General features: G+C 43.4%; 5 protein-coding genes across 11 annotated transcripts; 3 read left to right on the plus strand and 2 right to left on the minus strand.

Annotated features, from left to right (window-relative positions):
* The first annotated feature begins 7,858 nt into the window (after positions 1–7,858).
* LOC132464522 (polypeptide N-acetylgalactosaminyltransferase 18-like) lies at positions 7,859–77,806 on the plus strand. The gene is made up of 11 exons (XM_060060943.1): positions 7,859–8,348; positions 46,192–46,393; positions 46,770–46,936; positions 49,664–49,850; positions 54,734–54,931; positions 55,600–55,714; positions 59,078–59,263; positions 59,618–59,755; positions 64,313–64,408; positions 70,783–70,947; positions 75,587–77,806. The coding sequence occupies exons 1-11, from the start codon at positions 8,108–8,110 to the stop codon at positions 75,731–75,733; spliced, it is 1,842 nt and encodes a 613-aa protein (XP_059916926.1). The 5' UTR covers positions 7,859–8,107; the 3' UTR covers positions 75,734–77,806.
* A 5,173-nt stretch (positions 77,807–82,979) lies between these two features.
* Positions 82,980–83,568, plus strand: zgc:162634 (uncharacterized protein LOC555881 homolog). The gene has a single exon (XM_060060944.1). The coding sequence runs from the start codon at positions 83,181–83,183 to the stop codon at positions 83,391–83,393; it is 213 nt and encodes a 70-aa protein (XP_059916927.1). The 5' UTR covers positions 82,980–83,180; the 3' UTR covers positions 83,394–83,568.
* Positions 83,567–86,470, minus strand: si:ch211-176l24.4 (uncharacterized). The gene is made up of 3 exons (XM_060060945.1): positions 86,368–86,470; positions 84,117–85,674; positions 83,567–84,018 (listed from the first exon to the last, which is right to left on the minus strand). The coding sequence occupies exons 2-3, from the start codon at positions 85,668–85,670 to the stop codon at positions 83,884–83,886; spliced, it is 1,689 nt and encodes a 562-aa protein (XP_059916928.1). The 5' UTR covers positions 85,671–85,674; positions 86,368–86,470; the 3' UTR covers positions 83,567–83,883.
* A 6,616-nt stretch (positions 86,471–93,086) lies between these two features.
* Positions 93,087–105,443, plus strand: btbd10a (BTB (POZ) domain containing 10a). Of its 3 annotated transcripts, XM_060060953.1 has the most exons (9): positions 93,087–93,269; positions 94,931–95,153; positions 97,255–97,517; positions 98,178–98,478; positions 98,698–98,800; positions 100,926–101,046; positions 102,359–102,556; positions 103,163–103,273; positions 103,861–105,443. In XM_060060953.1, the coding sequence occupies exons 2-9, from the start codon at positions 95,026–95,028 to the stop codon at positions 104,475–104,477; spliced, it is 1,842 nt and encodes a 613-aa protein (XP_059916936.1). In that variant the 5' UTR covers positions 93,087–93,269; positions 94,931–95,025; the 3' UTR covers positions 104,478–105,443. The 3 variants fall into 3 exon arrangements, with proteins under 3 accessions (XP_059916936.1, XP_059916937.1, XP_059916935.1); XM_060060954.1 differs by lacking the exon at positions 94,931–95,153 and having other exon boundaries at positions 93,088–93,269; XM_060060952.1 differs by lacking the exon at positions 93,087–93,269 and having other exon boundaries at positions 94,478–95,153.
* Positions 105,444–105,505: 62 nt separating this feature from the next.
* On the minus strand, positions 105,506–121,190 carry bmal1a (basic helix-loop-helix ARNT like 1a). Of its 5 annotated transcripts, none has more exons than XM_060060946.1 (20): positions 121,032–121,190; positions 118,216–118,301; positions 117,380–117,443; positions 116,957–117,104; positions 116,725–116,745; positions 116,428–116,460; positions 115,513–115,542; positions 114,781–114,938; positions 114,485–114,564; positions 114,264–114,356; positions 113,905–114,022; positions 113,474–113,623; positions 111,342–111,588; positions 110,748–110,854; positions 110,482–110,632; positions 110,092–110,171; positions 109,626–109,734; positions 108,881–108,974; positions 108,685–108,775; positions 105,506–107,813 (listed from the first exon to the last, which is right to left on the minus strand). In XM_060060946.1, exons 3-20 carry the CDS (start codon positions 117,423–117,425, stop codon positions 107,656–107,658), a joined length of 1,914 nt encoding a protein of 637 aa, XP_059916929.1. In that variant the 5' UTR covers positions 117,426–117,443; positions 118,216–118,301; positions 121,032–121,190; the 3' UTR covers positions 105,506–107,655. The 5 variants fall into 5 exon arrangements, with proteins under 5 accessions (XP_059916929.1, XP_059916932.1, XP_059916930.1 ...); XM_060060949.1 differs by having other exon boundaries at positions 116,957–117,142; XM_060060947.1 differs by having other exon boundaries at positions 118,216–118,370; positions 121,032–121,180.
* Between the last annotated feature and the right edge of the window lie 13,584 nt (positions 121,191–134,774).

A 134,774-nucleotide genomic window follows, 5' to 3' on the forward strand; every position in this document is an offset into this window, starting at 1 on the left:
CCTCACCCCTTCTGTAATAATTCCATTTCTCCCATTTTCCTTCAAACTGTTCAACCTGCATTCTAAGGGTATGTGTAAATCTCTCCATGTCATAGATCTCCTCCACAATACTCAGCCACTGTTCTTTAGTAGGGGGGTCTACTTTATACCAGGCCCTTGTAATTGCCTTCCTGCTAGCCAATAATCATTATGTGCTTTTTCAGGGAGTGATGCGTCAATATTAGGCTTTGTTGGTCAATGGCTTTGTCAATAAAACAGCGTGAAATATTACTCTTATGTAGAATCCTTGAGGATAAGCATCATGAGAGAGTAGCTTAATAATAATTTACACAATCCTTAGACCAATAGAGCCCTCAAAGAAGCCTCAATTTTGTAAAATGTAGCATTGAAAATAACTAAGACTGACCTACCATTTATACTTTATTCCCTCTGAAGACTTGGCAGGGGTTCAAGAATATAAACACACTTAGTTAGAAGGAACGTCTAGTCTTTATCTATAGGCAAACTGGCTATAATGCTAAACTATTGATTCAGTATTGCCCTACCTAGTTTGATTTGGCCTTGAGTCTAATTGTTTTGCTTGCATGGTAAATGGACTGCATTTAATAGTTTATTAATCCAAAGCGCTTCCTAACATTCACCCATTCATGCACACACCGATGGCGGTGTCAGCGGCGATGCAAGGCGACAGCCAGTTCGTCGTGAATAGTTAGGGTTAGGTGCCTTGCTCAGGGACACCTTGCCCTTCGGGATCGAACTAGCAACCTTGCAGTTAAATGTTAACCTGAGCTAACCCGACCCCTGCTTGAGTGAGCCGTGAGGTATATTTAGTCCTGTTCATGTGTTTTCCTTTATGAACCTAACACAATAATTAAAGCTATAGCATTTGTTGATTTTTGTTGCCTGGTGTGTGTCCCTTTCACTGAACCTATATCCATAGTAGCACAAAAAAAAACAAATGTACGTCCACCATCCTCTAAATCAATGTAAATGGATAGTGCTATCACTCTCCTAATCATGACAACAGAAGCTCAAAAACTGCAATGAAACAGAATATTATTCATCATTACTAACATCCATAATTGGTAACCCCACCATTTTCGGCGAACAGATTAAATGGTTATCTATATCGATCCACCGTCTTGTCGACCGATATGATATAATGATATAAATCTTTTTTTCTTTCTATCAAGGATTTCTTAGGTGTTCAGATGTGAGCGGCAGAAGGCTGCGCTGCAAACCAGTATTGAGGCGGGAAAAGAGATACTGTAACGGAAGCGGCAGTGTTATTTTTCATGCTTTTTTAGTCACGTTCGCCAGGGCAGCGATGAGGCTGTTACATCAGAGACTTCCTGAGCGCAAGCTGTTCACACGGGAGAAGAGGAGGTTGAACAGGGTAAACACGATCAGGAGCAAGTGGGGAGGAAACATCACCTCATTATTTAATGGAAAAGCATGATTATTATGTGTGTCATTATTCATACATTATGGTCCATACTGTATCAAGGCTCTCTGAGCACAAAAGCACTGGGATGCTTCCAGTTCGAATAACTTGCAGAAATAATATGAACCTTAATTGAATTATCTGTCTTCAAGAATTTCAAATAACCTTACTTGAAAAGATTCATGCAAGTTGAATATAATTGAAGCATACTTATTTTGTAACAAAAAATAACAGCTAAACCCCCCCCCCCATAACCCAGCTCAAGTAGAGCAACGTCATCCTCGAATGCGATGGACAGCCGTGAGCCAGTGTGTGTGTGTGTGTTTGTTTGTCTGAATGTGTGTGTGTGTATGTGTTTGCGTGTGCTGGTCTGTGTAAATAGGCCCATAACCTAACGTGACTGTATTGGGATTTTAGGAATGACAGAAAGCTTTGGAGAAGGCCCGGGAACTACAGGAGCAGCAGATCAGTAATGATGGCTGTACAAACCTCAACCCCGCTCCTGTTGTCATGCCAATAACATAGGGCTTTAGACTCATGTGGATGCATTGTGAATTGAGCTACATTTAACTGCTGTCTGAAACATCCCCTTTGTTATCTGTTAGTTGACGTCAACATGCATGGGCTTTCAGTGTTTCTAATGTTCTTATTCCAATCCAGCTATGGATTACAATAGATTTAAATGAGATGCTTTGAATTAGAAATCATAACGTTATGACATCCGGTAACCAGAGCAATGCCTCCCTGTTCTCTGAGAGCAGCTATGAGTGTGTATGCGAGTGTATTTCAATGTACAGGCAGTCTTCTTTCTCAGCCTCATCGTCATGCATACATCTGATTGAGGTTCAGTTAACTGTAAATCCCTGCTTAAAGGCTCTCTTTAATATTGTACAGGTATATCTGAGCAATAAATGGCAAATTTGGTGATTTGTAATCAACCATGTATACAATATTCAGAACGACACAGGTTGTCATAAATACGTGCTGTTGCTTATCTGTTTATCATGCCAACTAATCTACAGGTTTCTGTGAACTACACGAGTCTGTGCATTTCCATTTCACACTCACTCTCTTTCTTACCATGCCAATGTGTTTTACTTCTGATGGATTGTCTGTTTAATAATTCTGGCATCTCCTCCTCTAGTCTGCTAATGGGACGAGAACCGGATCTTCCTCGTCACATTACATCTTCAAATCCGACAATCCGACTGTCCGACGAGATGGAGTGAAATGAATTGCTCATTCGTCTCTGAGTCGTGTGTGATTCTGGCACCATTTAACATTTTGAGATGGAGGAACCAAAATGTTTCAGATGGAGGAACAGAGAAGACTGCTAGAGTCTAAATTCCACAAGAAGAATTAAGATATTGGACGCAATTGAAAGAGAAGATGGCAGAGAGGAGGGGAGAAGTCAAAAGCCATCGAGACGACGCGAAAACCACTGCAGTCAACAACAACAAACTGTTTAAAGTGACGGAGAACAGTAGAGAGGCACCGTCATAGCCGCAGGATCCCAGAGTCCCAATCCTCCAGCTAACTGCAATGGGTTAATCATGTTGTAAAAAGAAAATACTAACTGAATCATCGCATAAGCTGAGACGATGGAAAATCGCTCTCTATGAGCATCCTGATCTGTTTTCCAATTAATCAATTGGATCACCAGGTCAGTACGAGTTTTGAAATGACTCATCACTTTGGTCCTCTGGCTTTGTTTGTGTTTCTGAGTGTGTTATCGTGTGTGTGGAATGAATCGAATTGAATTGAATTTTTTATTAGTGTGTCATGCATTAGCATGCCGAGCCCACAAGGGCTTACAAGACACCATCATAAAACATAGAGAGACCAAAAACCGAAAGTAGATGCTGAACAATACTAACGTTAACGATATAAACCATCCGGAAGTTTCAACAAAAGAGGCTAACTTATAAACATTCAAAGTAAACAAACATTCATCATCATTGCTCCAAAATATTTCAGGGTTTTGAGCAAACAGTTCAATTACAAAAGGTACTCTTAGTTTATCATGGAAGGGACAGTGTAAAATAAAATGAGATTCATTTTCCACTTCTCAAAAATCACAAAGTTCACAAAGTCTCTGTTCCTCTGGGATATTTTTTTGTGGATGTGTTCGTGTCTATGTGTGTTTTCTCGTGTGTCCCTGTGCGCTATCTGTGCTTGGGAGAAAACTTGAATTATTTCTCACATATTCCATTTTCGTAGGTCTCCGTCTTATCTCACTTACACACATACACACACGCACACACAAAGACACACATACACACACAAATACACGCACGCACAGTCCTCCCAGCAGATCTAAGGGGGCGCCGTAAGCATGATGGACGGTGCATGGAGGGAAATACGATTAGATCCGACTTTATTAATCCCTGGGGGACAGAGAGGAGAGGAGGGAGATCAGGAGGATCCGAACTATAGCAGAGGAGGAGAGGTGAGAGGTCAGCTGGGGCCCGTGGCCAGCCTCTCCTAGCTGGGAGCTGCCGGGAGAGTCCAGGTATAGAGATATATGTATCCTCTTAACTACTGCCATACTTTGAGAGAACCAATACCTAAATTACCGGACCTATCTCAATTATGAAGCTCACCTTGTCTTCCTACCACCGTCATTTATGGGATGCCCAAAAAACGACAGTGGAATAACATGATTGTTAAAGTGGATATTATCATTAATTAATTTGCTTGCAGCTTTCATAAACCGTATGTACAGATCACTTTTCAATATTTACATTATCCTGAGACCACTGGATTCCTCTCCTGAGGAATGCAACTTTACTCTGAGACAACCTGACTGTTTGAGACTGGTTGGAGCCCCCCTCCGCCCCCTTTTCCTCCAAGATTAAGCCCCACCTGTCTGCGGAGAAAGGGATGGCTTATAAGGCCTTTGAACTCCATCCATAGTCCTAATAATAATTTGAGGTCTTATTCACAAATGTGTTATCAACAAAAGTTGTGGTTGATTTAAAATACTAGTCTCTCCTTATTGAACTGTATTTAATGACTTTGTGGCAACTGGTAGACCGTTCCAATCTAGAAGGAATTGACACAATTTGTTGTCGCAGGTTGTTCTCCGCTCGCACACGCACAACTACATGTCACACACAGCGGACACAAAGTAACAAGTCCAAACTTCATTAAGCATGCACTCATCTCAGAAAAGTTCTAAACCTTTTTTGTTTCCAGTTTTATCTTTCGCTCTCCAAAAATGACAGAGGTCCGAACCTCGGTGACCTCATAGCTGGCTACGGGCATGCAAACACACACACACACATGAACACACACACACACACACACACACACACACACACACACACACACACACACACACATACAAACATGCACCCAGGCAAACACAAACACATACTGACACATACGCAAGCCAGCCAGAGTCCTGTCTGTGTCAGCGTCCTGAGAGTGCTTCATTTGTGTAAAATAAAAAACAAAGAAGCGCCCTTTAAAGTAAGGGCCAAAACGTAAGCAACTGCCAGTTGGAAGGGATGGAAGCTTTCAGGATGGTTCTGACAATCAGAAGTCAGTATGTTAACGTAGGAATGTCTAGCATTGATTGAAGCAAGAGGAGTGACCATTTGGACCTGAAAATGACAATGTTTTGTGGGAATGGATGAGGTTAAGAAAACAAAAAAACAATAATTGGATTTCCAGAAAAGTTAAAGCAGGGGAAAAATATGGTGTTTATATTGCAGTGGGGCAGTGGTGTGGTTATTCGCTTTTTGGTGATCAAATGTAGTAATGGAAGCCCCCTTATTTTATTAACATATTATATGCATGTAGCAATGTACCAATAAGACCTTCCATTTCATTAGCCATTCAACAGGAGGTAGCACTTTCAAATTTCACAAATCATTACATTTGGCAAGGTCACAACACTCGTAAACCAACGTTGGCTGTGGCTCCCAAGGGCCCCGTCTTAAACAGAGTGATGTGGAAATTAACAGAACGCAGAGCGGCCTCCACAAATCTCCCCCATTGATGATATGATCTCCAGTTTGGAGTCCTGACAGTGCAGGCGATTGGTTAGAATTATTATTCAATATTGTCACATATCCTGACGTGGCTCAGAGACAGTTCATGGTTAAAAATGCCAATAGAATCCAGACATGTCAAGATTAATTCTACATTTTTATCTCCCTCTTTCTTGTTATCAATCAATCTAGAGTAACCAATTAGCTCTTCTTTATGAATGGTTTTCTGGCACTATACACATATTAATAGTTTAATATGCTGAGCATAAAACAGATCACAGACACATAAAAACGATTGAATGTCCTACTTAAAATGTATATTTAGTTTCACTGATAAATACAATAGCATCGATTAATTTACAGTATGGGATGACACCCATATGCAGAGAGACAAACGCACACACACTCACACACACACACACACACACACACACACACACACACACACACACACACACACACACACACACACACACACACACACACACTGTGTGAACTACTTCGATTGCCTTGAAGAGCACTATATTAATAATTTTCATAACTCAGACCGAAGAGTAGAGACTCCTGCCCCTAAAGCACCTGGGCATCTTCCATCATCACTGGAACATCTGGCAGCAAGCTGCTGCTGCTGAGGGCTGTTTCTCCAAGTAGCCCGACTGACATTAAGATACAAATATTGCACATTTTTTAAACACAGCAGGGTCTGCTCTGTAGGCCAGGATGAAATTATTTCTAAAGGTCAGGGTTCATCTGCCATAGTTGCGTGGGTAGACTGAAAACGATCAGTCGAATGGCAGCAAAACTGGAATTGATTTTGTGTTTGCCTTGACAGCTTGACAGTTTGACAGTGTCCTTGAACACTGGTAAGTATTTGTGATTCTTACTTTATACAGTTGGAAAACAAACTGGTGGTGAGAAATAGCATTGAGAAATAACGTTGAGAAATAGAGACAGATCATACTTAAGTGGAAAACAGAGAAGAAAACCATTCTTTAAATTCCATATGAATAAAATAGTATGTACTCTAGCACTACGAATTCTCCTCATACCTCATTGGAATAAAGTAAGTATGAGAACAGAAGTAATTAAATAATTCTTATTCAAAGCACTTCCAATGAACTTGGGCTAAAAATATTCAGAATGATAGCAATGTTCTAGTCTTCTTATATGTCATGAAAATAGAATCCAACTGGAAGCTCTACATTGCTGTATTTTATTTTTTGAGTTATCCAAAGAATCCACCACGATGAAATGCCGCTTTTGCCAAATCCCCAGATTCTATACCATGAATCGTTCAGAGTGTATTGAATTACTCTATACATCTCAAAGTAAGAGGATTTTAAATTGTTAAGACAAATAACTGAAAAATGTCAACCAGTGTGTTACTCCCAAGGACAATGATAATGAATGTGCTCCAAACTAATGTAAGATCTTCATTGAATGTGAGTCCGATAGTGGGATAGGCTGCTTATTGATCAACACCAATGGATTTCACGTTGATCGCAATGAAAAGTGAAAGTGGCTGCACACAATGGGCAAAAGGAAAAGGATGTAAGTAGTGTTAGTGTCCTAAAGAAACACTGTATTTTGCGTGGTTCGCTTTCAAATCTCATTTCCCCAGAGAAAATAATCATTTGTTTGGGCTTGGATTGGCCGACAACAGGCCGACTCACACGTTAGGTAAACAACAATTAGGCAGCTGGACAGCAAGTCAGTCCGTCTATCTGTCTGTCAGTTAGTCAAGAGAGAGGGAGAGACAGGGGCCTGGAGCCTTAATATTGGACATCTAATGTTTTATTTATGCCCTCGCAAGTCAACTGTATCCCCAGGCTTCTCTTGGGTTAAGAGGAACGTTACACGCACACGCCCTTGCATGGACGGTTGTTTGAGTGTGTGTGTGCGTGTATGCGTGTGTCATTGTGTGCATGCGATTGACTAAACATGGGATGAAAGACAGAGATGAAAGCAGGCGCCTGGAGGCTGTCTGTGCTCGGAGATCTGTTGGATCAGCCTCTGAAGTGACTCTAGCACTTAGCTAAGGTAAAGGCACCATAGGTGGCCAGGAATCAGACATGGGCAACTGTGTGTGTGTGTGTGTGTGTGTGTGTGTGTGTGTGTGTGTGTGTGTGTGTGTGTGTGTGTGTGTGTGTGTGTGTGTGTGCATGCATTCCTGTGCATAAACAAACTGCAGGTTATTAAAGTATGCACTGTGTGTGCGCACGTTCGGAAATGTGTTTTTCAGACTCACGAAAGTGGACACAGCAACTAATTAGGCATCACACACACACACACACACACGCGCACACCAGTTGTGATGATGAGACTTGTGAAAGCAGAACACGCCTCCAGCCCTCCCATTGGCTGTGTAGTGACTAGGGGCGTCCCCCCTTTGCTCATAGTTGCACGCGGAGCGGGATGGTTCCACGCGCAGCATCCACTTACTTGCTTGTCAAGCATTTGAGAACTCGCTGTTTCGTGAATGGAGGGCTTCACTCCCAGTGATACGAATGACCTCTTTCCGTCCGACAGGGATGCTGCAACAAGTTCGAGATTGTGACTAGGCTGGCCATGAAAGGAGTATCTCACTGTACTTAATTCTAAAACCCCGGAGCATACAGCTTGCTTATACCTACTCATCTGGAAAACGAATGGATGCGATTCAGCGATGCTGTGCTCACGGAGAACCAAAACTTTGGTGTCCACATGCGTGATACTGAGCGGGATGACCAACATAGTGTGCTTGCTGTACGTCGGCTGGATTACTAACTACGTGGCTAACGTAAGTCCGAAAGTTGCGGAAAACAGCGAGTTGGAGAGAAAGTTAGAGGACGACAGCAGGGGGGAAACTCTGAAGATCATCGAGAGACTGGACAAGCTCGAGAGCGTCGTGAACGAACACATCAAAGGTAAGCAAAACCGCTCTCCCGCTATTGGAGCTATATCTGAGGCGAAGGACGTTAAGTCCATATTTTTATTCATAGCATATTACTGGTGTATACAGGACCAACTTAAATAATCGATTTGCATCACGTCAACACCCGTCCAGAGGCTATACCAACAGATATTTACCTACGTTGCATTCGAATTTATATCTGCGCAACTTGGAAAGCACTTTGAATGAACACATTGAGTCAAACACATGGGTCGTCATTCAATCTTTCCTTTGCAAATATAAGACAAATCGAGACAGTGAAAAGCAGACAGACTGCTAGAAATGCTGAACTTGTTTACCAACTGTTTAACATATCGTTGTAGGCTTGCTCCATATAATTCGGTTTCCCTGGAATCAATGCTGATTGCTTAGACTTTAATGCTTTCAACTGTTTAAATAGTACTTCTTCATTTTTTATAGGCTGATGCATCCGTTTTTTTTATATATATATCTGATGTTCTCCAGTAAAAGATCAGGACCTTTTCTAATTGAATAACTCTATTCACCCTTTTTTATTTTTCATTTTTCATATCCCGTTTTTATCTTATGTAGCCTACTCTATGGTGTCAGGTCAATAATTGACTAGTCTCAAAACGAACAGATCAAATTGCCGTGGGGCCTATAGGGCCAACTCCGGCAACTTGAACTCGGCACAGTGAGTTTGTAGGTCTGAGTTAAATGTGAAACATTGATTGTAACCTCGTACCTCGTAAGCAACGGAACGGCTGATGCAGCACTGAATGACGAATTGCAGTCGTTTGTTCTTCTTAAATGCGAAAATATGCCTTCCATTTCGTTCAATAGTGCCCAAGTAGCAGATTCAACAGATAGTTCTAAATCAGAGGCCTCCATCTGTTGTTGTGCCTACCTCTGCATAATTATCGTATTTATCCCGTCGCTTATTAGATAAACGCTTGTGATTGGTCGGTCTACCTCGCACCTCAGAAATATTTTTGTCCGAGAGGGGAGCCAGTCCTTATCTGCAGAGCAGAAGAAACATGACATGAGCTTGCGGGATTCGTCTGGGTCCCAGGCTACCTGAGCATGGTACCGTCTGTGATCTGCATCGGCCAACATAAGAGGTTTGCGATGTGCCCCACCTCTTCAATCTCCTCCTATCGTCCTCATCCGCCTTCCCCACTTGATGTGGGTCTGAGCAGTAAAACTGGTCATTTTTGCCTCCCCATCTGACTAATGAAATAACAAATACAAAGTGAGGGAGTTTCTTGGTTGTGGGGAAATGAAACACCTGCGGATGCATGTTTTGATGATATATGGTATGATTTATTATTCCAGCAACCTCCATGGATTTCCTCCAGATTATATCATGAATGAAATTTTTTCTTGCTGACAGTAAAATGTGTGTGTTGACATGACAGCAATTTCACTCACTTCTGGGGTTCACATGCCATGTATGAATGCTCTGTTCCTGGCACTGGCCGGCCTCAAGGTCTGAATGTGGAATTTTCTAGCATTGCCTGCAAATCTTACCTGTTCTTTGGCAATGTTCTGTGTTCTGTGTGCAGGCCTAGGGTTTATGTGTGTAGGCTGGCTGTACGGTAGCCTAGCCTAGCTGGGTAATCTCTGTTTCTGCTTGCTTCACCGATAAGAAGATTTCATTTTTATGGAGCCTAGCAGATTACGTGGAGATGTGCCGCCAATGCGGAATTACACGGTTCCTTTCTCCAAATGTGCTATTTGGAGCCTTGTGATTGCAGATACTTTAAAAACCATACCAACCTGTAATTCACACTTTTTTTTCGCCATTATTATCATTATCTATTATTTATTATGAAGCTTCATTGCTAATCAAGTGGGACACGTTTAGTTACGTTTTGAATGTTTCCAGAATTACTTTTACTCCTAGTAGTTGAAACTAGCGTATCCGGTTGCCATTCTCATGCAAATGCAACCATATTCCCCCCCTGCCTTTCCCTCTGCCAGAAATATTCTTTCTGTGCGATTCGTTTTGAAAGTCCCTGATTTATAAAGAAAAGTAAGTGCATCTCATAACAGGTGTAGGCTGAAACCTGGGATAACGATTGGCCCAGCCTGCTCGGCCCTTCTGTATAACTCCAGAGCTTACAGCTAGTGGGTTCATGCAGACCTGGGGGTGCTTGCTTGGCCGCAGTCCTCCACATGTACTGACTGGTCCACAGAGGTCGTTTCAGATTACATTACCTGCCATATGATTTGTTCACATGCGTTTGCTCAGTGATACAAAGGGACTGAAATCCAGACTTGCATGACCAGGTTGGCTTTGAGAGAATTTGAGCCGCTTGATTTGGAAAATTGGCATGTGAAGAGCAAATTATGGATTCTGGCATAAAAATCGAGTAGGGTTTCTTTTTTAAATGTGTGGCTATGTATAATGGCTACCTGCTTAGTAAGTGCTAATATGTTGAGATGAGTAATGGCATCGAAAGACTCATAGTGCTGGTGACATTCTCTGACCTTTTTTAAAACGTATATGAAATGTTAAATGTTAACACAACCGCCGATTGCCATTTCGGTTGCAAAAGCTTCTTAACTATGTGTAACTCTCCTTTTTGATTCAGACCCTTCGGTCATTAAGGTTATTAGTGGTAAGCGTGGATCCCATTATGTATTTTTTTAATTCTTTGTTTACATATTTTTTTAATGGACGTTAAAATGCATTCATTGTGCGTATGTTGCAAACCAACAAGGGTGTTTAGACAACAGAGAAGTGGACTTGAGTATACGACGTCATGCTTTAGTCACACTCAGACAATAGAGCTGTCCAGCTACATAATTATTTAAAATAATGTAATTGTATTAAAATTTGTACTGCTCAAATTTTGCCTATTATTAATATTTACTATTTAGCTAAACACTAACAGTGTGTTATGCACACACGTACGTTGGAAATCGCACAGTTTATCAACAATCCAAAACCATCCAGTCAAATCCTTTAAACATTTATTCTATAAATACATTTATCCAAAGCTTAGTAACCACAACAGAGGTAGAGGACAGAGAACAGCATAACTGTTCGTTTCTCTGTCTGCACATATTGGTTTGTTTGTCGTTTCACTGTATGTTAATTCAGGTTAAATCTGTCGTGGTTGTGTATTATCCATACAGTCAATGGTATGCCATTATAGCTCCTTTTCTTAACTCTCACTGTTTCTTGTTATTTAAGGTTCAGATACATATTGTGAGTTTATACTTATACCATGACGCGAAGTAATACGGAGGTAATGTATGAAAGTTTTATTCACGTTACATTTAATCACGCAATGTAATTTCCTTGAAATGAATAAGCCTAACGTTAGTTAAATTGATCATTCAAAGTAGCGTTGAGCTGCTGAGTTTAGATGAGTTGTAGATAGGTCTGCAGGATATTGCAATATTTTATCTTTCTGCGATACGTATTGCGATAAGAAATAATAATTAATCGTTATATATTGATTTGGGTGATTTTGTAGCGGAGTGCATAAATCCGTTGGGACCCCGACTGTATGGCGCAACACTGGCAAAGGCACCCAAAATAGTTTGGTGCTTTGGCTTTCCATGTAATTTATACCCATCTTTAGCATTCACAGTCTTTAGAACTACTGAAAAGTTTGAGTCAAATGATTTGAGCTGTACACATGATCCAAGTTTTAGAGGTTGTGTCCTCTTGTTTCCTAGCTTCGGGAACCATTTATGCATGCCTATTAACTTAGTATTTTCCGCCTGAGATCACTGAAAAAAATTCATTGGGTTTTCTATTCCAGGGTACATAAGCCTGGAGGAAACAATAACAGCTTTATGGGGGCTGGAAAAGCTTTCTAACTAGTACTGTGATTGACTAATGAGAAATTAGCTGTGCGAGATGACTTGGTGCTGACTTGCTGACTCCCTTTCAAACCAGGAGTATTCGCCTAACGACGCAATTAAATTCAATAGCTTTCCCCTGCTTTGCAACAACAACAATATGACGGCCAGTTGTTTTGTGTAAAGGCTGATGTTCTGCTGCCAGGGCAGGGTTTTATAAAGTAAAAGGAAATTCTCAAAAATTTGACTCCCTGCAAGTAATTGCTTGAATTACTCATTGCAGTGATTTCCTTTATTTTGGCCGCAAAGCACCACAACTTGACGCAAACAGTTTATGTTCAGTGGGGGTTGGCCAATACAGCGCTGTCTCAGCTCGGTGAAGGCGGATGCCCTGCTGTGCACAGTTGCGTAGAACGGAGATTTGGGGGAGAAAATGGAGCACGGAGAGTGGGTAGGAGAGCATAAGTGTTGCACGGTGGAAGTATGGATTGTTATATTTATACCTTTTTTTGCTATAGTGCATATTTTTTTTTCATATATTGTGTTTGTAAAGCTTTTATTATCTTCAGGTTTTCTTGTGTTTTATTGGGTAGACAAAGTTTATTTTTCGTGTATGGTTTTACTTGCATGTTGTCTTTATTGGAATTGGGTATGTGACTGCATGATCGATGGTCACCTCTTTTGACCAATGAGAAGGAGAAAGGCGGGGATCTGGGACATGGCGATAGAAGGGACGGCGCAGAGAGAACGGGGAAAGTTAAAGGCCTACGAGCCGGTTAACCAGAAGTTTTGATTAATGGGTACATAATTAAGGCACTCAGAATATGTGTATAAAATGTCTCCAAAATAGTGTTAAAGTCCAGTTTTTGGTTTTTGGCAGTAACGGGTGTTTTCTAACGCCATTCGGCGATGACGTCATGTTGGGGAGACGTGGTGGAAGGTAGCCTCAGCCTAGTACTAGAACTGTGGCGTCTAAGAGGTGGCAAGAACCACAAATAACATGTATGATGGCCCACAGCCGTATAATTTCAAACCTGTCAGGATGCTGACGGACAGCCCACAACAAGCCAAACATCACCACGGTGGGTGTGCTCTCTCTGTCACTCTTGCATGCCCGTACACAATCACTCCAACTTATCCAGCTCCAAGGCTAGGCTGCTTCAATAAGACCACAACTAGGGCTGGGCGATTTGGCCTAAAAATAAAATCTCGATTTTTTTCTAACTAATGGACGATTTTCGATTTAAACCTCGATTTTTTTTTTCTGTTTTTCTCTAAACAAATTCCATTGAAACCCATGTACGTGTGTGGCGCTTATGGGGTGTCGCACCACACTCACCAACGCAGGGGTCTACAACCCGCTGATTTAAGAGTATAACGATTATCAACAATCATGGAAAGCTGAGTAGGTTTATCAGTTTTAATAACAGTATGAACAAATAGAACACAAAAATGACAAGTTGTCCTTTGTATATCTATAGTAGCAATAGCACATGCTAAACAAGGACAAAATCTACTCAGAATAATTGAATGAACTGTTTACATCCATGGCTAACCAGTGCATGAGAAGGAGATGACAGGAGACTAATGTTTCACTCTTTCAATTGCTCTAATTTGAGCTCTTACTGTTGTTATCTAACATACCATACAGTAATTTAATTGTGTAAAAGTGTGAAATTACTGCACCTTAAAAATGACCATGAATTAGCTATACTCTCATTTGCATAGTGATTAACATTATGAATTTCAATTGTGTATACCAACTGTATGTTGGCTGACATTTACCTATAACTTTTTTTCCCTCCACTCTAACCAAGGATGCCTGTTTTTAAATTCCCTAGCCTGACACCCAGTCTGAAAGGCTGGCCAGGGGTTCTCATCTAAAAGTAACGAGGAGATATAAAGTGGGATTAAAACATTGTCTTCTGTTGACTACTTATTATGTGGTTTACAGATTAATATGGGAGGACTGGACACACACACACACACGCACGCACGCACGCACGCACACACACGCGAGAAGGAGGGGCTCGGCCCGCCAACTAACGTGCAGAGATGCAGGGGCAGCTTCGCGCTTCGTAACAGAGACAGGGCAGAGCGCGAGCGCACAGCGGGAATTTTATGAATGGTGAATGTAGGAGATAACTTCCCCTGCTTAAAGTATTTTATTGCAGTTATACCCAACCGATATTTCCGAAAAATAAACACAGAAGTGAAAGATCTGTCACAAGACGATTGATACGTATCCGTGCACATTTATGAAGGCCACAAGGCCTTCATAACCATGCAGTATGCCGAAGCTTGAAATGACACAGCACAAGTCGCACACACTCATCTTATGCAAAACAATCCGTTTTATCATCAACATTCAGTCACTGCAAAGATTTAAAGACTATCCTCTTACCATAAGTTAGAATGGACCCAAAGTATGTGATTGATACAGTCTGGTTTAGCTTTCGCTTGCTATCCATTTTTAGCATGATTTCTCAACATTACTCTTTCTTGTGTTAGGCGCACATGGCTAATTTGCATGCGCGCACAGGATTGGCTGGCTCCGCAAGGCAAATAATAGAACATATTTAATTATCTTTCTATCTGTCTATCTATCTATCGATCTATCTATCAATTTATGTGACTAGTTTTAATGTGATGTATTTTGTGTATGTCAGACTTGTTGTCTCCCTTGTTCTGTGTGGTCTTGTAGGCTAAACTGTGTGAGCCGAATCACCTAAATGAATTCCGTTTGGTATTAATAAAGAATTGACTAGGCTATTAATCAACAATTATTCGCCTTCGGCGAATAATTGTTAATTAAATGTTTTAGTATATACTACACGAACACTCCAAAAATAAACAAGATAACACTTTTTGCCGGGATTTATTTGTTTTTATTAGCGGTTTATTTGTTATTAGCGGACATTTTGCGATGAGAGCAATATCGAGTTTGAGATGTCAATCATCATGGGATATTGCCCAATATCCCGAGATAGTGAACCAATCAAATTGCGCCATCTTAGGAGGTTCACGTGTAGCATACTAACTATATATATGTTATCTATGTATCAGTATTATCTGCTGAACACTCTATTACTAGTCTCTACTCTCTAGGGTCTCAATGCGGCTTTGGTCCGTGTCTCCCCAACGTGACGTCATGCAATGCATTCTGGGGGAAATGAGAATCAATAGCAAACCGCTAAAATAGTTCCTACTTTTTCGTATTACATTCCGTATTGTGATACCTAGCAACATTAAATACAATAAATAACAGTTTAAATCTTTATTACCAACAAGCAAATTGCACAAATTTGTTGGAAAATAAACCCTGCAACACAGCCTTTAAGCCAAACAATCTGGGTAGCTGCTGGACCCACAGACCAAATCGCGAGCCACCAGTAATACCGAGACGAAGCTGCCGTTAACTACTCAACGAGCCAGAGTACTGCAGAGCGGAGCAGGAAGGTCGCGGAAGTGTGAGAGGTGGGAAAGTGTAGCTTCTGTACACGGACCTATGTGTGACAGGGAAGTGCATCAGCAAGGATGCCAGCGCATGGTAGACTAGTGGATAGCACTATAGAATATGGACTTTAAGGGGACATTGGGAATTGATTTTAGATTATTTTTTAAGCTTTTATAAACATTTGAATGTCCAGATTGTCAGGTTGATAAACTCTTTAAACATACCTGTGTTGTCTGGCTTCTTCTTGGTTCACTGTGTTGCTTTCACCTGATTGAAATGAAACCTCTAGGTTTTCAATCCCCTTGCATAAGCATGCATCATTTATAGCTTAACACCCAACAACAGATTGGGTATTCCACACTGGCAAAGGCTCAGCAGAAGGCTTAGGTTCTGCTAGCCTACTGGCAAATTACACAGGTGCAGACTGATCAATATATAAATTATACAACTTTTTGTCTCATGGACTAGACTGTTATTGATTTTTTTCATCGGGGGGGGGGTGGCAGTTATAGTGTTCTTCTGTGTTTTTTCGATCTGCCCACTCATACTTTCATTTTTTTAAACTTATTTTCACAGATTGTTTTACAAATAGTACACAATTGCTCTGCCTGAATCATATTTCTATACAAGTAGTTCTAGGCTTGGATTTTGAATTTTTCTGGGATAGGTTTTTCATATCAATTCAGTATTATTCAAATACTTCCTACTTTTTTTAATGCTTATTCATGTTTGCAAACAGCAGGTTGAATGTTTGATTACTTTTCGTCCGAATACCCTATAGCTATTATTGAGTTATTCAAAAATGATATATGTAAGGGCACAAATAGCGCTGCATTTTCATAAAAAAAGTTGCCCAATCTTCAAACCACCCATTTGTTTTGTGATCATTAAAAGCAGGCCTAACTTGATACTATGCAAGCCGTGTCTATTCATAAACTTTAAGCCTTCATTCTCTGATGTAAGTGATTCAGACTCGGACCGATGAGTGGATTATAACACAAGTTAATGAAATGAACCGCTTCTGAATTTTTTTCCAGGAAAAGATTATTGGTTTATTAAAAAATGTGAATTGGCTTTGATTTAGGCAGGGGAAGATCCCCTGCCTAAAAGGGGAAGATATACACACTATGACTTTCATTTTTGCACCTAAGGAATATTAAAATCCTGAAATTATGTATTTGGGCCAGCCCTACAATGTATTGTAGCAGATGACCCCATGGGCATCAAAGTAGAGGAATGTACAAATGTGCCCATTTCCCTTCAAAGTCTGTCCCCAGAGGTGTTGGCCCATAGGGATGTGGAGGGACTGAAGCCAATGTTCAGAGATGTGCTTCTAGCCACAGGGGTCATTCGGAAAGAGTCGGTGAGCGGGAGCGTGTCAGCAAGAAGATGCTTCTGAACACTTTCACAGCCACAAAGTACACAGTCATTTAGATCATCACCGCGATTGTGTTGCACCGTCCATTGCCCACATGCAGTTGCCACGCAGCTCTACACAGCCAGACATTTGAGAGTCATGTAGGATGTGCTCACAGGCGCGGGCTACCGCTGGGAAATGGGTGAGTTGTGTGTATCCGTGGTATCCAAACCAGCTTTCATGCATGCATGCATTCATACATGTGTGTCATTGGTAAAGGGGTAGTGTTAAAGATTACTTTAATTTGAGTTCAATGCACAGCTTAACATAATTACAATAGGCATGGCAGATACTTATTTTATAAGGGCTTGGATCTATTTTCATTCTCTGGTTAGGAAACTGTTACATAATAGTAGGATATGAAACAAAAAGTTAGTAAGGCTGCTTTGATCTGAAATGTATTTAGCCTCAGGCGTCACTATCAGTTGCTCTGCAGGTGGTCAGCACAACACACACACACACACACACACATACACATACACATACACATACACATACACATACACATACACATACACATACACACACACACACCTCGTTCCCAGTATGCGTGTGGTTTCTGTGAGGCTTTAATTTTTTTGTTCCAAGAGATTAAAACCTCTAAGCTGGGATCTTCATGGACAGCTTGGGAAATAGGGAGGGTTGTTTTCGGGCACACTGCTGGAAAATATTTAGTGAACCGCTACCAATAATACACATACTGCATAAAATCTGACCTCAGAGGGAGTTCAATATTTTCTCTTGAACATATGCATTAATGGCTGTATATATATTGTTCTCCTGTGTCTTTTTACAAAGACTGTATTTCTTTTAAAGACGCAATGTGTATGATTTAGCCCCTCCCTGTTAGTAAGGGTAAGACTTTCAGAATGTTCTGTCCAACTGGCTGTGCAACTCTTATATTAACTGCCTGGCTCAGACTGGCTGTGCAACTAAAGAGCTACAGGCTGGCATGCACTTTTTATTTGTAGAATATACCAGTTATAGAATGCGATTTTATGAAATGATTTAAATCCCTATCGATATGTCCACTCCAGGTCATTTTAAGCTACGAGTTGGTTGATATTTTACTTATTTTAACTTTAAGGCCATTGTTTGTCAACATGCTAACTGATCTGAGGTCACCCTAACACAGACCTCCATTTACTCTCTAGTCTATCCACGTTGGATCAGAAAGCATTCCCCCATATTCCCCCTCCTATGAAACCTCCCATACTGAAGTGGAACTGAGCCACACTGAATAGTATTGTTTATGTCTTGGTGTCGTCTTCAATATTGTGTCCCTCTCTACCACTCAGAAAGTGGTGCTGCTGGAGTGATTGATTAGTTGTGATGCTGGGCTTTCGGCAAAGGTGGAACCGACTGGAAATGAGATGAGCTAGTATTGGCCCGTTGGGGCGGGGGCTCTGAAGGGGTGGATGCATCTGTCACTCTCTGCTGCCGTCACCCCCTGAATCTGTCAGTGTTCTGTCTCTATGACAACGAGGTGTAGTGGTGTTGCTTTACTCCGACAAATGGCCTTCAGCATGATTTAAAGTGTGTTGGCTATCTCTCACATGGGACAAGGTATCATCAGAAAGAGTTATTGTGTCATGGTCAGTTTTCTGAGTAACTGTAATTATTTGAAGACACAAGGGAGGAAGGCAACCAATAAGCATGTGTGTAACCCTAACCCTCATTATCGATCAATCTTTATTTAGTCCCTAAAAGGTCATAAATAACGGCAAACGCTAATCCCAAAGCACCAGAATATTAAGAAATGTTTTAAATTATCTTGCCTTGAAAAAGTACTGGTATTATTCATTCGATTTTTGCCAATTTTTTTTTTTCATAAACTAATCATCTCAGTCGGTAACGATTACAGAAACATAAAAGACAGAATGGGCCCTGTCATTCACTTTTGGGACAATCTACTACAATAGGGATGCGATAGGGTTAGTCAGAGGACGCTCTAATGTTTGATTCTGAAAGGGTTCTTATGTGCAATTTTGATACTCACCCTCACTCTGCAATGTGAAGTTGTTGCGATGGCCCTCGTGCAGCTCTTGAGCACTGTTTCAAACCCAAGTCCTACAATTTAACTCTTTGGTCTTGCAATCCACACCTCCTTATGATTGCCTTGTCAATCTTGATCCAATATGAGGTGTGTGTGTGTGTGTGTGTGTGTGTGTGTGTGTGTGTGTGTGTGTGTGTGTGTGTGTGTGTGTGTGTGTGTGTGTGTGTGTGTGTGTGTGTGTGTGTGTGTGTGTGTGTGTGTGTGTGTGTGTGTGTGTGTGTGTGTGTGTGTTGAAAGGGAAGGGCCAAACTTTTTCCTGAAAGTTCCCTGCGTCTTACTGGTAGATAACATCTCTTTTAACGTCTTTGTTAAATGAGACTGCATCACCTTCTCTCTCATGATGGTCAGCATGTCGCGGATTTCACCGTCTCTCCAGTTAGAACTACTCATGTTGATATCGCTGCGTTGTCTCTGTTGTAGAGACAACGCAGCGACACCTCTACCCACTAACCCTTGAACCGCGAGCCGTCTAATCGCATTTAAATGAAAATTAAACCCCCAATATGTGTAGGGTCTGAGAGGGGAAATTGGGGAGCGAAATCAAGCTGGTATATTACCTCGGTCAGTGTAAACGCGCGGACCATGCTGGGAAAAAGGCGGGGCATAAGACGGGCATATTTGGCAGTGTTAAAACGTTTATAGATTGAACTTGATTGTTTTGACTGTTGTGGCACACTCTTGTTACTGATTGTGCAAGTGCTGCATTTGCCCCCAGGAGTGTGTGTGGTTGTGAGTATGGGTGAAAATGTAGAAAACCAGGACTCTGGCACATTCAAGGTCATCTGTTTGCCAAACTTAGTTAATTCATAGCATTTATATCGTGAACATGCTCCGACTCATGTGGGAAATTAAATCCAACTGAACCACAGCGACGGAATGCCAGTAGCTGAGGGTGAATGTGGCAAAACACACAGCATGAGTCATTCACCTTACAACACCACCTCCCTCGCCACAGCAGATCTTGAAACCCATTGCAAATCTTCCAGGAATGGATTTTAAAATAATTCAAATACCCATCAAATTGGATGGGTAAGCCTTCTATTCAATTTGTTTGTCTTGATACCAAAATAAAAGGAAATGAGGGCCTTGAGATTATCTTTTGGAAGCTTGTTTGGTTGTTGTGGAAATCATGTTCTCTTGCTCCAGTTAACAGATTAAACACACAATTCTCTACATTTCCATCTACCAGAAATCATGGATAGCCAGTGTGTGAGAGAGAGTGAACAATTAAGAAGGGAAATGCAGCATATGAATTAGGGAACATCCAATATGGCTTTTGGATACGATATTTTATTGACTTGGACTGCGACTGCAGATATTCTGCGCCAATATGCATATTGTTTCAAACAAAACAATTTATGCCAAATACAAAAATAAAGTTGCTTCAAGGATAAATAACTGCCATTGAATTGAAGATCTAAGAGAAAGAAAAGTGGCGAGACACAAGTATCATTTGACTTTACTTCTAGACCATGGATGTATTATAAGAAGGTGAAGACATAATTAAAAGTTGTGTGAGTTTAATTAAATGCATTCTTATGATTGGAATTAAATACATTTGAACAAGCCTCAACGTTTCTTAAAGCATTGCACAGCGTGGACTAGCGAGAACGAATATGACAGAGCACTCTGTACTAGGTTTACAAAGGTTTACAAAGGGAAACCTTGTACCTTTGATTATAGCGAGGGTTTTGCCGTTCATACGTAGGCTATTCGATAATCACATAAGAATATAACTAGAATCAGTTTTGGGTGATATTGTTTAACTAATGCAAGGTTCAAGGTACCAATCTGTTAAGTTATTGAATGTTAATAACTTAGCAATATGTTAGTTAATATGGCTACATTCACTATGATCAATTATTAACGGCTGATGTGGATGTATTTTGGACAGAGTAGGCTGAACAGGGTAATTAATAATTAATCCTTTATACTTTGATTTCCCTACAGCCTCAATTATTAGCTTCCTTTATGTTGAACGCTTACCAACCTACAGAAATATAATGAAAAATATAGTTTTTGATTATGGCATGTTTGGCAGACATGAAAACTACCCTAACCTCACATTGAGGAGAAAACAAAGTGAGGAGAGAAGATAACATTCCAGCAGTGCAGTGCAGCAGTTTAATTCATACAAGCTATAGGGGACACGCATTACTCGTAATATCGGAGGTGGATGACGTTCACCGGCCAATATCCAATATTGAATAAACCTCCAATATCGTGCTGATATACCAGATATCTGATAAATCAAACAAACCCTAGAATGTGAACAATATGAAACAGGAAAGGAGGAGAGAAAGAGAAAGGTTGGATTGTGTCTCCAGGTGATGGGGCTCATTGGAGCAGGGGGGTGGGGGGGGTGGGGGGGGGGGGGTCCATGATTGATGAAAGAGATAAAGGGAAGAGGATGAAGGGCAGAGATGGCAACAAATGGCAAAGAAAACCACAGGGAGGTAAAAAGGATTTCCATTGGGGCCACAACGTTTCCCCTTGACTCCCTTTCATAATCAGGTATTGTACTTTCCTCTAGGATCTGAAGAAAAGATTACAAAACAATATGCTTCTCTCTCGCTCACACACACACTCAAACAATGCAAACAATGATGTTTATCTCCCCTGTGTGTGTGTGTGTGTGTGTGTGTGTGTGTGTGTGTGTGTGTGTGTGTGTGTGTGTGTGTGTGTGTGTGTGTGTGTGTGTGTGTGTGTGTGTGTGTGTGTGTGTGTGTGTGTGTGTGTGTGTGTGTGTGTGTGTGTGTGTGTGTGTGTGTGATGCTAATTCATGCCACCCACATACTTTGTGTGTGTGCGTAGATTATGTTGTGTTTACTGTTGCTAAAACAATGTGAGAATATAAACATTGTTAATTAGTATGCATAAATTAATTAATCACATCATAGGCATGATTCTTTTCCAATTATTTTACCTTGGCAACCTTGAAGATATAGTCAGCATGGTGCTGGTGTTATGCATGTACAGCAAGCTATCTCTCTCCCATTTAACTCCCTTTGGACTCCTCTGCGGAGTGGGGTGCGTTTTATTCAAGTTAGTGTCCGTTTGTAGCTGAACTCTGGTGCCGGCTGCTGTGAGCCCTTCAGCTACCACTGCTGCTAGCGGTGTTGTAGCGATTTATGTCAAATCAATTACATCTTCCCTTGTGAGGGCATACAACAAAACTATATTACAACTTGTAGTTGTTTTTTCCTCATTCATTGCTTAAAGCATTCTTATCTGCCCGGGTGAACTGCCTTCACTGCTCCTCAGGATAATTCAACAATGAATGTGATTATGCACCGAAGCAGTGGCAAATATATGAACTACGACCCCAACTTTGACATCACAAACGGAGTGCATCACATAAGACATTCAGATACAAAGCGTTATAGTTGATGATTCATGAATCATCCTGCATAAAATCTGTGTCCATTGAGACCTGGACCCACATCACTAAACACTAGTTGGATTGACATAAAGGGAATGTAAATATTAATGCAGCTGGTCTACGTTGTGTAACCGCTGCAGATGATTCAACAGGCAGTGGCACGTCGCCTCTCCGTGGACCGATCAAAGCAAGCACTAATTACATCTCTTTGTCTCACTCCATTGCCTCCCTGTAGCCACGTGCGTCAGGTGAACATCCTTGACATTGCACTCAGGGCAGCAACGTGATATACTCCCCTGACTTCATTGCATCATTCCAAGTGTCTGTTGTCGACAAAGAACAGCCTGGCTGTCTGAGATCTGGAACAGGATCTTAATCAAAAGGTTATTATTTTGCGTGTTCCCTTGACGGTTGATAAAAGCTACCCGGCTCATTGTGGTCTGTCCCTCACAAGCCTAACTAAACCTAAACCTCACTTTAGCTTTAACTTGCCAACTGTTTTTGCCTTGTGCAATACTCTGGTGCTGTGGTTGGCATACTGTTGGTTATTGCATTAAATGAAGCAATTAAAAGAAAAACAAAAAAGTAATTCCTAATGAAATCAATAAAATCATAATGGATAAAAAACCAACCCTTCTCCTACATCTATCTTGCACTTGTTGAATTTGGAATCCTGTTCCTACAGCACATTTGTTGCTCCTGCATTGGTTGCTTTCATTGTTTGCAGCATCACTCGTAGGTTACATAGGGTAAATATGATTTTAACAGGCATTCATTCTAGAATCAATGCCCTTTTTTGGCAACCTCATATGTAGTGCGCCTATTGCACGAATATACAGGACGTTTTTTTTTTGTCTCCTTTTGCCAATTAAAAATATGGGAATAACGATCGCCACGTTCCGCAGTTCTTGTGATCTTGTGTACAGCGTTCTGGAAGACGTCTTGTGGTTCGCAGAGTAGCGTTGGGTACAGAGTCGATACTTTAAATTTGATCAACCAAATTATAAGAGAAATTGCAGTTTTACGTTCTTAACACAGTCAGTCCAATGCAGAGACAAAAGTGGCCGCAAGTGTGGTTGTTTTACACGCAGTTGTATTGCACAATGAAAAGCTGACCAGAAAAACACCTAGTCAAGCACAACATATAAATAAAAACAATGGAATGGACTGTCGTTGATGGGCCAGTGTGCTAACGTTGCACACTGAAAGTGCCTGCTCAGCACTTTACTTTTTATACGAGGGCCAAATTATATCCTGTATAAAATTATCATCTGATAAGAAACCTTCTAATGGACTTTTCCATATAGATTTTTGCTTGCCCATTTTCCTTCAATAAGAGAGAGGGATCATGTTTCCCCACTAATATGATTTGTGTTGAGCCAAAATCCTGTAAAATTTCCATTTACAGTGGAATGTTATGGATATACTTGAACAGACCTACAAAATGTAAAATGTTCTAGGAACTAATCGAGAAGACGTATATCTTCAAGTCTGTGGCTGGAACGGGCTTCTCCTCTGGTTGTTCTTCCAGTTTTATTCGGCTGGGAGAGAATGGAGAAGGAGGGAGGTGATTGGGGTCTTGTGGTCCCTCAGTTTACCCCTCACAGGTTCATCTGTCCCAAAAAGCTGAGGTCACAACCAGACAGTCACCGTAACGCAAGCTTTAGAGGCCAATAGAGAAAGAAGGAGAGTCAATATATGATGATGTGGCATAAGGGAGAGATGGAGGGAAAATATGAATAATGGGACACGGCAATGAAGAGCTGAGGAAGATAGTGTGGGGGGGCGGGGGGGGGATTGGAAGATGATTCACTCACCTGCGCTCATCCCCGAGAGGAAACGTGAGGGGGAGCGGAATTAGCACAAAGAACATTTGGAAAAAAGGCAGGCAAAAATGAATGGCCCTGCTTTTCTGCTTTAATCTCATTGAGTCACAATGGAACATGTTCAGCCGACAAAGCCAGTCGGAGGTGCTCTGCTTTACCTTCTCCCACTAGGATTTCTGCTCTGCAGCGTGCTTGCTGAATATATTGGGAGGATTTGTTAGACGCCATTGTACAGTGTCCCTTCGTGCCAACAATGCACCGCTGGGTATTTAAACTCAGCGGGAGATGAAATTGGACGAAGTAACTGTTATGATAATGAAATTTGTTGAAATTTAAAGACTATAGCTAGCTATGGTATATTTTAAGCACTGATGCATGATGCTTTAGTTTTAATGAGAGTCGAAAAGAGGAGATGGATCAATCAGCCCCTGAGTTCAAAAGCAGCAGTCTTGTAAGAGCGTAAATTAAATGGATCCATTAATGTGAGGGTCCTTAGTACACAGAATGGCAAAGAACCATCCTAACTCACATCATGGGTTTTTCCATCCACAACATGGATGTTTCGATTTTTGTGTCGAAGATATTTCCCGTTGTCGCACGATGTCTTTCGCCTTGTAACAGATGTTAGATACTGGTACTGATTCTTCCCTGGCAGCAAGGCCTCATCAACCATGCATATTATTCTGATTTAGAATTTGTGGAGGAGAATCAACATTGATTAATCTGAGTCACTACCAATAATTGCAGCTGCAAACGGGTCATTAGCAATCTATATATTTTTTTTATTTAAGCAACGTGTGCAGAGAAACACACCGGTCTTTCTATAAGTAAAGTATGACGTTTCAACGTCCCTTTGATGTCAGCTTTGGTGTGCGTGTGGGGTTGTGTGTGTGTGTGTGTGTGCGTGTGTGTCCCCATCCACCCATCTTTGCATTTAATATTTTTGACTATAATCCTTATCCCGCTGCGGATAGGCAGCAATGAGGCTGCAATGACCTGGAAACTCTCGCTGTCTCTCTCTCGCTCTCTCTCTTTCTCTGTCACTCGTTCGCTACGTCTGCTCTCCGTCACTTGTCACTTTTCTCATTTGTGTCCTTCTCTCCCCTCCCTCCTCTCTCTGTCTCTCGCTGTTCATCCTGTTGCTGTCTCTTTTAATTCTCTTCTCCCATCACTCCCGTCTTTTACCGTCAGCCGGACCCAGTCTCGGCCGACTGGCCCCAGGCACTAGGAACGCCTGCTTCATGTTTCTATCATGGGGGAATCTCAGCCTTACGAGCATAGAAGTACATCTTTCCATGGCAGTCATGGTTTATTTACACTAATTAAATCCTCCACACACCATATTTTTCGCTCCCTAACTCGATGTGAAGTGCTTCCAGCTTGCACAGGTCTTGCGGCCCCTTAAGTTCCCAGGCCAAGGAGTGAATCATTGATTTAGCTGTTGCCCGTTGTTTTTGAGCCTATCACTGGTAATTTTACCATTAGAATCAGAGGACAACATTAGTTACATGCTTATGTGAGGCATAATTGACGTCCTAATATTGGCGTTGAAAAAAAAAAGGTTGATCATTCCTTCAATTGCCAATATACAATCCGATCGAAAATTGGCACAAGCAAAAAATAGGTTTCTATCAATACGTTAAACATATTTATAACATAATACTGTAACACTGTATATATCCACATTCCAGCACACATTTCTTGACTTTGCTTCTTTATTGACCTGGCTTTTAGATAAACAAACAATCACGCAAGTATGTTGGGAGCAAGTAGAGGTGGAATAAATCAAGTGCATTTATGTGTTACTGGCCCCCAAGGTCAAGATAGGGGGATGGTGGGGATGCGTTGGTGTTCCTCTGTCCCATAAAGTCCAGAAATCCCCGGTCACTGTTGGGAAGGTTTATAGCCCTGTCCCTGATGGGAACGCTAAGAGCTAAAACACCATAAGGACTGCTGCAAACACACTCACACCTGGAAATACACACACACACACACACACACACACACACACACACACACACACACACACACACACACACACACACACACACACACACACATACAGCTTAATAGTGCTCTACGATGTTATAAACAAACATACTCAGTTTCTGTAAGCAAGCCCAATATGCCACCTGTCTCATTTGATCAAAGTGTATGTGTAGTTTGTTGTCGCTACCACAGAGAAACTGAAAAGGTAACGTAAAAAACAGAAAGCTGTTATTGTTGTTGTGGCTTTCATGCTATAACCATGAATATATTTATACAAAGCTATCTAGCTACTGTACCTTATGTAGTGAAATACTCGGATGACCCTAAAACTTCTAACCATCCCATAATTTCTTGGAGGTTGTTGACGGGGCCAATGGGTTAGCTCCTTCCCACAAGGCTATTATTTATGGCAGAACATCTGCAGGTGGGCCAGGTGCCGACACATTTATTTTTGAAAGAAGTGTAGGTAGGGGTAGTGGGGGATTTGCTGAAGGGGGGTGGGGGGGGGGGGGCATCTGTGTATCCCAGCAACTTGAAATGCAACTTAATGGCCAGGTGCAGCTGCCACCTCCATTCCCATCCTCACGGCACTCCCTCTCTTCCTTTCATACACGGCAGTAAGGCTGTTTGATATGAAGATATACATCGGGGGACGAGAGAAAAATCAATAGATACCTCTATTTTACTTTACGGCAGCATTTTACATCATTCTGACCTCGCTTTACTTTACTAAACATGCTTGACGAATACAGAGGAATAACGGGGAGGAGTGTGAAACAGAACAAACGTCCCCGCAAAAGTCAGAGAAGTCAAAAGATGTGACCTACGTTAAAGGGAATAGATGAAAAGGAAAGAGAAACTCAAACGAGTTTAAAATATTAATTATCGTGCGTATATGTGTAGATCATTCTGTACAGCAATTGATTTTGATGATCACGTCCGAGAGAGGGTGATCAGTACGTTGTGTGTGTTTGTATCATTGTAATTCATGTACTTATTAACTTAACTGTCAATGCAAAACTGGAGATTTCTGAAACTTAAAACAAACTGACAGAAGACAATTCTGCTCAACATCACTTCGAAATAAAGAAGAAAAGAGGAAACTAGTCATTTGGTTATTTTGGGTAAAAAATTATCATAGAATTTACAGGAATGGTACAATCATTTGATATAGTTTGTTTGTTTCTCATTCTCTCCCTCTATCTAACCTGCACAATAATCCTCAATTCCTCCAACTCCAAATCCTTTCAACCTGAATCCACTTCTGTAGTGCTTGATGTCTGGCAGTGGGCAGGTGTTGGATGGGGTCTCCGACCCTCTGTCTTCCCAGGCAGATTACCTCCGCTGGGTCTACCTTACCCTCCCTGAGGGCCTCTCCTCTAATTGAAACTGTGGCCAAAAAGGTTAGTTATCCATCCATCCACCACCATCTTCCGCTGGTGGCTACCACTTACACAGACATTTGGTTATAACATTTAAGCTCTCCATATGAGAGAAAAAAACTGAAGTAAAACATGGTGAGGATATTGTATTCACAGTTTAAATGAGCAAATCGAACTGAATTGAATTTATTTCATTTTGAAAAATCTGAATGGATTATTTCAGATTATGCGTGTGTGAAGATGTGAATGGCATATTCACTGTTTTAAACCACGTTTTAAAAGATGCACATATTCCTGTCTGGCTGTTAGCCATAATAGTCTGCAGCTGTGGCTGATAGGCTAAGTGAGCCACAGCCATTCTGGTGCTCCTTAAGGCCACGTTTATACGTAGCAGGGTATTTATAGAAACGAATATTTCCCCCCCTCCGTTTTCAAAAATAACATTGTGCACACAACATCGTTTTCAAAAAAGTTGTCGTTTACATCAAAACGCATAAATACGCCGTTGGGACATTATAACTATGCCAAACCTATGGGCGGCAGTGTAGGGAGAAGGATAAAGCCATGCAAGCCAATCAGAATCCTCAGAATCAACAACAACGAATAACACGAGCGTCTTCCTGTAACAAACAAACTGTAAACATAGGGCGCTCATATGACGTTAAGCATTTCCTGGCGCATAATGTGACGTTTCAGAACCTAAAACCCCGTTTCTACCCGTTGACACGACAACACGTAATCGGCGTTTTCAGAAATCTCCACTTTGGCCGGAGTTTTTAGAAATAATCGTTTTGTGTGACAAAAACGGCGTTTTCGTGTAAATGAGAGGCCAAACCGTGTGAAAATATCTGCGTTTTCCCTTCGTGTAAACTAGGCCTAAGAGGGCCAGAGTTTTAGACTGGAGGGAGGCTTGAGTTGTGCAAGTGACTCGACGGTTGTGCTATGTGTTTTAAGTAAAAATACGCTTTTTAACAACAACCATGTGCGTCGAGAAAACTCTTTTTCACAGTGTGGTTCATGGTTTGGGAAAAGTTATTCTGGTCATATTATTAGTCCCTAGTATTCTTGACTTCAGTGCAAGTATTTCACTGGAGGCCAGTGAGTGAACCCTTGAAACCTTTTTATTGTTTCAAACCTCATACTATATCTTGTATGATCTTAAACATAGTGTTCTGCTTCCTGTGGTCAATGTGACTCAACTCTCTTTTATTTGGCGAAAAAGGGTACATACAATCCTATGGTTTTGTCTCTGCCAATTTGTCGGTGAAAGCTACGTTTGCGTACTTTCGGGGCACTGAAGAACCAATTCTGAGGCACCATGAGCTCTCGATGATGGGACAACGGCAGCGAGAGGTTACACTTACTTCCACTTCCTACCCAGAACTCTTAGCCCAAACGCCTTTGTTTAAGTCTCAGTGTTGGGATTTCAACTGAATCCTGGTGTTCACTTGACGCTAACAGTTGTCTACTTCATGTAGATAGTGGACTTCAAACACCATCCGATTTTTAAGGACCAAAATAAGGACAGACAGACGGAGAGACGAAGAGACAGACAGACCCTTACATCTGTGGGTGTACTTAGACTACACAATGAACAAACGAGGTGGGAGTAGACACTGCACAGAAAGAAAAAATAAGACTAACAGAGGAAGAGAGGGAACCCAAACATCACAACAGATAACCGAGAGAGCGGTGAGGGACAGACTGATCACAGAGGAATAAAGACGGATGAAGTGAGGGGATACATCGCACAGGGCTGTGTTTTCTTTGCACTAATCAACATGTGCATGAGGGAAAGAGCCTGGACACTTGTTCTGGCCCTGCATCAGCAAAAGATCCAAGATTCAAAGGTTTTTATTTGTCACATATGTGACAGCCCTCTGGCACCTCCTGATTGCCTGGCTCCCAGGAGGTGATCAGTGTAATGGCTAACACCCATGCTGCCTGAGCTCCTCAGCTATACAAACTGTAGGAGTCAGCCACTTGGTCTCTCTCTCCCTTGAGTTGACGTATGGTCTTGTTAAGGTTAGCTTTGCGTTGCACGTACCACACTCATCCAAACACAGGACTTATTACTGAGTGATTACTGACTTGCATGCATCAGATGGAAAGGCATTGAATATGTCTTTGAAGGTTTACATTACACCTATTTATATTCACAATCTGGAACCTTTGCATCGACGTCGCCCTTTCCGCTGCTGTTGCTCTATTTGGTGCGACCCAAACCAATACTGGAATAGTACACGTTCGTATCTTGGGCTGTGGGGTTGTGTGTGACCTTTTCAGATCTCCACAGGAGCACTGTACGGTCATTGCGGTCATAAATCCCCTGGGTGTACGTTGTCATGTCAGTCATGTAAAGAAGTCCTTGGTTTGCAAAACGCCAGAGGCCCTTTGATTCATGCAAGATTAGATCTGTTCTCTGTCTGCCCCATCTCCATGTGAGTGCGTCATTTCTTTATGAGGGGCTATAGTTCCCTGCATGCCTTGGCCCTCCCTGCATCTTTTATCCCCTCCTGAGCTTCTCCTCTCTCTTCACTTGTCAATGCTTTCCTCTTTTATTACCTCCCCACTCACTTGGTCGACTGCCGTTGCCTTCTCCTTGTTCTCTCCCTTCTGCTCTCCCATTACTCCTCAGCCCTCCCTAATGTCTCCTTACGTCCTCTCCTCTTATCCTTTGTGTATATCTCCCTTGATCTCCTGCTTCCCCTCATCTTATGCATCTCTTCTTCTCTTACCTCCTTTCCTCTCGTCCCCTTGCCTCCTGTCCCTCCTCTGTGTGGTCATTAGGACCGGGCCGTGCTGTCTGAGGGTGGGTCATAGGTGACAGATGGCCTGACCACTCGGGCCAATTAGATTAAACACAGTCCAGAAACAGCACAAGACACGCATGCCTACATGATGATGGAGGAAAACTCAATATTGTCATTCGTTATTTGTCTTTTATGCTGTGGTTCCCGGCAGAAGAATGCCCGTGGTGCTGTTAGGAACCATCCCATGCATTTCTCCATAGCTCCACAGCTCTTCTGTGTATCGTGACATTTTGTCCTCTGTAAAGGGGGCACATTTAAGACAAGCCAAGCAGACGGGGAGCTACATATTGTTAAACTGTAGAAACCACAAGCTAACTGAGGTCTCTGGTTGAGGATGCGTAACGGGGAAGATTTAAAAATGTCACGCCAACCTTTCAACTGGAATTCATGTGGTGATATCCCACAGCCAAAGCTCAGCTCCTGATTGTTGTTGTTGATGCTGTTACTGTTGTTGTTTCTGCCAACACCTTAAAAAGGCTCATTGTGTATTCAAATGTTTTGATGTCAAATGCATTGCACAGTTTTGTAAGGCGGTTTTCTTTTCTGTTTTGTTGTTTCATCTGTAGTGTGCTTGTACACTTTGTGTGTACTATGTGAACTTAGTAAGGGGTTCTTGGCATGGTCTTGCAACAGGCTCTCAGTAATGACTCATATCCAGAAACTCATTTGCGGTGACACCAAATTCTTAATGAAGTGAGTCGCTATTTTGTAGCACGCGTCCATCAAATATATGTGCAACAAAACACCCTCTCCTGCCGACCGAAGGTGGTTGTGTGGTTTAGCAGTGCGCGATCCTCTGTTGCTCTGCCAGCAGCATTGGAGAATTTTCCAATTTGTGTCTAGGCCTCGCTCTCGCTCAGGTGACAGTCTCGCAGTCAGGTAAACAAATACAAATTCTATATAAAAACCAGAAGATATCCTTGTGTGTTTGTGTGGTGTGTGCCTTTTTGGGGTTGGATGGTGACCACTGTGTGTGTGCGTCTGTGTTTGGGGCCAAACATGTCGGTCTGATGCGTTCTGAACTTTGTGTTTGTTGGTGGGGGTTGAGGGGGCTGAGCCATGACAGCATTTGTATGCTCGCTTGAGTCATTTTTTCCCTCTTGACTTAGATCTTGGGTTGCTGTTTTCTGTGACTCATTTCTTTTGTGTCTTTGACCTTATTTGCATTTGCTCTATGAATGAGTTAGTTTTGTTACATTTATTGTTAATGGTAAGCTCTGAAAATGTATAGTGATTATTATAAATTATGTTTGAAATAAAGCTGTGTGTGTGTGTGTGTGTGTGTGTGTGTGTGTGTGTGTGTGTGTGTGTGTGTGTGTGTGTGTGTGTGTGTGTGTGTGTGTGTGTGTGTGTGTGTGTGTGTGTGTGTGTGTGTGTGTGTGTGTGTGTGATGCTTGCTGGACTGTAAGATCAAGTCAAGACGAATTTAGCCGTATGTGTTGTTTCAAATCCTGTTTCTCCCTTCTACTCCCATGCTGATTACACTGAGAAGTGCAGCACTAAACACTACAGACAAGAGGTTTTTCAATTAATTATCCGTCACAGCAGAACCCGAACCCAGATCATCTTCCTGCTACTGTTCCCTTTCTGTATAAAAACAAATTATTATATCCCCAGTGGACACGGCTTCTCCTCAGAGACGGTTGGCTCCTGTGTCTCACTGGCAGAACGGAATTAAATATTAATCCATCAGATATGTGAGTAGCCACCCTGATCACCCAGCTTCTGTTCCCTCCAAGTTTTCCTTTATCTCCCCCTCTTCTCTCTGCTTATTTATTAGTTGTTGTCCTTGCGTTCTTGTTAGTTGTGTGTGAATAGCATGCATCCTTGTCCCACTGTGTTTTTGTATGTGGCGTTATTGGTGCTTGGTTCAATGTGTGCGTGTGCATGCATGTGTGTCCCGTATTGGCCGTCCAGTCCCATCCTCTCACTGCTCTCTGTAATGCTGAGGTCATCGCCATCTTGGATCACCCTGGGTCTCCACATTATCTCAATGATTTAATATCACTGCACCCTAACTCCTCTGCTGTCACCGCCGACTGCCCAGCCCACAGATAAAGCGCCCTGGTGTCCCTACACACACAATACCTCAGCAGCCCTTTTCCATTGCTTGACACGAGTATTATACGTTTCTCGCTTGTTATATTTTCATTTGCATTCGTTTTTTTTTAATTCGTTGCATCCATAAATGTGTAATAAATGCCATGGGTGTTTTAGGTCTATTCTGAGACAGAGATGTAGAGAGACATAGAGAGAGAGAGAGGGAGGGAGGGGTAGAGAGATGAATAATGTCATGTTGCTTAACAGCGACAATTTGGGTGAGGACGGGTCTCCAAGGCATTGTGTTGTCCCATTTGCTCATATTCATGACAGCTAAATCCATTATGCCATCATAATATAATTTAAAATGGGAGTCTCCTCCACATTAGGTGGTGTATTTCACCATGCAGCTCGTGAACACCACCGCCACTCGTGTGCTTAAATAAATAATATATATAATATATACAGTATACATATATTTATATTTATATATGTATATATAATCTTGATCGGCCACAGTGCGCTTACTGCCAGTGTGTTAATGCTGTTGGGAGACAGTCAGGGGGGTTTCAGATCCACTCTTGGTGCGAGTCCAGCTCGGTTACAGAAGAGCTTCAATCATGTAGAGCAGGTCACACTAGGCGAGCCACAGAGAGCCAGGTCGGGCAGCGCCACGCAGAATATAGATATTACGCACGTCGGAAGATTGTATGGTCTTGTTCTGAGTTTACTATAATGAGTTGGGTTAATGGTGCTGCGATGGACGCCACGTTCAAAGCGGTGTTGGAAGATATAATGCAGCTGTTTGCCGGTGCCGTGGTGACTGCTCTGTTTGGATACACGACCCACTTAAGTTCCAAGGAAGACGCACTGTTTTGACCATAAAACAAAAAGGTAGTTTCTTTGTAGATCGTGCAAAGATTCAATGAAATTGTACCGTAGCAGTAGTGTTATTCAAGAAAGACAATAAATGCACTATTCTGGATGAAGGATCACCAGAAAAGAATAAGAATATACCTATTTGGAGTATAGTACCCAATTAGCAGCCTGTTATTATTAGAAGGTAGCCTAACTTGTTCAACCTGTTTGTGCCAGTGGGGGATTTCCATTAGTCTTATATTGATCCTGTCAGAAACGTTTTGAAAGGCATTTGTATAGAGTACAGGGCATAATCACGAGGAGAAAAATGGCCACTCGGCAAAATTGTCGCAGAGCGATGTTGGCCATGCACCTTAGCACATAGGCCGCACTTGTATATAGTCTGCACAAACGTAAGTCGTCTGAAAAATGTGTAAATATTTATAATTGTTAGTTATAATTGTTAAGACTTTTTTTGGATTGTGTGGCTTTTATTTTGTTTCAACCGTTACCTACTGGTATTTAATCATGTACCAGAATCCATGGTCAAGCCAGGAGTTTTCTTCCTCGGTCAAGGACACAGTGCTGCCCCCGACTCATCTGTCCCTCCTTAACTCCACATCTTCAGTTCAGTCTCAACCCTGTCTGCCCGACCGCTCTGTCCGCTTCACTATCAGACAACCCACGGCCTACAAACCAGACAAACCAGCAAGGCACTGCATATATTTATTCCTTTCCACTCCCAGACACGCGCACGCACACGCACATATGCACACACGCACGTATGCACACACACACACAACCCCGTTTGCAGTGCCCTCCCTCTCAATTCCTCAGGCAATCCAATTATCACCATGTGCACACACACACACACACACACACACACACACACACACACACACACACACACACACACACACACACACACACACACACACACACACACACACACACACACACACACACACACACACACACACACACACACGATGCCCAACACCATCACAACTCTCATTAAACCAAATGATGAGGCGCCCCTTGTCTGATAGGTCGCATTATGAAAGACATCCTTCAGCATAGTTGCATCCACACTAACCTCGAACATGGGCATGAACACATGACGGGTTGGACCATGTCACTGCGTCCAGAAGAGACGTGATGGCATTCAAACATAGAGCACTACAGAGGTTAGTTTGGACTAATTAAGAGCTGAGCCACAAGGTTTTCTGACCGTTTCTATAAGATAACACGTTATCCAACATAGAATCACATGTAACAGTATGGGCTGTGATACAGTCTCTGCAGATATCATTATTCAATTCAAAGTATGCAATGGAAGCGCATACTGTATTCACGTAACACATCGTCCCTTTGGGACATCCGTGCCCATAAAAGGAGTGCGGTCTACGGCTTCTCTCATGATCTCAGAGGGCCAGCTCCAGAGGACAGCGCTCTTATGAAGTCCAGGGGTCGAGAAACCCTTTAATTCACATTGTAGAAATTATGTTGACATGTAAGTAGTATGGCTGCAATGCATTGGCTAAGCATAACTGTGATGTCTGAGCAGTGTTGTCATGTCGTGTTTCTTGTATTGCATTTTCACAGAATTGGGTGCTGGACCCAATTAAATTACTGGAGATCCTACATCTTTGGTTCCGACTTTTCTTCAGTATTTAGACCTGTTTGTTATCCTTTGAGTTGTATAGTCACTTGAACGAGGGCAGAGTAGTAACGCTTCGGTTACGCCGTTTAGAGACCTTGAAAATTGCTCTCGCTCATCTTCCATTAAAGCGTTCACATAGAGCAGAGGGAATTAGAAGGGAGCAGCCTCGCCGTACTTCAGTAGTTTCAACCAACATGGGGATGTGTGAGCAACAACAAGTCCAAGTTTACAACGTTTAGCGCAAACCTACATCAGAAAAAAAGCGTAAGAGTCACTCACCAGCTTCCGCAAAAGACTTAAGAGTTACTCGTACAGAGTTCACCTAGACTCTGCTTAGCCTCCCCCTTTTTAATATAGATTAGTGAATTAGTGAATCTGACCCATAGCTGCCATTGTTTAAACGTACACAAGTTAAACAATGCTTCTGATTAAATAATATTTTACCTTCTGAATGTTGTTAACACTTCGTCATCTCAAAACCTGGTAGTTCAAAGTAAAGATATGTGCTCTCTTTTTCTTGGGCTTTAAGCTTGTTCTCTCCTCTCATCCCTCCCGTCCCTCCCCTCTCTCCCCTCTCTTCTCTTTTTCCTCTCCCCTGCTGTCAATGTCTCCTTCTGGTCTATTTCCTTTCTCCTCTAATTTAATTTACTCTCTCCTTCTCCCCCTCCAATCGACATGTTCTCTGTGGTTTCTTATCTCATCTCCTCTGCTCTCATTTCCTCTCATCACCTCTCCTGTCAATGTGTTAATCCTGTTCACCTCATCTCTCTCTCTGGTCTCCCCTCATCTCTCTCTCTCTGGTCTCTCCTCATATCACACACACACACACACACACACACACACACACACACACACACACACACACACACACACACACACAGAGACACACACACACAGAGAGAGAGAGAGAGAGAGACACACACACACACACAGAGAGAGAGAGAGAGAGACACACAGAGAGAGAGAGAGAGACACACAGAGAGAGAGAGACACAGAGAGAGAGAGAGAGGTTTGGGTAACATTCACATTTGAACCAGTAACTGGAACTTGATGCCTGCACCAACATCATGGTTTTTCTATACTTTACAATCTATCATAACAAATATGTAATTTCAGTTGTAAAAATAACAACTTCTCAATTCAAACATTTTTATTGATTTTAAACATTATGTGCGACACACAAACTAAAACCCTACCCTACCTTCTTCTCCCGAACCTGTCCTTACAACCTCCATCCTATCACATTATGTCCTCCTAGTGTGAGCACGGAGGAGGCACATGTGATAACTTTCACGAGTTGTAGGAGTCGTATCAGCGAGTGAGGTGGAGTAACAACGTCGGTGTAGCCCGGGGGCTCTCACCGTGACACGATAGAAAGGGACTGGTAGACCTTTAAATGGAAGCAAGAGTGTTAACAACACAACTCACAAGTTGATTACTGATGATAATAACAACAATTATATAAATATATAATATGTATTCCAAAAGAGACAAAAGAGTGAAATCTTATGCAACTTAAATTGATTTGTTCGTCTATGTATGTGTACGTGTGTTTCAAGTTCATTCACTGTCCCATACTCTAATATTTCCCTCTAGTAAGTAGTATATAATTCACGTACTATTGGTTCCATAGTAAGGTTTGCTAAGCTAAAAAATGATAATCTACAATAACCAAAACAGTGAAGAAAGGCTGGTTATCTACAAAAACAACTTGTCCAACTAGCCAATAAATAAATAGAAGATTTTGATGAAGCTGTGATGCCACCGTTTGGTCGTCATGCAGCACTGGCGTCTGGTGGGCTAACGTTAGCTGTGGGGCTATCAAATGTAAGGCTCTCAAAAAAGATACCCTCTTTTTTGATTTATTCTGGGTTTAACCAGTTGTTAACTCAGGTGAGATGTGTTTTCCTGGCCAGATTTGCATTTCGCATTACAACTATTGAAGCAAAGGTTGTCTTCGTCAGTTTTGGAAAAGTCTAAACCACCCCACTTTCAGCTCTCCATTGCCCTGACCGTGTTGGAGCTCAATGGATCAACCTATGACTTAGGGCGCACTCACACTAGGCAAAGTTGCCCTGTACTATACTCAAGTACGATTGCCTCACCCCCTCTTGTGCCGCTGGCCTGTCCTCACACAGGCAATCTCAACTAGGCCCGAGAACGGTTGCCTCTTGTACATACGTCATCACGTCGTAATACGTCATCCCCAAGCCTCCGCTGCTTAGTAGAACAACAATGGAGAACAAACCAGAGAACACAATTGGCACTTTAATGACTTTGTTGCTTATTTGGAGTTACTACTCACAGATATAGACCTCTCTCACTGAGCGTTTTTACACTGCCATCTATGCCGTTTTATGCACGCCTTTTTCGCGGCACGGTCCTCGCGTTTGCACTGCCCGAGGTAAAATGCCTGCTTGAGCTTGCACCCCAATTTACCCTCCCCGACCCAGCAGACAATGGCGGTTTATTGGGTTTCATTCTTTTGTAAATGCGACGGTTCCGTGGTTCCAGGGGAGGGGCTTGGTAGGGGTGTTGCGGCGCTGTCTCCACAGAGACAATGCAGTGATATCATCATGAGCAGTTCTAACTGGAGAGAAAGTGAAATCTCGAAGCTGCTGATCATGTGAGAGAAGGTGATGCAATCGTATTAAACAAAGACGTTGGAAGATGGCGCGATCTACGAGAGAGACGCAGAGGAATTGGCCTTACAAGGCTTTTGTCGGGATAAAAATCAAGTGGTCGGCAAAATAAAGAATATGTTGGCGTTTTTGCACATGTAAATAGATAATCACGTTTGTAGCCTACACTCAGACGTGAACTTATTCTTGCATGTGGTTGTCTTCATTCATAAAAATATAAAAACATTCGCTAGTATGCAAATTATTCTAAGGAAGTCTAGACTCTGTGCGCAACCGCGCCTTCTCCAGTGAACCACATAAGCCCCTGCCGTGACGAACGGGGGATTTTTTATTTAACACCCAACTTCACCATCGCGCCAACCTAAACCCACTCGTTAACCGCTTGCCGCCATGTTTATTGTTTAATGGGGTAGAAGGGTCGCATGGACTATACATCATCCAGCTCAGGTTGCGGATCCGTGCGTGTGAGCATGTCGGCTTATTATCATCTGTACCGTGGCCTGAGCACACCTCTTCCGTGTGCTCAGGCCACGGAATTGAACTGCACTTGAGTACGGATGGTGTGCTCACACTAGCCAAACGATCTAGACTTTAGGGGGCAAAGATAGTACAGTACAGATGGCCTAGTCTGAGTGCGCCCTCAGTTGTGATATTTGCAGTGATTTGATTTAAATTAAATAGCTACTAGTAGTGTTGATGTAATTCGGTCTGTACTATAAAAAAGTACAGAGGTCAGTACTTTGACTTTAAGTCTTTCTCCCTTCGTCGATCTCTCTGTTCTCTTCTCATCTCTCAGCTCTCTCTGGTATATCTGATCATTCCTCATCGATCTCTATCTCTCCTCATCTCTCTCCCCTCTCCATGATCCTCAGTCAGCTGTTTACTAAACGTTTTTTTCCAGGCTGACCCCGTTGGTTTTAGAGAACCCAGGCGTTTGCCTAGGTCTCTAGAAGCCAGAAGTGGCATTTGCCATCACTGCAAATGCAAATGTCATGTTCTGAGGGATTACAGAAAAAATGCCATGCAGAATGTCTTTTTAGTCTGTTTTGCATATTTTATCATGAGCGGTGCAGTGTGTCCTGCAAAGTGCTTATTTTCAAACGAGCGAGGCATGACGACCTTGCGTGTGACAGAAGTATCCGTCTGAAGGGGAGCATTCATTCTGTATTAAATCATATATTTGAACCACGAAGGAAGGTTGGAGGGGGCTCACTTAATTTCCATCTTGAAGTTGCATGCTCGATTAACTCTATTAGGAATAATATACTTTTAAACCTTTCGAAAGTGCATTTACATGATGGAAAAAGAGCACCAAGTAAAACATATTGCAAATATCAACTCTGCGGAGTACAGTGATTCCCACCGAGTTGTGATAAGAAACTGGGAAAAAGATAAACATGCATTAAGTTTACAGATCCCTGCTTCCAGTAACATGACTTACTGAAACAGATTTGACTCAAAAGAAAGCTTAACGCCCTGTTCACCAAGATGTGATCTAGACTGACTTGTGAGGCTCCTCTCCTCCACACTTTGTTGGCACGATGGAATGCAATCAGCTTTCAAATAAAGTATTTATTTGAGAGCGATAAAAATGCTGCAATTAATATCGCTATGTTTAATCTTTTACCTTAGTCACCCTTTAGTTTACAATGTTTTACTTTTAATCGTATTTTTGTGGAAAGAAAAAATAAACGTTATACTATTATTGCATAATGAATACCCTTAGTTTTTTAGTGTTTCCCTTTATGTTTATCTCTGTGTCTAAATGCCCTGGTTTATGCCTCGCCCCCTACCCGAACTATCTCCTTGGGTTGACAGGGAAAGCTTATCGGCAGTGGCGCTAACAGAATTATTTAATCTGCGCCAGAAGCTCTTCTCTTGGCAGTGAGACTGTGGTGGAGGAGGAGTGTGTAGAGGGACGCTGGAGGTGGGGGAGAGGAAGTGTGGAGGTGGAGGAGGAGTAACTGAGCAGAGGAAGAGTGAGGAGGAGTGGTAGAGTGAGGAGGAGAGTGGTAGAGGAGAGGGAGAGTGAGGAGGAGTGGTAGAGTGAGGAGGAGAGTGGTAGAGGAGAGGGAGAGTGAGGAGGAGAGGGAGAGTGAGGAGGAGAGGGAGAGTGAGGAGGAGTGGTAGAGCAGAGGAAGAGTGAGGAGGAGTGGTAGAGCAGAGGGAGAGTGAGGAGGAGAGGGAGAGCAGAGGAAGAGTGAGAGGGAGAGCAGAGGAAGAGTGAGGAGGAGTGGTAGAGCAGAGGGAGAGTGAGGAGGAGAGGGAGAGTGAGGAGGAGAGGGAGAGCAGAGGAAGAGTGAGGAGGAGTGGTAGAGCAGAGGAGGAGTGGTAGAGCAGAGGAAGAGTGAGGAGGAGAGTGGTAGAGGAGAGGGAGAGTGAGGAGGAGTGGTAGAGGAGAGGGAGAGTGAGGAGGAGAGGGAGAGTGGTAGAGCAGAGGGAGAGTGAGGAGGAGAGGGAGAGTGAGGAGGAGAGGGAGAGTGAGGAGGAGAGGGAGAGTGAGGAGGAGAGGGAGAGTGAGGAGGAGAGGGAGAGTGAGGAGGAGTGGTAGAGCAGAGGGAGAGTGAGGAGGAGTGGTAGAGCAGAGGAAGAGTGAGGAGGAGAGGGAGAGTGGTAGAGGAGAGGGAGAGTGAGGAGGAGAGGGAGAGTGAGGAGGAGAGGGAGAGTGGTAGAGGGGAGGGAGAGTGAGGAGGAGAGGGAGAGTGAGGAGGAGAGGGAGAGTGGTAGAGGGGAGGGAGAGTGAGGAGGGAGAGTGAGGAGGAGAGGGAGAGTGGTAGAGGGGAGGGAGAGTGAGGAGGAGAGGGAGAGTGGTAGAGGGGAGGGAGAGTGAGGAGGAGAGGGAGAGTGGTAGAGGGGAGGGAGAGTGAGGAGGAGAGGGAGAGTGGTAGAGCAGAGGGAGAGTGAGGAGGAGGGGGTGAGTGGAGGAGCGGGACAGTGATGGGGGAGAGTTGAGGAGATTGTTTGAAGAGAAGAAGAGTGGTGGCTGAGAGTGGTGGTAGTGGAGGAGGAGAGAGTGGAGGAGAGGGAGAGTGGTTAAGCTGTAGAAAGGGAGAGTGTTGTGGAGGAGGTAGAGAAGTGGCAGAGTGGGGTTATGGTGGTGGAGGAGGAGATGGAGTAGTGGAGGAGCGGGACAGTGTGGTGGAGGAGAAGGAAAGGAAGAGTGGTGCAGGGGAGGGTGGATGAGGAGAGGGCCAGAGTGATGGAGAAGGAGAAGGAGGGGGAGGGAACCTGCTATGACCACCTGTATCGATCTGGTCTGGAGCTTGGTCTGGAGCTTCCTGGCAGCAGTCAAACTGCAATCAAGGGATAGATTACCCCCGCTTCCCCCAAGGGGAGGGAGGGAGAGAGGGAGGGAGAGGGGGAGAGAGAGGGGGAGAGGGGGAGAGAGAGACAGCTGATGAGAATAAAAGGCCGGAAGCTGCATGCATGATAGGTTCCACCTACCACTTTCTGTTGCACCTATATATATATATATATATATATATATATATATATATATATATATATATATATGTATTTTCTTTTTTATAAAATACATAAGCTGTAATTTAAGTTAAGGCTGCAGTTGCACTTTTATTTAATGATTGATATTTATATGTATGAGAACTTCAGAGCTTTAGAGAGCTGCAGGAATATTTTCTTTAAACCCTTAACGTTTACATACTCTTGGTTATATACCAGCTTAAAGAGCCTAGACTGAGCATTAACACTGGATTTTTTTTCCATTAATTTTATGTTAGGGTTATTGGAGAATTGCAGCAGTATATTTTTTTATATTTGTTACACATTTTATTTGTATTTTTCATACTGACAGCTAAAACTGTTGTGTTTAATTCGTTACTAATTAAACTTAAACAGAACGAACGTTTTGCTTAGAGTTCGCTACCTTTGGACCAGCGATGTCTGGTCAGACTCATGCTGATGAAGTGCTGGAGAACACTAGTGTCCCTGCTTTGGAGCGAAGTTGGAACACGGTGTTGCGGCCCGTTGGGGGGAACATGCATCCACTGAGGTTCAGACTGCGCTAGTCATTTCACGGCCATCGATGGCCGGCTTGCCCCGATACTGTTAAAGAACTTCCACAGCCTCCGGCAACAAGTGTGCCTTGTGTTTAAGTTGTGCTAAAGTTGTATTTTTTTCTTCTTTTTTCAGTACAACTTGAGCTCATTACACAGTGTTACACAGGCATCCATGACTTCCTTATTAGTACGTTTTAAGGACATCAAGTCTCAAGGTCTATGTCACACAAACACACACGCATACACTGCATTTATATAACTTTCTGTAAAAAGTGTGAACAAGAAACGGTATTATGTGGTTAGGAGATGTTTTTGTATCTCAACAGAGAGTTGATTATCCTTGTCACATTTCAACCTTTCAGCCATGCATTACAATGGAGAGTCCTTCATCACCACAGCAGCCATTTAGAATACGTGACGTTATTCATATCCATGATTAGGAGCACACTATGAACACTATTAGTAAACCAGAGAGAAGATGGGTGAAACTTTTCCTGTAGGAGTGCTCTTATTAATGGTGTTGTGGTCAAGAATCTGGTTAACGGGTCCAGAATTGGAGCAGGCGGGTGTTAATGTCTATTTGTTGCTACAGGTTCATCATGGACGTCCATGCATTGTTTAACTAAGCCTGATGATAAGTTTCTTCACAGGAAGAGATTGTCTCTTATCAGGGATTTTGTGATGATATCATATTTGCAGAACACACACTCCAACAACATCAGTGGTGTTTAATCTCAGGGTATTATCAATGAGCCAAATTTTGTACATCTTATTTACCTTATTCAGTGACATGGATAGGCCGGTGCCTGGCAGCTGTCAGGAGAGAGATGCCAGGCCAGGGGAGCAGAGAGACCCTGCAGTGAGCCAAGCCGCTATTGCTGGAAGTCTTTAGTCTTCGTCAAGTGATTCAGGCAAACGCTGAAAGAAAGGGGAGGCGCTGATGTGTGCTGCGTTATGTAAACGCTGCCGTGGGGAACGTGGGGGCATTGCCCATGTTGATCGGTGCATCGCTGAATTTTTCAGTTTGTGCACAGGACAAGCCCATAAGGCGAAGCCTAGATGGCATAGCCTACATGATATAGGACTACCACTCCCTCTAAAGCCCGCCCACTGGTAGGGGGTCAAAAGTGCAAGCAAAAGACTAGGGCTGAATGATTTAGAAATAATTTAATTGCGATTATTTCTACCAATATTGCGACTGTGATTTAGTATGTGATTTTTCCATAAGTTCCTTATGTTCTGTATTATTCACTAAAAAATGTAATAAATCTTTCTATAGTATATAGAATATAATATCCTTTTATTGTCATTGTACAGTGACAACGAAATTGTAGCAGCATCCAAGTATACACACAACATAAAAATATTCAGCAAAAAGTACAAGGCAGTAGTGCATTGTACGCAGATGAAATGTACAGTGTTTTTACAATTATTGCACATTGTGTGTGTGTGTGTGTGTGTGTGTGTGTGTGTGTGTGTGTGTGTGTGTGTGTGTGTGTGTGTGTGTGTGTGTGTGTGTGTGTGTGTGTGTGTGTGTGTGTGTGTGTGTGTGTGTGTGTGTGTGTGTGGTGCAGTGAGGACTTGTGGAAAGTAGCTCTTTGTTCTGATGGACCTGTAGCACCGGTAGCAGGTCGAACAGGTAATGTGCCGGATGAGTGCTGTCTCTTGTGACCAACACAACATTGGAAGCAGTCAACATATGAACTGCTCTTTCCTTCAGGCCAGGCCTGTGTTGAGATGAATTGATGCATGAATTGATATTTCATCTTTATTTAATCTTTATCTTTTTTTTATTGAATTGTAAAATAAAAAATACATACAAATTGTACTAATCTCGAGTCAGTAACGGTATCCAATCCCAAAAAAAATGGTTTTCTTTCCGCCTTTGTGATTTGAATATTGCGTTCTATTACATCAAGATTTCAGTTTCAATTTGATTATTCTTTCAGCCCTACGAAAGACCAGAATTCGCAACCAAATTGATTTACTACGCAGCCAAAATTTTTCTTCCCAAATGTTTTGGAGCTGTTTACATACAATACACAAATCTACCTCTGTACATTTGCTCTGTGTATAATCATATCATAGTCGAAGCGAATCAACCACCAGCTCTGTTGTAAATTGTATCTTAGTCTCTGGTGTGTGTTGTTAGTTTGTGGTATCCCACTTCTGTAATTACTATTCTATAAAATACAACATATGAACACATTTACAGTCCATTTTGAATACTCAAATACTTTCAATAGAATCTTTTTTGTGCACTGACCATGACCACCATGGAAACTATGAGATTCCTTAGGTTTCCAAACCTTTTTCTATTTATTTCATCACATTCAACCTATCTTGAAGGCACACTTTGCAGAGTAAATGTTGCAATGCTTTCAGCCCAAATTAGATCTTCTATGCAGAACCAGATAATCTCTGCCCTGCTATGAGTGGGTGAGTGTGTTCATTGAACAGGTTTGAAGTTGCCGCATAGCTGCCGTTTCATATTTTAAAGATATTGCTGTCTGTATGACTTTTGAGTGTGAGTTGACTCAAATATGATATTCCAAACTGCATGTATCCCATTCAAGGTTCCTCATTGATTTATAAATGGGGACATGTTTATGATGAGGACATGAGTACCGATGAATACAATTTAAGTATCATTATCAATTAATTCCAATAACAAATGTTAGATTGTGGATTGTTGGATCATGCAGTTGGCTGATTCCTGCAGTCTGTCACTATGGGACGATATGTTCCTGCAGCTCTAACCAGCATTGAAACACATTGATGCAGTATACGCCTCTCTGTAAACAAGTTTTATTTCGGTCAGCATAGCCAATCGTCACTGTACCTGTGGAGCGAGAGTCCTGACCCTAGTTTTTCTTCCTAGAACAATTTCCGAGATGATTTGAGTTTAAGCAGGGAGGCACCATGGAGCATTGGTTAGATTCTCTGCCTCCATGTCACAAATCTAAAGGTGCAGATCCCCAGGAGGGAAACGCATATTTATGTTGCATGCTGGGACAGACTGTGTCTAAGCAGGGAAAGGAGATGGATGTTTTAGAATGCATTCGGAGACGTCAGCATCAAATCACACCTAGAAGTATGTTGGCATTGCCTTCATGCTGAGTAGAGCGATATGTCATGCACGCACGCACCCACGCAAGCATGCACACACACACACACACACACACACACACACACACACACACACACACACACACACACACACACACACACACACACACACACACACACACACACACACACACACACACACACACACACACACACACACACACTTTCTACTCTTAATGCCTTGTCAAACTACGTGCAGAAGCAAATCACTGGGCGCTAAAAAAAACAATGTCGCCAAATAGCCTCATCCACAACAGACAGAATAAATTGCTTACTTTTTCTCCGCTCAACTGCCTCCCAAACATGCACACACACACGCACGTCACACGCACACACACAGGCTGACTGTGAGCGAGACTGATGCACGCCTCCCATCCGTCCTCTCCCTCTTGAGTTCCTGTCGTGTTCGCGCTGGGCGGCCTGTTGGTGCTGAGCCCCGGAGCGGTGCAAAGCACCAACAGCCCCGGTCCTCCTGATAAATACATTACACAACGTGTCAGCTCTGGCGCTGGGCCCGCAAAACCAAAAGCCCAGAACAACAAGCTACAGCTCGGTCGACACTCGCAGAGACTCATTTTGTGATGCACAAGCACAACCAAACAAGACATGCGTTCAAATGAGCTGAAGGCGCTGTCCCTGGTGACAGGAGTCGTCCCTACATATGCTGCTGGCAGCGAAGCTTTGATTGGCAGTATGTTGCGTTTGTTCTGCTGCTCCCTCTTGACCAGGTGAGGCTGCTGCGGGCTATGAGGGTTGTTCTGATGAGCTTCACCATACGAGGCTCTATCTCCTCTGTAAGTCTGCATAGGCAGAATAGTCTCTCACCAGAGAATCAAAATTGTTTTGGAATAGGTGTGGCAAATTTGTTGTGCTTACTTTTGTCCTATTCTTGTTTGGCTGGTTAATTATTTTACTCACCATGTGAGCTGAGCGGAGGTTGCTTAACGTAGCTTTAGCACAGTTAGTGAACCCACAATGCAGAACCAAACTCTAAATGATTTCTTCTGGGGATATGGGGGCATTCAGTCTCCAAAACCCAATCTCCACCCTGCAGGAAGCGGTTGTATGATTGCTAGGCTGCCTTATTTGTGCTAACAATGGCCGTCTTTGTCTGCCTGGCGCTATTTCAGTCTGGCGCTGTCTCCTATGCTGCTCATCATTATTATTTCCCCCCCAGATGGAGGGCATTTTCTATATATATTATTTAGCTAAAAACGACATTTTCTTGTGTTAAACAGCGCTGTGTTTTTTTTTTGGACTGTATTTTAACGGTCTAAATGCCATTACTGACACAGAAGTTCTCTCTCTAACTCTCGCCATCGCTTTCTCTCTCCCCGTTGGTCTGTGTCTCTCTGTCATTGCAGACAGACCTCTGAAGGACGGTGAAGACTCTCTGTCAGACCCCGCCTCGGACCTGGCCACCTCCCTGTTTCTGCACTGGGGTCACGACCTTGGGCCTGAGAGCCGCAGGGCTGCCCTGCAGAAGTTCCAGTACTACGGCTACAACGGTTACCTCAGCGACCGCGTGTCGCTCACACGACCCATACCGGACTACAGACAGGATGAGTCAGTGCACCGTTTATTGGCTATGCTGATGTGTGGATAGTAGAAGTCTGTTGGGGACAGGATAGTGTTGGGGATAGGGTTGATTGATGACTCCCAGTGACAGGGTTATGGGTTAGAATCCCAATGTCTGGAGATAACCTGTAGAGCTAACTGCTCATCAATGAAATGTCTATGATTTTTTTTATTATATTTATGCAACATTATCAAGCAAAATCATACTATTTCTGGTAGATTGTTTCCAACAGAAGTATTGAATGTATTCATGCATAAAGATTTGTTTTCCGAAAAAGTGATAGAAAATTGCTTATTTCTGCTGCAGAATGCGCCATCGCGTCGATGGTCCGATCCCTTGGGGTTTGTGTTTGTCTCTCGTCAGCTGCAGGAACATGGTGTATTCCCCGGACCTCCCCCAGCTCAGCGTCATCTTCATCTTCGTGAACGAGGCGTTGTCGGTGCTGCTGCGCTCGGTGCACACGGTCATCCAGAGGACCCCCGCCCACCTGCTCAGAGAGGTCATACTGGTGGACGACCACAGCAACAGCCGTAAGAGCAGCCCTCTACCCAAGGCCTCGTTCACACTGCAAAAACACAAACAGGGACGGTCTGAACAGCAGAAATCCCATGGTTTAGAGGTCTGAATCAGATGCATGACTGAACAGTCGTATCGGAATCCACGCGCCTTTTTATTACACTCTAGATCAACATTCGTTGGCGGGAGTCACTGCGATTGCAGGAAGTCTGTGGAGGGATATTGAAATATTCAATGTTAGCTATGTAGGTAAATGTAACCCTTCACATCCAGATATTTTTGGATGTAATCTGTTTCCGTAAAGACATTCACGTCACAATCGCACCAGTCCTGGCTCTGACTCCACATCAACACACATACACATACATTTCCATAGAGAAGTTTCAGCCAGTGCTCCCAAAAAGCCGTCATTATCATCTGATCGCAAATTCAATGGCTTCCACTGCACTGCAACTTATAAATTAAACCATCAAAGCAAACTTCACTAGCCTCTATTTTTTTACTCCGTAGGACAGCTGCTGGTATGACGTCTTTCAGTATTGTTCTGTGTATGTGGCACAGTTCAGCAAAACAAAAAATCACCCAAACGAAAAAATCAGATCTGAGCAATAAATCTGAATTATAAAAATCTATAACTAAATGGCTTGGATCTATCTATATATATATTATCTATCCTTCTCCCTTTTAAGTTGCATTGGATAAAAGCGTCTTGACTAGGGGTGTGAATCTTTGGCTTCAGACGATTCGATTAACGATTCAGTAGTTGGAGATTCGATTCAAGGACAATTCTTTTTTTTTGGAACAATTCGATTCTGTAAACCACGATTCGATTCAGTAACTTTGAACCAAAATTCTATATCCGTGAAATAAACATGCAATAATGTGAAGCCCTTTGTCAATTTTACCATCATTCTTTGCGAAGCCAAAATGCTTCCACACTTTGGATTTCAAGTTTGCTGGTGCATTAACAATCTCGCTGCCGCTCTCTGCCATGTTTGAAATGCACCAGTAGAGAGTGAGGGGAAAAAAATAACTCTTGTGGGACTTCCTTGCAAGCTGACTAGCTGATGACAGAGTTACGGATTACCGAGCTGCACTTCACAAAATAAACGTGTAAACTAAGTCTTAAAACATTAATCATAATCGATTCATACGATTTAATGCATTTATATCGATTATTGGTGAAGCCAAAGCGATTCATTCTATTTATTTATTTTAGCCGATCGATTTAGTTGAATCGGTAAGACAATCGATTCATCGATGCATCGCATGAATCGTTACACCCCTAATTTTGACTGAAATTTGAATGTAATTTTGGTTTTGAATCTTTTTTCTTATGAAAAGATGGATTCTCTAAAGAAATGTCCCCAAAATGTCGCTTGTCCCGCTCCAGCTCGATGAACATGTTCCTTCAGTTCGGCTTTATATCAACGGAAGCCAGGTGCTGGATCCAGGACTCAAGCACTAAATCTTTTGAGAGAGAAAGCGAGGGAGAGAGGTTGCATTTGGTGTCCCGATTATTTCACACTCTGTGTCCAGGAAGAAACACACATAAGGGGCCGTTGGAAAGCTCCTAAGTGAGGAGAAACAGATTAATATCTCATTCCCCGATGCATCGGAGCACTTTCTCTGAGGAATGATGCGCCTTTGTTATTTTCGTCACGTAAAGCGGACGACATATTTTACCGCTGCCCTACATATAATTACCTTTTATGAGAAATATGTCCCCACCACCGTCCTTTGGAAATGGAAATGGATTCTCTCACTCTCTTATCGCTGTTCTTCAATAATGTATCAGCTAGCTTAGTTATGGCTGCCACACACCCTTGAATGCTGATCATAGCAGCCTGCGTGATTGATGCACTGAACGTTTTTGTGTCCGCATGATATAATGAAGTTCCTTCGCCAAGAATTTAATTACACATTTTAATACTTCTGATTGACTACTGCAGTATTTTCTATGATCTCCTGTCATAACTAACTTCTTGGGTTAACTGTTTTAATCGGCCATTGTATAATAACTAGAAATCCACCTAGTCTGTCACGGGATGATCGATGTTGTAGTTGTATTTCACCCTCTCTCCAAAACTTTGTGAAAGTTTGTCTATTGTATGTCTACGGTCATGGATACACTATCGAACATTAGATACGAGAGAAAGAAAGGGAGATGGAGAATAATATAACTTGAATGATACATTGAGGCAATAAAGATTCAGAATGTCCAAATGTGTATGAATCTACCTCAATGTGGGATTTTGTTCTATGTTTAAGCGGAAGTTGTTAGTTATTAATTATTCTGATTTAGTTGGTTTTGGCTTCCAGTCGTTTCAGATTAGACACTTGCTTTGAAATGTATTATTACTTCACACAGAATATCTGATGGATGACTTTTTCAATGTATTTTTTCGATGTTGATTTGTTTTTCCCCATCGCGTGGAGGAATCTGTGAAGCTTGAAATGCACATTTCAACTCGATTACCTTATTTCAAGAGACCAATACTTGGAATTATCGGTGCGTGAAAAAGAATGAAGTTATTTCCAATGAATTACTGCCTTTATGTGACGCATTGAATGGGATTATCCCCGCCCCGCTGTGTGTGCATATCTCTTTTATTGTTTATCGGCACTCGTATAACATTTCCTCCTGGTGTGAGGACCTCCAGCGGAGCGTGGCTGATGAGTGCAGGGATTCAGCAGCGGCGTGACAGCATTAGCTTCAATGCATGTGTGCTCCTCTCCAGCGGAGCTGAAGGAGCACCTGCAGCGCTTTGTGGACGAGAGCAACGCGCAGCACGGGCCCGGCTTCATCAAGATGGTCCGCCACCACAAGCAGGAGGGGCTGATCCGCTCCCGGGTCAGCGGCTGGAGAGCCGCCTCGGCCCCCGTCGTGGCCCTCTTCGACGCCCACGTGGAGTTCAACACGGGCTGGTGAGCAGGGAGGAGGGGGACGTTTAGGAGGGGATCTCTACGTGATGGGAATGAGAGTGGAGCGGTTAGGGTGTTTCGGAGGGCCGGTCGAAGGGCTTCTTCGTTTGATCCCCGATTCGAAGGCCATAAATGGTCTTTGAAGAATGCGTGAGATAATCCACAACCCATTCCTGCTCTCTAACGACCTGTGTGATCCGTTCTTACTGTTTAACCCCTTCCTGCTTCCTTATGACCTGTGTGACCGGTATTCAGTGTTTAACCCCTTCCTGCTCTGTAATGATCTCCATGATCTGTATTTACTGGTTAACCCCTTCCTGCTACATAACCGGCATGATCTGTATTTACTGTCCAACCCCTTCCCGCCTTCTAACGACCTGTGTGATTTGTATTTACCGTTTAACCCTTTCCTGTTCTCTAATGACCTACATGATCTGTATTTACTGTTTAACCCCTTCCTGCACCCTATTGATCTGCATGATCTGTATTCAGGGATAATCCTTCCTTAATCACCCATATCTGGATTCACACATGAAACGGTCTGGTAGTCCTTAGTGGTCTGATCGTTGGCCTCGTATGTGTAGCTTCAACTTATCAATCTAAGGAAGAGGCTTGGTTGATACACAATGGAACAACGTTAATGGATCGGGAAGAAACAAAGACACGTACTGTATACATACTGTTTTCCCATGGCAGTGAATGCCAGAGAATGTTTGTGTGAAGCAGCTTACTTGAAAACCTGGCAGAAGAGCCCTTGTGTGATGTGTAGATTCTTCTCTTCAAGTCAACGATAGGCTTCGAGAGTTTAGCTCCTTTGATCATTGTGCCTCAGTGTGAGGGCCCCACGACTGCCGAAAATAACCGGTTTTAGAAATGTCTTGCTTTATAGCTCCTTATTTTGCTTGTCTGCAAATCGATTCTTCGGATGCTGCTTTGACCCTTAATAACAGTATTGCTGTTAGCAAGAGCTGACATTGTTTAGGAGCAGCTCAATTTGGTGGATGATGGGGGGGCAGCAGCTCAGTAAGAGCAGGGCGACGGGCTGCTGGTTAGATCACCGGCTCCTCCTATTAGAGGGTACATGTCCCCCTGAGCTAGAATCGGAACCCTCCCCCTTGCATGGTCAACACCTGGGTGGGTGTATGAATGGGTGAATGGGAGGCTCAAGTTGGTAATGCGCTATATCAATGCGCATTGTGCTTGTGTGAAAGAGATTTTTAATTGCCACTGAGGGATGAATGTGTAAAGAAAGAGTAACAAGTAGTGAAGGTTAGGTGTTATAATGGCATCTTTGACTTTGACACAGTCTCTTGGAACTTAAAACTTTTAATTTTTGCACTCATTGTCCAAACACTGTCAATTAACATAAGAGAGATGACTGCCAGTAAATACAATGACTTCAGATTAAGCATCCTTAAATATATTATCAAATAAAGATTTAGTATTAATGTAATATATATTTAATACACATTCAATAGGATTTATATGATATTGGATTCCTCTTTTGTTTCTGTTCTCGAGTCAGCTATTCATTGTTTTCCATTTTAATGTGTGGGTCTTTGGATCTTATTCAGACTTAAACTGTGAAATAAACTGGAAATAAATACTCCTAAATAATTCACACCGTTGAAAAACAATTTGAATGGTTCTCCAATTGTACAAGATTGAGGAAAGATTGCTACCAGAAGGCCCTATCATTACACTTTTGTGTATATTGATGCCTGTGCGGTTAACTGCCTACGCTTTCTGTAATGGCCGCTGCCTCGTCTGTTATTTAGTGCTCTCGTAACCCGGTTTTGCTGACTCATTACCCATAAGCTGCAAAATAAGTTTGCAGTTACGTTTTAAAGTTTCTCAACAACAGTTAGCAACCGCTAAGCTACTGCATTATAGAACACTGAAAGTACCCTTCAATTTAGACTTCTGCAATCCAGCCCGCGGTTACTTTCAGTCCACTTGTCCCAAACCACACTTATTTTACATCAAGACCATCCTGAAAAAAACCAAGCGCAAGTTGTGCTTCTAAGTACCACAGCAAGAGTCCACCACTCGTCCGCTTGATGCATAATGCTTCCCCCACTCCGAATCCTAGCACGAGCCGCAGCAGTGATGAGGGAATCGGTCCACCTATCAAAGAGAGTAAATGTCAATCAATCAAACTTTTCTCTTGCGTTATTTTTGTATTGACTCGTTGCTGCACTGAACGCCTTGTGGAGGAGCACTGGGATTGAGTTCATGCTTCCCAGCTCTCCGTGTGAATGAATGGGCGGTGCACCTTGCAGGGACAGCTCAGCGTTGGGGCCACGTTGGCCACCGGACACCATCAGTCATTGCACTCATCCAAGGTCTTAAACTAGGCTCAAGGGGCCGTAAGGAGAGCTGGAGGGTACCTTGCTGACATAAGAGGGGCTAGGCATCTAACTCTAGGTTATAGAAGATAAACACGCTGCAGTTGCATATACCGTAGGTGGCCCGATGGCTGCTTGCTTAGCAACTGCCTGCTTAGAAACTTGGAACAAACTTGTTTGCCAGGGTATTTGGTAAGATTATTATCATCAGTAGAGCCTTAAAATCTGCTACTGTCAATAAAAACATCAACAACAGCGTTTGTTAAAATCCAGTCGAATAAAAAGCATATATTGAATGGGTTTTTGCCCCAGTATTCATCGACCCACTCCGTCTCAATCTCTTTGATTGTGACGTCTCTGTTTCCCAGTGTTTCTCATTTATGATTCCATAGGCCCTTTCTTGCATCCGGCGCAATTTACTTTCTAAACCGACGCATGTGTCGTTGCTAGTTTGCAACTGGCGCAGAGGGTTCTTTTCCCTCCACCGCCACACGCCTGTAAATTAGGGAATGAACTAGGGCTGGGCGATTTGTCCTAAAAATAAAATCTTGATTTTTTTCTAACTAATGGACAATTTACGATTTAAACCTCGATTTTTTTTTTTTCTGTTTTTCTCTAAACAAATTAAAAAGACCATGGCTAAATTTAAATACATATTTTCTTTATTAACACAATAAAAATAAATGAGATTACCAAGTAATCTAGGCCTATGTGAACCAATCAGTTGTTCGAGGATAAAAAATAAAATCAGCACCACTTGGCTGTCATTATTGTGCAAAGATTTTTTTATATCAAACTGTGTGTGTGTGTGTGTGTGTGTGTGTGTGTGTGTGTGTGTGTGTGTGTGTGTGTGTGTGTGTGTGTGTGTGTGTGTGTGTGTGTGTGTGTGTGTGTGTGTGTGTGTGTGTGTGTGTGTGTGTGATAGACATAGCATAATAGCAGGAAGAGATTTTGAAAGCACTTTGCTATATTCAAAAGACCTGTGCAACTTCCTTCTCTACTATGCAATTATCTCACTCTCTTGCAATTTCTACTCGTGAAATAATAATGTAACTTTGATTTATCAGAAATGTACTGCAATTCTAATAATCTTTAGAATTTGTGCCAACCCCTCATGATACATTTCCGGTGATTTTTAGTGTGTGTGTGTGTGTGTGTGTGTGTGTGTGTGTGTGTGTGTGTGTGTGTGTGTGTGTGTGTGTGTGTGTGTGTGTGTGTGTGTGTGTGTGTGTGTGTGTGTGTGTGTGTGTGTGTGTGTGTGTGTGTGTGTGTGTGTGTGTGTGTGTGTGTGTGTGTGTGTAACGGTCTAGCTAATTGGATGACTCTCCTGGGTTTCATGGGCCTCAGTGGAATGCATTTCATCAGTGGAGCTTGGGAGAGGGTGTTTTTGAGCATACAGCTGAAGGTGGACGCTGCTCTGCCTAAGTATGAATCAGAGACTAATGATAACAAAGAGAAACTCCAAAACACATTAGCTGTTTGTTTGTTTGTGTGTTTGCTTTTTTTCATTTTTTGGCCGTTTACTTTTAGAACACTCAAAGGTAGTTCTTCAAATAAAAGAGTTTGCTGTTTATGTGGCTTGTGCTACAAAGTGAACACCAGTGACCCACATTGAATGAATAACCTAAAATGTATTGAACAAACTGGCCATGCCCGAGTTACAAAGGCTGATCGGGTTTCACTGTCTAGCCAACGGCGTATTTACTTCCGCAGGGTTTTAGATCAGAGGGTTTCTTCTGCCCATTTGAGGGATTTAATGTTGGCAGAATTCATCTCGTTATAATTGATTCATTTTCTACAAAAATGTAGATGCAGCTTAACTAATAGTCATGGATAATTCATGATCTAGTGGTGTTTACCTGCCGTGCCATTGGAAATGTAATATGTCTAGTGGAAAGGTCAAATTTGACTTCAAGGCTTTGATTAAACTCCTGAAACACTAATGGATCCAAATGATCAGGAATTCAGAGATTCTGTCATCTGAGTACTTATTAATAAAGAATAAGTTGGAGAGTATTTGACATGAAGATGAAGGTATTCCAGCTAAAGGAATACAACCAAAGCTGGTTGTATGTGGTCTTCCCTTAGAAGATTTTCAAACTCATCCGTAAAACAGAGCCCTGCAAGAGACCAAGAGGTGCAGGACAAAAGCTACAATTGACCCCTCTGCCAAATGAGTCAATCAAATGGACACTCCTTGGCTCAAGAACTTGATTGGCTTCAATAATTCTAAGTTGGGTTTTTAAAAAAAAAAAAAGAAGAGTTTCACATCTCCAATTGCTACAGTCCGCAGGCTTTCACCTCGCTTAGTTTCTTGAATGTGTTTCATTTGAATTCAGTTTAATCCTCGCAGTAATATTAGGGTCACACTGCAGTCGCTGTAATTGCCTTCACTGCTGCATTCTTCCTAAATCACCCACAAAATGACCAACATTGCTACCGATGTAACGACTGGAAAGAGGTCGGGTTTCGCCAATGGTTTGCGCCCGTTTGAATGTTGGTCCTAACTCTGGTTCTAACTCCTGTGCCTTCCCCCAGGGCAGAGCCCATTCTGCAGCGCATCAAAGAGGACCGCACGCGCGTGGTGTCGCCGTCCTTTGACAACATCAAGTTCGACACCTTTGAGGTGGAGGAGTACCCTCTGTCTGCGCAGGGCTTCGACTGGGAGCTGTGGTGCCGCTACCTCAACCCACCCAAGTCCTGGTGGGCTCTGCGGAACCAGACGGCCCCCATAAGGTACCAGCTCATCACTGAAGCTCTGGAGTTTCGTGCGATAAAGCCTTGTGGTTTTGTTCTCCTCAAGTCATTAAACTGGGTAGAGTACTGCTTGTATCCAAAATGGAGTGATTTAAGATGTTGGGGATCGAACCTAATGCCTTTGGTAGGGATTCAAACACCCTAGCTACTACACTATCCTCTCTGCTTGTACAGGATAATGGCATAAATCCTAACCCACCACAATGGCTGTAATGAAGCGACTCTACGTACAGTTTAAACCCAACCACAAAATGTCAGTCAAACATACACAGGTGTCATCGCTGTGCAGTAGAAAAGGATTTATAATGGCGTGTGACCGTCCAGTTGCCATCATTGAAGTAGTACTCACTCATCGACAGTGAGATGGTTGTAAAGAGGTAAAAAATAAGACAAGCAAGCTGTCAAGTTTCTTTATATCTTTAATATTGCACAGGAACATGAGAAGAAGGTGAATATAAGTCACAGATAGAGTAATAGCAATAAAAACATCCATTCATCTCTTTATCATGTTTGCTTATTTTCTCCTGGATCTTTAGAAAAAACAAAAAAAAACAAGGCCTTTGGCCTTGTTTTTAAACTCCTTTATCCTCTGCGCTTGAATTTGAAATACTTGATTGATCAATTTTTTTTTTTTTTTATCATTTCAGGAGCCCTGCCCTTATTGGCTGCTTTGTCGTGGACAGGAAGTACTTTGAGGAGATTGGCCTGCTGGACGAAGGAATGGAGATCTACGGAGGGGAGAACGTGGAGCTGGGAATCAGAGTACGTTCCTTTTCTTCAGTTTGTTGTCTAATGCCCAATAAACACTGCAATAACTCGTTTCAAATGGGCTGTTTGTATTGAACCAACTGGTACCATCCAATAGTAGAGGTGTACTTTTTTTTTTGTTGATATTATGGTTAGCAGCATTGCCCGTTTCATTGCGTGGGACGTACTGTACAGGATCGCTAATTAACTGTGATTTTGAATTCTAACCCTAACCTTGATTTTCAATTGATTCAGTTTTATTTTACAGCATTTTTGGCAGAAATATATACATATTTCCATATTTAAAAGTGGTACAGCAGCAGTGTAAGAATGATTTCCAGAGAACTCTTTTTATTTCGCAGTAGAGCTTATCCAACCTTGCGACAGAAGCGGCAATGGTAGATTTCTGATTGAGCCGACATGGAGACATGTCCGGGGAAATTATTTGAACACCAGCATGGCTTCTTGGGAGTCTGATGATTTGCAATCCAGGGCCTTTGGAGACAAGGTAGGATTATACGTGCCAAAGATAATTTATCTTCAAAAGATAAGTTATATATAATTTAGCAGTTAAGTGCGGTAGTAATGAGAGTTGGGTAACACATGTTCTGAAGCAATGCTGCCGATTTGACCCTATGACATACAGATACACATGCATGCACACATGCACTTGCAAAGACAGCAAAAGAAGAGCAATTCTAACACACTGCAACAAGTCAATGCTTATATTAATCCATCATGTTCTTTTTTACCGAATGATTTCTTCACATTAGTCTCTGTGGTATCGCCCCAGCTCTAATGATTTGTGTTTTTTTTGCATTGTATGGTAGGTCTGTACAGAGAGGAATCCTATCTATGTTGGCCACAAGCTTCTATTGTGATTGAAGCTACTCAATGGATCTCTTGGTTTAGTCACTGCCATGCCACTCCATTGTTTTACTTTGTGTTGATTGAAAGCCTTTATCGCCCTAGGAAAGCATGTCATTAATAATTTACAACTTCATTTGTGGATTTATAAACCGCATGGGGGGAAGAACTTCATTTGTTTTGCCCGAAACCGAGGAAGACGGACTTAAAAACGATTAGCATATGTAATAGGCAGGCTGAGTTTTACGCGATTCGCCATGTACGCACACACACGCACAGGCACCCGCCCACAGACACAGCCGCACATGTACAAACGCACAAAGGGATGGGACAAACTCTGATAAGAAATGGATGAGAGTGTTGCTGCTGAATACTACCTGTCAACAGCTTCCCGGTCTTATTATACCTCCGTCTTGACCACCCCACTCTCTCTTATTTTATGTTTTACTTTTGTATTATCTGCTTTTCTTTATCCATCCCTCTTTCTGTCGCCTCTCTTTGTCTCTCTACTCTCGAGCACCCGAGTCTCTATCTTTCCCCTGCACTACCCCCATGCCTGGAGACAGGATATGTTCTCTGTCGGAGCGGTCCCTTGCACCGTAAACCCTGCGTGGTAAATCCTTGCGAGGATATGCTGAGGCCCTGCTTTCTGAGGCCAAGCGTGAAGTATAACTCAGGGGCTGGCGAGGGAGGCGGCTCGTCTCTGGGCAACAGGCCACTGGCTGGAGTCTGCTCCTTTCCTCGCTGCTGGAAAAAAACCTCTTCTGCAGTGAGAGATGAGCATGGTTTCAGGATAATGTGAACACGTGAAGACAGAAAAGGTTCTTTTGTCTGGTCTTACCTTTTAGAAATGGCAAGAATGAGATGCGACAATTCTTGTTTTTTCCTTTCTATTTTCACTTTCAGCCAGAGATTCAGCCTCTTCCCTGTCCTCCTTTTTTTACCGGTGCAATCACGTCTCTGCGTTTATCTCTGCTGCCGTTCTTCTTTCTCCGTTATCACCATGTCCAGTCGGTTAGCCAGTATGTGGTTATCTCTGTGGGCTTTGACGGGGGTGAGAGGGTTCTTTCAAATCCGATTGGAAAGCAGCCCTGTGAGTCAGACCTCTGGGACTGTAATGGTTATAAAGACTCTTTATAACAAGTGTCTATCAGCCTCCTGGCTCTCCTCTGCCAAGGGTCTCCCAGGCATCTGACCCGCTCTCCCTGGCAGTGTCACCCCCCCCTTCCCTCCAACCCCCTGACTGTGTTTGGGATTCTTCCACATCTCCTATCGCACACGCTGTCTGAGCTGTCCGGCCCTTCCTTTTTTCCTTTGTTAGTTTGTATATTGATTTATTCATGAATGCTCTGACTGTGCGTTCAAAGCTCTTGTCCACTAGTGCACTCCTCCGCACTCTCCGAGGAGACCAGAGTGAGCCAGAGGAAGTGTATTCTTGAATGTGTGGAGACCTTTACTCATGAGGTCCAGCTGAGGCTTCTGAGCACCACTTCAGTGTTTGGTTCACTGCTGAGAGAAACGTTTAGCTCCGGCCGCCTGGCTTACACAGACGGACGCCTGTCCGTCAGTGGTTTAAATGTGCTTTCACGCGGCAGGGGATAAACGTTATACAGACCTGACGATGGTTTCACGTTGATGGCTCGGTGCTGGGGTAAGGCTAGTTAAGGAGATAAAGGGAATGGAGTGCATGCTCGGAAACTCTGTTGCTGGTTTACTGTGAAGTGGGCAGCAGCAGCGGGGAGCGTAGCAGATTGAGGACAGTAGTTATCTTAAGGGCATTTTTAGCCGGCGAAACGGTAATCCAGCCCCACACTCTATTAATATGCAGTGATCAATCAAGCGGGGAATGGAGACGGGGCTGCAAGTCAGGGAAGCGGTGCCAGACGGGGGCTCATTCTCCTCAGAGCTCTCTGCCTGCTCCTCCTATCACACAGAAGCCCACCCGCCCGTGTCATTGGCCTGAGTTGACTTGCCCTCAACTTTTGAGATTTTCTTTTAAATTCTCCACTTCACAATCAGTGGATGATTTACCGCCAGACCAATGGAATACATGGGTAGCTTTAATGAAAATAATGTCAACTGAGTCGTTGTGGACTTGTTTCTATAGTTACGGTTATGTCCCCTGTCTAAGAAAAAAAACACTTGATAGGACCTCTGTCTCCAGAGCAGGGCGGATTTACCTCTGTTCAACCCAACAAAAGAGGCAGCTCTCCTGATGAGCTTGCCAGGCCCCTGCCTTGGGACATCATGCTGCAGGAGATAATAACTGTCAAGTCCCCTCCTAGCTTCATGAGCTAGTCCCCCGGCCTTTCTCTTGTCAAAACCTGCATTTTCAGTCAGAGTGCTTCTTAATTATTTGCTTAAAGTGTGTGTGTGTGTGTGTGTGTGTGTGTGTGTGTGTGTGTGTGTGTGTGTGTGTGTGTGTGTGTGTGTGTGTGTGTGTGTGTGTGTGTGTGTGTGTGTGTGTGTGTGTGTGTGTGTGTGTGTGTGTGTGTGTTTCTTTGCACTAAGGTGTGGCAGTGCGGAGGCAGTGTGGAGGTCCTACCCTGCTCCAGGATTGCGCACATTGAGCGTGCGCACAAGCCCTATACCAGCAACCTGACCGCCCATGTGCGCCGCAACGCTCTCAGGGTGGCGGAGGTCTGGATGGACCAGCACAAGAGCCACGTCTACATGGCCTGGAACATCCCTCAACAGGTAGGGTGTTATGTGCGGATGTCTTTATGACCTGGATCATATCCATATGATCCATAGGGAAGACGCTCAACCGCCTGAGAACAGGAACAGGGCGGTCAAAAGCCGCCATGGCCAGAGGGAGTTATGAAACTGGCCAAACCACCTGTGAATGTGGAGAAGAGGACCGCACAATGCAGCACTGCCTTGTCTGCCCCCCTACCACCCAACCAGTGCAGCTCGAAGGATCTCACTGTGTTAAAAAAAAAAATGAAATACGATACGCATGTCTTAATCCCTTACTTGTTGTTATTTCTCTGCAGTAGACATGTCGTTTCTCTCCACTTCAGTCTGTATGTTTTTGTCCGCTCTCTGCAGAACTCAGGCATAGACATAGGGGACCTCTCTGAGAGGAAGGCCCTGCGTGCTCGTCTCGGCTGTCGACCTTTCACCTGGTTTCTGACCAACATCTATCCTGAGCTGCGTTCCTACAGAGACACCCTCGCTTACGGAGTAGTGAGTTCTGCTTTATTTTCTTTTTTTATCCTTCATATTTTCTTCGAAACTTGCAACCTCTTAACAAACAAATATCAAACAGATATGCCGTTTGGTAGCCGCGTTCATCCGAAGCCTCTCAGGATGATGTGAGTGCATTCATCCTCGGCATGGTGGGCGCCAGTGGGAATCGATGTTAGTGCTACGCTCTTATCACTCAGTCTCCATCTCTCAGCAAAAAGATCCCAAGATGGAAAGATTCTAATGTGTGCATGATACATCGGGGAAAAGGTTTGCCATCTCATGTTACATCCACCCAATCCAATCTTTACCAAAGAGTTGGTCCTTCTCACAAAACCTTGTTGGTACAGTTGATCAAGTATGCAAGAGCTCTTAAATCTGTAACAAACTTGGAAGGAGACGGAGGAAGAATTAAACATTCTGCTGGCTATTACCAGCATGGATTTGACTTTATCTCATGTCTGAACATAGCAGTACTGCTGTGGATATTTTAATACTTTTACATCTTGTATGAAGAAGTGTTCACAATACTGTCTGTTTCATTGACTTCAATTAAATTGCAGAAGGTGAGAGCTTTAAAAAAATTAAAAAAATCGATTACGGCCTTATTTTAGTTACAGTGACAAATGGCATCGATAATTATGTTGAAGATCATATACAACTATAACATTTTCCGAAAAAAATGAGAAGGAAAAGGTTATTTTTTCAACTTTTTCTTTGTTGTTATTTTTATCGTATATATTTGATTGAAGCATGCTCCACGCAACATAACATGGATGATGCATTAGTACCCTACACAAACCAATTCTGCATGCCCATTTCTATATTTCATTCCTTTAGGCCACTGAAGGAGTGCTGCTGTACCACACGTACCTCTGTATAAACATATTCCCATTAAAACTCCTAACACTGTCTTCTGCATCAACATTAGAGGTTGTGGTGTGAGAAGCAGGGTGAAAGAGCCAGCTGCTGATGGCTTCTGGAGTGTGTTGAACCTCTTAGCATCATTTTATCATAGCCCATCTCTGGGGATGTGTGGCAGGCGTTGGAAATAAACATGTTGTTTTGTTCAAAATTATCCCTTGCACTTAATGCTGCATTTAATGGGAAAAATAAGAGCTTTGGATTCAGTTGTTCTCAACCTTTTTAGCTAAAGTAACTCAATAATAAGCGATATGCTTCTAGTCTAAAAGAGGGCTTTTTTTCCTTCTTTCTGTGGATGCTGTAGACGTCGCCCTGAAGCTTGAATAAAGGGCAGTACGGGAGAAGAATTTATTCCATTGAAAACAGGTCATTCGCCGGTTTCCTGTTACGTCTTCAGCGCCATCGTTTGCGATGCGCTCTCTCTCGCTCCCCAGAGCCTCTCTCCTCTCACCTCTAATGTTTGCTATTCTGATAAACAATCGCCAGTGCAGGAGCGCGGGAGATGGACGTACTTGGTGCTTCCAGTAAGTGTCTGTGTGTGGAGCCGCCGCGCCCTGCTCTGATTCGAGAGATGAAAGAGTTGTTGCCGAGCAGCATCTGACGAATGTAGATGGGTTAGAAGTTTACATATTGGAGGAAAACAACAAACTCCTGCCTGTGAACTCCTTCAGATGACAGAGAGAGATGTTGGTGTTGGTGGATTCAGTGCATCACTCTAACATGAAAGAAGAAAGGCAACCTGACGAATGCAGCGAATACATTTTTTAAGCTAGAGTTTTATTCATAACACAGGTATTCTTATGGGTTTTCTGATTTTCCGGCAGCTGGCAGATTATTGCTAAACATGGAGATGAATCTTTGCCAGTGAGGCGGGTTTATAAAAACAAAATTAATGCCGAGTGAATTGGGTTACAGCGTGTGCCGAAGCCGTTGTACCGTGGCTTTTGAACACACAAAAAAAACAATCAACACAAACACACTGTACGACCTCCGCTCCAACGCCTCATTGCCTACAGACGCTCCGAAAGGCAATGTACACGGGCAGCCTCTCTGTAATTCCTGACCTTGACGCTTGTGGTGAATCATGTCTTTCGAGTCTGTGTGCTTGCTCGCCACTCCCCCAGAATTCACAAACACCAGGGGGCCGGACTACGCTGCCAAACCTGTTGGTGAACCCCTGGGCGGGGACTGGAGGTAGTGCCTGAGCCACCACAAGAGCCCTGGGGTCCGTCTGGGGTCACTGTCGCTGGGAGAACGGGAGGGAGGACGTCCGTGGCATGGGGACTGAGCCGAAGCAACGGGTTGTTCCAAGTCCAGGGGAGCGGGCATTAGGCGGTCCACCCATTCGTAGGTTTTATCGGCTGGCTCCAGAACGCGGGATGGCCCGTCGTAGGGTGGCTGAGGGGGGCTCCTGTGTGCGTCGAGCAGTTCATGTGGGACGCAGGACCGGCAGAGGCCGGAGGGGGCGGAGCACAGCACAGTCGCCGACCAGGGAGCAGTGGCCTCGGGGATGAAGTCGCCGTCAGCTCCGGCCCCCTACGCAGCATGGGGAGTTGGGTGAAACCATCATGAGAGCCCTTGGGGCACATCGCAAACCCGCCGTCCTCCACTCCCGGGAATGATGGGGCGTGGCTGACCGGTGGAAACGTCGCATAGCAGCGAAACGTTAGCGCTCTGGACAGATAGCTGCAGACTCGCGATGGCGGTCCTGTAGGCCTTGACTTCTGGGCCGGAGGCCTGGCCAGCGGCCATTTTGGCTTAGTCAATGTCCAAATTCACAGCAACGAAGACCACTCGGAGAGGCGGTCCGCAACGGCATTGCACTTTCCCACGTTATGTCTGATGTCTAAAGTGAACTCAGAGATGAAAGCGAGGTGCCTCTGCTGGCGGGCAGACCACAGGTCAGCGACCTTGGCTAATGAAAACACAAGGGGCTTGTGGCTGACCAACGCTGTGAATGGGCGGGCCTCCAGCAGGAAACAGGGAGCAGCGGTCAAAAAGAGCCTGCGGTCAAGAGCACTATGTTCCCGATGGTTGGGGCGGAGCTGGTGGCTGAAGAATGCGAGCGTTTGCCAGGCTGTTGGTGGACGGCGCCCATGGCATAATCCGATGTGTCGGTCGTGAGGGCGATGGGCGCGTCACGTTGCCAGGGCCCCTTTCATGTCTGAAACTCCTTGACAATCTCCTCTGACCAGGCAACAGCATCCTTAGCAGGATGGCTATGCAGGGCTGGTCTTGCAGGGTTTTAGGAAATCTGTCACTGGGCCTCTTCCGAAGGCAGTGTTACAGCTCCATCCCTGGTAATGCCCCAGGAAGTCGATGGCACCTTCACAATAGGGCCGTCTTGTTTGAGGCATTCAAAGAGGATCGAAAGGTGGGACAGGGCTCCGTCCTGGACGCGCTGGCGATGAGGATGTCGGCCAGCTTGTCGAAAAGGAAGGAGGGTTCACTCAGCACGGACCATTAGACACTGGAGAGCTTGTGCTGCATTTTTTTTTTCCTATGCATGAACACGAAAAAAGTCTGAACGTCAGGATGGCCGCAGTCTTAGGGGTGTTGTTTGGACAAACCCGTACTTTGTTGTAGCCCCGGACCAGATCCACCTTGGAGAACACTACCTGTCAAGCCAGCAGGGCCCAAAAGTCCTTGATGTGTTGGATTGTCTGGGAAGGAGGAGTTGTTGAGACGGCGGTAATCGCTGCACGGCTGGTAGCCGCCGTCCGACTTTGGCACCACGTGTGGGGGAGATACCCAGAGATGTTTGCCCGGCGGAAGACGCCCAGGTTCTCCATGCTACTGGACTCTGTTCGGCTGGGTTTGAGTCGCCAGGCACGGACGTGGAGCGTCGGTATGTGGTGGGGTACGTGTTTGGTCACAGCAGTGGAAGACATGGGCACGACTGTGAGCATGCCGGACTACGTCGTTGTTGAGAACGCAGCGCTGAGGACGCAGGGGGAGAGAGCAAATCCTTGGTGTGGACGCGATGGCGGCTCTGTATGTCCAACAGAGACGCACAGAGACGTGTTTGCACCTTTGGCGCAAAGAAAGTATGCACGGAGCAGGGGCCTAACTACTTTAACCACCACAAAATCCCACGTGAACCGTTGCCTATTGGAGCACAGCTTATTGGGCGTTCCCCAAAGGTCGGCCCGTGTTCTCCTCCCTGGATATCGATGGACAAGGCGGACGTATCGCTCTCCTGTGTCACACAGGAGATGCTGTCCAGACAGGGTGTCAGCAATAAAAAGGAGGCTGCTGGAACGGCCAACGCTTGTATTATCTCTCTCCTCTCATCCTCTCTAACCCTGTCTTTCTAAAGAATGTCTCTCGCTCTCTTGCGCTCTCGCTCTCTCTCTCTAAGGTGTTTTTGTATTGTTATGGAAAGAGCCGGTGTCCATTGGAGCAGTTTCACCTCTGACCCCAGCTGCCTCTGAACACTCTGGATAACGTATTCAGAAAAACAGACGCACAGCCGAAGAGGAGAGAAACAAAGCCCTCCTCTGTGTTTAATTACCGCATCCTGCAGTGCTGAAGTTCTGTGTCTCTGTCCTCCTCGTGTTTGTGTTTTCAATGTCGGTCTTCTTCTTCCTTCCATGTCGCGCGCCGTTCATCCTCCGTCGTCGTCTTCTCCAGGTGAAGAACAGTCTGAGAGGGGACCTCTGCCTGGACCAGGGGCCCGACGCAGACAACGCTCCCATCATGTACCTGTGTCACGGCATGACCCCCCAGGTGAGAGGCCTCCTCCTGCAGTCCTCAGCACTGCCTCGTATTTCAACCTACACCCCTTTTGCTGTCGCAGTCGAGGCGTTTATTTTTGCGACAGAATTGCATTGAATGGGTATGCTAATGCCAGGCCTGGTGAATGTGTAAGCCCCCCCCGCTCCCCCAGGCGCCCGCTGTGCACGTCAAATGACTACATAATTCTGCTTCGCCATAATTTGTCATTTCCATGTCTCTCTCTATCAACTGCAATGTGACAACTTGTCACACTCTAATCCCGGGAACAATAAACACCGCGGCATGATGGGAAACGCGATGGGGCCTGGCTTGACAGTCCATAGAGACTCATTTCTGAGAGTGTCGTGATTGGACCATGTGTCACTGTTGCCCCTCCCAACACTTTTGCCGCAGCTGGTTGTTCCAAACCTCTCTGACTTGCTATCTGGGTCCTCGCGTCTATTTTCGTCCATCTCCATTTCCATATCTGAAGACCACGTATTCTCCACCTGTCAATCAAGACACTGGTGAGCCGGTGGAATAGCTGTTTGCAATTGTCTTTTTTTTTACTGCAGTAGTCAATAGAAGGTGAAAGGCGCTGTATGGGGGACTTTTGCAGACAATTTTCTTCTTTACCTTCATTCCCTTCATTTTACAACTTTATACTTATATATTAGCTGGGTTAGCACAATGGCTCCAAGGTGTTCTTCAGCTGGGGCCTGAGATTGGTTGTCTTCAGATGAATGGGCTCTCTGTATCTTTACACAGGGATTTAACAATGGTGAACCTAGAATCTTTGAGACAAAGGCGAGTGCTTTACCGTGTTGCACACTTTCTTAACTGATTAAGAGATTGCTGTTTTTATTGTAGCATTTAATGGTGAAGGTTGGTGGGGAGGAGGACACCAGACAAAAGAACACTCCAGGTAAATGATTTCACCCCATGGCAGGGAGCTCATTCGGATAGAAAAGGCTCCTGGAATAGGCTGAGGGTCCACTCAGAGAAGCCTGAAGTTTCTTTTTGGCATCCAAAATATAGTTGATGTAACACAACTGCATGCCTTCTTGAGCGAGAAGAAGGAATCCTTTCAACATGCTGCAGTGATATGTTCTCCAAACAGCAAGATGAACTTGATGATGATCAATGAACAACAAACACTTCTACGGATCTCTCTGTTAGAGAGTCTCTGTTAGAAGTGGTGGGCTGATGTCACACTTGGCTTCCAAAGAGTAGAAAGGCTTGTTGCTCATCTGGTAGATGAACTGTCTGATGATGTCTGCAGATGAACAGAGAGTGGTAGCAGTCTAAATGGGATCTCATTGGATTTGTCTCCAATACCATTAGCATGATGTCGACAGGCGCAGGGCAGCACAGACTTTGAAATGACACGGTTAGAGCTTGATATTGCTATCACAAAACAGGAGATATGCATAAAGGGAAACCGAATTCAGACAATATTATAGATTAATCTCCACTGTTGATGCTCCCTTTCAAAAGAAAACCTTTGTTTGCAACACACATTGTGAATTGTTTTGTTTCTCACACAAGTGCCAGGCATTCCCTGCGACACATACACTATCAATCCCACAAACCCCGATTACTTTTATACATTCTCTCTCTCTCGTTCACTGTTTGTCAGTATGTGTTTGTGTTTTACCTGTGAGGCATCTCTATAAATCACAACAATATGTAGCAATTAAAAATATGTACACACGCACACACTTTTTTTTTATAGTTATCCTTACGAGTATTTTTGGATTAAGTCATCACATTATCCAACGATTAAAGCAAGAGAAACTGATAACTGTGAGAATATACCATTCATAATGGAACCCTATCAACTCTGTCTGTAGGCCATAAAAGATACATTCAGACTGGGGAACCAATACCTCCTGTATTCTTTAGGTATAATTGTATTTATTATGCGTTCATTACAGTCTGTTATAGTAAAGCCATGCTGCTGGTGCTGTGTGTGTGTGTGTGTGTGTGTGTGTGTGTGTGTGTGTGTGTGTGTGTGTGTGTGTGTGTGTGTGTGTGTGTGTGTGTGTGTGTGTGTGTGTGTGTGTGTGCCCGTGTGTGTGTGTGTGCCCGTGGGATAGAGGGATGTGCTTATGAATACTTGATGAGTTGTCGAATGTCAGCAATGCATAATATTAATCTGAGGTTCCCGTAGACCAGGAAATCAAGGGAATACGAATAGAGGGACAGGCAGGAACAGAGAAAAGCTAAATCAATGTGCAGATTTGGCCATGCAGTGAAGTGGGCATGACATTTTGTTTTTCCATGACGTAGCTGACCCTGTTATTGTTATATTCTGTTAAAAGGATTTAGTGATAGTTCTTGAAATCAGCAGAGATGGCGCTTGAGCTTAACAGAATATAGGCTCTTATTAGTGTTTAAAATGGAACCGTTTGCATTTCTTTAAACCTACAACCGGATGTATTTGAATGATATTGGATATTGAATCGATTGATTTCATCCTGCAGAAGACAACCGATGCTTCCCCTATTCTCTTTTTTTATTTAGTTGTATTCTCTCTTTAGCTTTTTCTTTTCTATTTGTAGTTTCTAAAACGATTGCTGCTGCTGCAAAAAAGGAAAAGCCATGATTAACAACTGTGTACCTATACTGCTGGAAACCTAAAGACACAATAAGTATAAAGTTTGTGTTGCAGTTGACATCGTTGACTAAATACACTTCCTTTGCTCTAACCCCTTGCTGTATTTGCAAACTCTCAATTTCTCACTCGTATTAATCACTCACTTTTCCAGGACATAGCCATTTTTTCGATAACTTAAAGCTAGAGAATGCATTTTATTCTAGAAGCATTTTTGTCATATTTGTTGAAATTGCCTTTACATCCCTACAGCCATCAATATATCAAATGCTAGCATCTAATCACTTCATTCGGCCCAAAGGAAATGATTGGATGGCCTACTTAGCTGTCTTGTCTACCTACCTATCAGGCTACCTGTGAACACTGCCTGTTCACTCATTGGGCACGACTGGAGTCTCTCACAAGGCCGGGCAGACCTGTTCCTAAAGCTAGTTAGCTAGTCATGTTTTTTATGGGAATGGCTTTGGAGTAAGGCCTGAAGAGAGGGGTGAGATTTAAAAAATCTTTCAATATTCTTCTAAATCTTGCTAACTCTGGCTGGTTTCTCCAAATTGCCTACCCTAGCTTTAAAAATAGCTGTTGTTGATCGTTTCCTCAGTAGTGTGGGTGTCTGGAAAGATATATATTTTGGGCTTCATCAATAGGGTATTTTAAGGTGTGTGTGCGTGTTTTTGGATGTGCTTGTGAGAGTTGGACCAAGAGAGAGAAAGTAAAAATGAATTACAATAAATAATTTGATTGCATCCTTAAGGCAACTGCCTTCCCCAAATGATTCACTTGAAATGCTCCAATCAATCTCCATTCACATGCTTTCTCTATATTATCTCTACCTTCCCAACACTTGGTCTCTTTCTCACTATGATGTGTATCTTCATTATTTATGAGGACAAGTTGGTTGTTTGCCCCTTTCAGATATTCTTGCAACAAGTAGCTGTGTAATGTGTAGCCTTTCGATGCACACTCAGGCATTCTTGTGTATGTGCACTTGTGTGTGTACCAGTTGCCATGGGTTAAGCCTTTGAATAACAATAATTCTCAAATCAATATTTAACTTATAGCAGCTAGCCCCAAGCCTCATGAGACTATCCTGAGTTCACATTATGTTTCTCTCTGCAGGCCAGTCTTGTGTGATGGGACTAATCAGTGTTTTGGGGAGATGTTTTCGGTTCATTTCAAACAAGAAGCGCAACAGTTGAAAAACAATGTCAGGATGATCAGAAATGTGCACGGAATGCTTTCATCATGGGAGAAAGATATTTTTGCTTTACTTCCAACCAGATTCAGCTGGAATGAAGAGAGAGTATGAGAGTCACTTAGTTATTAAATACGATTGGCTGGATATTTTTGAACAACGTACGACGGCTCACATGAATTGTTTCCAAGCTACAGCCAAGTGAATACCAGTGAGAGAAACCAGCATGGCCGCTATGTAAACTAGCGATACACAATGTCAGATGCTGACTCAACCCATCGATCATTCCCTGGATATAACCGAGCTGCAAGAAGGTTTACAACCACAATTAGCCAATGACCCAGCTAGAAAGATTGATGTCCTTGGGGACATTTCTGGTTACCTCCTTTCTTTTTTTCAATCTGAAGTGCAGCAGTGTAGCACTAATGAGCACCCTGGCCTATCACCCTCTGTGATTTATAACCATGGCCATATCTCATTGGAACTCAGCACTCTGTCAAAGTGGACATTTGACATTTTAGCATCAAGGAGGTGTCAGGAGGAATATTATATTTTCTGCCTTCGGTCCTTGGTTACCAAGGATCCAGGAGGCTGTTCTGCCGAGGTTTAAAGTTATATAAATGCAGACTATATTTCCCAAAGTAGCTATGGCGTCTTGGCTCTTCATGCCAAGTGAGGCATGCATGGGTTACGCCTCCCCTCATTTCGCTCCACTAGCCCCCTGGAGCTGCAAGCTCTTCTGATCATTGAAGGCTGCTTTTAGGAGTCGCTGGAGTCCCAACACCGCGTCCCCCGCGCACGGCCCCGAGGGACTGGAACCCACGCCTCGTGTACCAACCAGCTCCCCAGACTCCCCTCTGCAGGGCTCCTGAACGGCGCAGTGAGCCCCTGCTAGGCCCCAGGACACACCCAAGGACTAGATAGAATCCATCTAGAAGCAGTTTTGCTGTTTGTTATTTGACAACTACTCAGGTGTTGATGGTCATAATTTTAACCAGAGAGAAGAATGCAATATTTTATTTTGATACAATTATATTTCTTTTGTTTCTTTTTCTTTTCTTTTTTGATATGATATCAAAGCCAATAGTGATATCATGTCAAGTCTTGTAAAGCATTCCCACTGGGTTTCGCAGGGCTTTTCCCTGCTGTTTCAGGGCGCTGGGCTAGGAGGGGATAGTTTCTCATCCCACAGAATGCCAGCCCCTTCGGGACTGGACGTATGCTAAGAGGGTGTACAAATGGACTTGTGTCAGCAGATGTTGTAAACCATCCGACATGATGTCACCACTGATCCTCCCGTTTAAGGTTTCCCGGAGAGGCTTAGCGGAAGGGGAGCTGGCAGGAGCCCTCCACTGAACAGTGGGCAATCAGCAGAGACAGATGGGCATTTAATCACCGTCATTATTGAGGTTTCAAATGTTCACTATTAGATTCACACACACACATTCCTGACACCTACCTTGTCCAAACCATTAGGTCAGAAACTGCTATTGCAATGGGTGTACACGCACGCGTGCACGAACAGGCACACACACACACATACACACACTCTTACACATATTCTGCCCTAATCCTTATCTAGTGGGCTTTTTACATGGTTAAAGAAAGATGGTCAAAATTCACGCACACTTTCTCTCTCTCTCTCACTATAGCATGCACACACACAAAAACTTAAATTATTGTCCACAATATTTGCTGTGCACTGTTAAACAGATTCCCCAGAGCTCTGTGTGACTGTTGCTACCTGGACAGACTGTTGCAGCAGAGGAGGCCTTGTAAGGTATAACCTCTGCTGGTGGCTGCAATGCCAGGGACAAGGAGGATTCAGAACAGACATGCACTCTTTATTCAGCAGTTCACACTCAAGTGACTGCACACTGACTCCCTGGCACACACACACACACACACACACACACACACACACACACACACACACACACACACACACACACACACACACACACACACACACACACACACACACACACACACACACACACACACACTAACTAATATTTTGTTTATCGTCTCAACCACTGCTTGTATTTGTTTCTAATCTTTTTAATTATTTTGTTTTTGGTTTTGTCTTGTATCGCATAATTGGATCGTTAAATCCCTTACTATGCATTTTCTTTATTGAGGTGAGATATGCATGCGGCCTGTTGCATTCTTGCATTCTATTCTTCTTCTATTCTAATGCTGAGGGCTTTGATCCAAAACACCATTTAAAACAACTAGATCTGTCATCAGTATTCCTAGCCCTTATATCTTCATTAGTTAACTGTATATGTATTTGCATAAGACGGGGCTCAGGTGAAAGTATCAATGCAGTTAGAAAACGAACAGTATGCTGGAGTTCCTCTCCGGTGTCCTCTGCCTCCACTGCCGGCCGCGAGCCGTTGCCACCAGGGATGGTAAATGTATTCCCTCTCCTCAAAAGAGCCATCTCAGACGCATCCACAGCTCGAAGAACACACCGACTTTAGATGGAACCGAGTGGAGCGAGTAACCTCCCGAGAGTCAGGAAGAGAAGCAGGAGAGGACAGCTCTGTTGACGCGTCCCGTCCCTCTCCTCAGAACGTGTACTACACCAGCTCCCAGCAGCTGCACCTGGGGGTGCTCAGCCCCACCATCGACGACGACGACAACAAGTGTCTGGTGGAGGTGAACAGCAGGCCCCGGCTGCTGGAGTGCAGCTACGCCTCCAACAAGCACCTGAAGCTCACCTGGACCTTCACTCAGGTAACACACGCACACACGCAAACATTGAATTGGATTTTTTATTCAATTATAACAAGTGAATAATAAAAAAAAAAAATGCAATAATAAACAATCAAATAAATGAAACAAGTGGACAGTTACAATAAAGTAATATTTAAACATAATGAAAATCACAAAAGAAGAAACTGTCTTACACTTGCTTTACCTGTTCGAAAAGGGGTGAGAAGAAGAAAATGTATTTAATCTGACCCCTTCTCCCTAATTTATTTATCTATAATGAGTATTAGCTTCCTTATATAATAATCATCAAAAAATTATTATATATTAATATACATTAGTTTACAATATGATACAATTCATTACCACCTTCGTATTTATCTAATAATATTGTCAAGTTATCTTTTAATATCTAATTAAACATTCAATATTATAAAATTATTGTCAAATATATACCAATATATACATACATGAAAACATATACACCATGTTAAACATACACGTGCACAGCCCAGGGACGCGCACACACATGTTTTGTGCCCGTCAGGGACTGAACATCAGCGCCCAGCTCTTGGTGCCGCTTGGCTAGTGTCACCGACCGCAGCACGGATAACTTCCATGGCGATAGTCTTTGAGTCATCTCCCTCGTGCCTCCCGCTCAGAAGAGGCACTCCACACCTTTACGGACGTTTTGCACATTACCTTCTATCGTCTTCTAAATTGATCGTCAAATCAATCATAAAACCCCCGCCCTACCCGGACGCTACGAGGAGCCACACGTGTCTAGGGAGAGCCGACACTTGGCACAGACACGCGCAATGATGAAATCACAGAATGCGGGCAAGACAATGTAGCTGAACGGCGTGCCGAGTCTTTTCCGAGAGCACTTCCATGGCCTCCTCGTGCGCCTGGTTGTTGTTTGTTGTTGTCTGTGTTTAATTCGGAGCGTACAAATGACTTTCCAAGTGTTTATCTCCTATTATGCGCTCCGCTGCCGCTAATAAAAGCACCACCCAAACACACACAGATCGCGAGTCATTTAAGCACTTCAGTAAAAAACACAATATAAATGCAGTCTGTCTACCATTTGAACATGTATGTCGCTAGGCCACTAAGAAATACGCTGCAACAGCTGAAAACCTATCAGAAATGCAGCAGTTTCAGCTGACTGAACCCCTGTATTGCATTACCTTAGGGTGTCCGTCTGATATAGAATGCTTTTCATGGGCGGTTGTTGAACCATAGTCGGTCATCTCTCTGTCGCTTGAAAGCCTTTGCAACATTCTCATTCTTCCACTTAATATCTTTAGTCCATGGTCACCCCGGGTGTCCATGCATTCTCCCTCATTGGTATTCTGTTGAAGCCTATGCCGTACAATGTCGGCAGGTTCATGTTTCGATCAAAGAACATCACATTTCTATCGATATCTTTTTAGATTCAATATTCAAACGGAAACTAATTATGGCGCATTGAGTGCCCTGTCCTTCTTCTCCAGTGATCTTATAATTCAGACGTATCCACGGAAATGTACATTATTTCATTTCAGCTTTTCAATCATTCATATTTTTCATCAAAGGAAATCTTCACACACCATGTGTGGGTTTGTGTGCGTGGTAGATTATCATTGAGGTATCAGACCCTGTTAACCTCTGCTTACTTTTTCTCTTGCTCCCACTCTATAACTATGAGTGTCTACCTTCATCGTACATCCTTCAGTCCCTGGGCAACATTAGTGACTGACTTAATGTACTGACAGGGACACTTCTAATTGGCGTCAGTCACTGTGTGTGTGTGTGTGTGTGTGTGTGTGGGGGGTGTGGGTGTGGGTGTCACAGTGTCAGTTTGCTCTGTGTCTAGCAACAGTGCAACCACTCCAGGGAGAATGTTAAGCCCTCCCATGCCTAAGGATCTGACACAGGGCTTAGATGTGTTCCAGGGTTCAGGTCTCCCTCCCTCTACCGGGAGGGGAGGGAGCAGGCAAAGGGGAGTCAGACAAAGGATGATGATGTGTGACAGAGGAGGGTGAGAAATGGGAAGAGTTGATGGGGGGTGACGAATAGAGGACAGCATAAGAGGATAACAGGAAGGGAATGAGAAAGTAATGGCAGAGTCAGAGAGCGAGTGAGAGAGAGAGGCAGTTGGAGAGAGAGAGTGGTCAATCTGTAAGTGTGAATTATTGATCCATAGATCTTTAACCATATTGAACAGAGCCTGACCCCGAGGGAACACTGGATTGAGAGAAAGAACAAGAGGGAGGGAGAGAGATAGAGTTTGGTTAGGTTGAAATTACTGGATGTCGATGATCGATTAATGCTGATGGGTTACAAATATAAAAGCTGCACACATCCAGCGTATCTTGCAATATAATGCTTTTTAAATACAATCAGAGAAGTCTAGCTGGCATTTCAGTAGCCCAATACAATGATACCTGTGAACGGCTGGTGGTTTAAGTGAGAACTACTCACTGAACCCCTAGATAAGGTGCTAGTTCACTACATGACTACACACACACATTTACATTTAGGGGATTTTGCTTAACACTTTTAACCGAAGGGATTTACAACATTTAATTCACTGATTCACACACCAGTCCACTGCGCAGGGTGACAGCCAGCTTGTCGAGAGCAGTTAGGGCGAGGTGTGTTGCTCAGAGACACCTCGACACTCAGCTAGGAGGAGCCAGGGATTGAACGAGCAGCCTTCCGGTTGCCAGTCCACCCGCTCTACCTCCTGAGCTGCTGCCGCCCCACACACAGAGAGAGGAGTTCCAGTGCACCTGACGGATGTGTTTTTAGATGTTAGTAGAAAGCTGTGCTCTTAAAAAACATTGACATGCAGGGTTAGGGGGGGGGACCATACAGCTTAGACTCAGACAGGATTAACGGGACTGTAAGGACCTCAGGAGGAGGTAGATGGCTGTGAGGCCCCCCTCTGGGGCGCCACGCGGCTCTAGCATGTTCCTTCAGAGCAGACACTAGCGCAGCGCTCTGCGGCGGTGGGATATTGATCCGCTGCCTCATGGACCGTTAACTGCAGTAAAAATAGCAGGCAGGGGAAAAATGCCTTCCAGGTTCACAAACCTTTATGCGCACAAGGCCTCGGTGTACAAGTGCTGGCTCAGCGGTAGATCGTGCTTGCTTATATAATCGGATCATGTTTTGGATTGAGTATGACTGCACATGAGTTCTTGAAAAGGGGAATGTATTGAAACTTGATGTAGTGAGTTCTTGGTATCAAAAGATGCAAGGACCAATGCAATTAATACAGAAGGCTGCCTTAGAAAGGCACTTAGAGTTAATGGGGATGGGGAAATGGAGACGAGGTATTGCAGACTGTACTTTGCAGCCTTAATGACTTGCATTAGGATAAGTGTTCTGAACAAGAGCTCTGAAGGGACACACCTTTCCTTAAGGTGAAGTCATTGATGACTAAGCAGCTTGCTGAATATGAACTGCCTGCCTGAGTGACCAATGACAGTTTTGGCTGGCTGGTTGACAGCCTGATTATGTGGCCTTCCCGCCTTAATATGAAGAGATCGATAGTTCAGCTGCGCTCTGCTGCTGTAGTGGCCACATCAAGGACAAGCTAGAGGACACCGGCCAAATGCCTCTATCCATCTGTCCATCTAATCTGTCTGCCTGTCGGTCCTTCTCCCTGTTAGAGAGAAAACACACTGGAAGCACAGTGTCAAACTGCCAAGAAAGCCAGAGGGTTTTATTGTTTGTGTGTGTGTGTGTGTGTGTGTGTGTGTGTGTGTGTGTGTGTGTGTGTGTGTGTGTGTGTGTGTGTGTGTGTGTGTGTGTGTGTGTGTGTGTGTGTGTGTGTGTGTGTGTGTGTGTGTGTGTGTGTGTGTGTGTGTGTGTGTGTGGAAAACCTGAAATGGATGCATGTTCAACGGACAGTTGTCATTTGATTGTTCTGCTGGTCTTTTATTGCATTCCCGGAGATTGTCAACTTTTACAGACTACCTGATGGTAGACCTAGCCGTGCTATATATAGCACAAGACCTAGTGCTATATATATATCGTGTATATATGGCTCTGACTACAATGCAATGCAAATGACTCCAACCTAAATTTGTCAGAGCAAAGCGGAGGAATTCTGTGCTGGCAAAATCGAAATAACTGATGACGGTTGTTTGATGGAAACGTCATTGTTTCCATTCCGTTCTCTTTGTGAGTGTGAGCTGAGTCTTCCGAGCATTCTGTTTGGAGACACAACAACAACAACCACCACAACAACAGAGGCCTGGAAGGAGTAGCTCTCCCCGCCTCCTCTCCAGAGGCTTTGGCTGGTATTTTTAGTTCCGCTGGGCAGCGCTGGCCTTGGTGCTGGAGAGCTGAGGTGCTCTGCTATTTGCTTACCGATGTGTGTGGTGCTGAATCCTGACCGATTCACAGATTAAACTGTGGTGCTTTGTTCAAACTAAAGTGCACCCACAGTAAATCAAGCGTGGACTGATTTTAATATAGAACACCCTTTCTCTCAACAAAGCTTTAAATCACCCCCACACACACACACACACACACACACACACACACACACACACACACACACACACACACACACACACACACACACACACACACACACACACACACACACACTCACCCGGTATGAACTTTCGTGCTCCTAATCCCCCTCTTCCCCCCTCTCTCCCAGGACGGCTCCATTCAGAACAACGAGTCCCAGCGGTGTCTGGAGCTGGTGAACAGCAGCCAATCAGAGTTCAGCTACCAGCTGGCCATTCAGGACTGCTCTGGTCAGAAGTGGACCATCACCAACATACTGACGGTCCTCCCGCAGTGACCCCGGCACCCACCACCCTGAACACACTGCAGGTTGTCCGGGGAGCGGGGGGGTCCGCAGGGTCCCGAGGCCGGGGGCCGAGCTCATCAGCAGGGACCCCTCGGTGGATGCCTGGACGGACAGTGGTGCTGCCCACAGGGACGGAGCTGAGCCACTGACCTCCTCCGGAAGACCCCCTGACCCGCTGCAATAAAACAAAGCAGATGTATCCTTATTATTTTGAAGGTTACCCTCAGCCTCGTGGTGGGACCAGCGGCAGGGAGATGTGGACCGTCTGTTAACGGGGCTCACCGTGACGACGGACGGGGAGCTCACGGAGGAGAACAGAGGCTGCGTACAACACGAGTGAATGGAGGAGGTGAGGCGTCGTGGTGGATGTCCATGTTAAGCTACCGTAACCTCCCTGGTCGTGTGTGTTTCCAGCTGACAGTGGAGCACTCACTAAGTTAGGCTTCCATAGGATGCCCATGAACCCGAAAACCCAACTAAAACTCTGCAAAATAAACTCATGCTCCACTTGCAGAGGGAGAGGAAAGTAAATTAAACCAGATGTCTTTAATCATTGACTGCCTCTGTCGCTAGTGGTTACGGTGATGCAAGTGCATTGCAAGGCCCGCCTCGACCAAATTGAAAATACGTTCCTCTAATTTGATTTAAAAGAAAAAAAAGGCAATTTCTTTAATCTATCAGAGACTTTAACCCTAAAAAGACAGTTTGAACTCGTCTTTCAGAATTAAGGCGTGTGTGCGTGTGCGTGCGTGTGTGTGCGTGTGTGTGTGTGTGTGTGTGTGTGTGTGTGTGTGTGTGTGTGTGTGTGTGTGTGTGTGTGTGTGTGTGTGTGTGTGTGTGTGTGTGTATGTGTGTGCAATTGTATTCTGATATACTGTGTTTTTTTATTTGTGGAGATTGGGATTCTTGATAAAGAATCTTTATTTAACTAGTTACCAGGTTCACTTGGTACACACTTTGAATCCTCTGTCTCAAGGTGAGTGTGGAACCCACCAGGCAAACCTCATATTTAATGCTGTGCTTGCCCTGTGGGGCCAGCTATTCATCTTTGGCAATCTTTCTTGCATAAAAAGCCCACTTATAAACACTATTAGTATCGTTTGCGTCTCGCAATTATTACAAAACCCCCAGAATCAATATCAATAATTCAACACAAGACAAAAATAAAAGCATTTTCCTAATGAGGGTTTTCATTGTGTGTATTGTGTGTGTCATTGTTATTTTCTTTTGATCTACCTTCTGCTACCGTGTAGCATCTATTACCTATGACGACTTATTGTTGTATTTATGTTTATTATCTTTGTTTCATCTTATTTTTAGCTATTTGTCAGGTATGTTAAACCTGAATAATCTCGCTACTATCTCAATTCCTGGGGAGCTCTTGTACAAAGTCCTGAACATAACTTTAAGATATTTTGCTATTGTATTTAAAAAAGATCTTACTTAAAGATACCTGTGTTATCTATAAAAAATAATATATACCAATAAACAATTACTGTGATACAAACTACTGATGTCAATCTGGTGTTTTCCATCAGTCTGGGTGGTTGTCCTTCTAGAACACTGGAAGTGACTCTCTCTCAACATGTACCATGTTGTTCTGTGCCCCCTTCGCAGTAAACAAAATGACACCAGGTGATAGGGTGTCAACTAGATTACTGATTTGTGTGTATGTGTGTGGACCTGCCATGCAGTGACAACAAACCCTTAAGTTCCCAGAGCCTTTTTTTTTTGTTGATCTTAGCTTGTCACACAGAAAGCAACCACACATAATTTCAAGTGTATATCTTAAACATTGTTTTATGTTTTCCTGTAAAGCATATTTGGTGCTAAGAAATGTACTTGTTTGCTAGTGCTATAGATTTCAAAAGCATTTTTATTTTTGTTATGACAGTGATTGCTAGCAACTTGTACAGATGTGATGAAAATATCAGTCAAGGGTAAACTAATTACAGTGATTCATTGTTTCAAGTGTATACGAAACATGAATGTGCAGAGATATTTGCAGAGTCTTGCCTTTGCAGAGTAATGTGACTGCCTCTACAATAAATACCTTGAATGATGGACAGTGTTAAAGTGCTGAAACCTCTTAAGCATTCCTTGTCATTGTTGAACTTAAAGTGCTTGGCTCAAACAAACATAAATAAGATGATTACTCTGTGAACATAGCTAGCACTGGTAATAGTAATATCACCAAACACACTCAAAGCTAAGCTAAAATTATTCTTTTTTTTAAAGCACAGTTTCAGAGCATATTTAGAATGCCGTCATTGGTGCTAGGGTTATGACGTCTGCTACAAATAAGTCATTTCGTCAATTATTTTGTCAACTCATTATTTAGTAAGCATCTATTGTCTCGTGTATTGGATTACATTGGATGGTTACACTCTCTCATACACTCGTATACCTTAAAGCAGACACAGGAATGTTCTACACATCTCTGTGATTCTACCTCCCTTATTTAAAAAAAATCGATCTCTCTCTCCCTCTCTCTCGGTGCAGCATCTGTAGTGAGACAAATCTCATGTCAGATGTCTGGCACAATGCAGCTCAAGTGCCCGTGAGTATAAACGAATAATGACTACCCTGGAGACATCCTATGCTACACACTCATTAGCACACTGAAAGGTTGGCTGCATCTCTTTTTTTTTTTTTTTTTCCCACTCAGGTTCTGTCTCCGTGTCCCCCCCACTCTCCCCTCTAATGCACGTTCTGAGCTATCTTTAGCTATCTATAATATGGATCACTTTACACTGTACCCTTCCAACTATGTAAACATGACAACTATCGGTTCTCGTAATAAGTAACTCTGAGTTCTCATGCAATCCTCATTAACCAGGCAATGCCGGGAGGTGATGATGTCCTATACAATGCTTGGCCTACATGCACGTGCACACTTGTAAACTCAAGGGCACAGGAACCAGCATGAAGTGTAGTCACAAGGCTGTGTTGGCAAGTTCCCCTCGTGTATGGATGAGATATAATGATGCGCTGGTGATCCCTGGCCTCGGCTTATTCACACTCTCCCTCCTAGTGAGGAACTGTCAAGATTTAATTGGATGATTACACTGTGTTAACACCGTTGCCAGGTGACTGGGGGAGAGACAATTAGAGCTTGCTGTTCTATTAGAAGTGGGGCCAAGCCATTGGTCATTAATAAAGCTTCTCTGTCTGTTTTGATTCTGAGCATTTCTTGGGATGGGTGGATAATTAAAAATGAATAATAGTATGAAGTTCGGGCATAAGAAAGGACAATGGCAGAAACAGAGTTTGTGGACGGTTAAGGAGAATGGGTTTGTGGTGAGCTGATAAATTCAATCGGAAAGGGAAACATTTCAGTCAGAGGAAGATAAGGGGTTCAGAACTAAAATGAGAGAGCGAGAGCTGGAGAGGGGGCGAAGGGGATTAAAGGTGCAAAGCGAGAGCGGGAGGAAAGGCAGCCCTTGGGGATCTGATTATCAGAAGGAGTAAATGCTGGCTCAGTAGTCTTTTTTATCAAGGGATTAAGAGCTCGCTGGCAGGAAAGGAAAAATCTCCTGGTTCTAATTGGATAAAACCTGACCTGAGCTAGAGCATTATGATCTACTCTGCCTACAGTGACATTGTATCCACACACAGAGTCTAATTTATTCATTTCTTCCCAGAATAAAATTCTACCGGCCCAAATGTGAATGACGCTACATTATAAACAAACATAACTTGGCCCTTAAAGTCACAATGTGTAACATCACACTTCAATTAGCACGTTGCTTAAAATAACCTGGACATATCTGTAGTTAATGCTGATTGATAGGGATTTCAATCATTTGATCACATTCTAGCATACAAACGATCCTATTACCCAAATATAAATGACTGCCCCTTTTCTTTTTTCACAAGACACTCCCAAAACCCCTCCTACTCAGACCACCGAGCCAGCTTAGCTACGCTATAGGAAACATTAGCCAACCAATTGAAGTGGACAGAAGACTGTTATTAAAAAAATATATATTCTGAAAGTCTCCCGCTTGCTAACCAACTGGAACTGTAACTAACTGGAAGTTGTTCAATCTTATACATTGGCACTTTAAATAAAAAGCGATTGAATCTAATTTGTACTTCACGCCCTGCACTTGTGTTTTCCCGCATCTGTGATTGTCCTCCCTCTCCTTCATTGTTTTCACCTGTCCCTCATTAATATTCCCCTCCTTGTGTATTTAGTCAGTGCGTTCCTCCCTCTGTGCCAGTCAGTCTTTGTTCTTTGGATCAAGCGCCCCAGCAGTTCTCTAGTCTAGAGATTATTATGGTTCCTGGTATTTTTAATCCCGCCCCCCCACCCTTTTACCTATTAGTAAGACCAGGGGTGTCATTGTGTGTGTGTGTGTGTGTGTGGGGGGGGGGGGCTACAATGGGGGGAGGACCCTCGAAAAGCCTGGGATGACATTGACACTTTTTTGTTTCTAAGTATTTAATGTAAATTTAATAAAAAGTTTTGATTAAAAATTAACAGTGGAGGTTCACTGTCACCCAATACAGAGGGTGCAAATTAATTGAACTACTGCACAAGGATTCCCGAAAACAGTAATGCAACTAAACTTGAGCTGAGTGACTGCTAATGCAATATCATAGATCAATCAGCATCATAGCTACAATGTCATATGCCATATCCATCAAATAAACAAAAACCTAGCATAAATAAAATACCTAGCCAAGCTTAACATAATGAAACACATGGCCCTTAGTTTCAGAAGCAGCCACAGATAGTGGAACAGTCCCTCTTCATCTCCAGGGTTACTGAGGATGTGAGGAAAGATGTATGTGCTCTTGTTTGCCCAATTATTTGAGATATTTTTTTGTAAACATGGATCAAGAGTGGGAGGGGTCCCACAGAGACTGTTTTTGTTTCGGGCCCAGAGTTTTTTGCTGCACCCCTGGTTAAACCCATTCTTATTATCCAGACGAGTCTCGCTTTTTTAATCCTTTTTGTCGTTTAAACGTGATGTGAGAGGATATTGAATGTAAGTGCTTTTATACCTGAAAACCTCATGCATCCAACCCAAAGTCAAAGAAACAAATAGGCCCACATATTATATTATCCTGGCCAACCAGACAGCAGAATTCCATTAAATAAAAGGATCATAACAACAACGGCACGCATACCTACCAAGATATCTTGAAGAAATAAATATGTATGTAGACACACAGGGGATAACTATAACACAATTAAAAGCAAATATTTATCACAAAAGAGCGTGACCCTTGACCGAATGGGGCTTCTATGGGCCCTGCACCACTGTCGGTGTCCATACAGGAGAATAACCTTGGTTCTGTCCGTACAGGTGACTGATTGGGGAAGGTCTGGAGAGCTGCGGGAGTGTGGCTTGGGAATAGCGGTTTTAAAATGCACCGTAGCATGTGGTTGATAAAGAGGCTCGGAGAGCAGAGCCACTCCAGGTGAAAAGTCAAAGCACAGATCTTTCTGACCCTCCTCCAACACAGGGGGACAGAAACATATCAGTGGTATACTTACAAGACGTAGATGGAGTGGAAGACCCGCTACTAGAGAGAGAGAGAGAGAGAGAGAGAGAGAGAAGAGCATTCCTGTTTGTGCCGTAAGCTATACGAGTGTGGGAGCTCTGAAGTGGAGACTTTTGAAATTACTTCTCTGGAAACCTGAACCCTGAGATCAAATACTGGTGACTAGGACCCCCAGTGGTTTGATCTCAATACTATACTCCAGTCAGTACTTCATGTCACCATCCTTGATGCACAAAGAATGTTTGTCCACTTTGAACAAACTCATAAACCAGAGAGTGAGCCAGATCAAACTAATATCCCCTAAGGATAATACTGATCGGTCTGTTTGTATGTCTGCCACCCTTTTTTCTGGGTCACCTTCATGAAGAAAAAAATACTTTTCTCTTTTACTTATCAACTTATGCACACTTAAAAATATAGATTTAGGAAATCATGTTCAGGACATGTGCAAGCCTTCAATGAAAAATATAAGAAATATGTGAATAGTGTGGTGTGTGTGTGTGTGTGTGTGTGTGTGTGTGTGTGTGTGTGTGTGTGTGTGTGTGTGTGTGTGTGTGTGTGTGTGTGTGTGTGTGTGTGTGTGTGTGTGTGTGTGTGTGTGTGTGTGTGTGTGTGTGCGTGTGTTTAGTGTAATGGAAGGATGCTGTGTATATAACTAGGCGAGCTGTGTGTGGGGCTCAACCAAATATTGAAGAAGTTATAATTAAATTATGCACACATGAATATTCATTAATGTGTGACACTGTGCAAGCCGTCGTTATTTATTATCACATTACATTTACATCAACGCGATAGCGGGATTTGTCATGTTCAACTGTATAACGCTGCCCTCATATGGGCAGATATAGTATTGCCCATATATATAGTATAAAACGGACAGTTTCGTAACCCTGTTAATTAGCAAAAACAATTAACTAGCAAAAACTAGTTACAAAATAGCAAAAACAAATTATTATACCTGGCAATTTAAATTAAATCGGGAAGTGGAAAGACTATTAGTCCTCGATGATGTGTGTATGAAGAGGGAGATATATTTTTGTTACACCAATATCGTGTAGCGCTTCCTGTTTGGTACCCCAGGAGTTATTCGATTGTTTTGGTCATGTTTCAACATGCTTTGCGTAGATTGACGACTGAAACGCGCAGTATTCAACGATATGTAAGATATGCGCCTTCCTTCCATTCTGTACCATCTGCATTTGTGTCAACCAGAAACTTTACAAATGTGAAGGACGAGGGGGAGCAGCCGTTTGACACTTCGCTCCTCGACTTCCTTGTATGCCCGCTGTCTAAGAAGCCCTTGAGGTGAGTGTCAGCGCTTTAGGAACAATACAATGGAATATCGTAACATCCTAAATGTGATGTATTTAATATAAATGTTTCTGCATCCTCAAAAGCTGTAACGCTACATACAATTGAAGAACCTATATACAATATACATATACCTTGTCCTTGTCATGTACAGCGTCATTTCGATGATTGATTTATGTATATGCAATCTAGCTTAGCTTTGAACGATATTAGAAGCTGAATTTATTGAAACATGTTGCATGTGTTGTGCTTTGTTACCCTAGGTATGCGGTGACGACCAATGAGCTAATCAACGAGGAGCTTGGCATTGCCTACCCCATCATTGATGGCATTCCCAATATGATACCCCAGGATGCTCGACTCTTACAGAAGGACACCGACATGCCCGCTGACCCCACTCAGGGATAGAAACACAGGACCTCACGCACATCACCTATAGTTAATCTTTACTGATACAATTGGGATAGACTTATTTTGTTTAAATAAGTTATAATTATTACTATATTGTCATTTGTGGATGTATGCTCCTTGACGACTATACATTTGCCTGTACAATTGTGTTAGTACAACCATAGTAGACACTAGACACTTTCAACTTGTATCTGCTAACATGTTTTCCCTCGCCAACCTGGTGGTGCTGATCCCTATTGTTTCACTGTGTGGTTTGTTATTTTCCGCTGCGGTGGATGATAACTTCCCCCAGGGCTGTACTAGCAGCAGCAGCCTGTGCTTCTATAGCCTGCTGCTGCCAGTCACCATTCCCGTCTTCGTCTTCTTCCACCTCTGGAGCTGGATGGGAATTAAGCTCTTCAGACACAACTAGTGTCTTTGTTTGTTATCAAATTAATGTGTTGTAAAGAGGATATGGTGGAAACTTGTTTATGGTAACTAAATCTGGTGTAAATAAAAACACACACAAATGTATACTAATGTTGTATATTAGTGTGACAGTTGATTCACTATGTGATGGCAGTTCAAATAAATTGAAAACCTGTTCACTTTGTGTGTAGTTAACTTTATTTGTAGTTCAACTCAAAATTTGTGAATTTGTTAATGTTGCAAGAATGGGAATCTATTTGCAATAAACAAATTGAGTTTAACAACTTTATAGATTTAAACACATGAGAAAGACTTTAAAATGAACAACTATTGCAAAACTGTGTTCCTCATGTTCATGCTAACAGTTACTGCTGAATAAATATATGCAAAAACCTTATGGCTGAAAAAAATGCTCAGCCATGCTACTTTATACTGTTTGCATCAGTCAAGTTGTAGCTGTTAATATATTAAAATCATTCATATGTAACAAAGCTTTAGCGCTTCTTTCTGCTTTTCTTCTCCCTGCCTTGTATGAGTTTCATCAGTGGTGACTCTGGTCTGGGGGAAAGTCCCTCTCCTTTTGTCCTGAAGAAAAATGACTCGTTGAGTCTCATCTGGACTGCCTTCACCTGAAGATATGCACATAAAATCAGCATTCCATTAACAGTGGAGACTGAATCAATTGTCTCTTAAACTTTCCTCTTACACATAGAACATATTGTATTACCTGGACTAGGTCAGCTCTGCCACTGCGGATGCTTTCCTCACTGGACACTGTTGTGTCTGAAGACTTTGGCTCTGCCTCCGACTGGGGGCTTGGAGTTGTTTCAACTTTACCTTGAGCAGTACAAGGGGCCTGACTGGCAAGGGTTTCCTTACTCACTTTTACTTGAGTGGAGCTTGGTGGAGGCACACTGAAGTCCTTATGCTTCCCAGGTCTAAACGCTGAACGAATAGGGGGTGATGTCTTTGTACCTGTCGCCCCAACTACACTTTTAACATTGAGAGCTGACGTCTTCACCGAATCCAACAAGGACTTTCCAGGGTCTGTTCTCATTTTCAGAGGTAGGCTTAGGTCTAGTGCTATTAAGTCCAATCGGTTGTTATCCAATCTACTTTGTTGATAAAACTTAAGGTAACTGCAGAGCTCGGTGGAGAAGAAGTTCTCAGTCTGTGTGGAAGTGTCCGAGGTAGAAACCTTGCAAGTTGGGAGTGGCTCAAGAATGGCTGGTTCGGAAACAAGGACTTCTGGCGACTTCATCACTTCAATAGACAAGCTCAATGGTTTCGGGTTCACTATATATGACGTCCTTTTGGGTGTAAGGGGTGCCGGCTGTATTGTTTTAGCATCCTGTTTGGGTTGTGAATGTAATGCAATACACCTGCTTGATATTGGTTTGAGACTCATGTCCTCCTCTAGTAACATCATCTCCAATTTCTGGAAACTTGTTGAGGCTTTCTCTGTACGCTCGGAGGGTTCTTCAAGTGCCAGCCTGTGGTGTCCCCGTTGTTTTTTGGGTACTTTAGCTCCAACCTTCTCTCGCATCTCTCCATATTGATGGACATGACGCATTCTACCAATACTTTCTTCTGTGATTTCCTCACTGGACTGGTCGAGGGATGGTGCTCTGAACCTCTTCTGGGTTATGAAAAGATCCTGGCTGTTTATATCATCACTTGTGCACTGAGAATCATCGTTGTTTTGTGGCTCAGTCTTAAAATGTTTATTGAATGCACCTTCCACCAAAATGTCAGAACCCATGGACCCTTCACTCTGCATGGAGGAGCTGACGTTAACTTCAGGCGATTGAGTGGATGGAGCAACAAAGGAACCATACCCCAATTCAAATGCTACTTTCTTCTTCTTTTTGGTGACCTTCCGATGTGTAAGGATACTGGGAGACCCGTCTTGAGATGGTAGATCACAGCAATGTGGACGGGAGCTTTCCAATTTCTTCACCAATGTTTCATCCGTTTTTGGCAACGGCTGACTTTGTTGTAATGCACTGTTGGCTTGTGTTGAAATGAAATCTACTTCAACTGCTAATTTCATTGCCCTATCCTTTTTCTTTTTCTTTTTTTTGTCCTTCATTCCTTTCATTGCTTCTCTTAATTTTTTCTTTTCCTTTTTCTTTTGGATTCTACCTTCTTTTTTCATGGCTACGCCACCTTTGTCCTTCCGCTTGTGGTCCTTCTTTGGTTTCTTAACTTTTTTGCCAGTACTGGGTAAAGTGTAGCTTTGCCCGGGCACCTCGAAATCGCGGACTTCAAGATCAGTCATTATCCTGTATCAAAGGATAACAAAGATAATGTGGGCCTTCAAATAAAAATATGCACTTCCTGAATTACTCTGAAACCTGCCTTAGTTCTTACTAGGCCTAATTATATCATATTTAAAATGCTATTTACAGGAAGCATTACTTGTAATAGTGCAAAAAGTCAACAGAGTAACTGTCGTACAAAAAAACTAAAACCATAATTACTCAAAAGGGTGATGCAAAAGAAAAATAAATAGCACTATTAGCTCCAGTCACTACACAGACTAGACAGAGAACTTTGCTTCATCGTTACATTCTCGTATACTTTTTCTTTGACCCTTTTAATACTCTTTTAAAGACGTCCATGTCAGAAATGAATAAATTGTTGAACATTGTATCGTATTGAAGGACTGGGTCACTTGTAGTTAGCTCGAGAGCTGTCCGTAGCACTGCAAAGTGTTTCAAATATTTTAGCAGTTTAATTTTGTACTTACTTTTGCGAAAGATATGCGTTTTTTGTCTAAATAAACTTATGAGCTCAAACAAGAAGATCAAAGGAGTAAAGACGAAAAAAAGGCTTGTGAAATCGCGCCTTTACCATCAGATCAGAGGAAGCTAGTATGTATGTCACCAGGAGTATGTTCACACTGTATCACAGACTCTGTACATACTGTATCAACACGAAATACATTTGGAAGGGAAATAAAGTCGAAAACCTACCTCACAAAAGTATATTATCAACCAGGGTGTAAACCTGCTGAGTTTAAAAATCGCCCAGGGAGCAAGCCCGGCGATGTCTCGCGCCAATGTGAGGTGGTCGTTGTCAACTTGTCAGAAGCGCTTCATTTCATCTAAATTATTTTTTTTATTACATTGATCTGCCTCTATAGAAGTAGGTTAAGAAAGAGATTGAATGTAGTTTCCTAACCAATATATTATATTTTATATATATATATATATATATATCTAAATATCTATAAAAAATATAATATAATTTATTATATATATATATATATATATATATATATATATATATATATATATATATATATATATATATATATATATATATATATATATATATATATATATAAAAATGTATCTCCCCTGAAAGTACTGTAAAATAATAAGTTCGGCGCTTTTATTTCATTTTTCGTCGCCCCTGGCTTGCTTCTTCCGGAGGGGCAAGAGGGCCTCTAGCCCCACCATGGCCCCACCCATAGACATCATATAGACACCTATATGATGTCTATGGCCCCACCTGCCCAATGCCAAATTTGAAATGCGCATGCTCAGAGTGTTTCTCTGTTGAAGTGTACGGAGACTATTTTACTGCTGGTGGGGCTAGCCCCACCGGGACCGCCATGGACATATATGATTCGTTCCACTACAGTGTCATTTCGTTTTTCACAGTTCATTGGCTGTAGGGTGAGGCACGTGATGAGTCATTTTCATGACTCGAGTGACCTCCCACCTTACATCACGTGCCGCGCGCAAGAAGCCCGGTAGCGAAGAAGAGAAGGAGAATGATAACTTTGCTAATAAACATGCCGGAGGCACACAAACGAAAACGAATTGACAACATGAATGCTCCAATCATCTATTGGAGCATTTGAGACCCTTAGTCTGGAGGAAGAATTGGAGGTAAAACGCCTTATGTCTTGTGCTCTTCAGTCTATTCATGTTTTTCCAGTCTTATATGTACCCACTGCTGGCCTGCGCCTTGTCGTGGTGGCGAGTAGGCTTTAAACCAAGGCAGGCCATTCTGAATCTTTTCTTTCACAACTTTTTTCTTTGATTTCTCCTTCAGGACACTGCTTAGGCCTATGGGAGGTGTACTCCATGGTAAAATGATATTGGGTTCTTATAGTAGCTCTTACAGCTGTTTGCAGTAGTATAATTTTATTCTGAGGTTTACGGAAGCTTAGTTTAAAGTTTAAAAACTTTTAAAAACGATACTTTCATTATTGCAATATTTTGATGTCATCAATAAAAATAAAAGCTGCACTAATGTACTTTATTAATTGAATATATATATATATATATATATATATATATATATATATATATATATATATATATATATATATATATATATATATATATATATATATATGATACATGGAAAACAGTCACTTAGTTAAAAAACAAAAAGCCCAGCATACTGAATAGTGTTAAGTATATTTTTATTTGTAATGGTTGTGATGGCCCCAGCTGTCCTGGCAGGTCCTTGTGGGTGGAGCTGAGGGCTGAATAGAGAATGGGAAACACCAAGCCAGGGCTACAAACAGCATGGTGGGACACTGAGTAAGTAAGACCAATGAAGGAAGCTCAATCTCTATTTTGAAATACTTTGGCTTTTGTATGAAAATTACCATTTTATTTGTAATATATTAGGGCTGTAACTTTTTCCAAAAATGAATTTCAAACAAAATTAAAATGCCCCATAATTTGTTTGGATGGATGTCTGTATGCCTGAAAAGCCAGTAGAAACACCAATAAAAGTGAAGGGGTCTACCATTTTTGTTGAAGATTTCGGCAGTTTAGACGCTGTTTAGCGTATGACTGCCCTTGACAGGGCAGATGTTGAACTCGATTTTTACATACAGTCCTGTGTTGTGCAGGATAGCCGGGAGCAGGCGGAGTCAACGTCTACAAAGATCGCCACGACTGTGAAAATAAACGGGTGACGTCACACTGGTTCGATATTCAAAAGAATAAAAAATATTATCCTAGCCCCACCTGTTTTTTTACATGTAGAAACGCCACCACACACACACACACACACACACACACACACACACACACACACACACACACACACACACACACACACACACACACACACACACACACACACACACAGAAACACTCTTAGCTAATTCTTCTCATTCTCATCATTTGGCCCTACATTGACAAAATAACTCAAAATGGTAATTGCCCGTCTACATATGAGGTGAATGACCATGTCTGGGAAACCAGTTCTAAGTCCACAACAGCAAGAGGAACGGACTGCTTGTAAGTGAGACCTGGATGAGCTCACTGACTGTTAAAATACTGCTATACATGACCCCCCGTGACATAAATCCTCCCATAGTGGTTCCTGTTAAGGCAATCACAGTCACTGTAAGCTCTTTTCCTAACCTGAATGTACCTGGAAAACACATTTAATGATCCTGGTTAATTAAAAGAAGGGCAACCGGATAATCCATATCAATATTTTCAAGTTTTTCTTGAAAACAATCTGCTTTTTGCTGGAAAAACATTTAATAAAATATTTGAAAAGTAAAAGTGGCTCAAAATATTTGTATCAACATTGTATTTATTTCAGTTACTATTTGCAAATTACAAGTACCTGCTGTCAACCGACTTAACGAATTTGAACATCAAATGTGAAGTTGTGTCTTCAGAATTCCTTAGAAGGATACACAAACACATCACAAAACAACTCAAGTTTTAATAATTGACTCTTGACCTCAATTCCAAGTTAAATTTGAGGTTAAACCATGTACTTTAAAAGGTTTGCTTGTTTTCTGTCTATTTTGAAAGACCCAAGAGAATAATTTCTGCTTATTTATATATCTTCCTTGGTCGGCTTGGTATAGGCCAGTATAAAAATCAACGTTTACACCGAGATAGAACTGGAGCAGTCTTTATTTACACCACCGGGACTATTCCTGAAATGACGTGACCAGCCTAACTTGGCGGTGCAACTGACAGGAGTTTTAAATGATTGGCAGACACTAACGATGAGTATGTGATGTATTCCTAATGAGTATTTGGAGCACATGAGTTGAGAGTTCTTTCTTAAAGTGTCCCTTAAAATAGTTACTGAGCGATATTAAAATCTAGTCACGCTTGAAAAAACATTGTGGCTATTAGACATTTCCAATTTACCTCTGGTTCTGAAGGATCCAAATGTTGTTTGCTTGACTCTCATGCTCAATGCCGCAGGCAATGCCATTGGCGGCATAGTCAAGATTGAACCAGCATGAGGTAATGCCATTACAGGGTTGAGGATCCTAAGTTCAAAGGTTGTTATGTTTGGTGGGTGTCATCTGAATAGACCAGGGCTAACCCAGTTGGTAATAGTATCCTGGGAAAGCGAGGTAGGGTTAATAGGTCACCTTGGGCTGGACAGGCAACTCTGACCATCATCAATTTTGTGAAACTTGTGCTAACACCGGCAGGTGCACTGGCAGAGGATGATCAGGTGTGTTCTCTATTCAGGCCCTAGTGGTTTGGCGGGTCTGTCCCTTTCCCCTGGATCAATCAATACCTATATATTGTCTTTATTTTGATAAGACTACCAAATCCACCAACCGCCTAAATTACCATAAGATAGAAAAACTAGGCAACATGACTGATACAATTTAAGATACCAGGTAACATTTCTTAAGTCTCAACTCCACAAATAAATTAAAAACTAAAAAGGATCCTGTGTAAACAGAGACTATGTCACGACACAGTCATTCCTACCTTCTTCCATATTTAGAAAATTCATATCCTTATGGTTACCTAATGTAGTGGCTGTGACAAAAATAAGTACACTCCTCTTTAGAACCCCGGTCCCATGGAATGGTCCCCTTGGGAGGACCTGAGGGTGAGGGGGGAGGTAGAGAAGGCAGGGGGCAGAGAGATAAAATGGATGACCGTGACTCCCATTGAAGGGATGGATGTCCCTGGCTCAAACAGAAGACCAGAGGCGACTTCCCTGACTTCATGATGCAAATAACGCTTATGTTTTATGATACACCCACACCTTGGGTGTGTGTGAGAGAGAAAAATAGAGTCTGAGAGAGAAAAAGAGAGAAAGAGAGAGATTGGGTTTGTTAGATTAAAAAAGCAATTGTGTTTTCGGTCACAATCGCACTCACAATAAAGATATTGTAATCTAACCATTATATGGCCTAACCTCCACTATTTTTGAGAGGAAAAATAATACTACTCGTATTAATTGTATAGCCTACTTTGTATTTAGTAAAATATGATATATTGTAACCAATTAAATACTTACTATAAACAATAGAATATATTTTTGATATTCCGAGATACAGAATTAAAGAAATAGAAATGGTCCCAATTTAACAAATGGTCAAAGACCACACAAAAATGCAGCCCAAAGCACGCATCAGTTTCAGCCATTGAACCTGTAATGACCATAAGAGCATGACGACATGAACCCCTACATGCCACCCGAAATTCCGTTGGTGCCTTTGATGACGTTTTCTCTGACGTCTTCGATTTTTAAAGGTTCTTTTAGTGAACAGATTAGAACGACGTCAATTCCCAAGGAATCAGGCGTGTTACCATGGCTATACAATAATAGCCAACGAGGGTCGTAAATCTGCTGAAATGTTGGCCCTAATGCAGTGAAGAAGGCCTGGCCCCATGGCCTGGCCCACGCGGGAAGACAACCTTAAAGAGCACATCAGAAGTAGACAAATAGTTCCGGTAGGTTTTAATGTGTGGCAAAATTAAAGGAGCGTGCGCGGAATTCCAAAGTGACGTGCGTAGCTACACAAAGGAAGATGCCCATAGGTCAGCCAGGTGTCACCACGGGTATTAAGGGTAATGATTCTTCAATGATTAAGAAGGGCAATGACGAAAACACATGTTTGGGCCATAAAAAACTCAGTTAATTACTATCTCTATAATGCATAATTATGATATAATACAATACTATAGATATATTAAGCCTTTAAAAAAATAAAGGCCCACCATTAAACTACCAGAAAGCTATTATTCGTCAAGTCAAACTTTCAAATAAGATATTGGGCCATTTCAGGCTACGGGCATCAGGCTACCCCATCTCAATATGACCATTCCTGTTCTCGTTCCCATACCATACCCTACCCCACCCTACCCTATTCTACCCTATCCCCATCAAGGACTGTAAGAGTGACATCAGCAGCAACAATGAAGGGTCTCACTATAAAAGAACCTAGAGGAGCTCAGTGCTTATTCGATCTGCTATGAAACAAACTCAAGCATTTTTCTTTCTTTAGATATTTTTTTTAAACCATATATTGACACCAGCACAGAGACTGTACTTTTTTCAAAGGTATGTTGTTATTTTTCTAAGTTGCCTAAACGTAGGAGCTTACTTTGTGTTATTAATAAGCATTTTATAATCAATCAGACGGATTTTGTGGTTCTCATGCTAAAGCACTTTCTTTTTTCAGAACATGAGTATCAAGATGCAAATAAAAGATGTGGCTAAAAGGTTGCATATCGTCCTCTTCGTTGGCTTGTACATTCTGGCACATTGCGGGGCACAACCACTCAGGTATTTGCTTAATTTCAATTCCACATTCACATAAAGGTGCCCGGAATAATTTTGTGATGAAATAATGCCAATTGAATACATTCAACTAACCTTCACGTTGGCACGTTTTTTCTCCATAAAGGAAAAGGTCGGTGAGTGAAGTTCAACTTATGCACAACGTGTGGGAGCACAAGCACGCGCTAGACCGTCAGGATTGGCTTCAAATGAAACTGGGAAACATTCACACCGGATCGATCAACAGCGCGGGACGACCGGGGAAAGGTCCTCTTCTTTTGACCCCCCCTGATTCCAAGGACCTATCGCCCGAGCAAATCACATTGGATATGAACCTTTTGGATTTGAACTCAAGACACTCGCATTAATACCAACCATAAATGCCATGATTCAACCCCTGAAATACTTAAAGCATAGGCTAGGCCTATACTTGGCCGATTTATTTAATGTGCCTACTTATTTATAATAGGCCTAGCCTTTTTATAGGTGCTTTTTTAATGAGAAAATACGATTTTTGTTTTTAGTTTAGTTTTTCTATGTCTAGTGTTATTTTCTAAGCAGAGTTTATATGTGTCTATTGTTGATAACGGGGATATAATCGGGAGCCTTTTGAACATGAAAAATATCCATATTGCAAATACGTCAGAATTCAGAATTTGGCGTATAAGCAGGAAATTATTGGATAATAAATAGAATATGCCTACACAAATGATTATGAGAAACACTCCTAGGACCAACTTTTTTGTGGGTCTGTACAAAAAAGGTAATTTTTCTTAGCCTACTTTAAATTATTGTAGACCATCAGGTGGTAGACGTCTGATATACCAATACATTTTTTTTAATCTTTTTTTGCACTCGCAGCTGGATAGCGTTGAATGTTAGACCAGTTGTTACAGCGATGATATTCAATGTCATATCTGTGTTTGTATATTTATGTTGGCCTATTATACTTAATTATAACGAATGTAGACTTTTACTACAGAGAGATTGGTTGCTTTACGAACCTTTACAAAGAGTAAGGAGTTGACAGGGATGCTACATTTGAGTTCAACAAGAATATAGCTAAAATCTGTTTGAACGTTGAGAGAACCCGAAAAAACCCTGTCAAACAAAATAAAAATAAAACTGGAACAAAACCACGACGGTTCTCTCGGTACTTTGAGTTCTCGCGATATTATTCTACCAAGTCCGCTTTTAAAACCCAAACAAATGGTCTTCGGCAAGTTTTTGGAGGAAAAAATCAAAAAGGGGTAGTCAGTCCTCATTGACTAATTCAGCAATTGCATATGGGATTATAGACTGCAACATACATATTTTCCTTGGAATGTAACTCGAAGAGGTAATCCACACTCACTCGTATGTATGTGTTGGCTAGCGCTAGCCGACGTAGCTCTGTAGGCTGTCTTTAGTTTATATAACATTACTGTTAGTCTTGTTTGTCATAACGTTACGTTTCAAGATTGAACTTTACTTTAATTTGCTGTTTATTGTTTCCAGGGTTGATCGTTGCTATGACTGGTGTGTTGCCTCTCAAAATAGTGTTTAAAAAGCTCAATATCGCCCATGCTCATTTCTGAACATAAGTTTCTGCTAATATTTTAAAACCCATCAATGTTATGATCTGCAGACGGTGGGAACGGGGCTTTTCGTTTTTTTTTTTTGTATTTTACTTGTCTAATTTTGTATCTCTAACCGGACACTGAATGTATATTCGCTACCATAGTGGGCTGAATCGTATGGCCTGTTGGTGACATCAAAAATGCGAATGTTATACCAGCTTTACCGTGTGTTATATTCCCAATGCAAGAGCAGGAAAACATCGGTGATCTGCCCACTAGATTCGTTATACTGTCAAGGGAACTGACAGTGTGTGAATGTAGCAGATGTTTTGAAGCATAATCCTCTCCATGCCTTATCTGGCTTCCCGATAATCATCAAGCTTGTTTAGAGAATTGCTTGGCCGAAGTGGTCCACTTCACACAACTTGGAACCTGAACATTGAATTAGAGGGAAAAAATGCCGCGGTTAACCCAGGTAAAACGACTTTAATCGGGTTTGAATGTGACAGGGATGACCTGTTTGTATTGCCCTGCCGGCTGGAGAAACGATGGTGTAAAGTCCCCTAGTGTCGCAACGACGCCATTGCCCTGGCTCGTGCAATAGTAGTACTATAATAATATAGTAATAATAGTAAGTTCCTGCAATACCGGAGGCAGAAGATTAGGCAGGTATTAGGTAAGGATGGTTGGGTTTTAAATATTATACTAGGGATGGTTAAGTTAGAATTGTTAGGTTAGAAATGATTGGGTTGTCAGAGATTGTTATGTTTAGGTATTAGGTTAGAGATGGTTATGGTTAATGCAAGTTAACGTATTTTAAAATATAGATAAGGGTAACTGGTTGTGTTTCATCATGTTTTAATGAACCACTTCGATTTTTCGCCATCCATGGTAAAATAAACGAAATAAATAAATAAAGGGTCTTTGAGTGGGGTCCTGAAATGGCAGCCTTCGGTATGTAAGAACGTACTAGTCGGCTCGTGTGGGGTTTCAATGTTTATCTCTTAGGTTAAATGTACAAATGGACCCTGCATTGCTGAAGGAAAAATAGGAAAGTTAGTATAACGTTTCGGTCTCCAATAAGGAAAGGTAAAACGGATAGATGCTGGAGTGAGACCAGTGTCTGGCAGTGCTATTTGCGGACGAAAAATAGGTATGATCTGAAAGAAAAAAATGGCCACATCAACCATATAATTTGCAGAGGCACAATGAAATCGGAAGAAGGAGAATAAGGTATCTGTCAATGAGCTATATCATTTGCAGACGGCCAATGAGGTCGGGCAATCTACGTCAGCGGATGTGCTCAGTTCGTGCATGCATGCATGCCCACATTGCCCCGCCGAGCACGCGGCCATTCATATTTGAAGGTACCAGTGACTCTGAATGGCAAGGGGCGCCTCTCTTTTTTCACGCCTCCTTGTCACATCTTTTTTGTTGTCAGAATCGGAGACCAGCCTTTGCAGTTGAGGATGCGTAGGAACAGCGAATGAGTTTGGCACAATGGAGTCTGTGAAATAATGCAGAAGTTGGCAAGTAATGAGCGAGGATGCTGAACCTGCTGGCAAGCCCGCTTTGTTCGGAGGAGCACAAGCCTTCTGCGCCGCTGTCATTCCGCAGCTCGTCCCCTGCTGCTTTGTCTTTAGTTTGCCCGGTGATCCTGACTGGTAGGTGGATGACATGCCGCTCTGTACATCGTGTTTTTATTGTCATGTGTTAAGCATTTAGGATCATTACAAGGCTCCTTCACTACTACCTATGTTTAATGTTTGAACTTGAATTATATATTCAAATTCAAATGACAACGATGGCTGTGGTAATTGTATCTTCGTTGACAATATATTTGGATTTGAGCTGCACCTTTCTTTCGGTTCAACGCTAGCAGTGTCAGCAGTATAAATATTGAATGGGACCCTTTACTTTCACTGGCACTGCTCACGACCACTGCTTAAAATAGACTTGGAGCGACATATTTCTTTGCCTGATTTTGCCTAGTGGCTTAATATTGGGTTTTATACATTACACCTGTCGTAGGTCGGCCCGGCAGCGAGGTAAAATGTAAAAACATGATGTATTTTTTTTTTTTGTCCTGAAAAATCTCGCTATCGGTGTTTTTGCAACACCTTTTGCAGGATGAGCATTCCCCTACCTCCTTTGTTCTTTCTATGACCGATGGAAGAGCACCCGAGTTCCTGGCAAGCTGCAGGACGCCGCATATGCTATACGATCCGCATTCGGATAGGACAATGAGCGAGTTATTGATATGTCATAACTAGAATCACTTGCCCTACTCATTTTGTGTGTGTGTGCGTGTGTGTGTGTGCTGCTATGGTGACCCTAATCTTCAAGGACACCACCAGTTTGCACAATGGACATCTGGCACTATGATGTGGGCACAGACTATGAAGTGGGCACACGGTTGGGGGGAAGATAGAAAAAAAGATTGTCTATAGGTTATCAACAATTGGGTGGCCGAGTCATTTGCATTTGTTGGTTAAAGACTGCAGCAGATCTTTATTTTTTCTTTGTTTGCCCAGTTCAGTGTATCTAATTCTAGCAGACATGTCATATACCCGATGTTAATCTGGGGGTTGGGCTAGGAGTGTTCGTCTTCGATGTTGGACCTTGATGGGTGTGCTTCTGCAGCTAAAAACGTAAATCACGATAATTTACTGTTGTTTTTTTCAAAATACAGTAAGATCCATCCTGAAAGGTTGCAACCTGAAAGATTGGATCCACACATTAAGTTAGTAAGCCAGCTATGCATGACTTACTTTGAAACACTATGAAAGGTATAGTGTATCTGGACAGTGAGTTGCACAAAGCAATTCAAGGTGGTTTGCATTTATATCAAGTTCGCATTTCTTACTGTATGGTTGTAAAAAGCAAACCAGACTTTGTCTTTGTTTCGTTAATTCAAGACGCGTTACCAAAAATACACTGAAAGCAAATTTTTGTAGACATGATTTGATTTATGCAGGCACGTGTTAACCTTGAACCGATGAGCAATTGATTTATATTGATCTTTCATGATTTGATGGTGAGAGGGATGGGCTTAATTACATGATTGTGTGTTTTACTGTGCCATTTTCCAGTTCATGTCGACATTGTTTGGATTCATGTCTATCCCTGTTGTTGCGAAACGGGGGCAAAGATAGTCCTGGCCACTATCTGAGTATGCTCATTAGGTGCTCCATCTTCATTTGGTGTAAAAGCCACATGAAAGCATGGATCACCTTTACTCGCTCCAGAGTTTCCGTCACGTACTGGTTATGGTACTCCAATGGGCATCATCACATTTACAGCCGACCCCGGATAAGCGGATGAAGATGAGATGAGATGAGGTACCTTGCAGCAGGTACAGATGTAGAAGTCAGTCTCTCAGGCCCCCATGTGCTGACAAGGCAGCACCGGTTACTGTCCTGCTCAGAGGTCTCTTAACCAGTCAGGAGGCGAAGCTGCACCAGGCCTCCTATCAACACAGGATATTCAATTCCTTCCTGGTTGTATCTTAGCGCAAATGCCTTCCTAAACACAGGCAAAAAACTCTTGCGTAATCTATTTCCTTACTACTAATTTAAGTTGGTCATTCGTTGCATTGAGGCATTGGCATGGCGTGCATTCGTGTCTTTTTGTGCCAGTCGTTGGCCTGGGGGAGCAAAGACGAGGTGAACTGGTCTCCCGCTTGAGGCCGCCTCCACCAGTCCGTCACGCGCGACTGAACAGTAAAAAAGCCCCCCCCCCCCCCCCCCCCCCCTCTCTCCACAGTGAGCAGCATCGTGGCTCGTCCGTTCCGGACCACCCCGACCCACAGCAGCACCCCGCCAGCGGCATGAGTGCGTACGGAGCGGGCGCGTCCGCGTTCGGTGCGGCCGGTGGCGGCGGCGGCGGTGGCGGCGGCGCTGCCGAACACTACAGGGAGCCCCAGCGGCGGCGCTCCGGCGACCGCTCCCGGGACTCCTCCCACGAGCGCGGAGAGTGCCAGCTCACGCCCTGCATCAGGAACGTCACCTCGCCGACGCGGCAGCACGGTGAGGGGCAGTGGGACGCATCAGTCCGTTGTGGTTTAGCCATTACACCTGTGTGGGATTTAGTGAAGGACATGAAGCATCGGGACGTATTGCACAAGGAGGAGGCAGGCTGCAGACAGTGGGGGTTGAGGTTCGACCCAAGAACCTTTCGGGCGGGAGTTAAACACTATGAGTACTACTGCTGGACTCCTGCGAATTACCAGGGAGGGGAAGATGCTCTAACTCAGAGATGAGAACTCGGGGGGGTGGAGCTTGCAGAAAGACTGCGAAAAGGGTGTTTAATGGCGGGTGCACGCTGGGCGATAACTTGATATGAGACCCGATATAGTTTTTAGTTTATGGATATCGTAACATGACTTTCCCTTGTTTTAATGGCTGAATTACGGAAAAGTGATGTTGGTTTCTGAACTCGCCAGAGTTGGAAAATCTGTTATTTGCCTTATCCAACTTGGTCATTAAGTCCACATGGCCTAGATTATTTATCAAAATCATTGTGTAAATATTTGTTGAAAACACAGATAGTCCTCCCTGCAGTATGGTCTCAGACAGTATTGAGGTATTTGGTCAAAGATGCAGATATTTCATTTATTTGATCCATTCCACCGAGCCCGACCACCTACCCTCTCCCACATGTCGCCTCGTCTCCCTGGTCTCTTCCAGACCGCGAGCGCGGCGACGGGGGCTCCTCCTCGCGGTCGTCCAGCCCCCGGCCCCCCAGGGCCCAGCTGCCCTTCTCCCCCATCGGAGGAGCCCTGATGGGCGTGCTGCCCCACCCCAAACCCCTGGGCGTGTCCCTCGCCCACGGGCCCTGCGACATGATCTACGTGTACGACGTGGGCCCCAAGGAGGGTCCGCGCGGCGTGCTGCGCGCCGGAGAGAGGGTCACGCTCATCGTGGACAACACCCGATTCGTGGTGGACCCCGCCATCTTCACGGCCCAGCCCAACACCATGCTGGGCAGGTGAGGGTCCAGCGGGGGGGTCCAGCGTGACACCCAGTTTTTTCCTTTGTCCTTGCGTCTAAGGCCGTCATGATCAGTTTAAGATTTGATGTGAACGCAGATGATCTCAGCAGAGATGATTATTGATAATTGATTGGTTTTGAATTATTTCTTGTTCCAATGTTGCAGGGACACGATAACACAAGCATTGATCTCTAACGTTTACTCCTTTTTCTATAGGATGTTTGGTTCTGGGCGAGATCACAACTTCACACGACCCAATGAGAAAGGAGAGTTTGAGGTTGCGGATGGAATCAGCTCCACAGTCTTCAGGGCTATACTGGTAAGATGGAGGGCTTTGACCTCATTCCTTTTCACAAGGAATTTATTTGAATGTTTTCATACTTTTTGCTGTGCTTTATTTGCATTTTGTATTGCCTCACTCTTTCTAGCTGTCACACCCATTGCCTCCATGTATTTATTTGTTATGGTTCCATGAGGTGTAGCACACGTCATTCTGAATTGTGATTGGATGCTTGTTCCGTGAGACACACCCACTGTTCCTGAAACACCTCATCCTTCTTTCCTTCCTTCCTCTGTTATTTTCTGATTTCAATGCTGTTGGAAGGGCAACATATTGAATCAAATGGGAATCAAACTGAGAATTATATTGTTGTGTACTCCAACAGAGAATGTGTATTGTCTGTAACAGACAATACTCCTTGTCTATTCCTGTTGTGAGGGAGCAAAATGTCAAGTGCTCATCTAGTGTCTTTTTGAGTGTTGACAGTGCAGTTTTTTCAATCTGGTTGCCTTGCCGGTGTTTCCACTACCAACTCAGCAGGTACTATGCAGGGTTAGTGTTTGCCCTTTTTCTCCCTTTTCTTTTTTTTTTGTTGAAGGTTGATGGTTGCAACAACATTGCGTAATATACCGATAGCTCCATTGATTTGAATGTCTTTCTTCTTTCGCTCGTGCTTTCATATCTACATTCTGTGGTGTCAAGATCACGACTGTGGACTTGACTGAAGTGCACTGGCGAAGTGGACAAAACATACAGACATTGGCAGGCGTCTAATCCCAGGATAAGTCTTACCGTTTCGGCAGGGCTTGGCAATAGAGCCACCTTTGGTGTTTTTCTGGAGACTCATCCGTTCGTTCAAGTCAGCTGGTTCAGGGGTAAGGACCCAAAAAGAAAATGAAAATGTCCTTTGTACATGGCTGAATGTCTGCTTTCTGTTGGCATAACGAGTAACGATCCTCACTGTGGGAATTGGATATTGCGAAACTCTGAATATTTAACGTGGAAATGTAATCCTAAAACTAATTCTGAGTGAAAGTGTTCCCAGTGGCCATTTCTGGTCTGTTCATGACGCAGCTGAAAAGTGTCAACAAGCTGCTCGCTGTCCAACGGCTGCTGGTAATAATTAGTGGTGGTACTAATAGCTCCATTTGAACAGGTTGGCTCCTGGATCAGGTGCTACCTACAATTCTAACCGGGTCACCCGTCGTCTCAGCGAGGTTAACCCCTACAATGTAGTCACAGGAGGTGGCCCAACCCCATCTGAAACACTGGTTATTGTTTTCGTCCTTGTTAATTTTCTGAAATCTGTGCATGGTGCCACAATCTGGTTAGTGACCGATCTCACACGACCACATGTGTTCTACAATCATTATATTACCCTGGTTGTTTTGGGGTGTACCCGCAGCTTGTTTTGGGTTTCCAATTCATCTAGAATAGCAGTGGCAATAGATCAGCCAACCGGGATAGCGCTCCTAGGGAAGGAGAATCACCCCAATCAGTGGGCGTGTATAATAACCATGCTAGGAAGAAGAAGAACGGCTACCTGTTAATTTACTATGATGTGCGCGTACCGGGGATCAGTATTTAATACTGGTATGTGCCGTGTTTCCACAACGCTACGTAGGCAATGACGCAGATGATGCTATCACATGGTAGTCCTTACGCAGAGGTTTTATTCTGTAGTATAATCTAGCAGGGAAGGGTTGAGGAGCAGGAGGCGTTTCAATTAAAGTTGTACATTTTGCAACGCAACATGTAAACAAGCCATCCAGCATGGTCATAATGGAGAAACGGTTGCCGTATTGGCTTCCATTGGCTCGATTCACCATCGTGCTTGTCCCTGCTCTGTTCCCCTCCTCTCTCTGCATTCTCACTCAACCTCCACCCCCACCACACACTCTCTCTCCTCTTGCCCACTCACTCACTCTCGCTCTCTTTTTTGTGTGTGTGTGTGTGTGCGTGTGCGTGCGTGCGTGCGTGCGTTCCGGCAGCGTTACTAATGGCGCTGTCTTTTTCTCTCTCCCGTGTGTGCGTGAACGACCTCGGCTCTCCCGCCCCGCCGCGTGGTGTGTCATGTTTTGTGTTGTGCGTGTGTGTGCGCGCGTGTGTGCGTGCCGTGTGCCTGCGTCTGTGTGTGGGTCCGTGCGGCGGGCCAACATGGCAGGATTACTACAAGTCTGGGATAATCCGCTGCCCGGATGGCGTCTCCATTCCCGAGCTGAGGGAGGCGTGTGACTACCTCTGCATCTCCTTCAACTACAGCACCATCAAGTGCAGAGACCTCAGTGAGTACCGGCGAACAAAGTTGTTGCTCGGAGGACCCTTAGCCCCCCCCCCCCCCCACCCAGCACGCTCATCATCGACACCGAAGGGATAGCATGTAGAGGCTCCGTGTTCACCATGTAGCGGGCTGAGATAAACACCGGGGTGAGTTGTTGTGGTTATGTAACACGTGTTTGTTGTTGACGGAATTAACACGGGCGTTAATTACTTTTCTGAGATGATAATGCTACGGAAGCGAGCAGCCGATAGTCACGATGGTGAATTATTCACTAGATGGTAAGCAGAGCTCAGAGGATACTGCGTGTGTGTGTTTAAACGCGCCTACATAGTGAAGTTATTTTTAGCTGTTTCGATCCTTCTGTAGAGATGATGCGGGGCAGGGCTCATCCCGCTACTGTGGTTTGAGTCCGAGACGAGGCAGACCACGATCCCTGACGCCATTGTTTTCTTCGTACTGCTCTGTTACACAGTGCTTGTGTGTGTGTTTGTGTGTGTGTGTGTGTGTGTGTGTGTGTGTGTGTGTGTGTGTGTGTGTGTGTATGCGTGTGCGCGCAGCAGCCTGTTTGTTTCTGTGGCTGTACCAGTGGACAGGGGCGTAAGTAGGAGGAGGAGCTGTACCCTGCTCAGCTGTGTGTGTGTGTGTGTGTGTGCGTGTGTGTGTGTGCTAAGTAGGTCATGATTAGCTGTGAGAATTACTCTCTCCGCAGCGGAAGCTTGTTGACCCTAACAGTGTGTTGGTTTTATTTTAGCAGATATTTTGTGATACAAGTGTTTTTCTGCTTTTTTATATATTTGATTGTTCCCAATTCTTTGGTCCATTTCTGTATTCGCCTCATATTAACACGTCTGTATATATATTTTTTAACATTCCCAATAAAACATTCCTCAAACAAGGAAGTTCACAGAAGTAGTACAAGTACTATATGTTGTAGTAGTATGTGTTAAGTATACATTTGACCGGATGATGGAGGTTTAAACGTGGCTGAGGAAGCAAAGAATCGGCCGTAATCGCTGAATTCTCTGAAACCAAACAGAGAGCAGTGCTGTTGCAGCATTAGCCACCCTGCCTCTCTGAATGCCTCCTTCCATAAAGAAAAGATAACCAAACAACGTCCCAAGTTCAGCGTGCTTTTTATCGCCACCGCTAGGCTGGAGCAAATCAGGGCCCTGAAGTGCATCACAAGCCTTTTGCATGGAAACGTTCAAACAACCGGCAGCATCGTCAATTCCTGGAGCTCCCCCCGGCCCCTCCAGGGCCACCAACCACTAACAGCCGGTCTCTTATCCTCCCCCCCCCCCCCCCCCCCCCCCCAGGCGCCCTGATGCACGAGCTGTCCAACGACGGGGCGCGGCGTCAGTTCGAGTGCTACCTGGAGGAGATGGTGCTGCCGCTGATGGTGGCCAGCGCTCAGAGCGGCGAGCGCGAGTGTCACGTGGTGGTGCTCACGGACGACGACGTGGTGGACTGGGACGAGGAGTACCCGCCCCAGATGGGAGAGGAGTACTCTCAGAGTGAGTGGGGCTTCCTGCACGGTAGTGGCACTCCCCCCGGGAGGATAGACCTGCCCTACCAGGAGTTGACATTAGGAGAGTAGACGTTGTTAAAGTGAAGCATCGTTCTGCTGATTGAATTACTGCCATCTTATATGGTGTGTGTGTGTGTGTGTGTGTGTGTGTGTGTGTGTGTGTGTGTGTGTGTGTGAAAGAATCACATTTTGCGTCCTGTGAGAGTAGACTCTTCTAGTAAAGACGGAAATCCTTAATCTACGTCACCTTTTCACTGCACATTTTTAATTCGAAACCAAACTAAACCCCTCGCTCTTTATCATTTTGCTGTTTGGAGTGAAATCTAATTTACAAAAAGTGATGACTGCTGTAGAAAATAAGTTTATGATGCAGGTTTAAATAGTGCCATAAAAGCAAATTAAATGTTCATGGTCACACAATTATCCCCTCAAGCTTTTCCCTCAGAATGAAAGGAACAACATAAATCAAAATATCGCCAGAATAAAACGTTCACTATAAACCAACATACCCACTGGGTAGAAACAGCTGTTCAACAGAGAATGTGATGGATGATGTTTTAAAGAGTTGCCTCTCTTCCTGTGTTGTCACCAGTCATCTACAGCACCAAGCTGTACCGCTTCTTCAAGTACATCGAGAACCGCGATGTGGCCAAGTCTGTGCTCAAGGACAGGGGCCTGAAGAAGATCCGGCTGGGCATAGAAGGTGCCAACAAACGCACGCACACTGCTTCATTTATTCCTAGAAGTGACACTACAATCATGCTTCCAATTTTGCCATTCCCTTGCTACAGTGATTAACCTTTCATAGATATTTACAGTGAATGGCTTCTTAAACTAAAATGATCCAGATCGGCCAGATGGTGGCACTATATGAAGAACGCTCATGTATTAATCTAGCCATGGTCATTGGGCCGCATTTTCCCCTGGACCTGATTTTCTGAGATAGGTTTGGTCGAGCATAAAATCTGCCAAACCCTCCGATTAACCTGCCTATGAATCCATTGCAACACACCTTCACCGTGTTCCCCTCCACACACCCAGCATCACAGACAGATCAGCAGTCTGCTCTGTCTCCCCCTAAATAATATTGCCTTATCCAATTTATTGGATAGTCCCCAACGTAAAGGTGCTATACAAACAAAATGTACGAGATGATTATAGTTCCATTCGTGTCGGCGCAAGATATAAATGCTTGTATGTCTCTGCGAATATTTAATTTTTGCATACCATTTCATATTTATTTTTTGTCCAAGTCAAGTTATGCAATGTTTTCTAATTGCTCTCCCCCAGGCTACCCGACCTACAAGGAGAAGGTGAAGCGGCGGCCCGGGGGTCGCCCGGAGGTCATCTACAACTACGTCCAGCGGCCCTTCATCCGCATGTCCTGGGAGAAGGAGGAGGGCAAGAGCCGCCACGTGGACTTCCAGTGCGTCAAGTCCAAGTCCACCACCAACCTGGCGGCCGCGGCCGCCGACATCCCCCAGGACCAGCTGGTGGTCCTGCAGCCCTCCGGGCCCCCGGTGGACGAGCTGGACACCCTGCCGGGGCACCACCCCCCCCTGCCCCCGCCGCTGCCCCCCCCGGGCTCTGAAAGCCTCTACCTCCACCAGCGGGTGCCGGGCCACGACGCGGTCTCGGTGGGCCTCCAGCCCCCGGCCTCACTGCTCCAACCCGCCAGCCCAGAGGGCGGAGGAGCCGCGGCCGCCCACCCCCCGGTGCACGCTCACGACATGGGCAGCCACCACCACCACCAGCCCCCGGCTGCAGAAGGCCCCGGCCTGCTGCCACACCCCCTGGCTAGCAGTAGCCAACAGCAGCAGCAGCAACCACAACACAGCCCCAACCCCCCCTCTCAGTCGGCCTACCACTATGAGCCAGACCCTGACTCTCCGTCACCCTCTGCATGAAACGGACTAACCCCCCAACGACCACGCCCCACCCCCATGTCCCCCCATTGCGCCTGGCCATCGGCCCTTTTGCCTTCTCTTGCACACATGCGACCTCAAAGCAGAAAGACTGTTGAGAGGAATTAGCACTTGACACACGCCGCCGCCGCCGACGGATCAAAGCACAGTACGCACATGGAAAACCCCCACCCTATGTTTTATTTGTGCCGACTTTTTTTTACCGACCAAAGGAGATGTTTTTGGCAGCATTGTTTGTGCGTCCACATCGGAAGGAGAAAGTTCCTCAGATTAGGATTCGATATTACCTGGGATATGCGTCTGCATGTAAGTAGTACTTCGGAATTAGGATGCTGTGATACTCTGGATATGCGTCTGCATGTCGGCAGATGGGGTGGATACGCAACACCGTACCTTACACTGAGGTGATCACTATGCTGTTCGACAGTTCGCTGAATGGGATGGTTCACTTTTCTATTCCAAGTTTTCGACACATGGCCACCCTTCTAGACGGCTTTGATTGGCCTACATCCCAGAAACTCATGTTGGCTTGTTTTCCAAATGCTTTTTTATGCTCACCCCAAGAGATAATGTAGTTATTTAATTCACTGAAACATAAATCAGCCTTATGTTTGGGGACATACAGACAGACACACACACACATTGTAGTAGTAAAATGCTGTTTACACCTGGGTCACAACAAGACTACCAATTAGTTCTCCATAGTGTCCCGTAGAACTCGGGAGCGCTTCAATATGGTGTGACGTATCTAGCTAGGATATCAACATGTTTCATTGTACTGACAAGCTGAGAGGGTATTGAGTATAATCCCTAGTTCCTAGACAGGTAAAAAGCCAAATTAATGTTTGTGGTGAAAAATTTGAAGCCATGTGCACATGAAAGGAGCAAACAATATAGATGTGAATAATTTGCTGCGATCATACTCATGAAATAAAATTAGTGATTCTATGTTTGATCCTTCTCTTAAAATAATAGCGTTCAGTGAGAAAACAGACAGTACACTAACTGGCTCAACGACAGAAACCTATTTTTATTTGAAAAATATTTGACAGCAGATACATTACACATCATACTTATATATATATATTTGCATAAAGTATACTCTCAACAAATTTAAAGATCTGATACATTACTGTGGGGTGGGAAAGAGGCAGTATATTAACAAGGGTACATCTTGTTGGTTGTGTGTAGTGTGAAAGCATTGCGAGAGAACTGTTCAGAGACAAGGAGATAAAGCATCACCAGCAAGTGTGTGAGGACGCCGGCAACAATCACCTTTTGAACATTATACATACCCCGTTCAAACTCATTCAGTCAATACTTCTCTAACCTGGTTAAGAAGCAATTGTTGAAACATTTTTGATTCAAGAATAAAAACACTTAAGTCTGTTCAGTTACATCGTTGCAAGGTGAAAAAGATGGTAATGATTTTTGTCCAACAAAAACTGTTTTTTGACCGGTACTTGTAGCATTGTATACCATTTATAAGAGGTAGAAAAACTGTACAATATTACAACAATATCGATTGAAATCAAATTAAGTGAAAACATTGAAATCATTTTATTCAATAACTCACTGGTTAAATTCACGTCATCTTGAAGTTAATATTTGAGTGACCTTTGAGGAAATTTGACATGGCAAATTTGTCCTTTTCTACCACCATGGATACCAATCTGATGAGACAGAAGTGAAAAAGGCATGCGGGTTTCATTTGACCCTAAATGGAGCTTCGGCCTCAGTCCTGTTCTATATGGGATGGATTCTAAGTGACTACCTTTGATAGTCATGCAGGGGGATTAGAACATAGAACATGGCTGAGTAGGAACATAGAGATTCTGATTTAACTCTAGATATTCTGAGCATATGGTTATATTGGCAAATACAAATCTACAATTTGAAAAGGGAACAGAGAAATTAAGAAATATTTTGAGATGCTCATAATTGTCCCTTCTGATTATGATTCTCGTGGGATTAAAATTTACCAACAAATAAGATCACTAAAAAAGGTATCATGTTCAGGTTACATTTTTTTAATATTTTGACTAGTAATCTTAACTTCCAAATAAACACATTTTCAACCTGGCCAAAGCATACAAGCTGTTAGAAATTGCCTTTCATTTAAAAAAAAACAACTTAATCAGTTTGGAAGGACAATCTGTTCAAGGATGATCTCTTCATCCTTGTTCCCTTCCCACGAGAACAACTGTTAGGGATACTCAGTTTAGTAATACTTCTGCTGAATGAAGGTCTGTGTTCCAAAGGAGTGGCCCTTTTTTGACCCTGCTTATTATGACGCATGTTGCTTAGTTTGTCTGACCAAAATAGTCCAAATCCTTTTCTTAAATGCACAGATACCCTGTTGTCAAGGGATGGCGTTGTTTAATACAAGCACAGTAAAAACCTTGACAGTAATGATGCAGGTTTTTGCCAGGTATGAAAATACAGCACTTTGGCAATTTACACAATGCCACTCATAAATCTGATATTGTATTTCCAATCGATCAGTATCCACCTTTCCTGTGTCACTTATTGACTCATGATAAGGGCTTCGCAAGAACAAAGTAGGTCATCTGGAAATAGTATTACTGACTAGCTTAGGATAGCATCAAGATAAAGAATACAACAGGTAGCATTAGGTAGGTAGTAGTTAATATGGCATCGGACTCCAAACAAACCTTGACAGTTTCATTGATAAAAACAAAACGGCAGCAGAGGGCTCTTGTTCCCGAGCCCTGGGGTCCTAGAGATCCGTCCTCAGTGCGGAGGCTCCTGTGGGGGGGGGTGGTATGTGTGCTGCCCCTCTGACAGTCTAAAGAGGGGCCTTGCTCTTCGCCACAGCACTCTTCAGTCATATCCCGCTAACCTTCATAGGAGGAGGCCGTTCTGGACATCTGGTGCAGTCGATACGGTTTTCTTTCTTTTCGTGAAGCTACGTGTTCAAGAAACACTCCCTTTTTGCGCCGTCTATGGAGGGGCTGTTGTCCTGCATGTGACGGTACACACCAGATGAGAGCAGGGGGGGCGGCACGTGGCGATGCCCCCGTCAGACCCACCCTCTGGACACACGTACGTAGGGGTGGGGAGGGGGGAGGGGCAGCAGGTAGCACAGGTAGAACCCCTGCCCCACCCCTACACACGAACACATAAACACAGGTGGGTCTCACAAAGGCCAGGGCAGGTCGCTAAAGTCTACTGGTCCTCCCAGGCCGGCATCGGCCTCCAGAAGGGACATGATGACCGCCATGGCCGCCTCATCGTTGCTGGGGCTACTGGAGCCCGGCTCGTCCATGATGTCGATGCTCAGGTGGGAGTTGTCGCCTGAGGAGACCACAACAAACACACACACACACACACACACACACCAGACCATTATAAGAGGGGCTCCCTTGTTTTAATGTAGTTCACAGTGGCAATGATGTCGGTCATTACATGATTCAGCTCGGGACTCAATTGTTTGGACGCTAGCGCCTCTCGGTGTATCGTACAGTGTGTCCACTGCACATTGGGGGAGACGCGCTTGATTAGCGCTTGCAGCCCTCCTAGTTTCCCTGCCATTGCCTGAGCCCCAGCTGTGCAGATCCCCACACAGTCCTCCTGTTTCAGATCAGCATCTATCAAGAAATAGTCAATGATTTTGAACAACTTGTCTGCAGTTGCTCTGGTAGTTACACGTTTGCAGAAAAGCAATTAGTGAGTCTCCAAATGGCGTCTTAACTTGTTTGGCCTCATACTGTCAGAAGCCAATATTTGGAGACACCCAACCCACTGCGGTCTCTCTTCATTATCCACCGTTGTACTGGTGAAACCGAGGGTGAGATATGCCTCATCATATTTTCTTGTCTTTCTTTTCAGTAGTTGAGTCATTTGGTGTGGATTCACCTTCTGCTTTACTTTCACCTGGCAGTACTTTCACAAACCTTTCCATGATTTGCTAGCTAGCCGTGAAGAAGAAAAATGTGCGCCTATAATTTATATTTAGCTTCGCGTGCCGCACGCCGTGTCCCACCGCGCACAGCTCCCCCCCCCCTCTGTCATAACTCTGGGGCCCCCCCTAGGGGGCGCGCCCCCCCAGTTTGAAAACCAGAGCATTACACAATGCTGTGAAATGACATCTCTGTGTGTCTATGTGTCTGTGTCTCTCTCTGCGCCTGTCTCTGCGTCCGTGCGGGCGTGTGCGTTTCCCACTTACTCATGATGGACTGGTTAGAGTAGGGGTACCCTATGGAGTCGGGTCCGGTGAGGATCCCGGTTGACGGCAGGTCCGGAGTCCCGTTCTGGATCTACAGTGACAGTGGCGTCGGATTAGCTTTGAAACACGGCAACAATCACAGTGCAAGTGCCTGGATGCAGAACAGCAATCATAACCAAAGTTCACTTCGACTTACTTTCTTGCCTCCCGGGGAGCCGGTGTCTGGAGGCGGGGTGCTGGTGATGTTCAGAGGGCTGGAGCCCGAGCTGGAAGGAGAGGAGCCTCTGATCCTAACGACGTGAATAAGCAAAGAGGTTCAAAATAGCCCCGATGTTGTTCCACACATAATGCAACACATACAATATAAAAGGCAGCGCTAAAACATTTATGCTGTAAAAGTGCTGAAATTGTGTTGACAAAAATAACCCGTCCTCGTTGCAACATCTCTGTACTTGCTTCTCTAAGCGAGCGTTGTGGCATTCCGCCACTTAAACCTCGGGCCGGGCGGGTCCGAGGTGGGGTGATTGACGGCGTATACCGCCGCCACCCACTGAGTGGCGACGAAGAGCATCACTCTCTCCCCAATCAGTGAGATTGGGGGACACCTGGCCGGAGGCAGAGGAGCCATTTTAAAAGGAGCAGGAGGACTGACATTTGGAGGGCGGGAGCGAGGAAGAAGGAAGCAGGAAGCGCTCTGGTGCGCGAGCGCGAGCGACTAGAGGCCCACGGAGGCCCTAGAGACCGCAATTACATTTTATGATTTAAGTTGTATGCAATAAATGCAGAATGCGGCTTAACCCTCGCTCAAGGTGTGTTTCGTACGTGGAACTCGGCCCATTGGGGCAGCGGGGTGCCACAGCGTACAAAAAAGAAAACCTGGACAGGAATGATGAGTGGAGATCACTTTGTGTTCGGGGCCTGGACCGGCGGTCGTGCCTCACCTCTGGATCTCCATCACCTCTTCTGCGATCATGCGTCCTATCTTCCCGGCCCCGGCCCTCGTGCCCCCTGGGATTCCAGGAACTGTCTGCAGCACCCTCCGGCCCCCGCCTACGTCCACAGAACCAACCAGGAGGACATTGTTCATTGTTACAGCAGCATGCTTGGAGAGAGAGTCCATTCATTACAATGTAATAATGATCCAAACTCTTAAGACAACACTTCAAGGCCAGGGAAACATGTGCCATACATGTGCATCTTTGAACGCAACAGCTAAAATCGAAATCATAAAATGTTCATATGTTTACAAGTTACCGTCTCAGTTAAACTACAGTTAATCGAGCTGAATGATTTATTTTTTTGGTCGACTTGCAGGTTTTCCCAAAGTAACAGTGGCTGTGCTTGTGGACCTGAAGCGAGCAGCAGGTAAAAGCACCGTGGTGGTGGTGGGATGGGCTGGAGCCTTACCCTCAGAGGTGAGCGCACTGTCCATGCTCTGTGGAGAGGCGGCTGACTGAGGGTAGTCTGATCCCTCCACCATAGGACAGCTGAACACAAGAGGGAGAGCCATCAACACCAAGGTGCACCTGAGGCAGGTAAGTAATCATCATACTAGCATTGACCCCAGACGGTTAACTCGTGAAGTTGGACTTGGCATCAATGAATAAGGATAATTACACTCAAACGCTTAACTAGAGTGTTTTATTGTTGTTAATCATCATATTGGCATCATATTAGACAGCTCATCTTGGATCACACGCCGTCCGAGAGAATCAAGGTCCAAATCAACCCTTTTAATAAGCACCACTTTGAATAAATATGATCACCCACACACACACACACACAGGGACGACTCACGAGACCACGGTGTTGGTGGAGACGATGTACTCCACCTCCTTGGTCCAGGGGTTCATGAAGCTGAACCAGCGGCTCCGCAGTGTGATGAACGAGCCGTCCTTGATCTTGAACTTGTAACAGTTTGTGTTGATCTTTTCCCTCATCTGGAGGACTGCGCACACACACCCCCACTTTGTTCATAGCTACACTTAAACGTAAACGTTTGGTTACTCGTATACAGATGTGTATTCATGCACCTCATGGGGATCCATGAGGTGGACCGCTACCTTGTCTGTGGCACTCGGCGAGGTGGCCGATGTCGTCCTGGTGGAAGTACTCGTAGAAGGAGGTCCCCAGCAGCTCTTGGGGGAGGTAGGCCAGGATGGCCGTCGCCCTGGAGACGAGACGGGGAGGCAGATGGAGGAGAGGGAGTGTGATGGAGAGAGACGGACGAGGAGACAGAAGAGATGGGGAGAGCGGAAAGAGACGGAGACGGTGTTAACGGATCTCAAATTCTAGATCTCAATTCAAATAATTAGGCCCAATATGTTTGAAATAATAGAACCCTTTAACAGAGGCGATATATCATTGCTCATAATGCTATTATGTTACCCTGGTACATAATAGAGTCCTAATTAATTTGTCAGGGGCGTTTCCAGGCATACCTAGGCAACCTAAGCGGTCGCCTAGGGCGCCCCCTGCAGGGCGAGAGGGGGCACTAATTCAGCACATGTTGCCAAGAGTGCCAGAAAGGCCAGAGACGCCACTGATTGTCAATCCTACGATGGCGCCTCTGTGCCGGGTCTATTGTGAAAGAAAGCCGTTGCAGACATCCCATTTAAAAAGGAACACAGACTGAGCCACCGAGCGCTGGAGCTCACCTCTGGTCGACGAAGACGAACTTCCCGTCGATGGCGTGGCGCGAGACGTACTCGGTGGGCTTGACCCGGATGTCGGCGGTGGGGGGCTGAGGCACGATGTGGGGGTGCAGCCGGCCGATGGCCACCAGGCAGCTCAGGTTGCAGCCCTCGTTGTCGGGCTCGTTGTCCTCGTCCAGGCCCGTCTTGGTGGGCGGCCAGCTCTTCAGGTAGCCCGTACTGTGGATGGTGCAGAAGCTCTTGCGGTCCACTGCGGAGAGAGATGGAGCAGTCGACATCATATGCACACAAACACACACGCGCGCGTAGAATTATTGAGGGAAAGAGGCTGAACTTGGAATGGATTCAAAATAGCATGTTGGTGAGATGTAAAACCTAGGAGGACAGAAGGTGCTAGAATCCATCAACAACGCGTGTGTATATATACCATACCATATGAAATGGATTGCTGCTGGCACCTGAAGTGGGACACCAGAACAAGAGATGTGGGTCCGGGCCAAACTTATACTGGCACTAAGATGGTGAGATTCTTGTGGTGAATTGTTAAGTTTCACATTTCACAAAGCGAAAAGTAAAATAAAAATGGCACATTAAAAGAGAGGGGAAGGTTTAGCTTCATCAAATATTCAACAGCCGTGACAGTTTTTGTGAGTTGTGCAACAGCTTCCAAATGCCTTTTGAAATTCCTTAACCGATTGGTGGTTTAAAATAAAAATAATAAAAGCAAGCTGTTGAGTAAAAGTGGCATGCCAAATGTGCAAGCAGCAGTCATGTGCTTAGTCTTTAGAGAGCCCAGCAATAGACGTCATCTCAATGTGGCCCTCTGAGGCCCTGGGACACGTCACAGTACAGCTGATGAGCCCAGAGGCTTAACTAACTAAAAGGACAACTGGCAATGTGCGGAGGGGTTGAGTAGCTCAAAGTATTTCAAATACAAGAGGGATTGTTGACTTTATTAGGGAAAGTTCAGGACGTAGAGATAGCCTTTTAAGTTCTGGAAATCCACAGGGAGACTGTGCTAGATTTAAAAGCGAGTGTAAGTGAGGCTACTTCCTGGGTGCTTGTATAAGGCTCTCTCCTGTGGTTACTGGACTGTACGTCCTGAGGACGCTCCACTGAACATAGTGGAACACAGAGGTTTAAATAGAACCTTTCTTAAAATACTAAACCAGAGGTGAAAGGCTTTCAGCGGATGACGACGTATAGACAAAAGGCAAACACAAAGGCTACGACTTCACTATGTAGGGTGTGTCACGGCAACATTTTTCAAGAAAGTATTTAAAATACAGCAATGCTGAGACTGAAAGCAGTCCCAGAGGTATTCACGCACCGCCTATCCCAGCGCCCCCTTTTTACAAGCCAATCGCGGTTGTAGTAGGTTGTACACGCGCACGCACGCACGCACGCACCGCAAAGTGGTTTCTCTTAAGAGCAATTACTGTACTGGACACTGGGGCGTCGTGGAATGACCTATCAACACAACACGTTTTCCAAACTGTGGGCAAATTGTCCTCTACACTCTTGGCAAGTTTCAGTTCCTGCCTCCTTTATACGCAGACTTGCGATGGAAAAAAGGAGCATTAGAGCTAGATCTGCATTTATTCAAATCGACACGGAGACCTCATTCTTTTTAGCTTTCGTCGTGCAATGAATATTACTTTTTCTGCCCTCTGAATTTAAATTATAGTGTTGGGTAAAGCGTGTCCATAGATCATGTGTATGCAATTTTGTGCATGAAATGTCTATGAAATTTTCACTCTGCAGCAAAATATATCCTGACGGACATTATGGGTCCCAATGGAATGGCAATGGCAATCTTCAGCATGTTCACCATTGGGGCAGCCATGACGGATGTTTAACTAAGATCAGAAGTTATATTTCCCTCTATGGGAAATTCAGTACCAAACTTCTCCAATAACTAAGTTAGAGGGATACCTAAGGGTCTGAGAAACTTGAACAAATAAAAGTAATAATAATTACAACAATAAAAATAGGTATATCCACAGATACTCTGTGAATACCTAATTAACACAAACCCAAACCAATCTGCAACACTATCACTGAAAGGATGCCCACAGATAGCCATGATGTGTGTATGGGTGAGTGAGAGAGAGAGGAGAGACTATGGTCAGTACCTTTCTTTTTTGAGCAGGTGGAAGGGAAGTCCTTCTCCTCTACTTTGACCGAGGGCCTGTTGCACTTCATCCTACAGAAGAAGGAGCGTCGGGCCCCAGAGCAGAGCCTGGACGGGCTGGGGGCGATGTCAGTCTTCACCGGCAGACCCGCTGCAACGCACCACCGCGAAAAGGCCATTAGATTGACACATGAATGCAGTGGCTCTTCTCCAGGTCGCTCCTTTGGGACCATTGGGCTTTAACTCTGGTTTAAACTGTTAACGTTAAACCAAGGTGAGTTGCTGATCCTTTGTTGCGTATTCAAGTTCAGCACTGATGTACACGCATCTGCTTGTGAGGTTTTTGTTTTGTCGTATAGACACACACACACACACACACACACACACACACACACACACACACAGGCCCGTGCGTCAGACGCTGCCATTTACTTTTAGCGTCGATGAGCCTCTCGCGTGGGGCTGTGTCCGAGGAGGACAGCTGCTCCTTGACTTTGGCGATGTCCTTGGGGTGAAGGTAATCGAACAGACTCTGGCCTATCAGATCGTTCTGCAGTGGACCACACATGGGGAGGAGGAGTTAATACAAGAGAGGGACGGGTTCTCCTTATGTAGGCTGTTGGGGTACTAAAAGTTAGCGTATCCTGTCAAATTTGAGAGGGCAAGTTAACTTTTAGTTCACTTTTTAGTTAGTTCACCTTTTCTCATAAATCTGCCGTTTAGATTATTTTGTTAGTTAACTTTTAGTCAACTTGATATAACAACATCACATCAAAAGTTTGGACTCTTACCTGGCTGTAGTTCAGAATCTTGTAGACAGACTCGGAGACAAACAGAATCTTGCCACGGTCACATCCAACCACAAACAGAAACCCATCAGCAGCCTATATGTACACATAGAAAAAATAATAATAATCAACAACCAAACGTTTTGAATATGCTCATGATGACTTGTGTTCAACCCCCTGCCCCCTCACCTCTGATAATAGTAAGAATCCCTGGTTGCACTCACCCTTAGGATCAAATGCTTCAGTTCGTCATCTGTCAGAAACGAGGGCTTGTAGTTGGCTTCTGTGTAAGGGTTGGCTGCACCTAGGAGGACAAAGGCATGCGTCACTCGAGCCTTTCTCCCTGCGCGGCAGTACCTGCCGCCATGTTAAGATCTCGGATCAACCTCTTGGAAAGAGAGTGATACGTCTTCTATTTATTTAACACTGCTAAGCCTAAGATACCTTCTCTGCTCTAGCCCATACGTATCTAGGCTATAGGTAATTGTATTCCCCTTGACTCTGAACCTCTCCCCCTTACCCCGTAAGGTCTTCATGTGCTGCACGGCCATGCGCAGGACCGTCAGCTTGTCCAGTTTCCTGGACATGGCGTTGCAGGTGGGCACCAATGACGCCAGCTCGTCGATGAAGCTGTTCATCTTGTCCCGCCTCCGTTTCTCAATCTGACTGTGGGCCTCCCTATGGGACAAGGCGTGGGAGAATGGAGCCATGGTAAGTTTATTTATGGTCTCTGGTGGCCTAAGAGCTCTAGCGGGATCATAACACACAAACAGAGCAGATATGTTTTTTTGCCTCCTGAACTGTGGGGTCCTTTATGGACTATAAGTTGTTGTCTTTAACTCAATCGTCCAGCCAATAGGAAGCCAGTGTAGGAATCTGAGCACTGGTATAGATTTCAGAGACATCTGCATAGTTGGGTTAGGAGATATCATTGTTTTTATAATTTGGACTAAGGGGGGCATTTAATAGGAGCTGAGGGGGAGTGTTAAGTGTTTTGTCCCTCCATGACTTCTGTGAAAGTCCAACCATTCGGCTCTCCAAGAGAATTATTACAGTAATTACAGCTTATCTTACTGTTGGCCATCAGCTATACTCTGATCTATTCCCTTCTGACGTTATAATTTATATTTTATGAAATTGAAAGATGCAAAGTAACACAACTAATTGTCTCGTCCGAACGTACAAATGCATAAGAAAAGGTGATTGCAGTGCTGTCACACAAAGACACATGCACAAACGTGCCACAAATTACCTGGCATTCTTTATCCGGCCATGTGGGTCACTGGAGAAAAACAGAGAGAAGGATTAAAGGAGGAGGGTTACCGCCAGATTCTTACCCAGGTAGTAAGTAACACAAGACTATTACACAAGCCGTCTAGCACAGCGGCAGTATTAGGTAAAGAAAGGTCAAGGGAGGGGCAGATGTTGGGCAAGGCGAACAAGAAGAAACTAGGTCAGAAAGAAGGTACAAAATCACTCTCTCCTGGAACTGTGCTTGCTGAATGAACAATGCTTGTGCAACAGGGTACAGCTTGAGGCTAAATTTAGCTGTAACACCAGTGATGCAATGGAAATTTAATTGATGGTGCAAATGTTATGCCTTAATGCCCCCGATGACACACTCAATGACATAAATAAGGCAAAGTAGAACCATAGGAGGGTTTCTGATAATGCCTTTATCATAAAAGAACAATACAAATCAGATCATTCCTTTTTTGACTACCATGTTCCAGGTTTATTTAGAAACTAACACTTCACCATCAACCAGAACATAGAACCAAGTGATCCTACCAGAGTAGTCATGGGTTTAGAACTAGGAAAATATTACCCTTTTGAATGGTAATGGGATTGAATCTGCGAGACCTTTAAAGGACGACCTCTGACATCATCCGGATGATGAATCAGAAGTATTAACCCCTTATGAGCCTGAATGTTGGCGGGGATCCATCATGGGTGAGCTGCAGCTCAACCATGTATTATGAAAGCAGATCAGGCAATTAGGCCTCTTAGGGACTCGCAATTATGAAATTGGAAAAAGTCCATAGAGCAAAATCTAGCCCAAGTCTGTTAAATCCAATTTGATGTGATTATGGCATTTGCTGCTGGGTTATTGGCTTTGTTTAGACTAACATTTGTATTTGGTTTATACCACAAACAGGACTCTTACCTTCCCATTTTATCCTTGTCCGGGTCCATGTCACTAAGGACATACAACAAGTAATACAATTAGTAAGAATAAGTTTCAATATAAAATCTGATCATCACTGTATTTATTTATTATTATTGTTGTTTTTTTCACTATTTTGTTTTTAAACGATTTATGATGACTTTATGCTCTGTAAGGTGACCTTGGGTGCCTTGAAAGGCGCCTCTAAATTAAATGTATTATTATTATTATAAATAAATGCATTTTTTCTCCATCACTGAAATAATGTTCGACCAGTATAATCATATTACAACTTACTCAAACGAAAAGCCATCGATCCTGCAAGAGAACATCGAACAATTAACAACACATACAAACGGTTATTAGTTTATTACAGGTTGTACACTAGAAGAAAGCTTAGTTTCATTAAAAACTCTTTACAGATTATAAGCAATTGAGCAGTACAGCTCTGCCCTTGTCCTAGTATTCCAATCCAAAAATGAGCATGTGTGTGTGTGTGTGTGTGTGTTTTGATCTGGTGTGTCCGTACTGGTAGTCAGTGGTGCTCCCCTTCCTTTTGCGGGTGTAGTCCAGGCCGGGTGTGCTGGTGGTGTTGGAGATGAGGTCGGTCGAGCCGGAAGACATGAAGTCGGTCATGGTAGACGAGATGTCCATCCTTTGGTCAGCCATCAGATCATCTGCAGCCAAGAAGCAAACACCTCTGCTAGGAGAACAGCTTTTGAAGGAGAAAACAATGGAATGGACCATTTCTTAACTGCCAATATAGAGAAGGCCAATCAAATAAATATTGTATGATTCTGATAGGCAAAATAAGTGATATATTTAACATTAAAATTAATTAAAATATAGAGGATAGAGACCCCCATTTGGGTAAATCCTCTGACTGGGGCGACCAAAGCTCAAGAGGTGTAACAGCTGCTCTTTGAATGAAACAAAAAGATGTCACACTCACCACAGATGTTCATCACTGCATCTGTACTAAAATCATCTCCTTCCATCCACTCTGAAGACCTTGACTGTGGAGGCAAAACAAATAAACCGGATATAAGAAGTTAAAACTAGGTTTGCTTCATTGAATTAGACATTAAGCACTATGGAGCAACGGAAGACACAACACAACACAAAGGTGGACCCACACCCAAGGAGCACAACATCACCATGGGAACACCTCACTGATTGGTATGAGAACGTTGGACATAACAGGAATTCATTAATTACCTTTCTAACCCGCTCTTATAATGTGTACGGGTACTCCATATCAGTTAGTAGAAATAGACCATGTCTTTGGTGATGGTGGTCACAGACACATAAAAATCATTCATACTCCCGTCGCTGATTGTGACCCACTTTTAGGCAGCCAAATTGCTTATTTCCGATGCCTTTAATAAAAAGGCAGCCCCGGACTCCCTTTGATGGTTGGCTTGGCGTCGCCGGTTACAAGCATTTCCATCAGTGAATATATCACACTCGAGTCAAATGTTACAAACAATACTTGATAAGATTATATTTAATACTTGTGAGCACAGTGAAACAGATCAGTGTTCGATCCTTCACTTTATATACACATTGTCCCTTCTCGCCACCTATGCCATTAATAAATAGTTGACTTCCTTATTCAGCACTTGGCAAAATTAAGTGCTAACCTGGAGAAGCGTCTAAGTTGTTTATCGTTTCACTTCTTGGAATTCCATAGTGCAAGACAACACCAACGGCTAGATCGATTTCTAAGTACTGCCTGAGCTGGCTAAGCCTCATTGCACATCCATAGAATAAAAGACAAACAAGTACCTTGTTAGAGAGCAAAATCTAGCCTCTCGGTCTGGTGTGAAAATGCCTTGATCAATCTGGTCTGTTCCAGCCTGGACTGGTCTGGACTGAAAATGGAAAAATTCCAATTAACTTTTTTCATCGGTTTCTCTTAGTCCCTTGCATATCTGGTCTACCTGTGGATAGGAAGAGAGCGCCTTAAATAAGGCCTATCGAATCCGGCAAATTCTTTAACAATTATTTTGTACAAATGTACACACCCAGCAATTGATTAGAGTTCGAAGTACATGAGATATAAAGACAGGAGAAACAAACAATACAAAATACACCATTGACTAACGGGATAGAGAAGATCTCTATGCTTTTGTTGAATAGGTGTGTCATGAGAAGGAGTGTGATGACCAGGAGAATTTGGCTTCAATATCCTTTTCACTCAACTCTGTCTTTCATACAGTCTACCATTCAATGTATATGGTGCCTGGCAGCTTAAGTGGCTCTGCGTATACATGTGTATGTTTTCAGAGGCAGTGGTTTATATGACTAAATCCGGATTGGTTTATAGTACAACGTTTCCTTCAGGAAAGCAAGGATCAAAATTTAAGCAATTTAAGAGATACAACAAATACTTTTAGTTAGAATATGTTGATCATATATAAATGCATTGATTCACCACTTCATCACTGGAAATCGATGTTGTTCTTTAAAATACCCAGAATAGGTTCAATATTACTGGCACACATGATATCCATAGTGAAGCAGCAGATATCTTCTGTTAATCAGGGTCTATAAATCAGAGCTTTGCCAGATAGACTACCCCAAGACTAAGATAGTTTGAGCAGCTAAAGTGAACACAATGGACAGGTTTGAGGAATCTTATCGAGTTATTAAACGTAGGATCTCAACTCTCAACTCTATCTTTTCACATATTCACTTCTCACCCGTTTTATGGCCTGGTTGGATGGATTCCAAGCCACTAATTTGTGTTTTGGTAAACATTCCTCTTTACACAAGCAGGGGCTATCATTGTGAACAATACTGATAACTGCTGAACCACTGACAAAATTGCCCTGTTTTGATCTAACATATGCATGCTGGGAATGTGTGAGCTCAGCTATTTATTTATTTTTAACACGATACCTGGTCAGGCCCGGCTTGGTTAGATGTTTTACAGGGACAAAGCTCTTGGCCAGGAGAAAAAAAACACTGTCATTACAGCTTGCTGGAAGGAAATTGTGCTGGAGTGGAAAGTGGGTCAGCTCGTCACTCTTAGTCTCAAAAGGCTGGCCTCATTTTCATCCACCAACTCAGCTACCACTACTTTGTTAGTGAGTCAGCAAGCCATGAGGCTATATATTTCCATAACCTAAATGATAACGTGCACAAACTCAAATCAGTCATGAGGCAACTGGCCAGTGATTATGGCTGTTTAAAATACATTAGGCTTACCCCTTGAAATGTGATTGCACCGAGACATTATTCTAAACCAACTAGTGTTATAATATATTGTGTGAGTATTCACGAGATCAAGTTCGGCCCAGAAGAAATGTATCTATCATAAACCTTGCCCAAATGATGATTCACATAATGTCAACTTTAACATTGTAACGCATTTTAATCTCTAAAATATGTTGTTTTGATATTAGCCTATAGGCGTTGAATGCCCTCATTGGGCTTTAAAATCACGACTGGAGCAGCCATGGTTACCTGCTTGTATTAGTTAATTAGCAACACAAAATGATTGCACACATTCATTAAGTTGACTAGACCTTTCAAGATTCTATATTATTTCATTTTTAAAGGATAAGGATGCAGGAATAAGAGTCTTTAACGGTACGGTATTTAGAAAGCTGATCTGATAAGCTTCATTTTCCCCAAACAGGCATATAATTTAGAATTGAAAACGTTGGCCCGTCTGCTGAGGAAACAATGAAGATCAAGCAATTTAAAAATAAGTGTTTAAATTCTCACATATAAATCTGTAGTGGCCTACAAAAATTGTTGATAATGATGTGGAGCAGCCATTTTAAGGAAACAAGCAGCAAATACATTTGTTGAAAACAAATACATCGACATTGGTAATAGATGCATTAAACTAATTTCTAAACATATGCCAATGAGGGGGGGGAATAATGATAACGCATGAAAAGAGTGTACACATACACGACGTGCCGCAAGAAGCCAGAACAAGCGGATCTCTCACGCCAGGTGCGTGTGATGCTCATCGTTTAGAAAACACGTTGGAGACCCAGAGTGGTCCAGATATACGACCACTTCATACTATTACATTAGTGTCAAGAGGATATTTGTCCGCCATAGCCCATAATGTTAACATGTGTGTTAGTAGTACTGATTTTACACTGAATATGTTAGCGATCCGTAGCTGCTGCCACAACATCCCCAGGATAGAGGCTACGCAGTGGCTTGAATAGGAGGGGAGACACGGTGACCAGGCCTGTTTACATAGAAGTCCATAGCATGTGGTAGACATGTACACCTATGGCGCTCGCTGCTTGGATAACACAACGTATAGTTCTAGGTCACATACATTGCAAAGCAGCTATTCCTGGCTCCCGCAACATCATGTTTATGAATTCAAAACCGTAAATACATCTTCAGATTTTGCGCAGTTGGCTAACGTTAGCCCATTTGCTAGTTACAGAAGACTGTCAAGAGAAAATACTTGGCAAGCAAGGCTATGTCCCTCCTCTTGTTCTACAGAATCACACTGACATGACCACCGCACAGGGAAAATAACGAGCATATATAACCAACCAAACTATCACAGCTACAAGGGTACATAACGAAGACATCCAATGCATTTATTTAAGTATACTTACATTAGATACAAGGAGAAAGGTCTGTCCATTATAAATCGCTAGGTAAAATGTAATTGCAACGTTACAACTGTGACACAGACGCTTTTCAATCGGTGACCTAGTTTCTATTCCCCGTCATGCCTGTCGGACCACTAACCTAGTTTTTCAACCAATGGACTTATGGGAACTACTATGCGCAGGGCTCTACCCAATTAGAAATAAGTTCAGCAAAGAAAAATATGACGGGCGTGTACGTAGGCCAATGAGAGTCAGCCGGGAAAGGAACTTAACATTTTGTTGTCTATGTAAAATAGAGTTTTTGGCAAATAGGCCTATGTTATCTGGTGCGTGCGCCATCGTGTGTGCTCTCTTTGAAGTAGTCGGCCCATGGTTTTATTATAAGAAGGCCTGAGATTTGTCTTGCATATCATTTTTTTCATAAGGATGTAAGAATAGGCTAATTACCACAAAACGCAGGGCATTAAGGATTGACTTTGTAAACTTTGAATAATAATAATAATAATAATAATAATACAAAAACCTAGAATTTTTGTAAGCATTTTCGAAAGAAAAATACGCATATGTATTAATTTGTCCCTACAAACAATAATCCGACAGCAATAATGAGTGTCTTACTGTATGTTGCGTGAAAAATGTTCTGCGCAAATATTAGAGATTTTTGTAATTGTTGCATAATTTATTTAAGCATGTAGTATTGAATTATGTTGGTGTAGTTTAACAATAAAGCCAAAAATTCAAAAATGTTTTCCCCTTTATGAAACAAATAGGCCTACAGTAGCAGAGGGTTTGTCTAAACATCTGAAAACGGACTACACAATTGAAGAAAGGGCAAACTAGGGTCTGAGAAGAAAAGCGGCCTTGAAGTGTATTTTTTTATACTAACAGACTCACATCCGCCAACACACTCTATACTATGCCACAGAGGGTCTGTGGGTTTTTAGGTCAAACCGGCAATCAACAGCCAACTCGTCATGAGGGGCTTGGGATCCTCCTGCCTTCATTAATTGAAATTCGTCGCTGAGTTGATCAACTTTGTGGTAAACTGTAGATTACAAATGCGTTCACAGTTCAAAGGAAACCATCCCAATTATTTGCCGGTATGCACAGTAATACACGTGCTTGAGCCATCATGATGGCTATACGACCGTTTTTGAAAAGCTTGCAATGGATGGATGGGGATATTTTGTTTTTCCTATAAAATAATCAAAATAAGATGCAACCAATAAATTAATTATCTCGTTCTCGTTACCTAGTTCATATGTTGTGAATTTGATTCTGCTTCTTAATACCCATACAGAATTTTACTGATAGTCCAAAAGATGGCAATGTTGAGACGTATTTATAAGCCTATCAAAAACTTTGACCTTACTTTTTTTTTTGATATAAAAAATATTCCCTTTATTATTTTAGAGGTCATGTTTGTTTATCAGTACTAGAAAATAATCAATAAACATAAACTTTAAACAACTACAAATCTTGCATGTACAACTCTGTGGATATATAATTTACCAACAGATGGCACTGTTGAGTTGTCCTTTGAAATATTAAATAATAACGTAGCCTAACAAATTTAGCGTACAAATATAGATGTTATTGCAAAATATGTATAACTTTTGTAATGTCTGAAAAAGTGTAAAACGATTGAGGCCTATTTTAGGTATAAGCATAAAATAAGAAAAAAATGCGTGACTTCTCAATGTGTTTTTCCTGAAACAAGTTAAGCAGGAAACCGTGAATAATAGTGATCTAAATTTACAATGTGCATTGAGGATTTGGTCTTTGGGGGGAAGAAAAGTTGGTAGCCCGCCCCTACAGGCTGGTGATCATTGTGGGTATAGGACACGCGATAGAGCCGAGGGAGCGTCCGAGGGAGCGCTGGAGATACGACGCACATACATTTTTTTATTAGCCGGGTGCAGTTGTGCTAACGCTATTCAAATAAGTGTACGGTTCGGCTTTTATCCACCCACATTGGAGCATTGTTACGGATTATCTTCCCATAGGTCAGATAAGGTAAGTGACCTACCTTGACTGGGACTGTTTCTTTTTATTCTTACTTTCAAATAAGCCTGGTCGTAAATGTACATGTTTTATTACTGAATATCTAATATAGCCTACCTTTTTGTTTTGTTTAAAGTTATAAGTAGAAAAAGTAAGTAGGTTTGCATAGACTGATCTACAGGTGTGTCACTGTCATATTCCGAATACCTGAGCGTAATAAACGATATGGAGTAATTGGTCGAAACTAACGATTCAACTACTATTATGGGTTAAAAATATCAAAAAATGTTATCGATATATATAATCGATATGTTGCAAGTAGATAAGGTCCTACTTAGATGCACTCTGAACTTACGCTGAATTCATCAATAAGCGGTCCTCAGGAAATTGCACTAGCCTTTCTATTTCTATTAAATGATGTTCTATTTGCCCATGGTTGGCCTTTCACTACATGTGTATTGTTGATAATTGATGAGTTTTTTAGAGACATGCTGTGAAAATGGATGATCATCCGTTTTAGCGGGTATGCTGGGGGTATGCTAATGATGTCAGATATGTGACTCCCGTTGGCTGAAACATCTGCTGCATCACACACACGTGTGTGTGTGTGTGTGTGTGTGTGTGTGTGTGTGTGTGTGTGTGTGTGTGTGTGTGTGTGTGTGTGTGTGTGTGTGTGTGTGTGTGTGTGTGTGTGTTCTGCTACTTGAGGGATCCTTTTATATGAACAAGGCCTTTGAGCTGCAGACTCCCGCTACTTAACGCCACGTGCTGGTGTTTCTTTTCCATTGCAAATCTCATTATGAGGGAGAGACATTTTAGAACGATCACATGGCCCTTGACATGCATATTACTTTTGTTCATGTGCTGCCCAGAGCTCAAGTACACAAAGATCGTTTGCAGGCTAGTGACGTGCAGGAGACATGTGGTGTGAGCAGTGTTTTTTTGTTATATATATATAAAGGGGTAACGAGGGTGCGTATGCATGCATGATGCATGTCATTGTGCAGGTGGGCATACTGTTAACCTGTGTCTCTTGTACATAGTGCTCTCGACTCGGACACATCTGAGCATAGGTCGCACATGGGCAAAAAGACACTGGATTATTTTCTTCTTCTTCTTCTTCTTCTTCTTCTTCTTCTTCTTCTTCTTCTTCTTCTTCTTCTTCTTCTTCTTCTTCTTCCTGTGGCATAAGGTTGAGATGATTGCTCTGTCAACTAACCACTGTTGAGCTCATGCTTAACAATGAAACTGCTACTGCATGAATCAAGGGTAATCCCTATTTTCTGATAACCAGGGGGAAGTAGTCAGGGCAGCAGAAAGACATCAGAGAGAGGGTGTCGCAAAACGGGGGAAGGGAGGGGGGGGGGGGGGGGGGAGTGTTTGTTCCATTACATAAGGGAGAAGAGTTAGAAATAAAAACAGCAGTGGTAAGGAGAAATATGAATATGACATGACAAAATGAAAGAATGCATAGTAATCCAGTGTGTGTGTGTGTGCGTGTTTGTGTATATTTGTGTGTGCGTGTTTGGTGGGAGACTAATTTACTCAGTTTGCAGAAATAAAGGAGCATGAAGAAGGTTGTAGGGGGAGAGAAGAGAGAGAGAGAATGCAAGATGAAATGAGAGAGAGAGGGAGGGAAAGAGTGAGAGGGAGAGAGATTGAGAGAGATGGATGGCTTGAGACAGAGGGAGGGAGCGGTGGGAGATAGGGAGGGATATAGGGAGGGAAAGAGTAAGCATTGTTAAATACCTTTTCGGCAGAACACGGCCGTCATTGAACACTTTTTATATTCAGGCACACAAATTTAAAGATCTGCAGCACACAGTGTGTGAGGAAGACAGCCCATCACACAGTCAGTGTGTGAGGAACACAGCCCATTGTTCACACACTTATTTGCTTACAAGGGTCTCCCCCTGGGGCTCTAGGATCAAAATGCTTTCCTATAAACACGACATCATTCTAGTCAAAAGGGCTCATCTATATCTCACCTAGAGCCTGCTGCACTAATACCCTCGCACCAGAATTCTTCTCATGCAACGTTCCCTGATGCAGTGCCCTGTGAGGAGCATCCCTGCTGTCTATTGTGGCCCAGAAGTGTCAGAGCAATCTGCCACCGCCGACAGCAAGGGCAGGGGAGGCAAGGACCTGCTGAGGGAGAACGAGCAGTTAGTGGAAGGGGCTAACCAGAAAGGGTACCATACAGGGGGAGACAATGCTAGCCATCATCAGCTTCCCTTTGCCCTGTCCTCCCCACGTGTATGGCATCTAAGCCGGATCTAGCCAAAGTCCATCATTCATGTGAACTGGTTTCTCTTTCTGTGTGTGTGTGTGTGTGTGTGTGTGTGTGTGTGTGTGTGTGTGTGTGTGTGTGTGTGTGTGTGTGTGTGTGTGTGTGTGTGTGTGTGTGTGTGTGTGTGTGTGCGCGTGCGTGTATTCGTGCGTGCGTGTATTTGTGTATGACTCATCTGTCTGTACCTGCCTCTGGATGACATTTGCTTGTATCTGCTCTACTTGAGAAACACACACAAATGCATGCAAGCGTGTGACACACACACACACACACGCACACGCACACACACACACACCATGAACACACCACACACTGAGACACAGACACACACACACTGACACAAACCCACACACACACATGGTTATCTGAAATATTATCCAGTAATGCAATAGGAGACTGGGTTCTTGTCTGGATACCTTTTTGTAGGGTTGATACTTTGACTCTGTAACTCGAGACTCCCTTCCAGTTGAGCCGGTTGTCTGTGTTGTTTGTGCTGCGTATACAAACTGTTTCGCCATACACCCCGTCACTTCACGGAGACGATGACAAAGTCGCTTATCAGCCTATTAATAGCGATGTAGGTTGGGAACATCACATAACGTTGATATGTCTAGGTGGCAGAATGGGACCACTTAGAAGTGGGTCTGTTGTTCATCTCGTCACAGGGCTTCCGATTGGAGCTTTGCTCTTCAAGCTGGCAGCTAGATGGCTGCTCCCTGTGTTAGCTCAAATTGTCAGGTCGTGTGATGTGTATGTATGAAGTGGTGTTGACATGTCGTTCGGCTGGCCTGCTGGTGGTGGTGTTTGAGTCTGTCACTGGTTTCTGGTTTCGAGACCCAGGGCTGTTGAAGTGGGTCATAGTTTTTTTTTGTATTTACCCCCTGCCCCTCACCAATTTGGCATGACAACATTCTTGTCGTCAACTGTATGTTCTGTCCCTGAGTGCAGGACGTACAGGTAGGGGTTGCTCGGATAAATTTGCATTATGAAGTTGTATTCAGAATGACTCAATACCTTTCTGATTTATTTTGAGGCGTTTGTGTAATCAGTCATTGAAAGCGGTAAACATATTGACAAGAATAGAAGGATAATAGGAGTGACTAGGATTTGGCAAGCGGTTTATGGTGAATGCTAAGTACAGTTTACTCTCTCCTGTTGTGTTACCGAGAAGTGTTTACTTTAGCAGACATATCATGTGATGTTTGTTTGATATCTTACCTCAACGGAAATTAAAAAAATACATATTATTTGTAAGCGTATGTTTTCTCTGCCCGGAAATAGAGAGCCCTCTATATCTAAAAACCAAAAGCTGTTGTATTGTGTGGGGCCACCTTATGTATTATCAAATAAACTTAGACCTTGGCTGAGGTCACAGATGGACAACAACTCCTGTTGATGGACCACAAAGACAGAGATTACGAAGAATCAAATGGAAATATTATGTTTTAGTTAATTATATGTTATTGTGTGAACTTAAGAACTAAGATGGTGAGTAAAATGAAAGACCAAAAAGTTGAAAAACTATGAAGAATCGAGGGATAGGGCGGAAGACTGAACTATTTGAATAATCCACTGATCCTTTATGTCACAATCAATCTTAGTTCCAAATTGATTGTAATTTTGTAAATTCTGGTGTTTCCTCTGAGCCTGCTTTGAGACCTTCCCACCCTGTTTCTCCACACACACACACACACACACACACACACACACACACACACACACACACACACACACACACACACACACACACACACACACACACACACACCTACACACACACACCTACACACACACACACACCTACACACACACACACACCTACACACACACACACACACACCTACACACACACACACACACACCTACACACACACACACACACACACACCTACACACACACACACACACACACACCTACACACACACACACACACACACACACCTACACACACACACACACACACACACACACCTACACACACACACACACACACACACACACACACACACCTACACACACACACGTAGACACACTGACATTCTGGTGCACACGGATGTTTATTTACCTCAATCGACTGGGGTCCTGTGAGGCTTTAGTCTGGCCGGGTGACACTAATCCAAACAGCCTAAGCCAAATGAAGAGGAACAGCAAACTCACACAACCGTGTGTGTGTGTGTGTGTGTGTGTGTGTGTGTGTGTGTGTGTGTGTGTGTGTGTGTGTGTGTGTGTGTGTGTGTGTGTGTGTGTGTGTGTGTGTGTGTGTGTGTGTGTGTGTGTGTGTGTGTGTGTGTGTGTGTGGATATATGTGTGTGTAGGCACTTTTCTCTGCTCGTTTGCATGCATTCTGGTATTTCTTGTTCTCACAGACCTATCTGACTAGAAGTCCTTCTCCAGGTTTCGGTGGGGCGGTTTAGTGTCAAGGACTCCTGTTTTGAAAAAGCAGGAAAAACGTAATTTGTAGATGTTTGACAAGAAGATTCACTCAATGACTAACTTTGTGAGAATCCAGAACTGACCCTAATCTGTTCCCATGTTATTGATTACAAAGCTCCCTTTGATTCACTGTGTGAACTGAACTTTAGACCTGTAGTGTTTTTGAGATGTAAATGGGGTGGATAGTATTGATGGTGGTGGTGGTGGTAGTAGTTGCAGTTGCAGGATTTATAACAAAATTAGTAATAGTAATAGAAGTAATGTGTCATATTCATAGTAGTGTAGGGGTTTTTGGCTTCAGTTAAGGGCAGAACTCATTGTACGGCAAAATGTATCAGCATGCATCCGGTTTGCCAACCTGATTTGAAGGGATGATAACCTGGTTTGAGCCTGATCATCAGATGCCCTTTATCGATGGATCACTCAAACCAAAACGTGTGCTTACCTGCCGTACACCATGTAACAACAAATGATGAGGCGACTACAAAAAATAAGCTTACAAAAGTGCTAGAAATACAGCATAATATTGTTCTCCTACTTCCTCTCCCCTCCCTATTGTAATTACTGTTATTCTGTCTGATGGTGAGTAATGTCATTGTGTGTGGTCAGCATGATGGAGTCAAAGCTTGGTGTTGTCGGAAAACAAGGAGCCCTTCCTAGTTGTTTCCATTAGTGTGAGACTTTCTGCTGCCTAGCCTGTCGCTGTTGCAATAATATCACTATATTGCCATTTGGAAATTTCAGGAATGTCAGTCACAGCTAATACAAAAGGTGTTCAAAAACAACTATAAAAGCAGAACAATTTACCTGGAATAAAATATCAACTGGATTTAATAAGATACTTCTATCATAGTGTTTTTTGTATCAGTTAGAAGATGAATATGAAGTTGGAGCGTTAGAATTAGTCTTGTAGTTTTGACATAAGGAAGCATTAAGCCGTGACCTTTGTTTATTCCATGACTCCAACCAATTCATAAATTCAGGTTCCCATTATGTGCCATATAGAGCTGGTTAACATTGGACCCCGACAACATAGGTTATTTGGAGAGCACACAAGTAGGCCTGGGAACATTAGACCCTGGGAAAATAGGACCCTTTGTCATGTCCCGGACCCCAGCATTATGTGCCATATAAATTTGGGGGACATAGGACCCTAGGAATAAAGGTCCATGGAAAAACAGGACTGTGGGCAGCTAGGAATGAACCCAGCAGACCATTTTAATAAGTTGACATTATAAGGTAAATGTGTTTGTCATAGAATATTTGTTAAAAATCATTGGCATAATTTATGTTCTGAACACCAATGTAAATTTTGTAACCATCTTAGTAAGATTCTGTTGCTAAATTAGTTTTTTCTACGACTCACATTTACATTCTTTAGGTGGGGTTTGAATATATATCTATATTTTTTAACACACTTTTTTCTAACCAATAAAAAAAAAGTTAGAGTTGTAACACCTGTGGATTAAAACAAAACACACGTTTGATGTTGTTGCCTGAACATGTTCCTGATGCTTCCTTGATTATCAGCTGCGCCACAGATAGGCGTGTCTCAAATGACACAGGATCAGCTGTTTTCTCCAGTTGGACTGTCCCACGCTGAGAAAATTTTCACAGAACACATAAGCGAGAATGATTTACAGCTGTGGAGATTTAAACAGGATAACACAAAAGTCTTCAAGCGGATCCTGTAAGAACACAAAGCATTGAAGAGCAGAGCCAGGGGAATGTAGAAAATGGCAGCACACAGCAGAAAGTCTACAGTTTCTGACTCTACCTTTGCCTACGACGGACACTTCAGAGTATTTGCTGTAGCTGCATTCTAGCATTTAGCTATCACAGCAAGGTGGTGTTGGTGGTGGTGGTGGGTGGGGGGGGGGGGGGCTTTTTGTATCCATGAGAGAAATGTGCTTGATGTGCAGGGTGATGGATTTAAAGGGTCTTTAGTGAGAAGCTTACCTAACTCACAACGTTTTTATCAGCTAGCAAAATACTCTTGTTGGCGAAGGCAACGTAAAGCAGGAGTGTCCACCTTGCTTCGGGAGAGGCACAAGAAGTGCTGTCAATGAAATGAACAGAGCTGGCAGGAACAAGTCAAACATTGTGGAGCCGTTTGACAAACAAGTTTTTCTTGCCTGTATTTCAGTCCTTCGAAACATGCCTATCTTACCTGTTCGACTACAGAGTTCAACAGTGCCATCTCAATGTTGTCTGGAAGATTGCAGTATGAAAACAAAATGAATATTCAAAATAAGTTAGACTGATGTACTGAAATATATTTGATGTACAAATAATTTTGTAATTCAAGAAGTATTAATTCAATTGATTTAAACAGTTTATTCAGGGGAATTCTTACCACCATTGTTTGAGCTTTGCATGTGAACTATTTAACCTCGTTTATCATGAGCTCTCTTTAATAATCTCACAGATAACCAAGACAAACCTATAACAAAACCCAGTTAGGGTAAAGAAAGACAGAAATGATGGCCTCAGTTAATAGTCTGGAGCAGCTGACAATGGTTCTAATGTCAGCCTTAGTGTTCAGCCTACTGTTGTTCAGCCTTATCCAATCAGAGCTATGTGTATGACACAGACTGACACACCGTGTTGGAGATAATGAAGAGATTGACCGATCCTTGACTGGGAAACTCTCGCACACACATGCTATCACACACATAGAAATACGCACACACAGAAAACCATTCAGAACACAAACTTGCTGTAACAATCATCATTAGAAATCTTCAAAAATGTATTTTATACTATAGCTTTCGTGAGTTTTGTTAACTCTCGGAAAGGGTGTGTTGCACAAGCACTGTTAACTATTGCATGGAAGGTACCGCGTGTGCTGCTGTGTCCTTCTACAATGCAAAATGTTGTTTGGAGACAATGGGAGTTATCTTCAATCTTCCCCACATGTCTTTTGAGTCAGTGTGTACACCCTCTGGACTTTAGAAAACCACTAATCCCTAATCAGGAGGGTCTTAACATACATGCTGATGGACAGACTAGACACAAATATCAGGTCATCTGTTCTTTAGCTTTACATAATACTATTCAGCCTACTATTTAGTCATTTAGCAGGTGCTATTATCCAAAGCAACTTACACTGAGCTAAACTCGACTGTGATGTTATTCAGGGGGGAGTATACATGTTTATTGGCAAAACCCATCTCTCCATTTACTTTAAGATATCGCTCTATCGCTCTCTCTCTCTTTCTCTCTCCTTCTCCCTCCTCTTACTCTTGTCTCCACACTCTGACACACCCAAATCCATAAGCACTACAGCAAGCTTTGTTAAGTTTTCCTCTGTGTGGTGGAACAGAGTCAGTTTGTCATGTAGGCTGAATAGGGCTCTCCCCTCTTCCTCCAAACATAGACCCATTCACAATTAACAATGGAGATGCCTAGGTATTTTAAGTATTGTAGAGATTCACACGTATGCCCGCATACACGCAAAACATCACGACACTCCAATGAATACACACCAGGGTGTTACCTTTGGTTACTGTGTGTAGGCTCCTGGAAAGGGTTGAATGCATAAACGGGGAAATACTTGGGGTGTTCTTGAGAATTTTCACATTAAGACACAGTGATGCAGAGGCATGTATGCCCATTACACAGTACTATATGTGCAGACACAGTGCACACGCATACAAGTCAGGGCAGTCAAGCTGTGGCGGTCAAGCACGTGTGCAATTACACATGACACCCAGCATGCATTGCATGATGTGACACATCACATGCAAAAAACGACCAACACAACTGCCCCGACGGCAGCTTGGTGGGAACATGCACTTCCTCTTCAGCTCTGCAGGGAAAATCGCCTGCGTCTGCCTTTGAGATTCTCTTTCTCTGGGAAAGAGCCATTAATGGCAATGTGCATTAGGATACTCTGTGGGGAGTGAGTGTGTGTGTGTGAGACGTGTGTGTGTGTGTGTGTGTGTGTGTGTGTGTGTGTGTGTGTGTGTGTGTGTGTGTGTGTGTGTGTGTGTGTGTGTGTGTGTGTGTGTGTGTGTGTGTGTGTGTGTGTGTGTGTGTGTGTGTGTGGGTGGGTGCGTGTGCATTTGTACTCTGAAATATATGATATTTTGGATGGTATATTTATGCATGTAATTGAAGAGGGCCATGCCCAATTTTCTGTGTTATTAATTAAAACCAACTCGTGACAGCAAACGCTGTATTTAACTAGCTGATAAAACAAGCATGAGTGTCCTCTGTGTGTATATATTTGTGTGTGCGTGTGTGTGTGTATGTGTGGCTGCATGCGTGTGTGTTTTTAGGCTCTGTGCATGAACGAGTCTAGGGGGGGCTGAGTGTGTTTGTGGTTGTGTGTATGTGTGTGCAGATTGTGTGTTTGACCGGGTCTGCATGTGGGTGTGTTTGGGAGGGGGGGGGGGGGGGGGGGGCTGAGTGTGTTTGTGGTTGTGTGCGTGTGTTTTTGTGAGTGCAGATTGTGTGTATTAGCTGCTCTGCATGTGTGTGTGTTTGGGGGGGGGGGGATGTGTGGGTTTGCGGGGGTGTGCTTGTGTTTATGTTCCTGGAGGCTGTTGTATCCGTACATTATATCACTGTCCTCTTGACTTTAGCGCCTGCATGTCACAGTCCTCTCTCTGTGAGTCCGGCTAGCAGCCGGGGCTTGCAGTAGGGATGACAGAATATGGGAGATTAGCACAGCCATGATCAAGGGTGACAGCAGTAGGGGGTGAGGTGGGGGGGTGGGGGGAGGATTTCACCCACATTCTAATTCCTTGAGGGGGGAGAAGGAGGAGCTACAGCGGGGGACACGGGGGCAGATAGGTGAGGCCATGACGACAAAGATGGTGTGTGTTTTGTGTGTGTGTGTGTGTGTGTGTTTGTGTATGTGAGCGAGTCATATCTCTTACCCAAGGAAAATGCCACTTGCTCGAAAGGTCAACCACCCAGGTCAAAGCTTATTACATAAATTAGGTCATAATCTGCCCTCCATATGAACTGCTGACATCAGTTATGTATCCAAACGTCAAGTTACAAATCAAACCACAGTAAACAAGGTTACAATACTATCAAGAGTAATAAAGACATTTAAGTTGCCACCATCCTGTCTCCTCACAATGTGAACAAATAATGAAAATATGGCATCCTATACATTTCAGTGTTTGTGACTGTACATCGATAAGAACTTTTCTAAACATGTCTGGAGGATGCTCTGTTAGAAAAATATTGTTAAGTTTCAAAATGTCCCGGCCACCTGCTGTGGAATAATTTAGTGTCTGGCCATGATGGATCTGAGTGAGCAGTTTGTATAGACGTCAGTGAAGCACGACTGATTACAGTCGCAATAAGGCACATCATTGTGGTGTTCAGCTCTGTGTCATGATGAGTAGGACAACGTCTACTGTATGTGTGTGTGAATGTGTATGTGTGTGTGTGTGTTTGTTGTTTGTGTGACATGAAGCCCAGAAATGTACTTGTGGTGTTTCCGCCATTCTGTAGGACACATTAGGAGTGGAGGTCTGATGCTTGGATCCATCGCCATGGAGTCAGAGGCCAGTCACATGCTAGAGGCGGCCCTGGAGCAGATGGATGGTATCATCGCAGGTAAGGATGGAGGAGGGACAACCTCACAGGTGTGTGTGTGTGTGTGTGTGTGTGTGTGTGTGTGTGTGTGTGTGTGTGTGTGTGTGTGTGTGTGTGTGTGTGTGTGTATGGGGCGTGGGCTGTTGTCTCCTTGCGTTGAATAAATATACCCCATTGACGTGTGGGTTGGCAGGGCGGGTTTCCTTTTCTTACCGTTTTCAATGTGTCTTTGTGTTTGTGTGTATGTGTCTGTGCATGTGCGATGGGGAAAACAACATGAGCAAATTAGAGTCAAGCGTTGGTTAAAGGCTGGGTGACATGTTTTGGGCTGTGTGTGTGTGTGTGTGTGTGTGTGTGTGTGTGTGTGTGTGTGTGTGTGTGTGTGTGTGTGTGTGTGTGTGTGTGTGTGTGTGTGTGTGTGTGTGTGTGTGTGTGTGTGTGTGTGTGTGTGTGTGTGTGTGTGTGCGTATTTGGGTTTGCAATGCGGGGGTAGTATCCTCCAGTTAACTCAGCCATTGCCAACATGATTTGACTAATGAGGTGTTAATGTTTAATGTGGCCAACACACGTTTGTGTGTGTTTGTGTGTGCGTGTGTGTGTGTGTTTGCCAAGGAAAAACAATCTAATGAGCAAATAACACCAGAGTCTCCAATCAGATAAACACTTGGAATGAAATGGAGAGTGACAGTTAGTTTCCCTTCAATAACTGGCAATTGCTTCTTCACAACTGTCTTTATTTTATAGTGAAAACCGGTTTATCCCTCGTAAATATGCTCTTGATGCTGAACATGTGTGACCTCATCTAGTTCATCGAGTTGATGCTCCTTTTCAGCAGCCAGAAATATAAGTGCATTACAAATCCCATTAGATTCATAATTAGAGAATGGCCAACAAGAAAAGTTCAAACACTTATCTGAGGTAATCTGATATGTTTTTCAAATTGCATTTCAAAATGATGTTTAATCCCCGATCTGGTCCACACTCTGGATATTATAGAGAACAGAATATGCTGGAGTACTGCCATCTAGTGGCGTGCTTCAAACATATAACAGCTGGGAAATAGAACAGGAACATTAAAGGGACACTGTGTAAAAATTACTCCCAACTAGTGGTACAATTGTATATTGCATTCAAACTAATAGTGCTCGCTTGTTCAAAAACTACGATGGGCAGTATGTGCCAAGAAGATGTGTCATGACATCCAATACTACCTCATCGAGTCATTCGAGTGATGATGAGGTTCGTTATTTCAAACAAATTTTAAACTGCAGTGAATCATTAGTGTAAGCTAATGATGTATGAGTAATTACTCCTCGAGCAAGATAGTGAATTATTTCAGTCATCATTCAAGCTGGCTCAGAGTGAAAACGCGTTTGCATTTCCTGTACCACGTAGGGCTTTTTGTCCCTCTCGGCAGTTCATAGACCGGAAGAACATGGAAGCCTCCATGAAGCTTACC

This window comes from Gadus macrocephalus, chromosome 9 (assembly GCF_031168955.1).
Source record: "Gadus macrocephalus chromosome 9, ASM3116895v1".
In the NCBI taxonomy this organism is placed as follows: domain Eukaryota; kingdom Metazoa; phylum Chordata; class Actinopteri; order Gadiformes; family Gadidae; genus Gadus; species Gadus macrocephalus.

Excerpts from the sequence above, each read along its gene's own strand:
- LOC132464522 (XM_060060943.1), top strand. The coding sequence starts at position 8,108 with ATGCTGTGCTCACGGAGAACCAAAACTTTGGTGTCCACATGCGTGATA. Across the intron at positions 46,394-46,769 it reads CCGGACTACAGACAGGATGA|CTGCAGGAACATGGTGTATT; the intron begins GTCAGTGCACCG and ends GTCTCTCGTCAG. Across the intron at positions 64,409-70,782 it reads GTCACGGCATGACCCCCCAG|AACGTGTACTACACCAGCTC; the intron begins GTGAGAGGCCTC and ends CCCTCTCCTCAG.
- zgc:162634 (XM_060060944.1), top strand. The coding sequence starts at position 83,181 with ATGTTTTCCCTCGCCAACCTGGTGGTGCTGATCCCTATTGTTTCACTG.
- si:ch211-176l24.4 (XM_060060945.1), bottom strand. The coding sequence starts at position 85,670 with ATGACTGATCTTGAAGTCCGCGATTTCGAGGTGCCCGGGCAAAGCTAC. Across the intron at positions 84,019-84,116 it reads GCAGAGCTGACCTAGTCCAG|GTGAAGGCAGTCCAGATGAG; the intron begins GTAATACAATAT and ends GCATATCTTCAG.
- btbd10a (XM_060060953.1), top strand. The coding sequence starts at position 95,026 with ATGAGCGAGGATGCTGAACCTGCTGGCAAGCCCGCTTTGTTCGGAGGA. Across the intron at positions 95,154-97,254 it reads TTGCCCGGTGATCCTGACTG|TGAGCAGCATCGTGGCTCGT; the intron begins GTAGGTGGATGA and ends CTCTCTCCACAG. Across the intron at positions 103,274-103,860 it reads GATCCGGCTGGGCATAGAAG|GCTACCCGACCTACAAGGAG; the intron begins GTGCCAACAAAC and ends GCTCTCCCCCAG.
- bmal1a (XM_060060948.1), bottom strand. The coding sequence starts at position 117,425 with ATGGAAGGAGATGATTTTAGTACAGATGCAGTGATGAACATCTGTG. Across the intron at positions 117,105-117,379 it reads TGCAGTGATGAACATCTGTG|ATGATCTGATGGCTGACCAA; the intron begins GTGAGTGTGACA and ends TCTTGGCTGCAG. Across the intron at positions 108,776-108,880 it reads GCTCCCCGGGAGGCAAGAAA|ATCCAGAACGGGACTCCGGA; the intron begins GTAAGTCGAAGT and ends CTGTCACTGTAG.